Source organism: Salvelinus namaycush, chromosome 15 (assembly GCF_016432855.1).
Source record: "Salvelinus namaycush isolate Seneca chromosome 15, SaNama_1.0, whole genome shotgun sequence".
Classification (NCBI taxonomy): Eukaryota; Metazoa; Chordata; class Actinopteri; order Salmoniformes; family Salmonidae; genus Salvelinus; species Salvelinus namaycush.
Genome location: NC_052321.1, coordinates 19,510,100 through 19,654,278, shown reverse-complemented (window position 1 = coordinate 19,654,278; position 144,179 = coordinate 19,510,100). Strand labels below are relative to the sequence as shown.

The window sequence follows — 144,179 nt, the reverse complement described above, 5'->3', positions numbered from 1 at the left end:
ATGGGGTGGTGGTATAACGCTGTATGGGGTGGTGATTTAACGCTGTATGGGCTGGTGATATAACGCTGTGTGGGCTGGTGATATAATGCTGTGTGGGCTGGTGCTATAACGCTGTATGGGCTGGTGATATAACGCTGTGTGGGCTGGTGATATAATGCTGTGTGGGCTGGTGATATAATGCTGTGTGGGCTGGTGCTATAATGCTGTATGGGCTGGTGCTATAGCGCTGTATGGGGTGGTGATATAACGCTGTATGGGGTGGTGGTATAACGCTGTATGGGCTGGTGATATAACGCTGTATGGGCTGGTGCTATAACGCTGTATGGGCTGGTGATATAACGCTGTATGGGCTGGTGGTATAACGCTGTATGGGGTGGTGATATAACGCTGTATGGGGTGGTGGTATAACGCTGTATGGGGTGGTGGTATAACGCTGTATGGGCTGGTGATATAACGCTGTATGGGCTGGTGCTATAACGCTGTATGGGCTGGTGATATAACGCTGTATGGGCTGGTGATATAACGCTGTATGGGCTGGTGCTATAACGCTGTATGGGCTGGTGCTATAACGCTGTATGGGCTGGTGATATAACGCTGTATGGGGTGGTGATATAACGCTGTATGGGCTGGTGATATAACGCTGTATGGGGTGGTGGTATAACGCTGTATGGGGTGGTGATTTAACGCTGTGTGGGCTGGTGATATAACGCTGTATGGGGTGGTGATTTAACGCTGTATGGGCTTGTGGTATAATGCTGTATGGGCTGGTGATATAACGCTGTATGGGGTGGTGATTTAACGCTGTATGGGGTGGTGATTTAACGCTGTGTGGGGTGGTGATTTAACGCTGTGTGGGGTGGTGATTTAACGCTGTGTGGGCTGGTGATTTAACGCTGTGTGGGCTGGTGATTTAACGCTGTATGGGGTGGTGATTTAACGCTGTATGGACTGGTGATTTAACGCTGTATGGACTGGTGATTTAACGCTGTACGGGGTGGTGATTTAACGCTGTACGGGGTGGCGATTTAACGCTGTACGGGGTGGCGATATAAAGCTGTACGGGCTGGCGATATAAAGCTGTACGGGCTGGCGATATAACGCTGTACGGGGTGGTGATTTAACGCTGTACGGGGTGGTGATTTAACGCTGTACGGGGTGGTGATTTAACGCTGTATGGGGTGGTGATTTAACGCTGTACGGGGTGGTGATTTAACGCTGTACGGGGTGGTGATTTAACGCTGTACGGGGGTTGTATTCTCTGTTTAGCCAGGCTGGTAATTGCGAGTGATGCTGCACGGTTCGGACAATTAGCACCCGCCTAAGTAGCAGCATGAGCAATATGGACACACTTCTTTCTGCTTGTGCTTCTGCATGTCACGCCACGCGCCTTTGTCTTTATCTCCCCAGCGGTATCTTCCTTTATCTTTGTCCTTTTTTCTCCTCTTCACTCCTGTCCGAGTGTGGCTGTTGGCCTGGGGCAGAGTGTGACATTAACACCTGCCGTACTGGAAGAAAACGGCTTTGTCATTGAAGCTTTGTTTGAATTGCTGCAGGGGACCAATGGGGATGAGGCCCATTTACTCCCTTTTGCTTTTTTCACCGTCTCGATCTCTCTCTCTATCCCCTCTGTCTCCCCTCCCCTCTGTCTCCTCTCCCTTCTCTCTCTCTTTTTCTCCCCTCTCTCGCCCTTCTCTCGTTCTCTCTCTTTATCTCTCTCGTTCTCTCTCTTTATCTCTCTCGTTCTCTCACCTCACACTCTGAGTATGAAAGGATCTCAAATGAGAGGCAGGGTGTGCAGGTCTCTGCCACACCATGGCCTCTGTCAGTCTAGCTGTTTAGGGGGAGCTCAGAGTAGAATGAACTTGCGTTATGATTTACCAGCCAGGCACCGCCAACTCAAGTTTTGGGAGATTTTGTTTCACCCTAGTAACTAATTGTGAATGTTTAATTTTAATATTCAACTTAAATTTGTGTAATTTCCACATATGATATCATATATGCAACCCAAAGTGTTGCAATTTAAAACATGTGTATTGTCATTGTTTAGTGGGTATTGTACCGAGCACTCTGTCGATAGACGTGTCTGTTGCATGGGTGGGTGCTAGGCAGCATACTGGGGGAGTTAGTAAATATTAGGTCTGTGTGGGCCTTTATCTGAGAGGGTTATCTGTGGCCCAGCGGCCCACTCCCCAGCTACCCTGCCCTGCCCCTCTCCGTCACGCCACTACTATAGGAGAGGGTGGGGCTTGTCAGGGCCAGTGGGGAAGTTGTTTGTTCTCGTGGTGGAATAGTCGAAGTGCAAAGTAGTGGAATTCTGGAGTTACTGTGCTTGTAGGGTTGGACTTGGGTTTGCCCTGCCCACACGTTTACTCACAGCCCTCCTCTGTTCTATTCATATGCATAATGAAGATAAACAAACACACACACACACACACACACACAGCCTTAACCCTACCCCTCCCCCTCAATGAGTGGAAGTCAGCGATGCTTGTGTCCACTGGGCTGGGTGTCTGTTACTGCAGCCATCTGCTGTCCCTTTTAGCGATAGGAACTTGAGATGCTTCAGAGAAAGAAAATAAGCAACCAGGTGCCATCTTGAAAATAAGCAACCAGGTGTCATCTTAACATAGTAGGAAAGTTTTTTTTAAACTCGATGCATCGCAAAGATGGGTTGGGGAGGAGAGAGGAGGGAGTGTACACAAAATATATTTGCTCTTTCTGGCTTTTCCTCCTCACTTATCACTGCTAGCAGCCTCTTATCATTGATTGTTTCTTTGGGATCCACAATGTTTAACAAAGGACACCCTCCACATGTTCATGACATGCCTGTCCAGGTTAACATGATATTCAGTTTTTTTCTGTTACAGTACATTTCAAGTGTTGAAAAATCTATCCTCTTTATGCTGAACAACAAAGACAATTTTATTCTTAGAACCACATGGCTTAAATTAGATGTTCTCTTTTTCCTACTCATGCAAGCATGTGCCCTCCCAAATACATATTCAGCATCTCTCACTTAGCAGTCTCTAGTCAGCCAAGGCATGTGATGAAGACATGTTCACATTGAATCTGAATGTGTATGCTGCTTGATCTAGTCCCATACGTGTCACTTTTAAAACTGTGATGAACTCAAGGGTCAAGTGGATCAATCTGTACACCTGTTCTGTTTTTGGTATTATAAATTTGACCGTAGAGTGAGTAAGCAGTTTGGGGTGCCGGGGGTGCGTTCACGTGCATGGCAGTCAGAGCATGTTGGAGTATGCCACGTCTTAACAGCCCCATGGAAGCCTGCCACGTCTCACCACTTCTCTCTATCTCTCCCCCTCTATCCCCTCTTTATCCCTCCCTCGCTTTCATTCTCTCTCTCTCTCTCTCTCTCTCTCTCTCTCTCTCTCTCTCTCTCTCTCTCTCTCTCTCTCTCTCTCTCTCTCTTCCCCCCCCCAGGCTCCCTCAGTGGCAGCACGAGTGCTGAGCTCAGTGTTTCCGTAGGAACGGACCAGGTCTCTCCCACGATGCCCCGTGCCACAAAGAACAGAGTTTCCGGAAAACTCCGCCGATCAGCCAGCGCCATAAGCAAATCCTCCAACTGAGATCTCTTGCCCAACCCACCCTCAAAACCTCCCGTTTGGCCTTCACTACCGGTCCTGTTTTAAACCGTCATACTGACTGACCCCTTATGACTGCAGTTTGGGGGTGTGCTTTGTTTGTTTTGTTTTGTGTGTGTCGTTTAAACCTTTAACTGGAGCATATTGCACATTTTAATTTGTGGCAATTATTGATTCTTTGATACATTTCCAGATGTTTTGCTGTTGAACTGCATATTTGAGATGAAGCTATTGAAGTTTTTTCCAATGTGGCTGCACTTTGTTTTGGAAGAATCAAAGCTTCTTTTTAATTTATGACTGATAAATAGCACTACTCAGTACAGTGATAAAACGAGGTATGTATAGCCAGGGACTGGAGTGAAAGATCATGTTAGGAGACTTGAAGTTGACCTATCATGAACATTTCAATATTGTTTTTTCATGCCATAGCTGTTGAGCTGGTAGTTGACACTGCTGTAGAGGACAACTCTAAGAGGCTGAAATGCTAGAGAAATGGGAGACTGTCTTAGATTGTATTCTTGTGAAGAGAAGCAGCCGCGCATATATAGTTAATATATACTGTAATAAAACATTTCTTATCGTCCATATGCATTTTGATATGTCTGCCTTTTTGGGTTTCTCACTGACCCCCCCCCCCCCTTGTGATCCTGCTGTGTGAAACACTGATGATAGTCTTGCAATGCTGTTGACAGGATAGGATGATTTTTTTTAGGGTGGTGTGTTGTTGTTTGGTTTGTTGTTTGTCCTGGGTCTTGAGCCATGGAAGCCTGTCTGTCTGCCTGGGTGATACTCATCCTCTTGTTGTGGAGAGGAGAAAGGACTGCGTCATAGGAGGTGCTGCTCTAGCATAATGCTGCACCGTACCACACACTTCCTGGTTACGGAGTGCTGTGAGTGTGTGCAGTAGGAGTCTGTTTTTAATAGTTATGAACCTGGAATGGACAATCAATGATGTCTTTCCAACATGAGGTGAATCGAAGCTTGTTTTTGTTTTTCTATCTCTCTAATGTCCTTTTTAAATGGATTCCGATGGATTTTGTCGTGCTTTGATTTATGCAACTCTGCTGGAAATGAGAAAATACTGCATTTGTAATTGTTTAGTGATGTTACCCTGTTTAACCTGGGTTCACAACCTGTAATCCAATAAGTTCCATCTGTCTCTTCCTCTGCTATAATTTTCTTGTTGTCTTGTAAAGCTACAAATATGACATTCCAATGTCCCTACAGATGATATTTTGCACTCACTGTCATTGAACACTAGCATTGAATGTTTTTTTCTCTTTATTCTTGGATGTAAATTGCTTTACATTTTATTTGATGTGTTTGTTTCAGTGTGTGAGAGCATGCAAAGTCATATTTGAAGACATATTTTGCTGTTGTGTTGTATAATGTATACATGTGCTGTTTAGAGGAAGACGTCGCCGGAGCCTCAGGTGAATCTTAACTCCATGCACTGTGTGTGTGTGTGTTTCTGAAGGAGCTTATTGCAGTGCCTGTGTAATATCTGTCTACCAATATCCATTCCTAGACCCCACCACTGTTAGACATAATTTTATTTATTTAGTTTTTCTTCATTCCAAGAAGCAAAACGTGGACAGCTAGCTTTGCCTTCCTGTCTCACATCTCTGTTAACTAGAGGGAGAGTGTTTCTCCCCCCCCCCCATTTGACTGTAAAGGTTGTTCTAGTCCTCACAAGCGTTTTATATGAACAGATAGACTGGGTTTGGCCCACTTTGTTTAGTCTATTTGAGGAGGTGCTCTTTTCTCTCGGAATTGGAAACAAATGCCACCTCCTCTTTCCCATGATGCACCATGAGTAACCTCATGAGGCCGGTGGGGGTTTGGGAGTTAGAAGGCATACCAGCGCTGAGCTCTGGCGACCCTCCTAGCAATAGGCAGGTTGGCTCTGTGCTACCCACGCCCCCTCCTCCTCCCACCCAAACCTGCCGCTTTAGGTTGCCATGGAAGCCAGGTGTTACATACACATGATGGAGGGCTGCAACACTGTCCGTCTGTTGCACTACTTTACCTTACCCGTACATCTCCATTTCCTTTCATTTTGTTCTCTCGTTTTTTTGTGTCTTTCTTTCCCAAGCACTGATTAATAACATAGGAGGCACGAATGTCGAGTTTGTTCAGAGAGAATGAAGTCCGTTTTTTGCATTTGAAGAATGTATGCAAATACTGACCTGAGTCAGATCAATGCTCTCACTTTCCCAATAGCCACTGTAAAGAACTACCCAGATCTTTTTACTGATCTTCTTATGGAGTTTAGATTGTAGATTTGATGTTGTGGATGGGATCCCTGTTATATATGGGAGAATATGGGCCTACGGTGTTGTTTGGACCAGGGTAAGGATTGTGTCTTACTCAGACTGGTTCAACTCATGTAAAGCAACAGATTTAGTGTCAATTCTAGATTTTGGTTCAGGAATCCTGTACATTGTGTCATTGAGGGCTCCAGTCCTTATGAATATACATATATTAATGCCTGTAATATAATCTTTGTATAAGAGGAAGAGGACGATTTCATCATTACTTGTTAACATATCAAACTGTTTTTAATGGCAGAAGTCATGCTATCTTTATTAGAAATGTGAAAATCGAAAATATTTCATTAAATCAATTTGAAATTCTCCATGTTCTCTGTGTTTGTTTGGGTCTATTGATTTGAATAGCAGTGGAGCAGAAGTAGATTTCCTTTAAAACTGTCGTTACAGAGATGGGCACTTACCTAACCATGTTATAGTAACGCTAGCCTAATATAGCAGGCCTAGAAAGACACCTAAGCGGAGTTCTCACTTCTGTTTTTCGGGGGTTTTGATGGGGTGGGGGGTGACATAATGGTGCTGTTGTTTTTTACCCTGCCCCAGCAGCAGCAGGGGTAACCTGACCCCCTCCCATCTGTCCCCCTGCTGCTCCAGGAGGGGAGGAGGCTGGGATAATGGGAACTTACCGGAAGGTACAAGTGCAAAGTCTACAGCACCTACATTACTTCTGCCCTGGCTGGTAGGATGGCTAAAGACTTAAGACGAGCACTTGACGATAATTGGAGCCGCGTGCGTGCGTGCACCTGCCCATCTTGCCTGAACCTGTTGCTTTGGGTCACATAAAACTCTTGCATTTGTCTACATTATGTGATTGAATATTCGCAAGTTATGAAAGCAGAAGAATTAGGATATGGGTATGTGTTATGTGAGAAGAGTCTATTTTCACATTGTCACATGTCAAAAGTTCCACATATATCCTATCTGTTTCTTCTCATTAGCAGGAAGTGTGTTTTACACCATAGTCAAGTAGAGGAGACTGACTGCTCCCTAGAAGCCTGTCCTCATCAGTGAACTACATGACAGCATCCACAGTCATGACCCAACAATGATCATTAACCCCTCGTGGGCTGGCTGAAGCCACACAAATGCTTCTGAAAGTTCTTTCTCTCTTGTCATGGGGAGTGAATGTGAACCTGGCTGTTCAGAGGCTTAGCCTACACTGTCAGACAGCCATTTAAAAGGGAAAATCGAACTATTGAGTCTCCTTTAGAGAAGACAAATGTCCTTCTGATCTATGGGTGAGTTGGGTGGCCATCACCTCTGTCCTGCTGCCATGTTCTGACCAGGCATTATGGCAATCTACTGTGTGACTGGAAGCTGTGCTCTGTCTCTTCTTCATGGAAACCAAACCAGGTCTTCTGAGACACTACTTTATGATCATGTGTGGCATGAATCATCATAGCAAAGATAAATCGACAATAAATAAGGCATATTTTCAGTTTCCTACAAGACATTGCAGGCATCAGGATTGTTGTCTATAGTTCAACGAAACCTCAAAAGGGTAGATGAGGAATTAGATCGGAATGTTCAGAGCAGACCAACTTGGAATGTCTCTGTACTTGATGTCAGTGTGTACCCGTTTTAGTCCCTCATCCAGACACTCATTGTAGAAATGATGCATCCATAGGGAATAGGCCTGCATCCTGGCTTGAGTATCCATGGTAATTATGCTATTACTCACCCTTTACTAATTAGCCACTTGTGTAGCCACACCTAAGTTTGATTTTGAGTTTTCCCCTAAAGATTTGATTAAATAGGCTAGTGAATGAATGTTGAGAAGCTGAGGGAAATAATGTGTGATATTTTGTTGTGTACGTCAAGGGGGGAAATGGAAAGAATAGGAATGATTTTCAAGACAACTTTCCCCTTTTCCCTCAAAGTGTATCCAGAATTATTCAGATTAACATTGTGTCTTTTGAGTTTTTACCCAGATGGATGTCCATTATATTTAATTTACATATTTCATAATGTCATTGTTTTGTTTTGTAAAGATCAGAAAATGATTTCAGACAAGTTTAATTGATACTTCCCTATAGCCTGGCACTTCATTCTTGTTGTAGGTATATTACTGGATGTCAGGGCTGGCAAACATGGGTGATGTAGGCTTGGTATTTTTCAGACAGTCAATGTCAACCTAGAGCTAAATAAATGGTTTCATTTTGAAAATATCGTTTTTATTTCGATGGATAATTGGAGACAACAGTGTACACATACAATCAAAGCGCTATAAAAGCCAACATTTAAGAAAATAACCTGTTCATAGAAAAAGATTGCATCTAAGGTAAGAGCTTTACGTTTTACAGGAGATTGAAGATTTAGACCGGTCCACGACAATTATCACAACTCATAATTTTGACATAACATTTGGCTACAACATGTGAACTGCCCGAACAACCACAGAATAATCACACAACACAACAACACATTACATAAGATAATTGCAAATAGAATAAATAAATAAATACATAAATAAAATTAATATGATTAAACAATATTGCAACAATTAATAATAAAATATGTGCCCGCATTCTAAACGAAAACAATCATTATGTTGAGTTTTTTAAGGCAGTTATACAGCAGAGTTTTGATGTGCTTATATTCTAAAGGCATTTGTGGTTCTACTAAAGGGAAAGGTTTCGATAGTTTTAGGTTTTTAAGACAAAGTTGATAAGTCTGTCCTGTAATTCATAAGTTAACATAAAGTTTAATGATATACAGAAATTCACAGTCGGTGAATTAAAAGGCTTTTATGAGAGAAAATACCCATATCAAATGAAACAGTTCTTAGGTCTAGAAGCTATTACTTGAGCACGTCTGCAGCTGTCCTAGAAAAATACATTTAACAGTCAAACTAACGCTTTGTTACCTTTCGATAAACTAATTTGAGAAAAATCTCAAAATATATGCCTATTTTTTTATTCAAGGAATGGATAAGCATTCAACAACCAGCTGATTGGCATTGATAGAATACCTCTCATCGAACACACACATCTAAACATCAACTTGCCCTGTCTTTCAGTAGTCTAGGCAAATAACTTTTTTTCAACGCTCCGGTCCAAGGCACGCGTTTTCTTGTGTTCAGCAAGCCGGGCGCACGGGCATTTGAAGCAGGATCACCTGCCTATTTTCCGACGGGTGGCATTTGTTGATGTGCCTCGTGAGTCCGGGTGAGCTGTAGAAAGTGGCAGGGCAATACTTGCAGGGATACACCTGGGAGCAGTGCATGAGACGCAGGTGTCTCTCCTGGCTGGCCCTGTTGGGGAAATTCTCCCCGCAAACGGGGCAGAGAAGGCAGTCCACGGGGCTCAGATTCAGGGGACTTTGGTTTGGGTTTTCCTCTGAGGATGAGGTGGACACTGGAACCTGCTCTTCCACTCTGTCGCTGTTTTGAAACGCGTGGTCCTCGAACATTTTATTCTGCAAGGCTTGGTGTCCCAGAATGTGTTTTCTTAGGTATGCTTGACGCTTAAATCTTTTCCCACAATATTGGCAGTCGTATAAACCATCTTCCGAGCCCGATTCAGACACACCTGGGCTTGGGGTGTCTCTGTCACTCAGTAGCTCGGCTCTTGAGTCTTTGGCTTCCTCCGGGATGGACTTGACAGCGGGGTGCATTTTGGCCATTTCAGATTTGATTCTCTGTGTAGATGGTACCCCGGCTGCGCTCTGCGCTCTCGGTTTGTGCCAGCGCCGGTGAGAGGCGAGGTTAGCCGGGCAGCTGAACATCTTATCACACTCAGGACACCTGTACTCAACTCTCACTATCCTAGAGCACTTGTGCTGGGCTAAAGAAAATGTGTCCGCGTAAGCTTCCTTACACAATTGGCAGACAAACTCTCCTAAAGGCTTCCCGCCTGCCGATGTCTGCGTTCTGGGTTTAAAGTCGGCAGGAGCCTCTTTGATTTTAAGACCAAGTACCGGAGACGTTGTCATTTCGTCTTCAAAATGCAGTTTTCTGATGGCTTTGGGTTTCTTGGATGCAGGTTTGCTCTTGCGCTCAGTGTCGGATGCGGGCCTCTTGGTACCGCCCCTGATGACTGTAGCCGGGATGCTGCTGGTGATGCCGCTGCGGTTGCTGTTGCTGGTGCCTATTTTCAAATCCACGGGGGCGAACAGGAGATTATCAAAGCTGCTGATGGAGGCAGATGTCGGGAATGACTCGGCAGAAATTGGCGAGCCTAGATTGAAACTTCTCCCGTAATATATTCTCTCATGGTCCTTGCTGATGGGCCGGGTGGGGCTGTAGAGGGCTTGGTACATCGTCTCGGGGTTACCAAACTGAACCGCTTCAGCATCCAGCCTGGTGATCGGGGCGTCTGCTGCGATGTCCGGCGATGGGGCTGCACGGTCCAGACAGGACGCAACAGAGACAGGCGGAGATGAGTCCAGCTGACTCTGAAAGTCTGGGATGTGATGTTCATACTCATCGGTACGAGTCCTATAGGAAATATGCGCTGATTTCTTGTTTCTTTTTACCAGGAATCCTTTGGGCATCTTTGCGAATGACAGAAAAGCACTTTGGAGAGGTGGGCGAAGTCTCGGATGATATCCAGGTTTGTGGAATTACAGTCACACCGGGAACCTCGGTTGCTAATTTATATTTTCGCTAAGCTATTGGTCTCTGTGTTGCTGAAATGTTTTCGTCTCTAAGGCATAGCTGCACTCTTTTTATGCCGGAATAATGCTATTGTTCTCGCCCCTTGTTGCCGCATCCTCAACCAATCAGACGAAACGAAGATCCCAGTGGATTTGGATGTGGGAGTGGGAGGGTTCAAAGCTTGGGTTTGATGGATTTCGTTGGAGGATGTGCAGATAGCTTAGCAGATGTAGTTGCGGTTTATTACGTTAATGTGGGCGCTCGGTCCCTCCCCAAGAGAGGCACACGCCGGGCCCTCCTCTTTTTAAGGTCTGATGGTTCTCTATACAAATGCACACGTGCCACGGCTTTGTGGTTCTCCTTTGGGGGCCACTGAGCTGCCAAAAGGAAATGTCCGTCACTAACACAATCATCAGAGTTTACAATTAGGATGGGGACTGAAGGGGGAGGGGTGGGGGGTCTGGTTGAGAAGGCAAGAAATAAGTTGCAAGGTGTTATTTGCATTTATAGAATAAAAGGCAAAAACATGAACATCTTAAACCTGGGCAAATTATGTTAGTGTCAATAGTAAAGCAATAGGACACACATATTGTTGTATTGTGGCTTAAGGGGACCTTCCCCCAGCCAAAAGCAAGCTTTACGCACTAACCTCCAAGGGACAACATATGTGCCAACTGTGTGTGACATTGGCATTGCCTATGGATATTTGATAAGAGAGTTAGTATTTTACACAAATAAGGCAAGACTTCTTAAATAAACATTACTTGTTACGAATGTATTTATTTGGGCACGCGTCTGTCTCGGCAGTTTAACTGGAGTTATAAATCAGACATCTCACTGCATACATAAGTAATAAGAAGGGCCTCTGGTCTTGGTACATAATAGCCACGTCTGCCCACGCTGCATATGCAGTTTTCGTTTGAAAGGCAATTTGACCTGTGAAATAGGACTCACGGCCAATCTGGCCCAGGGATAGGCGCGTGCTGTGTGTAATCAGCGCTCGAAACAAAGAGGGCCGCAGCCCGAATGTCAGCCCGCGCGCACCCAGCGCTTCTCGGGTTATTAAATCTGCACCCCTTTTCCAGAACACCTCTCATGTCCATGTATGGCATGTGATATGGACGTCATGTGCAACGATATACAAAAAAAGAATGTCTCTAAAAATCACTGTTTGCAAACTGTTTTTGCTTGATATTGTCCCATTCTTGTTGAAATCACTTGAAACATCATTTTCCTAGTATTCTTCATTTTTGAAATATCAGTTGGCTTTTAAACGTTTATTCTAAACTTTAGGCTACATTTGGAATAAATTATTGTCTCTTGTCTCCTGTCTTTAAATCAAGATTGGTTAAATGGATTTAATTAAGTCACTTTTAGTTTCATGTGGGAGGCTATGATAAAACACTTTTTCAGTGAATCAGAATACGTCTTGCATGTTTGAATTCTTTGAACATTGATTTCAAAAGGCAATGTAAATTAAGCAAACGTTCGTGTTGTGTTTTGTAGCCTACAAAGTCAAATTCTGTTTTTTAAGATAACTTATTGTCAGTTTTGTGCATACATTAAATGTAAATGTAAGCCTATAGAATTGTACAGCCATCAGGTTTAGAGAGTATGCTTACAAGGCCGATAATCCACAGTAGCCTACTATAGGCCTATGCGAATATTTTTGTCTAATATTCTTGCCTGCGTTTCATCATAATATCTTCAAATGAATGAGCATGCGCCACTTGGCAGAGCGTGCGCTCTTTTTCTTTGCAGGGAAGAATGAATCTCCATCATCGGGTATTGGTCTCCTCATTTGCATAAAGCTGCCGTATGACCAAGTCAAATAATTACACAATCCTTAGCTGAGACATGCGCCTTTTGAATGGTTGGCTCTGGTCGGATGCGTTTTCACTTGCTTGAATACAAACCGTTAGCTTTGTGCAATTCACATTTTGGCTGACTGAAATTATACATTTGGCAATGTTTTTGTACATTGAACATTAACGAGTTTAAAGAGAGTTTTTCTCCCCTTATCAGGCCGTATTGTTATAAACACTACAAATAACACTACAAAATATATGTTCGGTCTATGCTACAGGACTGTCACAATCACATTATAGGCCCGCTAACAGGTCATGTCTTTTGGCTATAGTCCGTGTTTTTTCGACAACGTTTCAACTGGCAGTTATATTAGTCGTGGTTCGTGGGGCTAGACGCTTTGATGGCATTTTTAACAAGTTCTTCTTTCCCCGTGATCATTTCTGGAGCGCGTGGGCCGGTGTGGTGGCCTTGGTTTCGGCGGACGCATGTGCTTGTTTGCTCAGTGGCGCGCCCTGCCCTGCGCGAGGGAAAACACTGAAGGATCGGGGCATCATTAGCATACAGCTGCCATTCCATCCTTCCTTCCATAATGTAAACTTCATCCGCCCCTAAATAGACCATCGTTGGAACCCGGAGCCCTACGCCCAACAGCACACAGACTGATTTAAAGTTGGAAAGGTGATCTTCTCTCTTAAATGTAAAATGACGTTTAGTGTTGTGGGGAACCATTCATGTCCAGAGTTTCTGCAATGTTAGTGCTAGTCTTATGAGTAGCTGGTGTAGGCCTATTTAACAAAACATCATTCCTTAATGTGCTGCAAGTGGCAACTTTGAATAAATCACAGACAAAAATAAAATGTCAGACATTATCATTTTTTTACAGCATGATGATATGGGCCTAAAGCATTTACTCAGAAGTAACCTCTTTCTGATTTCATTCATCTCAGACTCAGCTCCCAGTCTGCCTATTTTATTGCACCACCTACAGGTGAAGTAAGGATGCAGATCTTGAAGAAAGGGGGATCACCCTGAATAACTGTTGGCTCCCTTTCTGGTCAAATCATTTTGGGTTGCCAGATATGAAACAGAATATAAAAAGGTCTCAAAATCTCTATCAAACCATATTTCTCTTCAGATTATCCCGCAGATATCCATTTCAAATTTGTCCATTAGCCCACTGCCTGAATCTTACACAAACCCATCTTGCTCAAATGCTCCAATGATGTGACTTTAATTTGCACTCATCATGACATGGGCTTCATGAATGGCATTGTCAATCAATGATTGTAATGGATGAGCTGCAGGGCCCTGGTGCATGTGTGTAATCTGATAAAAGGGAGGTTCCATTCAGCACCATGGACAGGGCTACTGAGGAATCTAGATTTAATCAGAGGCTGGGGTTTCTAAGGACCAATGCAGCAAGGCTTCTAGCTTTTGTCTCCTTGCAGATGGACAACATGTCTGCCAACATTTGACCTATTATATCCTGGAACAATAATTCTAAAGTATTTTCAACAATATTTTACAATACCATCGATCTGAATGGTATGTCTCTCGCAGAATGCAACCGTCTGGTATGGCCAACATTTTTGTGTTGGCACTCCTTACAGCACAATAGTAGCTACCATATAAAAATGGTTCCCTGAAACATGATGTCTCCAAGCCCTGGGGCATATTACATTCACTGATCTAAAACATCAGAGAGCTGCTCAGAAATCACTCCAGTCTATTGGTTGTATTCCGCCAGAGCCTTGTCACCAAGCATGCTCTGGAATGTTAAATGCTAATTCACCTCTGAGCCATGGAGGTGGAAAAAGTGATTGTTCTATCTGGACTGATTAAAATGTGCTGCCCTGTCTCTCCCCTCAGTGTTCACCTCTGTCATTCCCCACATTCATTTCTCTATTCATGAGCGAACAACAAAGAGCAGGCAGTGCAGCTGCTGTATTACAGATAATAAGGACAGCAGGCGCCAAGCTTCCCACTGCAGGTTTCCCCCTGCTCATTCAATTACCTGACAAGAGTTTGAGACACAGCTGCACTATGGAGGTGCAGAGAGGGAAATTGAGGTACACGTGTGGAGGCACACATACTTTGACATGCACACAGACATAGAGACACACACAGCTGTGGATGTTCTTGTCTCTTGTGTAAGAACATGATGACCTACATGGGGAACTACTGGATGTTGTTTTTTAAAGACTGGATTTATTTTTTAAAGACTGGATGTTGTTTTTTAAAGACTGGATGTTGTTTTTTAAAGACTGGATGTTGTTTTTTAAAGACTGGATTTATTTTTTAAAGACTGGATGTTGTTTTTTAAAGACTGGATTTATTTTTTAAAGACTGGATGTTGTTTTTTAAAGACTGGATTTATTTTTTAAAGACTGGATTTATTTCCCGCTAAGAACAGAATGTAAGGTGATTTACATCCCATGTCATAAACAACCAACCATAATGACAGTAGTGACTCAACGTACAGAAATGAAACCAGAAACATTGCTCAAATTTATTATTTTATGAGGTCACCCTTATTTTGGTGTAACTGTTGAATAAAAACAAGATGGCCGCTCAGAAACCTAATGGGCCACATCCTCCCTCGATTGACAAATGGAGCCCCAGAATCCACTCAGCTCTTCATCCTATTTCTCTTTTGTCCAGTGATCCAGGTGTCCATATAAAAAAACATCCACCATCATCCCCTTTTATAGCATGCAAGAGAATCAGATCACAGCTTGATACAATAGACATTTACATTAAAAAAATATATATTTAGCAGACGCTCTTATCCAGAGCGACTTATAGGAGCAATTATGGTTAAGTGCCTTGCTCAAGGGCACACGGTTAGAGGATTCCCGGAATCAGGAGGGAATAAGCAGGAAATCCGGAATCCTCCAATCAGGATTTCTGGAAAACCTTATGTAAAATTCACGGAATTTTGCAACCCTAAGTAGGTCAGTCAGTCCCATCCATGTAATTTACCCTGAGATGGTTACTACACTTACCTTTCTTCTCATCTGAATACTTAGCATGCATTTCTCATTATGATTTACAGGGGAAACCCCACTATCAAATGAGCCTAAATTACTTTTGTAGCTGAGAAAAGTATGAAAGTTTTATGTTAATTAAAGTTTGTACTATTGTATTCATGTGACTGTTTATTTAGCGGTTTTGTTATGAATAATTTGTAAATCTGTTCCAAACTTGTAATACTTTTTTAATTCATTGATTTTCCCAGTAAGATGTTCTTGAATTAATGAGAAATGCAACAATAGATTAAATAATTTGAGAGGCAGACATGTAAGCCAATCCTCACACATGCACACAAAAACAAATGACTATGTGTGAAGAGTTTGCAATGTCACAGTTCCCTATCAAAGCTTTTCCAAAATTGAAACACTCCTCATTGAATGGCATAATTAGCATTCTGTCATAATTGTGCTGCTTCCTTGGTTATTAAACGATCCCCCTAATTAGTCACTATAATAGGGTTAATCAGACTCTGCTCATCACACTTATTATTTTCTCTCAGAAAAATTGAAAAAAAGATGGTTAATTAATTATATCAGCCTTTTCATCAGCGAGGGTACCATACCTCCCTTCCAAATGATTATCATGTTGTAAATGGAAGTAAGGAGCAGGCCGGACCCAGACAAATTAATTAAGTCTTAATTATGCAGTGGGAGTTGGGAGTCTTTTGCATAATACTCTAGATCAAATGAGATCAGTCATGGAGCGGCCGGTGGAGCTGCCACGTAGACTCACCCACCGGATGCTCCGAGGCCCCCTCTACCCCTCTACCCTTCTACCACTACCGTCTCCACCACTAGCTTCCTCTGCATGTACTCTGTGACCCTGTAGAGACCCCGTAGAGACCCTGTAGAGACCCTGTAGAGACTCTGTAGAGACCCTGTAGAGACCCTGTAGAGACTCTGTAGAGACCCTGTAGAGACCCTGTAGAGACTCTGTTGAGACCCTGTAGAGACCCTGTAGAGACTCTGTAGAGACCCTGTAGAGACTCTGTAGAGACCCTGTAGAGACCCTGTAGAGACCTTGTAGAGATGCCTGTCAGGGAGCTGAAAGTGGTGTTGTGTGCTTACTCTGGTATTACCAGGGAGCTTACCCGTTCAGCTAGTTGGGATTCTGCTAGTATTAGGTAGGGTCAAAGAACCTGGAAGATAGTATAGTTTAGTTTACATATGTATGTGTTTCAATTTATCTTGTGGCTTGAGGTCCTCCTTTAAAAACAATGCACTGTTCTGGGCACATGGTAGTGGGCCTTTTTGTCCTACCTAACTACAAACAACCTGCATGCATTTGGCAGAGGATTAAAAGACCCAAATCACCTCCCACTTAAACCCTTCTGATGTTAACAGTTATTGTTAAGAGATTGTTGCCCTATGTTGAGTGCACTAGGGATCGGATTTGGCTGAAATAAACTCTGTGTCTGTTAATTGTGTGGTTCATCAACACTATTCTGTAGTGTAGTGTATGGATTTAGGTTCCTTGAGCTGATTTGCCCCATACTAATCATGTGTTGTGTGATTGGAGTCCACAGCCATGCGTTGCACTCCATGGCCGAGTGGGATTACAAAGAATATGATTAGTTAATCAAATCAAGATCCTCCACTCTCTAGTTTTCTATCATTTCTATGTTTGTGTGCATACACCTTATCTACATGGAAATGAAACTGCATTGTACTTCAGGGAGGATTCATTTGATGTGAATGATGATTTTTAGTAGACAACATAGTGGTGAATATATAATGGAATCTTTCACTTTTAATCAGTGTTCCATTTTTACATGTTAGTCATTGAGCAGACACTAATTTAGCAGACTTACAGTGCTTTCATCTTAGATATCTAGGTGAGACCACCACATATCAGTCATAATAAGTACATTTCTTCTCAATAAAGTAGCTATCAGCAAACAGTGTTATGGCATCAGGAAGTTTAACTACCACAATTATCCATATCATTCTCAACTGAGGACACAATCACTAACTCAATGGTGAAATAAATCCTAGTTTACTAGAAAGCCGCTCTTCAAATGTATGTATTGACAATAATAGTGTCATTCAAGAAACATAGAATAGAGTGAAAGACAGAGACAATAGTCCAGCACAGAAAATCCTGATAAGGCTGTTGTATTGGTGTGTTCCCCTGATGTTCAGGACAGCCTGTGGTTTCCAGGAGGACAGATAGCTATCCCAACAGAGAAGTGGGGTTCCGTGCAGTGCCTTCTGATACTTCCTTCCAGGGCCAGCCAACTTGACCTGAGCACCATGCCTGGGACCACCTCTATTATCTGCCAATGACAGAAGCCCATTGTTAGAGTGACATTACCAAGAAAATGCAGGGTCGAGGATGCCCCCCATCCATCTCTGTCTGGGGGCCGATTGATTTTGACTTGGGGTAGGAGGGATTCCATTCTTATGACTGATGGAGGGGACCCCTTTGACTGTCAGCACATGATGAGCATAGGCAGCGGTATGATGAGGGGTCAGGGCAGCTGGTGGGGGTAACAGGGGTTGGATGGGGGGGTTGCCAGTATCACAAGATTGAGGGGTGCCTGGACAAAGCGCCCCAACCAACCCCCTGAGTCTATCAGCTACCCTATCCATCACCCGCTTGCCTTGTGATTAGCCTAGCGTCCGCTAATCATTTCATCATCAGAGGGATATAATGGTTGTGACAATAGATGCAGGCTGACTGTGAGGTCCCGCTAGGAGTGTCAGCCCACGGGGCTAAGTGCCAGCAGTGAGCCGTATGCCAGCTGTATAGCGTATGTGCCCCTGTGTGCTTTCTGCCTGGGGTTTCTGACTACTTGAGAGTCTGACGGTGCATGCATGGCCAGATGCTAGGTAATATTTGTGTTTGAACAGTGGTTAACGGTCACACAAGGAAGAGGTCTATTGAGTTTGGGTATTCTGAAATGAACAGCTGCCTTGTTCAGTCCATGTAATCACTGCATTGCAATGGTGTTTTTGTGTTTCACAATAATATTTTTTTTATTGAACATCTATTGCCATACACAACTTTAGAGGATTTTAAGAAAATTATATAAAGAAGATCTCTAAATCTCATTACACATGGCAGTGTTCCAGTTTGTCTCCTCGTCCTCTAGTGCTCCAAGAGTCTGCCAGTGAGAGTATGACATTAGTGTTAACCGAAAGGCTGCCCCTGAAAAGTTGTTAAACCCACCGGCCTACTCCAGCAGCTTAGCACCCTAATCAGCCTGAGATGCCTCATTATAACCAGCTCTGGAGCTCCACACGGAATATGGTGTTGCTGTTCGGAATATGGTGTTGCTGTTCGGAATATGGTGTTGCTGTTCGGAATATGGTGTTGCTGTTCGGAATATGGTGTTGCTGTTCGGAATATGGTGTTGCTGTTCGGAATATGGTGTGGCTGTTCGGAATATGGTGTGGCTGTTCGGAATATGGTGTGGCTGTTCGGAATATGGTGATGCTGTTCGGAATATGGTGTGGCTGTTCGGAATATGGTGTGGCTGTTCGGAATATGGTGTGGCTGTTCGGAATATGGCGTCTCTGTTCGGAATATGGCGTGGCTGTTCGGAATATGGTGTGGCTGTTCGGAATATGGTGTGGCTGTTCGGAATATGGTGTGGCTGTTCGGAATATGGTGTGGCTGTTCGGAATATGGTGTGGCTGGTCGATACATGGCGTGGCTGGTTGGAATATGTTGTTGCTGGTCGGGAATATGGTGTTGCTGGAAGGATGTAGTGAGATGACCTTTGGGCTAGGAGTTTTTCGGTACAACATGACTTACCTGACTAGAACAAACTCTGGGCTCTAGTCACAAATCAAGTGTGATTAATCTGTCTATAGTTGTGATATTATTATTATATAATAAACACACAAGTAAATATCTTTCAGTATATGTAATTATATCACAGTCAATTATGTATTAAATTGATGCTAGTACAGGTAAACAATGAGTCAGTGAATGCAATTGTGGTATGAAGGCACTACCAAACAGGGACAGTCTATTGCAGTGCTTGACTTGGGAAGGAGCTCACCGGAACTGAGTACCAGCACCACCAATTTTCTACTGCTTTAATTCCTACACCTCTTATAGAATATTAGCTAAAACGTATTGCAGCTAAATATAAATAGTACCAGCACTCAAAATGAGTACTGGCACCTATTTCAGTCCAAGTCAAGCACTGGTCTATTGTAATAACAGGAAATGGTGTAACCTTTTGAGAGGTTACCCAGCCAGCCAGGTGAGAGAAGGGTGAGGTTAGGAGCTCCAGGATCAGGATGCAGCAGGTAACCTGATCTGATGTTGACACAGAGTGGACAGGTGCTCTGAGTCTGACTGAACCCAATTCATATGTGCTGCTAGTAGACACAGGTCAGCCATTTGGCAACTAATTCAGACCTCTCCCCTCTGCCCTCCCTTACCAGTCTGGTTGCCATGATACCACATTACAGTAATGCAGGATGGCCTGGCTTAAAAAGGAAAGCTCCATGTTTATTTACCTTATGTTCACAGTGGAGATTTCTCTGAAACATGAATAAGCAGAAAGACTGGACTAGACGGGCACAACAACATAGGTTGAAACTGAAAATGGCTTTTTAGTCTCATGTTTCTAATAACTATTGAATTAACTTGATTCACTTATTTTGGGACAGTTAAAGGGACAACCTCCCAGCACTTTATTATGTTTTGTTTGCTGCTCAATAGGCCTACAAATCATTTATCATCATCCAATCATATTCAGAGCCATCAAAAAAGCAACCTGGTCTCAGAGCATTTCGTATTCTTCTGTACGTAAAACCTAGACACGCCATTTAGTATGGTATGTTACGTTTGGTATGGTTACATTAGACAGATGGTTGCTTAAGGCAAAAACGAAAGTAGGATGGTCGGTCGGGGTCGATGGGTATACGTTTAAACCATCCATAGACACCCAAAGGTTGTGAGTTTGAATCTCATCACGGACAACTTTAGCATTTTAACTAATTATCAACTTTTTAACTACTTACTACTTTTAGTTACTTTGCAACTACTTAGCATGTTAACTCTTCCCCTAACCCTTTTAGCTAACCCTTCCTCTAACCCTTTAACCTAACTTGTAAACTTAACCTTAACCCGAACCCTAACCCCTAGCCTAGCTAACGCTAGCGTGCTGGATAACATTAGCCACCTAGCTAGAATTCGTAGTATACCATATGTTTTGCAAATTCGTAGCATATTGTACGTTTTGAAAATTTGTAACATATAATACAAATTGTAATTCGTAAAACATATCATACAAAATGGTCAATTGACATCCACAAATTATAACATACTATGCGAAATGGAACATATCATATTAAATAGAGTGTCTCGGATTTACGTAAAGAATAGTCCGAAATGCTCTGAGACCAGGTTGCAAAAAAATATTTAGTCTTGATGGCATAAATAGTTGATGGGATAAACCTTGACAATTGTCCTGATCAAATGTGCTTCCCTCTCCTTCCAGCCCCATGCTGGAATAGCCAGCCCCATGCCAAATAAAGGTTAACAGGCAGAGACGTGACATCTGCTGAGTCCTGATTGGCTGATGGGGATGCCATATGCTCACCTGTTATCCCCACACCAGTGCATGGTAAACACTCCCAGTCCGACCTGTAGGAGATCCCATCTGGTGCAGCGCATTAAAACCACCTTTTTAACAATGGCATCTGGGAAGGGAAAAGGGCAGATTGTGCCACAACGCCCAATAAAAACAGGCTATGCATAACATTTCGCTCCTAATACAGGGCTGTAGCTCCTCACAGGTTACTCCCTGTACACTGTCCTTTACCAATAAAAGACTGGCAATTTCAGAGAGTGTGGATTACTTTGTGTAAAACAGTCTGTTTTAGGCATGGATATCATATTTGTCTTTGTGGGGATGGGAGAGGTTATATGATTAAAGGCACTGAAGGGGATGATTCTCATGTTGTTGTCAAATAAATTTCATGTGAACTAATAGCCAATAGCCTTTGTTACAAGAAGGAGAATATCATCCTATTCTTCATTTAGAGTTGACCCATTCAGAAAATCTTATGGTACAATAAAGTCAAACATTACTTTTAAGGGTGTAATGACGGGCATTTACCCAGGTGCACAGTGTGTGTTTTACAACTGAATTGTAAATAATGTGGTCCTATAGGTTGAATGTGGGCTCTAATTTACCAAATCTAATGCAAATCTAAGCGCTGGCGGCAGTGCTTTTGGTCCAGGGGTGTGTCAGAAATATTTTTGCTATTTTCACAGCGGTTATTATGAGCGCAATAACTGGTGATGGTGCGAAACGGACGAGTTTTGAATAATAAACAATTTGTAAGTGTGAGGAGGGCTTGGCCACGCACTGGCCAATCAAGGCGTTCCATGGCTAGTGCCACTTTCAAAACAACTGGGAAGTCGGAAGGACTTCAGTGCGTTCAAGACAACTGGGAACTCGTGGAAAAAAACATGCTCGGACTGGGAAAATCGCTTTTAATGGTCATCCAACTCGGAATTCCAAGTCAGAAACCAACTTTCCGACCTGAAGATCACTGCCGTCATGATTTGAGCACCATACTACTGCCTGCAAGCGTTTGTCCCAAGTTCTGTAGGTTATGGACAGTCTTTGCTTTGTCATCAACTCCAATTCAGCTGGGGGCACGGAATATTGCAACCTGGACTCAGAGGTAGACATAACATAGTAAATATAAATCCGGGACACTCCAATTAGTATGATATGTTACATTTCATATGGTATGTATTAATTTGTGGATGTCCATCATCCATTCATATGATATGTTACGAATTACAATTGTTATGATATGTTACTAATTGCAATGTGTACAACATCTTACAAATTGAAATTAGTACAATATAAAAATGTATGATATGTTACGAATTCCGATATGTTGTGGCTGACGTTAGCTAGGTGGCTAACACTAATGTTAGCTAGTTGGCTAACCTTAGCTAGGCTAGGGGTTAGGAGTTAAGGTTAGGGTTAAGGTTAGGGTTAAGGGAAGGGTTAGCTAACATGCTAACTACAGTGCATTTGGAAAGTATTCAGACCCCTTGACTTTTTCCACATTTTGTTACATTAAAGCCTTATTCTAAAATTGATCAAATAGTTTTTTTCTTCATCAATCTACACACAATACCCCATAATGACAAAGCAAAAACAGTTTTTTCAAAATGTTTGCTAATGTATTAAAAATAGAAAACAGAAATACTTTATTTACATAAGTATTCAGACCATTTGCTATGAGACTCAAAATTGAGCTCAGGTGCGTCCTGTTTCCGTTTATCATCCTTGAGATTTTTCTACAACTTGTGTAAATTCAATTGATTGGACATGATTCGGAAAGGCACACACCTGTCTATATAAGGTCCCACAGTTGACAGTGCATGTCAGAGCAAAAACCAAGCCATGAGGTCAAAGGAATTGTCCATAGAGTTTCGAGACAGGATTGTGTAGAGGCACAGATCTGGGAAAGGGTACCAAAACATTTCTGCAGCACTGAAGGTCCCAAGAACACAGTGGCCTCCATCATTCTTAAATGGAAGAAGTTTGGAACCACCAAGATTCTTCCTAGAGCTGGCCGCCCGGCCAAACTGAGCTCCTCTGTGGAGATGGGAGTACCTTCCAGAAGGACAACCATCTCTGCAGCACTCCACCAATCAGGCCTTTATGGTAGAGTGGCCAGACGGAAGACACTCCTCAGTAAAAGGCACATGACAGCCCGCTTGGAGTTTGCCAAAAGGCACCTAAGGACTCTCAGACCATGAGAAACAAGATTCTCTGGTCTGATGAAACCAAGATTGAACTCTTTGGCCTGAATGCCAAGCGTCACGTTTGGAGGAAACCTGGTACCATCCCTACGGTGAAGCATGGTGGTGGCAGCATCCTGCTATAGGGATGTTTGTCAGCGGCAGGGACTGGGAGACTAGTCAGGATCGAGGGAAAGATGAACGGAGCAAAGTACAGAGAGATCCTTGATGAAAACCTGCTCCAGAGCGCTCAGGACGTCAGACTAGGGTGAAGGTTAACCTTCCTACAGGACAACGACCCCAAGCACACAGCCAAGCCAACGCAGCAGTGGCTTTGGGACAAGTCTCTGAATGTCCTTGAGTGGCCCAGCCAGAGCCCAGACTTGAACCCAATTGAACATCTCTGGAGAGACCTGAAAATAGCTGTGCAACGACGCTTCCCATCCAACCTGACAGAGCTTGTGATGATCTGCAGAGAAGAATGTGAGAAACCCCCCAAATACAGGTGTGCCAAGCTACCTGAGAGTGTAATCACCTGAGAGTGTAATCGCTGCCAAAGGTGCTTCAACAAAGTACTGAGTAAAGGGTCTGAATAATTATGTAAATGTGATATTTCAGGTTTTGAATAGATTTGCAAACATTTCTAAACATTTCTTTTTGCTTTATCATTATGGGGTATTGTGTGTAGATTGATGTGGGAAAAAACCAATTTAATCCATTTTAGAATAAGACTGGTAACGTAACAAAATGTGGAAAAAGTCAAAGGTTCTGAATACTTTCCGAATGCACTGTAGTTGCAAAGTAGCTAATTAGTTAAAATGCTAAAGTTATTTGAGATGAGATTCGATTCATTCAACTTTTGGGTTACTAGACGTTTGTGTTATATTCATTGAGAGGCTATGCTTGGTTGTTAATCAAATTAAAAGAAGTGGGAAAACACATTTGTTTTATATGTTTCTAAATACGAGGTTTACGGGCACAAAAACACATCTCTCTTGTTGCATGTCCATATGGGCACTGTGCCTCACAGCTGGATAGGCTACACTTCCGTTGTCAAAATCCATGCCATAACCAACCATAAGACCAGCTTCCGGTTGGTCTTAAAAACTTCTTATGGCTGCATCCCGCTACCGGGATCGATATGACAGCAGCCAGATAAAGTGCAGGGCGCCAAATTCAAAAAACAGAAATCTCATAATTAAAATTCCTCAAACATACATGTCTCTTATATCATTTTAAAGGTATTCTTGTTGTTAATCCCACCAAAGTGTCCGATTTCAAATATGCTTTTCAGCGAAAGCACTACAAACGATTATGTTAGGTCACCATCAAACCACAATAAGCACAGCCATTTTTCCAGCGAAAGATAGCAGTCAGAAAAAGCAGAAATAGAGATAAAATTAATCACTAACCTTTGATTATCTTCATCAGATGACACTCATAGGACTTCATGTTACACAATACATGTATGTTTTGTTTGATAAGGTTCATATTTATATTAAAAAATCTGAGTTTACATTGGCGCGTTAGATTCACTAGTTCCAAAAACATCCAGTGATAGTGCATAGCCACATCGTTTCAACAGAAATACTCATCATAAATGTAGATGATAATACAAGTTATACACATGGAATTATAGATATACCTCTCCTTAATGCAGCCGCTGTGTCAGATTTCAAAAAAACTTTACGGAAAAAGCAAATCATGCAATAATCTGAGACGGAGCTCAGAACAATAGCCAAATTAGCCGCCATGTTGGACTCAACAGAAACCAGAAAATACATGATAAATGTTTCCTTACCGTTGATGAACTTCATCAGAATGCAGTCCTAGGAATCCCAGGTCCACAATAAATGCTTGATTTGTTCGATAATGTCCGTTATTTATGTCCAATTAGCTACTTTGGTTCGCGCCTTCGGTAATCAATTCCAAAGTCAGAAAGCGCCTCCACTATAACAGGACGAAATGTCCAAAAGTTCCGTAACAGTCAGTAGAAACATGTCAAACGATGTACTGAATCAATCTTTAGAATGTTGTTAACATACATATTGAATAACGTTCCAACCGGAAAATTAAATTGACTTCAGAAGAGCGATGGAATGGACGTCCTACTCATGTGAAGGCGCATGGTGAATGCGTGATCAGCCCGTGGAAGTGATTACTCATTCCTGTCTCCTTCGGCCCCCCTTCACATTAGAGTCATCAGACAAAGTTCTGTTGACTGGTGACATCTAGTGTAAGCCGTAGGAAGTGAAAACTCATCTATATCTCGCTGTCATTTCAATTGAGAGCATGGTTGAAAAACTGACACCTCAGAAACAATTCAAACAGGAAGTGGAACCTCTCAGGTTTTTTCCTGCCATATGAGTTCTGTTATACTCACAGACATAATTCAAACAGTTTTAGAAACTTCAGAGTGTTTTCTATCCAATATGAATAATAATATGCATATATTAGCAACTGGGACTAAGGAACAGGCCGTTTAATATGGGCACCTCTGTGCACCTTTCATCCAAGCTACTCAATACTGCCCCTGCAGCCATAAGAAGTTAAATATCCGCTCTAGTGCTTAATGAAATTTGCACTTTTGCACATGTTTTAAGAACAAACCTCAGATATTGCCACCCCTTCCACCTCAGCATAAGCGAGCTCATTAAAGACAACTAAATTACCAATCCTGATGCTAAGGTTTAAGAATAAAAGAGTGCAAAAACAAAACTTAAATCAAAATCAAATCAAATCAAATGAAATTATATAGCCCTTCTTACATCAGCTGATATCTCAAAGTGCTGTACAGAAACCCAGCCTAAAACCCCAAACAGCAAACAATGCAGGTGTAGAAGCACGGTGGCTAGGAAAAACTCCCTAGAAAGGCCAAAACCTAGGAAGAAACCTAGAGAGGAACCAGGCAATGAGGGGTGGCCAGTCCGCTTCTGGCTGTGCCGGGTGGAGATTATAACGGAACATGGCCAAGATGTTCAAATGTTCATAAATGACTAGCATGGTCAAATAATAATAATCACAGTAGTTGTCGAGGGTGCAGCAGGTCAGCACCTCAGGAGTAAATGTCAGTTGGCTTTTCATAGCCGATCATTGAGAGTATCTCTACCGCTCCTGCTGTCTCTAGAGAGTTGAAAACAGCAGGTCTGGGACAGGTAGCACGTCCGGTGAACAGGTCAGGGTTCCATAGCCGCAGGCAGAACAGTTGAAACTGGAACAGCAGCACGGCCAGGTGGACTGGGGACAGCAATTAGTCATCATGCCAGGTAGTCCTGAAGCATGGTCCTAGGGCTCAGGTCCTCCGAGAGAGAGAGAGAGAGAAAGAAAGAAAGAAAGAAAGAAAGAAAGAAAGAAAGAAAGAAAGAAAGAAAGAAAGAAAGAAAGAAAGAAAGAAAGAAAGAAAGAAAGAAAGAAAGAAAGAAAGAAAGAAAGAAAGAAAGAAAGAAAGAAAGAAAGAAAGAAAGAAAGAAAGAAAGAAAGAAAGAAAGAAAGAAAGAAAGAAAGAAAGAAAGAAAGAGAGAATTAGAGAGAGTATACTTAAATTCACACAGGACACCGGATAAGACAGGAGAAATACTCCAGATATAATATACTGACCCTAGCCCCCCGACACATAAACTACTGCAGCATAAATACAGGAGGCTGAGACAGGAGGGGTCAGGAGACACTGTGGCCCCATCCGATGATACCCCCGGACAGGGCCAAACTGACAGGATATAACCCCACCCACTTTGCCAAAGCACAGCCCCCACACCACTAGAGGGATATCTTCAACCACCAACTTACCATCCTGAGACAAGACAAGTATAGCCCACAAAGATCTCCGCCACGGCACACCTAAGGGGGGGCGCCAACCCAGACAGGAAGACCACGTCAGTTACTCAACCCACTCAAGTGACACACCCCTCCTAGGGACGGCATGGAAGAGCACCAGTAAGCCAGTGACTCAGCCCCTGTAATAGGGTCAGAGGCATAGAATCCCAGTGGAGAGAGTGGAACCGGCCAGGCAGAGACAGCAAGGGTGGGTCGTAAAGAACAGGAAATGTAAAAATAGCGGCCATAGAACAGATCTACCACTTCTTAGGCTTGCTTTCAATGAGAATGACAGATCTATAACTCACATTTCAATGTGAATTTGGTCCTGTCACCCAAAAAGTTACATATTGCAGCTTTAACAGTTCGAGATTGTAAACTAGCATGCGTTTGACAATTGCGCTGGATTAACACCAGCCGAAAATAGAGCACTTTATGTCAAATAGAAGTCTGTGGAATTGTACCAAAGACTTGTCAAGATGTTGCCATTGCAGAACTGTGTCCTCTTGTGTTAGATTTTTTTTTCAGAATAAGTAAAGGTTCAATGTGTGTAGATGTTGGACAAAATGATGATCACTGTTCAGTCAGTATACTTTGTACAATCAAATTCTAAAGTTAAATATCACACAACTCATTTCAGCCTCATCTCATGGTAAATCTAATCCTAAACCTTTGCATGTAGGCTAAGCCTACGTGCACTTAGTTCCCCCCGTCTGATATGACAGCTTCCTGCATTTAGATGGGTTAAAACTCACACACACAGAGCGGTACATTTCAGTGTAGAGAAACACACTGTAACATTCAGATACACACAAACCAAGATAACAAAGATGGCCGTCTCTGTCAGTGCAGGGGATTCTGAAATCATTGAGGTTGAAACAAACCTTTCTGAGGATTCGGCAAACTATGTCAATACGAAGACAAACACAGCAAAAAAAACAGAGGCAGTCCAAAAATCGGGTAAGAGAGCAATTGCACTGTAGCCTACACAATTGTGTTTGTTGGCTGCTAAAATGGGAAGGTGAAATATTTGAACCACAGTCCTTGCATCCCCAAAGCTTTCTTGCTATAGAAGGTCCAGATTCCCTAGCATTGTAAAATGGATGTAGGTTGTAATATTTTCCAATACATCGCTGTTCTTTCTTCTTTTCCTTGTATTTGTGAAGTCAGTATTGAATTCATTGTCAAAAACTAAATGAAGACTAAAAACCATGGGCTGGTTGCCCAGACACAGATTAAAAATCCTGGATTAAAAATGTATATCCTTTGTTTTTTAGGTGAAATACTAAATCTGGGTCTGATAAACCGACCTATGAGTTTTTGAAGTCAGTAACTCCACTCCAACCATGTTCACTGATGCAGGGGCTGTGTCCCCAAATGCCACCATATCCCCTATGTGGTGCATTAATTTTGACCCAAGCCCTATGTGCCCTGGTATAAAGTAGTGCACTACATAGAGAATAGGGTGCAGTTTGGGGCACAACCAGGTTAAATGTTTGTTGGTCTTCATTTCTTGCAGGTAAAATGCTATATATACTGTTTGGTGTCAGCTTTGGGCTGATGTGTGTTCTGCAAGTCACTCTGAACATCTCCTTGCGTCTTGCCCACTGTGAGTTTAATGACTTCTGTTTATAGTGCGCTTTTAGAATTATATACTCTATAGCTAGATAGCAAAATTAAGACATTAAAATATACAGATTCATTAATTAACTTCTTCAGGCTAGGGTCTATTTTTCTCCACTTCCTGTCTGACTGACGTGCCCAAAGTAAACTTCCTGTTACTCAGGCCCATTCTGTTTATAGTGTGCTTTTAGAATTATAAACTCTATAGCTAGATAGCAAAATTAAGACATTAAAAGATACAGATTCATTAAGCAGGACAGTAATGTGGAATGTAACCTTTCTGAAGTTCTCAAATAATAAGCATATGTTCTGTCCACTGATGAAATAAGAAACACACAGCTTCTTTCAGCAAACTCAACCACAGCTTCTCTGTATTATTCCAGCTAACTTCTTGGAGGAACAGATAAAATGGTTAGAGACCAGTTATAACAACCTGACTGAAGAGAAAAAACAGCTACAGATCAGTTACAACAACCTGACTAAAGAGAGAGACAAGTTCCCCGAGCTAAGTGAGTAATAAAGTGTCAAGTGTGTGCGTGTCAGTGTTAAAGACCTTTCTTCTGAAACTCGTCAGTCTATTCTTATTCAGAGAAATGAATGCTATTCCATGCGAGAAATTACCAAGAAACTGAAGATCTCGTACAACACTGGGTACTACTCCCATCACAGAACAGCGCAAACTGGCTCTAACTAGAATAGAAGGAGGAGTTGGAGGCCCCAGTGCACAACTGAGCAAGAGGACAAGTACATTAGAGTGTCTAGTTTGAGAAACAGACACCTCACAAGTCCTCAACTGGCAGCTTCATTAAAATGTACCCGCAAAACACCAGTCTCAACGTCAACAGTGAAGAGGCGACTCCAGGATGCTGCCCTTCTAGGCAGAGTTGCAAAGAAAAAGCCGTATATTTGTCATTATGGGGTATTTTGTGTAGATGGCTGAGAATTTTTTATTTTATTCAGGCAACAAAATGGGGAACAAATCAATGGGTATGAATACTTTGGACACAACTACTATTGTTCTCAACTTTCTGTGCGTTTGCTTTTTATTTGTCATCTGTTAATATTGAAGTCAATAGTTAAAAAAATTATGAATATACAGTTGAAGTCGGAAGTTTACATACACTTAGGTTGGAATCATTAAAAATAATTTTTCAACCACTCCGTAAATGTCTTGTTAACAAACTATAGTTTTGACAAGTCAGTTAGGACATCTACTTTGTGCATGACACAAGGAATTTTTCCAACAATTGTTTACTGACAGATTATTTCACTGTATCACAATTCCAGTGGGTCAGAAGTACATACATTAAGTTGACTGTGCCTTTCAACAGCTTGGAAAATTCCGGAAAATTATGTTATGGCTTTAGAAGCTTCTGATAGGCTAATTGACATAATTTGAGTAAATTAGAGGTGTACCTGTGGATTTATTTCAAAGCCTACCTTCAAACTCAGTGCCTCTTTGCTTGACATCATGGGAAAATCAAAAGAAATTAGCCAAGACCTCAGAAAATAAATTGTAGACCTTTACAAGTCTGGTTCATCCTTGGGAGCAATTTCCAAATGCCTGAAGGTACATGTTCATCTGTACAAACAATAGTACGCAAGTATAAACACCATGGGACCACGCAGCCATCATACCGCTCAGGAAGGAAACGTATTTCTGTCTCCTAGAGATGAACTTACTTTGGTGCAAAAAGTGCAAATCAATCCCAGAACAACAGCAAAGGACCTTGTGAAGATGCTGGAGGAAACAGGTACAAAAGTATCTATATCCACAGTAAAACGAGTCCTATATCGACATAACCTGAAAGGCCGCTCAGCAAGGAAGAAGCCACTGCTCCAAAACTGCCATGAAAAAGCCAGACTACGGTTTGCAACTGCACATGTGGATAAAGATCGTACGTTTTGGCCATAATGAATATCGTTATGTTTGGAGGAAAAAGGGGGAGGCTTGCAAGCCAAATAACACCATCCCAACCGTGAAGCACGGGGGTGGCAGCATCATGCTGTGGGGGTGCTTTGCTGCAGGAGGGACTGGTGCACTTCACAAAATAGATGGCATCATGAGGCAGGAAAATTATGTGGATATATTGAAGCAACATCTCAAGACATCAGTCAGGAAGTTAAAGTTTGGTCGCAAATGGGTCTTCCAAATGGACAATGACCCCAAGCATACTTCCAAAGTTGTGGCAAAATGGCTTAAGGACAACAAAGTCAAGGTATTGGAGTGGCCATCACAAAGCCCTGACCTCAATCCCATAGAACATTTGTGGGTAGAACTGAAAAAGTGTGTGCGAGCAAGGAGGCCTACAAACCTGACTCAGTTACACCAACTCTGTCAGGAGGAATGGGCCAAAATTCACCCAACTTATTCTGGGAAGCTTGTGGAAGGCTACCCGAAATGTTTGACCCAAGTTAAACAATTTAAAGGCTTTGCTATCAAATACTAATTGAGTGTATGTAAACTTCTTACCCACTGGGAATGTGATGTAAGAAATAAAAGCTGAAAGAAATAATTCTCTCTACTATTATTCTGACATTTCACATTCTTAAAATAAAGTGAGGATCCTAACTGACCTAAGACAGGGAATTTTTACTCTGATTAAACGTCAGTAATTGTGAAAAACTGAGTTTAAATGTATTTGGCTAAGGTGTATGTAAACTTCCTACTTCAACTGTATATATTTTTTTTACTTTTTACCCATTTTTCTACCCAATTGGTAGTTAGAGTCTGTCATATTGTAGAAAGCACTTTCATGTTTTCATGTTTTCTCCTGGTCTCTGTGTGAAAGAATGGAGGAAGTTTAACTCCAGCTTGTACTACATCTCCAACGAGTATAAAACTTGGGAAGACAGCAGACAGGACTGTCTGAAAAGAGGAGCGGACCTGGCAGTCATAAACAGCGAAGAGGAACAGGTGAGCGAAAGAGAGAGATAGAGAGAGAGACAGAGAGACAGAGAGAGAGACAGAGACAGAGAGAGAGAGAGAGAGAGACAGAGAGACAGAGAGAGAGAGAGAGAGAGAAAGACAGAGAGAGAGAGAGACACAGAAAGACAGAGAGAGAGACACAGAAAGACAGAGAGAGAGACAGAGAGAGAGAGAGAGAGACAGAGAGAGAGACAGAGACAGAGAGAGACACAGAGACACAGCGAGAGAGAGAGAGAGAGAGAGAGAGAGAGAGAGAGAGAGAGAGAGAGAGAGAGAGAGATTGCCTGCCTGCCTGTTTTCAGTTCAGACCTTCAAGATTCAAACCAATGATCCTCAGGCTACAGGTCTCATCAAAACTTCACTGCATTCAGTGAAGTTGTATCATGATGTAACTGTTGCTTTCTTCCAAGGTGTTTATCAGTCAACTGAACACCAAGCCCTGGATTGGTCTGACCGACAAGGATTCTGAGGGGACCTGGAAATGGGTGGACGGAACCCCACTGACCACAGCGTAAGAGATAGTAACGTTTTCTCATAACATCATTTTTTAAATGTATTATTAAACCATCTCTTGACCAGCCTCCGGCACAGTCAAAGTATTTTTAACACATGATTTGGAATGAGTTGAAATGTAACATCAGTATGGTTTGTAGGTTTTGGTTTACTGAAGAGCCTAATGATGGAGCTGTGAATGGAGAGGACTGTGTCAGCCTTTATTACCATACCCAGTCTGTGTTGAAGAACTGGAATGACCTAGCATGCAACACAGAGTCGATATGGATCTGTGAGATTGTAAATGGCTGATCCACAGACAAACAGACACACAGATTCTGTAAATAAACACATGCAGGGAGACACACACACACACTACACACACACTCACTCACACACACAGCTTTGACTTTTTAGGTGGTAAGAATGTATACACACCCTTAGAGATAGCTTTTTACATGTATTCTTATTTCTTGTTTATAATACATTAATTACAAATGTTATTTGGCATTTTAATTATTTGCTTTACTGTTATTAGCCGTTACTGGATTGCATTATATATTTTTTCACTGTGGTACTTTTTTCACAAGTATGTGGTACATTTCCATAACTCTTATTACAAAACTCCAAACTGGTCACACTTGTAACGGAGCCGGTCTTTTATTCAAAACCTGTCATTGTGCATTCATTTGGATTGTAAACATCTCTCACCACATAACCATTGATTCAACATATGTTTATTGTGAAATGTAATGAGAACATTGGTTTAATCACCAAAACAACATAATGATATCTTTTCAATTGAGTCGTTTTAACTACCAGTTAATCCAATTGCAAACAATGCAAGAAACGTGTTTCAAATCGCCCTTAGAAGTGCTGAAAGTAATATGCTACACTTCTGTAAATTACAGTAGACTACACAGTTTTCACATTAGGCAATACACTTACATTACCCAACAAAATTGACAGAAATGTGTAGTCAAAGGTGTGATCAATGAAGACATCCTCAATAATCAGTCATGCAAAAAAACATAGGTGTACTGTCTGTAATCAAAAGGAAGAAATTAAATGCAACAAATTAAATGAATGAAAATGAAACATAACGTTTAGCAAGCGTTATTTTGCATCAAGCCTGTTTTGTGCATTTGGCCATAAATTCTCATCCACATCACAGTGAATTGTTCATGCACCTCGGGAAAAATATTTTGGCATGGTGAATCCAAGCTTGACATTGGTCTGCATTGATGTTGTCGCATGCCTCATCCATTGTCAATAGAAAGGGTGGCACGCTCATGGGGATGTTGATCGTACACCTTCCACCTCCATGCTGAAAAAAAATCCTCAATACGGTTGAGGAAGGAGAGTTTTTGGGCATGTTCTGTATAGGGTCACGAATTGGGGATGGGCCCATAACCATGCGTGTACCACGTCTGCATTGTGGAACCTGACATTCTACCACACAATAACATAAGTTAATCCTTCCCCTTGTTAGGCCTGCTCAATTTCATTGGGAAACACAATGAGGTGTGCAGTTTTGTAGGATACAAGTAATGGCCTACGTACTACCACACCATCTTCAGAGATAGCTGCGCGCATGGATGTGTGTCCAGGCACTTGAACTTTGTCCAGGCACTTGGACAATCGCCCGTTGGCCAATGAGGTTCCGCCCACGGCGCCGAGTATTCATCTTCATCAACAAAGACATACAGTGCATTCGGGAAGGATTCAGACCCCTTGACTTTTCCCACATTTTGTTAGTTCACAGCCTTATTCTAAAAATGATGAAATAAAAACATTTCCTCATCAATCTACACACAATACTGTAATGGGTGCGTGCTGGTGGCAGGGAAGTCAGGCGCAGGAGAACGAACTTGGTATAAACGGATTGTGATGTTACCCTGTGAAGGAGGAAGATCGATCAGGAAATCTACCGACAGGTGCGACCACGGCCGTTGTGGAACGGGTAAGGGTTGTAACTTACCTCTGGGCAGGTGCCTAGGAGCCTTACACTGGGCGCACACTGAGCAGGAGGAAACATAAACCCTCACATCCTTAGCCAAAGTGGGCCACCAGTACTTCCCACTAAGACAGCGCACCGTCCGACCGATCCCAGGATGACCAGAGGAGGGTGACGTGTGGGCCCAATAGATCAGCCGGTCGCAGACAGCAGACGGAACGTACAGATGCGCAGCTGGACACTGGAGGGGAGCGGACTCTGCACGTAACGCCTGCTCAATGTCCGCGTCCAACTCCCACACTACCGGCGCCACCAAAGCAGGATCCATGGACCGCTCCTCTGTGTCATACAGCCGGGACAATGCGTCTGCCTTAACGTTCTGGGAGCCTGGTTTGTAAGAAAGGGTAAACACAAAACGGCTGAAAAACATGGCCCACCTTGCCTGGCGAGGGTTCAGTCTCCTCGCCGCCCGGATGTACTCCAGGTTGCGATGGTCAGTCCAGATGAGAAAAGGGTGTCTAGCCCCCTCAAGCCAATGTCTCCACGCCTTCAAGGCCTTGACGACAGCCAACAGCTCCCGGCCCCCTACATCATAGTTTCGCTCCGCCGGGCTGAGCTTCTTCGTGAAGAAGGCACAGGGGCGGAGCTTCGATGGCGTACCCGAGCGCTGAGAGAGCACAGCTCCTATCCCAGCCTCGGACGCGTCCACCTCCACTATGAACGCCAAAGAGGGATCCGGATGGGCCAACACGGGAGCCGAGGTAAACAGAGCCCTCAGGTGACTAAAAGCCCTGTCTGCCTCAGCTGACCACGGCAAGTGCACCGGGCCCCCTTCAGCAGTGAGGTAGTAGTACTACTCCGGTAGTAGTTGGAAAACCCTAAGAACCTCTGCACCTCCTTTACCGTGGTGGGAGTCGGCCAATTACGCACGGCTGCAATGAGGTCACTCTCCATCTCCACCCCTGTAGTGGAAATGCGATACCCTCAGAAGGAGACGGACTGTTGGAAGAACAGGCATTTCTCAGCCTTGACTTACAGGTCATGCTCCAACAGGCGACCAAACACTCTGTGCACCAGGGACACATGCTCAGCGTGTGTAGCGGAGTATATCAAAATGTCATCAATACACCACTACACCCTGCCCGTGCAGGTCCCTGAAAATCTTGTCTACAAAGGCTTGGAAGACTGATGGTGCATTCATCAACCCGTACGGCATGATGAGGTACTCATAGTGCTCAGAGGTGGTACTGAAAGCGGTCTTCCACTCGTCTCCCTCTCGGATACGCACCAGGTTGTAAGCGCTCCTGAGATCTAATTTGGTGAAGAAGCGCGCCCCGTGCATTGACTCTATCGCTGTGGCTATTAGCGGTAGCGGGGAACTATACCTCACAGTGATCTGATTCAGACCCCGATAGTCAATACACGGGCGCAGACCTCCCTCCTTCTTCTTCACAAAAAAGAAACTCGAGGAGGCGGGTGAAGTGGAGGACCGAATGTACCCCTGACGCAGGAATTCGGAGACATATGTTTCCATAGCCTCCATCTCCGCCTGTGAGAGGGGATACACGTGACTCCTGGGAAGTGCAGCGTCTACCAGGAGATCTATCGCACAATCGCCCCGTTGATGAGGTGGTAATTGAGTCGCCTTCTTTTTGGAGAAGGCGAGAGCCAAATCGGCATCTTCAGGGGGAATGCGCACGGTGGAGACCTGGTCTGGACTCTCCACCGTAGTAGCACCAACGGAAACCCCTAAACACCTACCTGAGCACTCTCGCGACCACCCCATGCGACCCCTCTGTGGCCAAGAAACAGTGGGGTTATGACAAGCTAACCAGGGTAGGCCCAGCACCACGGGAAACGCAGGAGAGTCAATAAGGACGAGACTAATTCTCTCCGTATGACCCCCCTGCGTCACCATGCCCAACGGCGCGGTTACCTCCCTAATCAACCCTGACCCTAATGGTCGACTATCTAAGGCGTGAATGGGGAAGGGCACATCCACGGGAATGATGGGGATCCCTAAACTATAGGCTAAAGCTCTATCAATAAAAATCCCAGCCGCGCCTGAATCGACGAGCGCCTTATGCTGGGAATGCGGGGAGAACTCAGGGAAAGTGACAGATAAACATATGTGCAACAGAGGGCTCTGGGTGAGAATGGTGCCGGCTCACCTGGGGTGACGCCAGAGCACCCTGCCTGCTGCCTCGATTCCCAAAGGAACCGACCGGCAGTATGACCTCTGCGGCCACAGATGGTGCACGAACGGGAACCCCCTCCGGTCTCCCTGCGCACCGTCCCTCCCAGCTCCATGGGTATCAGAGAGGGGGTGTGGGAGGATGGAACCACCAGACCCCGATCAGAACGTCCGCGAGTAGCCAGCAGGTTGTCCAGCCGGATGGACAGGTCCACCAGCTGGTCAAACGTGAGGGTGGTGTCTCTGCAGGCCAGCTCCCAACGGATGTCCTCGTGCAGACTGCAGCGGTAATGGTCGATCAGGGCTCTGCTGTTCCATCCCGCGCCGGCAGCCAGGGTCCTAAACTCCAGGGCGAACTCCTGGGCGCTCCTCGTCTCCTGCCTCAGATGGTAGAGGTGCTCACCCGCCGCTCTAGCCTCGGGCGGGTGGTCGAAGACTGCCCGGAAACGGGGAACTCCTCAAACTGGTCCAACACCGCATCTCCCTCTCTCCACACGGCATTGGCCCACTCCAGGGCTCTCCCGGTGAGGCACGAGACGAGGGCGGACACCCTCTCACGGCCCGATGGAGCCAGGTGGATGGTGGCCAGATAGAGCTCTAATTGCAATAAGAACCCCTGGCAGTTCGCAGCTCTCCCGTCGTACTCCTGGGGCAAGGAGAGACGACTGGGTTCAGGCGGAAAAGGGGCGCTCAGGAGACACCCCGGTTGTGCTGGTGGAGGCACTGGAAGAACTCCCTGTCTCCATAGTGGTCCATTGTCTGGACAACGCGATCCATGGCGGCGCCAAGATGGTGAAGCATAACTGCATGCTCCTGGACGCGCTCCTCCACCTCAATGGTCGGGCTACCTTCTCCTGCTGACTCCATAGTTTGGGTCGGTGATTCTGTAATGGGTGCGTGCTGGTGACAGGGAAGTCAAGCGCAGGAGAATGAACTTGGTATAAACAGAGTCGTTTAACCTCTCTGGGATATACGGAACGCAAGCGTCCCACCTCAACAACGGCCAGTGAAAATGCAGGGCGCCAAATTCAAAACAACAGAAATCCCATAATTAAAATTCCTCAAACATACAAGTGTTTTGCTGTGGGCCGGGTATGAGAGGGCTTTCAATGTTGTTCAGATGATGGATATACTTTTATAATGAATTATACGTCTTATTTATTTATTGTCCTATCATGGGGAACTACATTTTTAAAATAAATTATATCTAATTATTTATTATCCTATTTTAATGGTACGGTCCATGGCCCTATACCCTAGACACCCACATGAATGGCCCAGATACTAAGGAGAAGTCCCTAACTGTTTTATGTGCATGCTGTAAGCGGTCTGTATGCAGCCAAAATGAGGTCAGGGACCAAGAGCAGCACTGCCCCCTCAAGATTCTGAGCCTGCTTGGCAGGGTTGGTCCTGCAAAGCCAAAGCCCCCTAAAGGGAGAGCATAATAAACAAGGAAATTCTCAAAGCTGCTAATGAGAACCTTGACGACCTTGTACCTAGCCGGTGGGGATTCCGGTGGGGTGCCCCCACCCAGGCAGTGGCAGTGCTGGCAACACTAGCTGCAGTAACCCATGGGGAGGGGGTCACACTCGGACATTCAGAGAGGGGGTATATTATTGTGGCCCTGGTGGCACGAAATCAAGTCGGACTGCATGGAGATGCTTGGGAACATGGTCAAAATGGATGACCGTATTGTGGGTGTTTCAGGAAGAAGGTGTACATTTGACCTCCATCATTTAGGATGTGACAATGGTAAATAAATCTCTACATTTATGCTCATTTTTTGCGCGGTCTTGCAGGCCTTCTCATGCAGCTGCAACTGCAAGTACATTTGTAAATCATGATCCATCTTGAGTTGGGCTCTGGGATGGTGCAATTGTTGAGAGGGTGAGCTTATGGTTGTGTGGGGGTAAGGGCTGAATGTGTGTGGGTGTATGTGTGTATCCCACAACTGTTGCGAAGGAAGAAGTAAAAGATGTTAGGGACTATAGAGGATGATTCACAGCAATATGTAATAAAAATAGAGGTGAGGGCGATGGAAATGCATTTGGCAATGGATCTGCTTCGTTTCGGTGGATGGCGCTGTGTGCACTTTTCGAAGGATGGATCCCAGTCGGTCCGGGGCTGTGCGATGCGGGGGGTCGGGGGTGGTCTGCCGGTCATTGGGATGACAACCCAACTCGAGATGGGGGCTTTTGGCGGGTGGAATAGTGGGGACCAATTGGAGGTTTGCTTAGTGGAGATGCAAATGTCATGGTACAACTATATAGACACTCAATCATTATGTTACTTTTTAATAGGACGTTTACAAACATATTTTGATAAAAATAATTGAAAGGTGTGTCTCATTATGGTAAGTGGTGAAATAAGTATAGCCAGTTACAATTGTAATGGCTTAGCAGATAATAAGAAAAGACGATCAGTATTTACCTGGCTAAAAGAGAAGGATTATAATATCTACTGTTTACAGGAAACCCATTCGACAGTTTTAGATGAAGTTTTGTGGAAAAAGAACTGGGGGGGCGAAATATATTTCTCCCATGGGCAAAGAAATTCAAAAGGGGTGATGGTTTTAATTAATAATAACTTTGATCCAAATGTGCAACTTGTCCAAACAGATCCTCAAGGTAGATGGATTATTTTAAATATGTTATTGGACAATAAACATATATGGCTTATTAACCTATACGGTCCGAATAATGATGATCCAAGCTTCTTTGACAATATATATAAGAATGTATCAACTCTACAAGCAACACTAGACTCTATTATTATAGTGGGAGATTTTAATACGGTCTTAAATACCTCTATGGACCGGAAAGGAAATCACACTACAAACTATCACCCTCAGGCACTTAAGGAAATCAGGAATGTCATGGATATATTGGAATTAGTGGATATATGGAGACTTAAATACCCTGACCTAGTGAGATATACATGGCGGAGGCTTAATCAAGCTAGTCGCCTTGACTACTTTCTTATATCATTCTCTCTGGCACCAAAAGTTAAAAAGTGTTTGATAGGGGACAGAATGCGGTCGGACCATCACATAATTGGCATATATATTACTCTTACAGAATTTCCACGTGGGCGAGGATATTGGAAATTTAATCAAAGCCTACTAGATGATAAATTGTTTAGAACTAGGACAGAAGAATTTATAACTGACTTTTTTAGACATAACATAGGTACAGCAGATCCCCATATTGTATGGGACACTTTTAAGTGTGGCTTTAGAGGCCATGCAATTCAGTACTCATCTATAAAACAAAAGCAATTTCGATCAAAAGAGTCCATATTAACAAAGGAAATTGAAGGACTAACAGTACAGTTAGATAACAATAAAAACGGTACCATAGAGGCACAGAATAAGTTAGAGGAAAAACAAAAAGAAATGGAGGAACTTATTCAAGAAAGATCCAGTGTAATATATTACAAAAATAAAGCGAACTGGATGGAATATGGGGAAAAATGCACCAAATTCTTTTTCAATCTTCAATATAGAAATGCTACCAAAAAAAAACGTATTAAAACTTGTTACAAATGATGGAGTCACGCATGATTCACCAAATGATATTTTGAAAGAGGAAGTAAAGTACTTTAAGAATATATTTTCGTTTCAGGCTCCTCCATCTCCACTAACTGAAACTAATTGTATGGATTTTTTCCCTAATAATAATGTAAAATTAACATCTGTACAGAAAGACTCATGTGAAGGCCTAATTACAGAGGAGGAACTACTTGATGCAATTGGGGCCTTTAAGGATGGGAAAACTCCAGGACTGGATGGCATACCAGTGGAAGTATACAAAAATTTTTTTGATATACTCAAAGGACCATTATTAGCTTGTTTTAACCACTCCTATATAAATGATAGATTATCAGACACGCAACAAGAAGGTGTGATATCATTATTACTGAAACAGGACCCAAGTGGTATATATAAAGATCCAGTCCATTTAAAAAATTGGAGACCTCTTACACTTCAGTGTTGTGATGCAAAAATCCTAGCAAAATGCTTGGCGCATAGAATAAAAAAAGTTTTGTCAGATATTATTCATCCTAATCAGACAGGTTTTTTACATGGACGATACATTGGAGATAATATAAGGCAAGTACTGGAAACAATAGAACACTATGAAATATCGGGGACACCAGGCCTGGTTTTCATAGCTGATTTTGAAAAGGCTTTTGATAAAGTACGACTGGAGTTTATATATAAATGCCTAGAATATTTCAATTTTGGGGAATCTCTTATAAAATGGGTAAAAATTATGTATAGTAACCCTAGGTGTAAAATAGTAAATAATGGCTACATCTCAGAAAGTTTTAAACTATCTAGAGGAGTAAAACAAGGTTGTCCACTATCGGCATATCTATTTATTATTGCCATCGAAATGTTAGCTGTTAAAATTAGATCAAACATTAATATTAAGGGATTAGAAATCCAGGGCCTAAAAACTAAGGTGTCATTGTACGCTGATGATTCATGTTTTCTTTTAAAACCACAACTAGAATCTCTCCACGGCCTCTTAGAGGATCTAGATACATTTGCTATCCTCTCTGGATTAAAACCAAATTATGATAAATGTACCATATTACGTATTGGATCACTAAAAAATACACATTTTACATTGCCATGTAGTTTACCAATTAAATGGTCTGACGGAGATGTGGACATACTCGGTATACAAATCCCAAAAGAAAGAAATGATCTCACTCCAATAAATTTTTATAGAAAGTTAGCAAAAATAGATAAGATCTTGCTACCATGGAAAGGAAAATACCTGTCTATTTGTGGGAAAATCACCCTGATTAACTCTTTAATCATATCACAGTTTACCTATTTGCTTATGGTTTTGCCTACACCTAGTGACCTGCTTTTTAAATTATATGAACAAAAAATATTCAATTTTATTTGGAACGGCAAGCCAGATAAAATTAAAAGGGCCTATTTATATAACGAATATGAATTCGGAGGGCAGAAATTATTAAATATTAAAGCATTAGACCTCTCACTAAAGGCATCAGTCATACAAAAGTTATACTTAAATCCAAACTGGTTCTCTAGTAGATTGGTACGAATGTCTCATCCTATGTTCAAGAAGGGCCTTTTTCCCTTTATTCAGATTACACCTGCTCACTTTCGGTTGCTTGAAAAGGAAATAATCTCCAAAATATCTTTATTTTTTAAACAAGCCTTAGAAAGTTGGTTGCAATTTCAGTTTAATCCACCTGAAAGGACGGAACAAATAGTACAACAAATCTTGTGGTTAAATTCAAATATAGTAATTGATAAAAAAACTGTATTTATCGAAGAAATGTTTAAAAAAGGTATAATTTTTGTGAATGATATCATAAATAGGACTGGTGGAGTAATGTCACACATGCAGCTAACACAGACATATGGAAATGTCTGCTCTACCCAAAATTACAACCAATTAATTGCAGCATTACCACAAAAATGGAAGAGGCAGGTAGAAGGGGATAAAAGTAAGGAACTTGTATGTCGGCCTTATATTAAAGAACATAAATGGTTAAAGAAAAGTGTGATAAATAAAAACATATACCAATTTCATTTAAGGACCAAAAAACTTACAGCTGTGCCATATAAATTGCAAAATAGTTGGGAAGAGATTTTCGATGTACCCATTCCATGGCACATGGTTTATGAATTGATACGCAAAACAACGCCGGATTCAAAACTTCGAATTTTTCAATTCAAATTATTGTACAAAATTCTTGCAACTAATAGAATGTTATATATATGGGGGATACAATCTTCCCAGCTCTGTAGATTCTGCTGTGAGGAGGCAGAGTCATTAGACCATTTATTTTGGTATTGTCCGCATGTAGCTCGTTTTTGGTCACAGGTCCAGGAATGGCTGAAGAATTGCAACATTTGCGTAGAACTAACGCTACAGATAGCAATACTGGGGGATTTGAAAAGCCATAGTCAATCAATCAATAATATAATAATTATTTTAGCAAAAATGTTTATTTTTAATTTACAATCCGTGGAAGCTATGAGAATAGGAAGATTCAAATCTTTTGTGAAGCATCACAGCACAGTTGAAAAATATATGGCAAATAAAAATCCGAAATGGATGATGTTGGAAGATAGATGGGAAAGGTTGAGTGGAGCTGAAGGGTGGGACTAATAACAAGATAAACAATGTAGGGCATACGGGATCTGTGAAATGTGTATAGGTGCGGAGCTATTGTGAAATAGCACAGTTACAAGTGGAAATCAAACTGGATGGACAACAGAAATAGAGGAAGGACTAAGAACAAACAAGAGAGAACTATTATAAAGTAAACTGTGTCTGTAAAATGTGTATAAGATGTATAAATTGAAGGTAAAAACAGAAATGTTTATCAGTTTACTCCAATTGGGGGATCGGTGGTAGGGTTTGCGGGGAATAATAATAAAGGTATACTCTTTAAAAAAAAGTATGTATGTCTATGTAGGTATGTGTATGTATATATGTGTATATGTATGCATACGTGAATGGATATATATATTTACCCAAAAAAATATGGGGGATTGGAAATGATGCAGACAATTACATTGGAAGCAACATTCTTTCCGCAATATTAAGCTGATCCACCCCCAAAAAAAATAAAAAATAAAATAAAATAAAATAAAATAAAAAAAAACATACAAGTGTTTTACACCATTTTAAAGATAAACTTGTTGTAAATCCAGCAACAGTGTCCGATTTCAAAAAGGCTTTACGACGAAAGCACACCAAATGATTATGTTAGGTCAGTACCTAGTCACAGAAAAACATTTTCCAGACAAAGAGAGGAGTCATAAAAAGCAGAAATAGAGATACAATTAATCACTAACCTTTGATGATCTTCATCAGATGACACTCATAGGACTTCATGTTACACAATACATGTGTCATGATGTTGCCTGCTTGGGTACTGCAAACCCCATCCCCCTCTCCCTGCCTCTCCCTTTCCACCACAACCCATGCGGTGATCACAGAGAGATGTCGTAAATTCCTGAGAATCCCCCCACCACAAACAGTATTAAGAGAGAGGGTAAACTTTCAGGACAAAGGAATTCTCTTCCACCTCACAGAACTTGGGGTACGAACATATTTCATATTCCTGCAAAAGTATGAAATATTGGTGGACAGTCCAGCTATGAACCGGTCCATTTGTCACCACGTGGGAAACTCATGTGAGACTGTTGGACCACATTACCATACCGCTGTTTATATAATAACCTCAGATATGAGGTTTACATCTGTGTGTTGTATAAAATGAATGAGTGAGTATGATACTGTTTGTATAATTGTGTAATATGATTTTGAACTGTTTAAGGAAGGAAAATACAACTCCCTGTTGTATTTGAACTAAATCCAAGGACCGCCCCTGAGCCAGTTGGGTCAGAGACCATGGTACCACCCCTCTCTGCTATCTGAATAAAAGTCAACTCTAAGAAATTACCATTTAGACCATGTTTATCCTCAATGGGGAGAACGAAGGTTGAATGTAACATTGCTGTAGTTTTAACCATACCACGTGGTTAAAACTCTTATACTAATAAGAACAAGTTTTGATATTGACTACTAGTCTGCAGCTAGGAATTCGGTATCATTGAACGCGAAGAAAGACAACCGCCGAAACAAGCATTCTATAACGAATGTCACTCTGAACAATCCACAATAACTACGACAGAAGGAGCTCCAACAAAACGAACTTCTCTCCGACGATCAAGACGACACAAACAATGAGCGTAAATATATATATATTGATTGCAATTGTTCCCGAATGAGTGAGCGTTCATGTGTAAGGATTAGCATGTCAATTGTTATAAAGAGTATACTCTGTAGTGACTTCTGAATCGACCCCCCATCCATCCCTTTTGTCTAACAAGCCGCCATGCCGGTTCAGCCCACTAGGGCATATTGCTCCCATCATTTCATGTAACTATTTTAAGTTTGTTTGTTTGTTTATGCATTTCTGTGAATTAATTAGTTAGTAATAAATAAATGATTTAAGACAATTGATGTATGGATGACTCATAGTGAAGACTGGGTTCGTGCAGATAATCAACGATTTACGACGTTTGGAATGAGACTGACGTGAGGTACAGTAAATAAATCATTAATCAGAAGACTATTGATCAGATATGAAAATATCTGAAAGGTTATATTGGGAAATTATAACTTTGTAATCTAATAACTTTCCCTGGTGCCCTCGAATTCATAGTTAATTAGTTACGTTATTACTCAAGTGATAGCGTAAGCCCTAATTACAGGAATCTATGATAAAAACTATAAGTCTTCAATTTAACGATAGCAAAGACACAACATATATGACGCCCCCTGGGAGGAATCTAAGATAGAATTAGACTCTGCTGTGTAATTCCAAATATCAATTGTGCAAACAGAAATTGTACAAACAGACTGCTTTCTATAAAAATTGGTTGCGTGTGTGTATTCCTATTTGAAGAGGCTACATTGCGCCTCCGGTAGCGGTCTTTTAGCGTCAGAGCAGTGAGTGGTAAATTCCAGACTTAGTCCGTTAGGCCAAACGGTACTATGTCTGTCGGTCAATATTAATTTCTAGAGCCAATAAGGTTAGAAATTAGAAGATATTCGTTCGGTGACCGAGCCGAAGTAAATTGTCTGCCTACCACACTAAACCAGTGTGGAATGACTACAGGCAAACCCTATTATGTACCGTGTCGCTCCGGTCAACATAACGCTAGCAAAGTAGGCCGAATGGTTTAACGTGAGACGTCACAAGTAAACCTACTCTCTCCATTTTGAGAGGAAACCCTATCCTACCCTTTCGTGCTTAGAACGTGATATTTCTGAACAATGTAAGCTAGCACGAGGTGGGAAATCCACGAGATGCATGCTAACATAGAGGGATTTTTTTTTCACGTTCTGTGTCCGTTTAAATTCCTCCGCCTCGCGCGACAGAAGTCCCGCCCTTTGTACTTCCGTTTGATTTCCGCATCCTGGTGGTAAAGAACCGCAAGTACATCCCTTAAAAGGAGTGGCGAATATCCAAACGTGGATCACGTTTAAATAATCCAGCAATATCAATTGTTTGGGTCTCATTCAATTTTGTAAGAAATTGTATTAGATATTGGTAACTTGTTTTAACAACTTCTCAACATTAGCTATAGTTGACACAATATGCCCACACCCCCTCTTTCTCTTGGACATATGCTGGACTCATTAGACATATACACGACACCCACAACTCCCCTCCCCCATGACAATCACACAGACACACACAACTCAGGGTTGGAGCTCAAGACAAAGAACTATCTCAGGAACCAATGGAACGTGGACACCAGGCCTGTTCAGGACTACCCAAGACCCAGATCGACCAATCGGAAGGCCAGACTCGCAGATCAACCTACTTTGCTTGTTGTCTATATAAAACTGTACAACTGTTGAAACTACCCTCTTTTCCGGACGGTTCAATAAGAATCAGACAGAAAGAGCCTTGCTGCAAGATTTTACTAAGATATCTTTACATGTGATTAAACGGCCTTATTATAAAATTATCCACCTCGTCCTATTGTCTCCTCTTGTTCTCCTGTCAACAGTAAACGATTTATCAACAGACTTGGTAAGCAGAGGATGGTTACATCTTTGAATTCGGCCCAATAGAAAATTAATCGGACAGGAGACGAGAGGGAGAAAGATTCCAGAGGAGAGGTGACCTTTTCAAGGGAGAATCGCGATTCAACCCACCCAGGAAACTGATCAGAGAGCTCGAAACTAAAAAGGTAAGCAGATGCCTGTTTAATCAAAATCTGCATATTGTATTATAGCCAATATCTAAATTCAATGATCAGAAGTACTGTGGTAAGGGTGAATTGTTGCTAAATTTATGTGGAATTGTTTAGAATTTAAGGCATTGTGTAAAGATATCTAAGTATTAATAGGTCAAAGACTTATTCACACAGTCTGGCACTACGCGGTATGCTGATCGAGTAGGTGTACAGTGAAGAATAAGCTTTATAACGATTCACACAGTCGGGCCATATCTGACAGTCGATCGGATAGGGGTTACCGTGAAGAATCCATAATTAAAAGATGGGATCCAAATAGCCGGGCAGTAGTTAGATTTGGCAAATCAGCTAAGTGTTACCGTGAAGACCCATAAAAAATATTTTAAAAAATATATATATAACGATTCACACAGTCGGGCCATATCTGACAGTCGATCAGATAGGGGTACCGTGAAGAATCCATAATTAATATAATACGATTCAAACAGTCGTGCAATAGCTATTTTTAGCTAGGTGTTACGTGAGGAATCTAATGTGATATTGTATGTGTAAGTTGTGTTGTTGCAATGTGGGGGATTGAACGTTCCACGAGACCGAATGCTACTAATTAGCCATATGCTAAGTTGAGGCTGTGCTAAAGTGACCGCCGTGTTAATGTGTATGTTGCTGTGAAGCAACTATTTTCTGCTGATGAGTTGACCTGATTTTTCCCTCTCGTGCTGTGGGTAAATCCTTAAGGGTTAGAATTAATTTGACAATTATTTTAGAAGCGCTAGAATATACTAGTATATTGTCCCCAAAGGAAATTTCTTAAATGTTTTGGCAAAATATTTAATTAATCGAAAAAAAAAAAAAAAAGTTCAAATTAATCAAAAAAGTTAAAAGCAATAATATCTTTCGAATAAAAGATCTTATAATTGCCATTCCAATTATATCAGGAGCGCTTGAATTCATTAGTATATTCTTCCAAAAGGAAACTTCTGAAATATCTTGCCAAAGTATTTAATTAATTGAATAAGCGAAAAGCAATAATATTTTTATTATAAGTACCTAAAACTGTCATTCCAATTATATCAGGAGCGCGTGAATATATTCGTATATTGTTTCAAAAAGATATAGCTGAAATATTGTTGGAAAACGAAAATAATTCATCGAATACACGGCAATAAAATTCTTTGTCCACGCGGGTCGGACACGAGACGGGGGGGTTAGAGAAAAAAATTACATCGCTGGTTTCGATCAGTGACGGGCTAAAGTATACAAAGATAATAATAGACCCAGACATAGCTTAACGACAAAATGACCACGACTATCGTCCCCAAACACAAATTCAATGAATACTTGGATCAGAGAATGCAGGACAGAAGAGGGGGAGGGGTCCGTCCCATGATGTATCAACCACGTGCGGCCCTTCAACCCGCATACAATCACCCCAATCCAGACCCGAATCAGCAATCACCTCCCCCTTTCCAGGGCATGTCTGACGAATATGCCCCATGGCCCTGAAGCTGCTCACCACTAACCTACACTCATCATTGACCTGGACTACTGAAGCATCAAAGGCTTTTGCACTCTTGAAAACAGATCTCTAAGTGGCAGTAGCCCTAACAGCACCTGACTAAAAAAAAAAAAAAAAACAAGTTCCATCTGGATGTTTCTGAAAAAGAAGGATTTACATCATCCATCCTTTTCCAGAACCTAGAGGGGGAGAGTAGAGTGTTGAGGTATCACTCCTCCAAACTGGGCCACATTGAAGAAGGACAAACCACATGCTCCAGGTATGTGGCTGCAGTGGCAAAAGCTATTGGAAAAACAGCCCACATGATAATGTGCCATCCATTGGAAATCCACACCCACCATGGGGTTGCAGCATATCTGATGAGCAAAGAATTCACGTTCAGCGCTGAAAGAAAAACGAAAATCCAGAATAAAATGCACACAATCACACATCACATTTGTCAATACTGACAAAAACATGGCAGACGCACTCAATGCTGAAGAAGGTCTGCCCCACTCCTGTGCAGAAAGAGCTGCACAGGAACTGAAACGGAGACCTGACCTGGGGAACGAACCACTCACCAACCCGGACCTATGGTTATACACAGATGGATGCCGCTATAGAGGAGAAGAAGGGAACATAGCAGCATACACAGTGGTGCAGCAGCTTCCGAAGGGATCACACGTGACCTTGGAATCTGCCATCATCCCACAACCTGCATCGGCCCAACTGGCAGAAATCATAGGGTTAACACAAGCTTTGGAAAAGGCTGAAGGAAAGACTGTAAACATCTACACCGACTCAGCGTATGCTCATGGAGCAGTCCATACTGATGGACCACAATGGGTTAGCAGGACATCAGCATAGATTACACAGATATGGGGCAAGACAATGTGACAAATGGAAAAGGTACCTGTTAGTTATGGTAGACAGGTTCTCTAAATAGGTTGAGGCAATACCAGCAGCAAGGGAGGATGCAAAATCGGTCATTAAGTGGCTGTAAACCGAACTCATACTAAGGTATGGAGTTCCAAGGCAAATCTGATCCGACAAACGGGTCCCGTTTCAGTAACCAACACCTGAGACAGGTGGAGGAAAGATTGGGTATTGTGCACAAGTTTGGGTTAGTGTACAGGCCACAATCTCATAAGTCTCGTGGAACACGCCAATCAAAGGTATGTGCATGCTGGGTTCACCAAGGGAGGGAGGTCATATGCCCGCCCTTGATGTACAACAAATTGTAATGTCTGATAATTGACGGAACTTTCTGCAGCTCTCTCCACACAGATTCACAAGGTCCAACGGGAAAGCTGACGGGAGATCCGGCACCACTGAAGGAAAAATTGGTGACTGGGTGGGGTGAAAGTCCACAAGAGAAAGTGGCTAGAACCCAGGTGGACTGGACTGTACGAAGTGAGGGAGGTTACTTCACACTCAGTCCAGGTCAAAGGTAAATCAGGCGCACCTTGGCACCACCTCACACATTGCACTCCAGCCCCAATCCCTTCTAGAACACTGACAGAAGTCAGAGTTGATTTAAACAGCTTAAATTCGATTCCAAATGAAGACATTCCTGACTCAGGTGATGCGGAATCAAACTCCGCCTCCCCTGATAAAGGAACCTCGCCCAGTTAGAGGGATATTTCTCCCTCCCTGGGCAAGGCTAGGGATATCTGGCCCCTTATTTGTGATATTCCTACTGATATTTGGGGTGTCCCTGGGCACTTTCACATGGTTAATAGAATAACTATAACCGGATCCCCATGGATGTATGTCACGGACACTCTAGTCTAACTAGGTAATAATAGATTAAAAAAAATTAAAAAAAATAAAAATTTAGAAAACAATAGTTAAAATAAGAAACTAATATGGCTCAAATTGAGAAGGTTGAATAAGAGTGGGTGGAGAGCTGTGCAGAGAATGGACAGAAGATGGCAGTATTGCAGCACCCAATGGTCTCCCAGCCGACGGGGGGCCTGGTTGAATGCTGGTGACATAATTTTGTTTTTTGGAGTAAACATTAAGGCTAAGGGTTTCCGTGTACCCAGAGATAAGATATCTTAAAAGAATACACTCATATGGGAATAGGAGTTTTACTTTCTGAGTTTTATTTAGGCAAGGGACTTTGAGAAGATAAAGGGTTCTTTTGGTATGTCTAGATATGGAACACGAATGTAGGTGTAACCTTTTGACCTATTTTCTGTTTTCGTTGCATTTTTCCGGTGACTTGATCACTCACGGGGAAAATGTAGTGAGAATAATGAAGTTGTGTCATTTGGGATACTAGTTTTGAGGTAAATTGATTATAATAGAGTTTATAACTCTTGACCATAAGGTAAGCAATTGTATTGGCCATTAGAAGATAGAGATAGGTTAATTAAGGTTATGTAAGGACTTTAGAGATTGACACTATAAGACCTGTTGTTATTTTTAAATCCATGCAGATAAAGTCAAAACAGTGAGACACTTAGTCAATATTGTAAAGGAACACATAGTTGTTATTGACTATTATTAGAAAAAGGCAGACAGATGGGTCTACCCCGCACTGTTGAGACCTTGAAGGTTTGAGAGCAGAGTGGGGAGGGTGGACCAGGAAATGAACAAGGTAGGCTGTGAAATAAGATAGGAGAGAAAGGGGTTAACATATATAAGCAGCACAGATACATTTCAAAGTAGATAAGTCACTTGACAGAGAATTGGAAAAGAATAGATATGAATATACGCCCAAGGGAGAATTGGATATGCGGCGAATAAAAGGGACGTTCTTATAATATGATGTACTAAGTCATTATTTAGAGTAGGTAAGGTTGATACCTGGCCAGAGCCAGGTATCAAACGAAGGAGGGTACATTGTGGTCTAGGAAAGGATGGGGCCTATTGGATAATAAACTTATTTAAAATTAAAAATTTCTAGTTAACCAAACCTGTATGTCCAAGAGTTTATGCATTGCAGGTGAATTAAGGGAGAAGGTGAATCACTCGACCTGGGGGCATATCGCACTTGGAGGGTGAGACACACTGACACTGCCGAATGATCACAGAGTTAAGGAGAAGAACCGTTGCTAATAGAGCTCGGGGATCAACTCCTTAATGAAGAATCCCTGACCCTGACCTCTCAACACTGTGTACGTTCATAGAAGTGAAAGTGTTGTTTGATCTCTGGCTGATGATGTGTTCTCTGGGAGAGGGTGGGGTTTTACAGGACTGCTTGTAGTCCTGAGCTGTCTGATTAGGATACGATGGGGATGTTACCATCGCAGTGCTGCCAGAACCACCACCAGTTCCAACGGACCTGGGTTCAGCCGGCCTCCTCCACCACTTCAAGACCAAGTCCCACGCCATCACCTAAGCTCTCCAATCTGGTACAGATAATAAATATAAAAGACATCTCAGATAGTGAACATTTGGGGACTGAAACTGGTTATGAGGAAAGGGAGAATATGTGGTTGGCCTACAAAACACTTAATAGAAAGGACTGTGTCGTATGTGGACATGCCAGACCTATTCTGGCTGCTCACCCATATGTCCTAAGTAATGGGGAAGGTTGGATGTGCATATTGGAAAGTTCAAGCCAAATTCAACCCTGTGTAAAACTCTGAGTCTTGTGTTCCCAGAAGTCCCTCCCCAGAAGGTACCGTGGGGAGTCAAGGCATATGGGGGATATAACAGCTGTATCACTGGTACAGGTAGAGGTATAGACTATGGAAGGCTCCCTACTACTACCTGCATCACTAATGCCACTATTAACTAGAGGTGTTGCTGATGTATGGTGGATGTGTGGACCTGCCAGGCGGTTGACCCCATTTTGAAAGGAAATTGTCGTTGCACATGTGTTTTGGCCAGTCTGATACCACCATTGCCTATTATTGAGGTTATAGCTAACCAACTTCTGGGAGCTGTACATGACACAGAGACTCGGTACCAACCCAGGAGACGGCAGAACCGTGACGCTCCTTGGTCCGAGGGAACAGATAACATTCACACCAACCTGTTGGGGGTCCCAATAGGGGTCCCCCACGAATTCCAGACATTAAACAGGAATGATGGCCTGTGGCATCTGATGCCCATCATTGGCCCAGCTATTGTTGATGCTAAAACAAAAGGTCTGGATCAATTGTATCTACTATAATTAATGATGATTTGTTAAACACACCCACACAGGACTTACAGGGATGGCTGAACAATTGGATGCTACCTCTCAAACCAGTAGACACAATAGACTAACACTGGACATAAGTCTGGCCAACCAGGGAGGTGTATGTAAAAAGATTGTAGAACAGTGTTGCACGTTTGTTCCTAACAATACTAGTCCGGATGGGAGTATTTCAAAAGCTTTGAGTGGGTTGGCAAGGTTATCAGTGGAGATGAAGGGTCTTGCAGGTGTGGAGGAGAGTGGACTGTTCCCCTGGCTGGGTGGTTGTTTTGGTAAGTACACTGCAATGATGATTACTGGATTTCTGACACTAGTTGTTGTTTTTCATTTCTGTGTTGCCTGTATCATACCTTGTTTGAAGAAGTTTGTTACAGATGTGTAAGGGGCCTCTGGTATGATGCCGTTGCTTGATGCTCCAGTTGGAGAGGCTGATACGAAAACGAGCTTCCGCAGGAGAGTGGGCTGACAGAGGAGGACCCTTGGTTTGCTGTAGTTGATGTTGTTGAATGAATAAAAAGTGATGTTTGTCCTCCCTGTTGTGAAGGTTTGAAGTTCCCGGGTGGCGACGAGCCCACCTGGTACAGGTTGTATAGAGGGATGGACCTGAGGGTTTAACATATTCTCGTTTTTTGGTTTACTAATGTGTGGTTGGCCACTCCAGGTGTAGTTATTGGAGTGGTCTCCTTTTTGGTCCTTGCTCATTTACGACTCAACTTACATTGATGCTATTGGTGTCCCTAGGGGGTGCCAGATGAATATAAACTGGTGGACCAAGTGACAGCTGGGTTTGAATCTTCTGTCTGTTGGTGGTGAACAGTTAGTAAAAATGTGGACAGAATTAACTATATTCATTTTAATGTCCAGAAACTGGGCAATTGGACTCAACAAGGCTACGAGGCGGTCCATGGACAATTGGCAGCTACGTCCCTGATGGCATTTCAAAATAGAATCGTGGTTGATATGTTATTGACTGAACGGGGGGGGTCTGTGCAATGTTTGGTGAACAGTGTTGTACTTTCATTCCCAATAACACAGCTACGGATGGGAGTCTGACTGTAGCATTGGAGGGACTTCGTACCCTTAATGGTAAGATGAAACAGCATTCTGGAGTGGACACTTCTATGTGGGACTCATGGATGGATGCTTTTGGTAAATATAAGATGCTGGTTTCTTCTATCCTAGTATCTATTTCCGTATTTGCAGGCATTTTTGTACTTTGTGGGTGCTGTTGCATTCCATGTGCGCGGACGCTTGCTAGCCGTGTTATCACTGCCGCCATAGACCCTATTCAGGAAAGGGCCCAAATGTTCCCATTGCTTGATGATGGGGAAGCTGGACCTGTTTATCTATTCGAGGACTAAGATACTTTTATGTCACGTCTCTTGTGAGACGTGAAGAGAGGGAATTAAAAATTTGTCTTCTGACAAATTTTATCCTTTAGTTTTGTCTTTTTATACTTTTATGTCACGTCTCTTGTGAGACGTGAAGAGAGGGAATTAAAAATTTGTCTTCTGACAAATTTTATCCTTTAGTTTTGTCTTTTTATATACTTTTATGTCACGTCTCTTGTGAGACGTGAAGAGGGGGATTTGTAAGAAATTGTATTAGATATTGGTAACTTGTTTTAACAACTTCTCAACATTAGCTATAGTTGACACAATATGCCCACACCCCCTCTTTCTCTTGGACATATGCTGGACTCATTAGACATATACACGACACCCACAACTCCCCTCCCCCATGACAATCACACAGACACACACAACTCAGGGTTGGAGCTCAAGACAAAGAACTATCTCAGGAACCAATGGAACGTGGACACCAGGCCTGTTCAGGACTACCCAAGACCCAGATCGACCAATCGGAAGGCCAGACTCGCAGATCAACCTACTTTGCTTGTTGTCTATATAAAACTGTACAACTGTTGAAACTACCCTCTTTTCCGGACGGTTCAATAAGAATCAGACAGAAAGAGCCTTGCTGCAAGATTTTACTAAGATATCTTTACATGTGATTAAACGGCCTTATTATAAAATTATCCACCTCGTCCTATTGTCTCCTCTTGTTCTCCTGTCAACAGTAAACGATTTATCAACAATTTATTTATTTAAATTGTCAGACATACCTTTCTAGGTTCTTCCAATTAAATGAGACATCTTAAACTTCTCATATTAACCTAGATTAAGCACTTCTCAGGTTAATTAAAGTTTAATTCACAAATTGCCTATACAGGTTTGATTTATCATTAAATTGATCAATCAGTAAAATTTGGGTTTTTCAAAACCCATTCAGTAATCCAGTATTGACAGAAGCCCCGCCCCAGCGGGAATCCCATGTGGCTTCGGCCTTAGGGGGAAGTGTACCACAGTGTTGAATGTTCCAAACATTTGGTCTACTGGTTACACTTATGATATCCAATCAACAGAGATTGTATGGATTATCGTCTCATTCAATTTAATAAGTTAAATTGTTGAACATAATTTAATGTTCTTCCAATCAAATGAGACACTTTTAAACTTCTCATATTAACCTAGATGAAGCCACATCTCATGTTAATTAAAGTTTAATACCCAGATAGCCTACACAGGTATGATTTATCATTGGCATTGATTAATTAATTCAATTTGCTTTTGCAAATTCATTCACGTCCAACTTCCATAGTACTGTCCAGTACTGATAGCTCATTAACGTCTATAAATAGATTAAAACTTGTCTTTGCAGCTTCCAATATATTCCAAAACCAAATTTAGGAAAATTAGGAAAAACATTTTTCCTTTCAAAATGTTCTAATATTGTGCAAGCAATCAGAGGGGGTAGTCCCCACCCGCCCGCTAATTAGTGAACCTCCACCCGCAAATGTATTGATCTCTGACCTCAGCAGCGATACCAACACTAATTATGCCCTTAGTGGAAAAGCAGACAACAGCGCTTTCCAAAATCAACCATCAGGCGCAGGCCTCGTAAATGTTCTCTCCAGTCTAGCCCTGATGTCTTGCCACCCGAGATTGGCATCTGTCCAATACCGCAGTGCACAGCTGAAGCACGAGCAGGTGATGGTAGACATGGAGGGACAGGTGGAGAGAACCGGGAAACTAATGACAAATGCAGAAAATGGAAAAATTCTGCTAGCTATGGAAATGCGCTTGAAAACTGAACAATTAAATAAAATTGCAAAAACGTATGACGATGAACAAGCACAAGCTCTTCAACAAAATCGTTTTCTACAGGAACAAAATCAAATGTTACTGGAACAACTCGATTTATACAAAACTAAATACGATGATGTCCACGCCAAACTAGATAAATCTGAAGAGTTATCTACAAACAGGAGCGCTCAACTTGATAACATGCATGCAGTTATGTTGAACGTTACTCAAAATAACACGGTTCTACTCAAAACGCTGCAGACCAAAGACGATCAGTTAATGAACATAATGACAAAGTTGGATGACAAGTCAGCAGAACTCATTGAAGTCGCTGACCAAATGAATGATGAGAGAACTCAGGTGATGAAGATGGAAATATTGATTTCTAAGCAAGCAGCGGAAATCTCATCACTGAATATCTCGCTCCGTACTCGAGACCTCTATCTGGAAACCATGACAGATAAGTTTGAGACCGAAAGGAGCAAGTGTGACACTCACGTGTCCAAAATCAGTACTCTAAGCGCTCAAGTGGACTCTGCAATGCAGCAGAGTACCACCCTTAGGTACCATCTGGATGAAGTCCAGAATGGTCACGCTCTACAGCGTGACTACCAATCCAAGCAACCGGAGCCCTGTACTCACAGGAGTAAAGACGATAGGTTTCAGACCTTGCCTCCCTCATGTGTCCCTCAGTCTTCTCCTCTTGGCCATTCGGCACTGAGTAATATTGCACCTCTTGGCCAACAACAACAAGGCTTGGCTTCTTCTCTTGGCCTTTCGGCCCCAATCTCTCCACAGGATGAAGCCAACCCTCTCCGCCCGCTTGGCGCGGAATACCTTGACAAACTCGTCAAGTATTTCCCCACCTTTGACCCCGTTCCAGGTCAGCCAAACGATACTGAGACGTTCCTAACTGACATAGAGGACGCGTTGGATGGCTACCCGAACGCTACGGGTTCTGACAGGGTTTACCTGTTGAAGCGAACGTCAAATAGACACGTGACAAGGTTCATTCGTCTACAACAGCAACACGTGCTAAATGACTACGCTAAACTTGCCACAGCTTTGAAAGTAGAATTCAGTGGTTCTGCGACTCGCAAACACAATAGCTCACTGGCTAACACCGTTAAACAAGCTCGGAACAAACACCCACAAGCTTACTATCATAGGCTTCGTTCAGCTTACTTTGGCCTACTCACTGAAACAGGCATGGAAGACCTGTCACCTTTTAAACAAATGTTCCTGTCGAACATGTATCCTACCTCCATTTTTTTTTTTTTTTTTTTTTTTTTTTTAGGGGTGGATCAGCTTAATATTGCGGAAAGAATGTTGCTTCCAATGTAATTGTCTGCATCATTTCCAATCCCCCATATTTTTTGGGGTAAATATATATATCCATACACGCATGCATACATATATACATGTATACATACACATACCTATATAGACATACATACTTTTTTAAAGAATATACCTTTATTATTATTCCCTGCAACCCTACCACCGCTCCCCCAATTGGAGTAAACTAATAAACACTTCTGCTTTTACCTTCAATTTATACATCTTATACCTATTTTACAGACACAGACTACTTTATAATAGTTCTCTCTTGTTTGTTCTTAGTCCTTCCTCTATTTCTGTTGTCCATCCAATTTTATTTCCACTTGTAACTGTGCTATTTCACAAAAGCTCCGCACCTATACACATTTCACAGATCCCGTATGCCCTACATTGTTTATCTTGTTATTAGTCCCACCCTTCAGTTCCACTCAACCCTTCCCATCTATCTTCCAACATCATCCATTTCGGATTTTTATTTGCCATATATTTTTCAACTGTGCTGTGATGCTTCACAAAAGATTTGAACCTTCCTATTCTCATAGCTTCTACAGATTGTAAATTAAAAATAAACATTTTTGCTAAAATAATTATTATATTATTGATTGATTGACTATGGCTTTTCAAATCCCCCAGTATTGCTATCTGTAGCGTTAGTTCTAGGCAAATGTTGCAATTCTTCAGCCATTCCTGGACCTGTGACCAAAAACGAGCTACATATGGACAATACCAAAATAAATGATCTAATGACTCTGCCTCCTCACAACAGAATCTGCAGAGCTGGGAAGATTGTATACCCCATATATATAACATTCTATTAGTTGCAAGAATTTTGTACAGTAATTTAAATTGAAAAATTCGAAGTTTTGAATCCGGCGTTGTTTTGCGTATCAATTCATAAACCATGTGCCATGGAATGGGTACATCGAAAATCTCTTCCCAACTATTATATCCTACCTTCATTACCTACTTGGGCCCTGCCGCCCACGTTGGCTTGCCTATCTTACAACTCAGAGAGCTTGCAAGCACAGCTTTTGAGGCATCAAAAGTTCACAACGCTAAGAGCCCTGACCACTCGGTTTTGAAGTTTGACCAGGAGCACTCACTCCAGCTAGAGGGTGCATTATCAGGTATTGGAGCGTTGAGAGATGACGCACAACAACAGTTTCTACCACGAAACCATGATTCCAATAACCTCCGCGGTCGAAATAACTGTAAAGTACGTCGCAATCAACATGACTACCGCTACAATCGACCTGTTCGCTACGTTCCTGCACCCAACCCACACAAAGTGTCAGAGCACAAGGGTAACAAAGGGTTGAAGGACAATCAAAACGTAGACCAATGTTCTCCAGCAGTTCCACTACGGGAAGAACTAAAGCGAGAACAATTTGAGAAAAGGGTAAAAGATAAGTCACAAGGACTAGACGGGGAATTACCGGACACCAGGTCCGCAGGAATTAACACCCATAGCAAGGACGTTAAAGTTCAAATTTCTCCCGCTCTCATTCAAGACCCTATCCAGGGCCCGCTTGATCAAGAAATTAGACCCCGGGCTTTGTCTATAGACTCTGATACAAAGGTTGCGAAGAAAAAGGTCAAACGCTTCGTTAAAACTAAGCCCACTCAAAATCTGAAAAGTCGATTTGCTTCCACCTTGAACAGAATTGACACTTCACGTGGTTGCGAACAACCACTCCACTTTGTGGGGAATATGTCCACTAACCACGAATCTAAACGCCCGTACCTGGAAACAGTCCTGGAGGACTGTTTAACTTGTCACGCGCTAATTGATTCGGGTGCGACAATATCACTCATCTCTCAAACATTGTTTGATGATCTCAAAAAGGCTTTGAAGCCAAGTTGGTTAAAAGTGGAACGATGCGACACTACACTTCGAGGGGTCACTCAGACTACCTCGGCTCTCACATTGAGAGTCATGCTGAAACTACACTTCAAGGACGTATCGCTCATTCACCCTGTGTACGTTACCAGCCTCGAAACTGTACCCCTGCTACTTGGAGCAGACTTGATGGATCGGTTACTCCCATTGATGGATTGGAAAACCAACCAGGTATGGTCACAGGCCACCCTGCCTTCTCCACTGACCACACTGTCTCCCCCTAACGCTAGCTGCAACGCAGTCAGTCACGAGGGATATCTGTCAAAAGCACCCCTTGGGAAAAAGACGTTTAAAAACCTCTTGGGGCAGAATCCGATCCAAGGAGATATTACAATATCTCGACACATTCCATCAGCCAACCTGATTGACCATTCTTTTCAGGATTTCGAGCCAGCTGTCTCTGTTAATAAGCAACTTCCCTCCTCCGTGCAGTCGTGCAATACGGTAGTTGAGATGAACTCCTCTTGCCCTTCAGACATTTCCGCAAGCACTGCGGCCGTCTCAGCAAGAAAAACATCGATGCGCAGAGTATACTCTGCTTCCGATGATACACCTTCCGCTTTGTTGGGGACTGTCAACCCCTACAATGACACTAATGGCGTCAGTCCAGCAACTGACCCGATGATTCCCACTGGTGAAACACTTTGCGATATCACAGACCGATATCCTCGTCTCAGTTCGCAGGTACTGAAGAGGTTGCCACACGCGGTGGGGACTGACATGCCTCGACAGCCACTGAGCGTTTTGAAGCACAAACACCAGGAGATTTGGTTGAAAGGTTACAGCCATTCTCATAACAACGCGGCCGCTGACAACTCGTACATCGGGTCCGATCTTTTCATTTGCGCCTCGGACACCAACACCACCCGCTGGTGGGGGGGTCCCGAGACACAAAGGGGGGGAATAGTAGCCCATACCCATGATGAGCCTCATCGAGGCCGGTGGGGGGGTCAAGACTACGGACAACACCGTACGAGGCCGCCAGAGCATAAATCAAATCTAGTTGTAAACTCCCCTATGAGAACATTGAGGAGCAGACAGGCCCCTAGACGGGGATTATCTTAGAGCACATCTAAAATAGTACTGAGGTGTACCACACTGGTCGTAAAGGAAGTCCAGTGGACTTGTCCACCTCCAAAACAAATGGCAACAATAATCATTCCTTGCCATGTGTAGGTTCAACTACAATACAACTAGTAACATGCTCCAATCATGTGTTCCGGTAGTATAATATTTCAGAATAAATCGGTAGGATAACTGGTCCCTTTGAGCACCAGTACCAATACCAGCAACAGTCAGTCTAGCTACAATCAGTAAGGAGGTTAGAGACCTAACCAATCAACTTACCCTTGACAATAGCGACATAGGAGTCACTCAGAGTGCAACACAGGGAAGGGAATCTCCAGTGCACTCTTCCAATGGTTAACACACATGCCACTAATAAATAGAATCCTTCATTCAGGAGGAAAATTATTAGAATCATTAACCATGATCACACCACGTACGACGGGTCCAAGACTTATAGTACTTCCGTCGCGAGGTTAGCTCCTCCGTGGATAACATAGCTATGAAATAGACTTCATACCTATCACCACTACAATAGTGGAAGACACAGTGACTTAGTAAAAACTACTACAGACTCCCTCGACACCAATTCTGACTGACCTCCAGGCATCGACCTGAAAATTACCTGACTACGTCAGACTCATTCTGAACAAGTTGTAATCTGCCAGGATACTTGGTTTCCTTCCCTTGACATGCGCGCTTGTTTAAGCATAAACGCACATGCACAACGGAACATCCAATTAGGATTTATGCTAGGATCACTTAAGGGTCCAAGCAAAATACCAGCCTTAGTAAAGTTGAACATTTACTTCTAGGCCTTTGTCTCTACAGCACTCACCAGTTTTCTTCCCAGAAGTCCATAGGTCATCCCTGTAGACTGCCCAAAACTAGTGCCTTACAGCTGTAAAGTTATCATATAGTTATCAACTTAGGATAGTGCCTAAGCAACACACCAAGTAGGAAAACCCTAGATATGGCGTTAGAGACAATGCCATGATAGTCATTTTGCCAGAACATTGGACGTATATAGAGTACATTCCAATTAGATTATTTTTGTGTGAGAACTATATTTTGTATCTTTTTTTTGTTTATGCTTTCATTCCTTTTCGGTTCAGTTCCTTTGACATTTAGGAAGTGATAGAGCCATAAACAACTTCCCCATACAACATTCACTTAGTGCCACAACGCCGCTCATTGGGGAATGAATGTAATTATATATATATTTCATGAGTGTGTGTGCGTTGTTAACATCTGCCTAAGTTACTGCTCAGATCTTCCAGTCTGGACGACAACCAGACGACGGGTCCGGAACGGCGACCCCAAATCCGGACACCCACGGCCCATTTCATGAGTGTGTGTGCGTTGTTAACATCTGCCTAAGTTACTGCTCAGATCTTCCAGTCTGGACGACAACCAGACGACGGGTCCGGAACGGCGACCCCAAATCCGGACACCCACGGCCCATCCATGCCCGCTGTCAGAGAGCCTACCAAGGTAAACCACCAAGGGGGGGGACCACAACGGCGATCACCAACCAGGACATCCCCTGGCCCTCCCTGGGGTACTTTGCAGCTTCCAGGGAACCTACCAAGGTACATCACTAGAAGGGACCGCAACGGCGATCACCAACCGGACATCAACTGCCATCCTTGTGGGGGACTGCTCCGCTTCCAGAGAAGCCTACCAAGTTCAACCACCAGAGGGGACTGCAACGATGATCTACAAACAGGACACCACGTGTTCATGATTTTATGTTGATTTGTAACTTGCAGGACAAACAAGATCCAAACCACCAGGGGGGGTATGTCATGATGTTGCCTGCTTGGGTACTGCAAACCCCATCCCCCTCTCCCTGCCTCTCCCTTTCCACCACAACCCATGCGGTGATCACAGAGAGATGTCGTAAATTCCTGAGAATCCCCCCACCACAAACAGTATTAAGAGAGAGGGTAAACTTTCAGGACAAAGGAATTCTCTTCCACCTCACAGAACTTGGGGTACGAACATATTTCATATTCCTGCAAAAGTATGAAATATTGGTGGACAGTCCAGCTATGAACCGGTCCATTTGTCACCACGTGGGAAACTCATGTGAGACTGTGGGACCACATTACCATACCGCTGTTTATATAATAACCTCAGATATGAGGTTTACATCTGTGTGTTGTATAAAATGAATGAGTGAGTATGATACTGTTTGTATAATTGTGTAATATGATTTTGAACTGTTTAAGGAAGGAAAATACAACTCCCTGTTGTATTTGAACTAAATCCAAGGACCGCCCCTGAGCCAGTTGGGTCAGAGACCATGGTACCACCCCTCTCTGCTATCTGAATAAAAGTCAACTCTAAGAAATTACCATTTAGACCATGTTTATCCTCAATGGGGAGAACGAAGGTTGAATGTAACATTGCTGTAGTTTTAACCATACCACGTGGTTAAAACTCTTATACTAATAAGAACAAGTTTTGATATTGACTACTAGTCTGCAGCTAGGAATTCGGTATCATTGAACGCGAAGAAAGACAACCGCCGAAACAAGCATTCTATAACGAATGTCACTCTGAACAATCCACAATAACTACGACAGAAGGAGCTCCAACAAAACGAACTTCTCTCCGACGATCAAGACGACACAAACAATGAGCGTAAATATATATATATTGATTGCAATTGTTCCCGAATGAGTGAGCGTTCATGTGTAAGGATTAGCATGTCAATTGTTATAAAGAGTATACTCTGTAATGACTTCTGAATCGACCCCCCATCCATCCCTTTTGTCTAACAAGCCGCCATGCCGGTTCAGCCCACTAGGGCATATTGCTCCCATCATTTCATGTAACTATTTTAAGTTTGTTTGTTTGTTTATGCATTTCTGTGAATTAATTAGTTAGTAATAAATAAATGATTTAAGACAATTGATGTATGGATGACTCATAGTGAAGACTGGGTTCGTGCAGATAATCAACGATTTACGACGTTTGGAATGAGACTGACGTGAGGTACAGTAAATAAATCATTAATCAGAAGACTATTGATCAGATATGAAAATATCTGAAAGGTTATATTGGGAAATTATAACTTTGTAATCTAATAACTTTTTCCCTGGTGCCCTCGAATTCATAGTTAATTAGTTACGTTATTACTCAAGTGATAGCGTAAGCCCTAATTACAGGAATCTATGATAAAAACTATAAGTCTTCAATTTAACGATAGCAAAGACACAACACATGTATGTTTTGTTCGATAAAGTTCATATTTATATCCAAAAATCTCAGTTTACATTGGCGCGTTATGTTCAGTAGTTCCAAAACATCCGGTGATTTTGCAGAGAGGCACATCAATTTACAGAAATACTCATAATAAACATTGCTAAAAGATACAAGTGTTATGCATGGAATTTTAGATCCACTTCTCCTTAATGCAACCGCTGTGTCAGATTTCAAAAAAGCTTTACCGAAAAAGCACACCATGCAATAATCTGAGTACAACGCTCAGACAACAAAACAAGCCATACAGATATCCGCCATGTTGTGGAGTCAAAAGAAGTCAGAAATAGCATTATAAATATTCACTTACCTTTGATGATCTTCATCAGAATGCATTCCCAAGAATCCCAGTTCCACAATAAATGTTTGATTTGTTCGATAAAGTCCATCATTTATGTCCAAATACCTCCTTTTTGTTCCCGCGTTTAGTACACAATCCAAACTCACGAGGCGCGGGCAAGTCCAGGCGAAAGTTCAGACGAAAAGTCATATTACAGTTCGTAGAAACATGTCAAACGAAGTGTAGAATCAAACTTTAGGATGTTTTTAACATAAATCTTCAATAATGTTTCAACCGGAGAATTCCTTTGTCTGTAGAAATGCGATGGAACGCAGCTAACTCTCACATGAGCGAGCGTGATCAGCTCATGCCAGACTCCTGACTCAATCAGCTCTTATTCCCTCATCCTTCACAGTAGAAGCATCAAACAAGGTTCTAAAGACTGTTGAAATCTAGTGGAAGCCTTAGGAAGTGCAATATGACCCCATAGACACTGTATATTCGATAGGCAATGACTTGAAAAACTACAAACCTCAGATTTCCCACTTCCTGGTTGGATTTTTTCTCAGGTTTTTGCCTGCCATATGAGTTCTGTTATACTCACAGACATCATTCAAACAGTTTTAGAAACTTCAGAGTGTTTTCTAATCAAATCTACTAATTATATGCATATTCTAGCTTTTAGGACTGAGTAGCAGGCAGTTTACTCTGGGCACCTTTTTATCCAAGCTACCCAATACTGCCCCCCAGTCCCAAAGAAGTGAATAAGTGCTCACAAGACTCCGAAAAACAAAATATACAAAATAATAAAAGTGGGTACAAAACCCGTCGCACACCAGAACATAACTTGCACATAACATACAATCAAAAGATCCCCAACAAGGACATGAGGGGAAACAGAGGGTTAAATACACAACATGTAATTGATGGGATTGGAACCAGGTGTGAAGGAAGACATGACAAAACCAATGTAAAATGAAAAATGGATCAGCGATGCCTAGAAGGTCGGTGACGTTGCCCGCGGAAAACAGCCCGAACAAGGAGAGGGACCGACTTCGGCGGAAGTCGTGACAAATACCCCATAATGACAAAGCAAAAACAGGTTTTTAGACTTTTTAGCAAATGTGTAAAAAAACAAATAACAGAAATACCTTATATACATAAGTATTCGAACCATTTGCTATGAGACTCAAAATTGAGCTCAGGTGCATCCTGTTTCTATTGATCATCCTTGAGATGTTTCTAAGTCCACCTGTGGTAAATTCAATTTATTGGAGATGATTTGGAGAGGCACACACCTGTCTATATAAGGTCCCACAGTTGACAGTGAATGTCAGAGCAAATACCATGCCATGAGGTCAAAGGAATTGAAAACATTTCTGCAGCGTTGAAGGTCCCCAAGAACACAGTGGCCTCCATCAATCTTAAATGGAAGAAGTTTGGAACCACTCTTCCTAGAGCTGGCCACCCGGCAAAACTGAGCAGTCGGGGGAGAAGGGCCTTGGTCAGGGAGGTGACCAAGAACCCAGTGGTTACTCTGACAGAGCTCCAGAGTTTCTCTGTGAAGATGGGAGAACCTTTCAGAAGGACAACCATCTCTGCAGCACTCCACCAATCAGGTATTTTTGGTAGAGTGGCCAGATGGAAGACACACCTCAGTAAAAGGCACATGACAGCCCTCTTGGAGTTTGCCAAAAGGTACCTAAAGGACTCAGACCATGAGAAACAACATTCTCTGGTCTGATGAAACCAAGATTGAACTCTTTGACCTCAATACCAAGCGTCACGTCTGGAAGAAACCTGACACCATCCCTACGGTGAAGCATGGTGGTGGCAGCATCATGCTGTGGGGATGTTTTTCAACGACAGGGACTGGGAGACTAGTCAGGATCGAGGGAAAGACAATGAAAAAAATATATAATTTTGCATGAATGATTTTAGAGGATTCTTCATTGATTACACCTTCGATTACACATTGGATTGACATTATGGAAATTATACATTTTCTGTACATTTTTTGGGGTAATGTAAGAGTATTGCCTAATGTGAAAACTATGTAAGCTATTGTAATTTACAGTACTGTAGCATATTACTTTCAGCACTTCTAAGGGCGATTTGAAACACGTATCTCGCATTGTTTGCTATTGGATTAACTGGTAGTTAAAATAGACTCAATTGAAAAGATATGATGTTGTGTTTTGGTGATTAAACCAATGTTGCCATTACATTTCACAATAAATGTATATTTTGAATCAATGATTGTGTTTCCAATCCAAATTAATGCACAATGACAGGTTTTGACTGAAAGACATACAAGTGTGACCAGTTTGGAGTTTTGTACTAAGAGTTGTGAAAATAGTACCACAGCGATTAAAACAAACTGTAACAACTGTACCCACTACACCACTTCCTCTTCTGCTACCACTGTTTCCTCTCAGACCACTCCTGTTCCACACCAAGCTTCATTAAACAGATGGGCATTCAGGTCGATGGTTAAAGGCATCAAAAACATTACAGTTGTTGGGTGTAGATATATTAGTTCAATTCAAAGATATTCATCCCATAATATGCAATTCTGCTGGCCAAGTAGCTCTATGAGTGTATTACTATAAGTTAAATGGCACAGATGAGTATTATTGTACATCAGTCAAGGGAGATCTAATGAGAGAGATGGTTGGGGTGGGGTCTGAAGGACTAGCCACACTGAGCTCTCTACTGCTGCTTCCACTAATGAGGATAATTACCACAGTAATGACATTACCGTATCTGAGGGAATGGAGTGTGTGTGTGTGTGTATGTGTGTGTGTGTGTGTGTGTGTGTGTGTAAGTTTTGTCCTGCTTTGAATGAATTACAGTAAATTGACAACTATCTTCAAATAAAATGTTATTTGTCACATGCGCCGTATGCAACAGTGAAATGCTCACTCTCTCTCTCTCTCTCTCTTTCTCTGTTTTTTTTCTTGCTCTCATTCTGTCACTCATCCTCTGCATCTCAATCTGTATTTGTTAGCCCATAATAATTGTATTTGTGACTCATATCCGTTATATCAGATTCTAGTTTGTACAAGGTAATTAGCAGAGGAAGGGAAGCCTCCACACCATGAGGAAATGTCTCATGACATCCTCAATTAGCATGCCAAATGAAAGGAACTTTTAGTTCCGGTTGGTCCCTTCAGAGATGAGTGTCAATAAAGGTTAGGAGAATGGAGGCGGTAATGGGAAGACAAAGAGAGGGAAGGAATACATGTGTGAGAAATAGAGGGGATGAGAGAGAGAAAGGAAGGAGAGATGGAGGGAAAGAGAGAGAGTTAAGATTGGATAGACTGTGCCTCCCCACAGGTTTCTAATCTCTAATCAGCATTGACTAACACAGACTGCTGTGAAAGGTTCTCAGTGCTAATGCAGGCTGCCATTCATATGGAGCCTCTATATCCAGCAGGGACCAGTGGATGAGCTGAAGAGAGGAGAGGATTAACAAGCACTCGGGCAGAGACACACACACACACACACACACACACACACACACACACACACACACACACACACACACACACACACACACACACACACAGACAGTCCCTCTGGATGGTCACATTTTTCAGTCTTTCAGAAAGACTCTCCCTCGCTCTCTTATTCTCTCTGTATGGGAAGGGACCAGTGATTTCTTTTGGACCATGCAAGTATTTACACACTCTCAGTGGGTATTGCACCCTCTACTGCTGTGATTTGGAACAACATGCAGAGTGCAAGCAAATTGAAAATGTTGCAATTCAACGGCATGTTGCAAATAATGACATAAAAACATACAAAAAGTTAACAACAGTGTTTTATTCTCTTTGTGCCATAAAATACAAACTAGTCTATTGATATGTGGTATTCTACTAAGTATGATAACATTTTGTTAAGAAATGTCATGCTCTAGACTACATGCTCCTCCTAACACTTCCCCTTTGGTCAGTTTGTTACATTTTTCTGTAAGTTAAACACTGTTGTTGTTGTATAGACCCACAGCTCACCAGGTAGTCTCCAGATTCTGGCCGTCTGTCATCGCTGCCTTCCTCAGTATCATCATAGTAATACCCCTCATCCTCCTCTTCGTCCAGACGGCCTTTCAGAACCCTCAGCTCTGATGGAGAGACATATCAAAAAATGTCAAAGGTCAGTGTTTGACTGGAAAAACATAATTTCTTACATATGGTTAATATCTGCAGCTCTGACTCACCCTGTCTGAGCGTTGTGAGACGGGTGGACGCAGATGTCTCCCACAGTGCATTGTGGGAGACGCAGAAGTAGATCCCTGCGTCTGAGAGGTGGAGATTCTGTATCTGCAGCCAGGTAGAGACTGTGTACACTACCGGTCAAAAGTTTTAGAACACCTACTCATTCAAAGGTTTTTCTTTATTTTTACTATTTTCTACATTGTAGAATAATAGTGAAGACATCGAAACTATGAAATAACACACATGGAATCATGTAGTAACCAAAAAAGTGTAAAACAAATCAAAATATATTTTATATTTGAGATTCTTCAAATAGCCACCGTTTGCCCTGATGACAGCTTTGCACACTCTTGGCATTCTCTCAACCAGATTCACCTGGAACGCTTTTCCAAATCTCTTAGTTCCGGTTGGTCCCTTCAGAGATGAGAGTGTCAATAAAGGTTGGTAGAATGGAGGCGGTAATGGGAAGACAGATCTCTGAGGGCTCTAACACTCCTGGCTGTAATGCAGAACCCTTACAGCCAAACACAATGTCGTTCCCAAGTGTAGTTGGACAGGTCTCTGGGGGCTCTAACAAGATGTTGTTCCCAAGTGTAGTTGGACAGGTCTCTGGGGGCTCTAACACAATATTGTTCCCAAGTGTAGTTGGACAGGTCTCTGGGGGCTCTAACGCCATGTCGTTCCCAGTGTAGTTGGACAGGTCTCTGGGGGCTCTAACGCAATGTCGTTCCCAGTGTAGTTGGACAGGTCTCTGGGGGCTCTAACGCGATGTCGTTCCCAGTGTAGTTGGACAGGTCTCTGGGGGCTCTAACGCAATGTTGTTCCCAGTGTAGTTGGACAGGTCTCTGGGGGCTCTAACGCGATGTCGTTCCCAGTGTAGTTGGACAGGTCTCTGGGGGCTCTAACGCGATGTCGTTCCCAGTGTAGTTGGACAGGTCTCTGGGGGCTCTAACGCGATGTCGTTCCCAGTGTAGTTGGACAGGTCTATGGGGGCTCTGGAGATGCGAGGGGCTGTGCGAGTGTAACGCTCGTCGGAAGAAGACCAAGGTGCAGCGTGGTACGTGTTCATGCTTCTTTATTAAAAAAAACGAATACCGAACAACGAACGTAACGTCTTGAAGGCTCATCAGAGCTAACAAAAACAACATCCCACAACCTAAAGTGGCAAAACAGGCTGCCTAAGTATGATTCCCAATCAGAGACAACGATAGACAGCTGTCCCTGATTGAGAACCATAACATAGAAAACCAAAACCTAGAAATAAAGAACATAGAATGCCCATCCAAATCACACCCTGACCAAACCAAAAAGAGACATAAAAAAGGCTCTCTAAGGTCAGGGCGTGACAGTAAGCTTACATTCTGTCTGTTTTGACACAAATATCCACATGGCTTTTCAGAAATGTAATAATGTAGTGAATTTAAAAAATATAATCTATAGTTAAGCACTAAGTTATAAACCTATAAACCATGTAAAAGCAACAATCTCTCTACTGTATTCATGGTCCAATAGCTTCTACCTGACTGATGCTATAATAAGAATTGATTATAGTCACCAGAGTAGCATGGTCCCTGTCCAGTGAGCCTCAGAGTGGTCCCTTTCTGGCTGGCTGCCTCTCTCAGCTGACACAGGTTGGGGTAGGTACATCCATCAGAGCCACACACAGAACCATGTGCCTCACACACACACTTAAGTTCTGGTTCTCCCCTCCCACGGCCCCTCCCCCGCCGTCCTCTCCTGGTTCTCCTCTAGACGCAGCCAGCTAAGGTGCTGGAGGGGCACCCCAAGGATCGGACTAACACACACACTCACACAGACACACACAAGCACACCCCAGCCCAAGCCATAGCACCTGCATCCCACAGCAAACACACACACACACAAATGCTCCCTGAGTCAAACACAGACAGAGCAATTTCTTATTAGAAACTTACAGAGAGAGGAGACACCAAAGTATATCCAGCACCAAACGGCAGAAGGGTTGTTTCTGTAGAGTCAAATCCCCTGACTCAGTCCAAAGCTCGTGAAAGTTGATCCGGCTGTTAATCTGTGAAAGCATGTGGTTCATGGGACGGCAGGTAGCCTAGTGGTTAGAGTGTTGGGCCAGTAACTGAAAGGTTGCTGGATCGAATGCCTGAGCTGACAAGGTAAAAATCTGTCGTTCTGCCTCTGAACAAGGCAGTTAACCCACTGTTCCCAGGTAGGCCGTCATTGTAAATAAGAATTTGTTCTTAACTGACTTGCCTAGTTAAATAAATAAAAACATGTGTTGTTCTTCTCTGAGCTGAATAATAATGTTCCCTTTTGTATTTAGTGCCACGCTTTGTTTGGGCCTCCTGGATTGTTGGATTTTTATTTCTGTTTATCTGTGCTTGTTCCAAAAGTATTCTGTTTACCTTTCTCAAATATTTCCCCTCAGTTCATGTTTCCTGTCACGTTCTGACCATAGTTCTTTTGTGTTTTCTTTGTTTTAGTGTTGGTCAGGACGTGAGCTGAGTGGGCATTCTAGGTTGTGTGTCTAGTTTTCCCGTTTCTATGTTTGGCCTGATATGGTTCTCAATCAGAGGCAGGTGTTAGTCATTGTCTCTGATTGAGAACCATATTTAGGTAGCCTGTTTTGTGTTGGGTTTTGTGGGTGGTTGTCTTCATGTCTTTGTGTGTCTGCACCAGACAGAACTGTTTCGTTTTTTTCACGTTTTGTATTTTGTAGTGTTCACGTTTATTGGCTTTATTAAACATGATGAACACTAACCACACTGCGCTTTGGTCCGATCCTTCGTCCACAGAAGAAAGCCGTTACATTTCCCCAGGTTTAGAGAAAGCAATTGAGGTGTGAGGAAATTGTACCCCCCAAATACTCATCTCTTCTTTTCTCCCTCTTCTCTCCTCCGTCACAGTGTCTGCCTCCGTCACAGTGTCTGCCTCCATCACAGTGTCTGCCTTGCTTCATGTGCCAGTGTTCCTTGGCAAGGCAGGACTGCCGCAAGGGTTTCAAAAATGGCACAACATATAAAAGAATGCCACTCAATGTTTTATTTCATATAGGCATTCATGTGGGGATGCCTCTACTCCTTTATATCTGTCAACTGCACAGACCATAAGGACCTTACAGATGACACACTGAAACACACATCTACAATAATAAGACATCTAGATTTTATGATGAAATCCTTTCGGTTGTATCATCCCTCTCTCTCCCCTTGTCTCAGAGCCACACTCTCTAGTGGGGCAGTGGGACATTGCTGGGTCTGGCAACGCTTCGTATTCGTCAGTGAATCTGTCTGCATTTTGGGAATAGACGGGAAAGAGTGTTATTTAATATCAGTTGTACTGTGCAATTTTGAAACATGTTTTTTATTCTTATTTGTTAAAGAAATTGTTTTAGGCCTACAAACAAAGAGGCATTGTTCTGCCTTGAGGGTTCGTGTTTCATTAGCGAAGACCCACTGGGCACAGATGTCAATTTAATGTCTATTCCACATTGGTTCAATGTAATTTCATGGAAATTACGTGGAAACAACATTGATTCTATCAGTGTGTACCCATTGGGGAGAGCATCAACAAGCTTATAAATGTATTGTGTGTGTGTGTGTGTGTGTGTGTGCGTGCGTGCGTGCGTGCGTGAGAGAAATAGACAGAGAGAGACTAGAGACGATCTGATCGACAAAGGCAAGAAGGGTCTTTGATGCCATCAAAAGGAACATCAAATTTGACATACCAATTAGGATCTGGCTTGGAATACTTGAATCAGTTGTAGAACCTATGGTCTTTACGGTTGTGAGGTCTGGGGTCCGCTCACCAAACAAGAATTCACTAAATGGGACAAACACCAAATTGAGACTCTGCATGCAGAATTCTGAAAAAATATCCTCAGTGTACAACGTAGAACACCACATAATGCATGCAGAGCAGATTAAGGCTGATACCCGCTAGTTATAAAAATCCAGTAAAGAGCTGTTGAACACTACAACCACCTAAAACTAAGCGATTCCCAAACCTTCAATAACAAAGCCATCACGTACAGAGAGATGAACCTGTAAACTCCCATATCTATTGGGTGAAATACCACAGTGTGCAATCACAGCAGCAAGATTTGTGACCTGATGCCAGAAGAAAACGGCAACAAGTGAAGAACAACCCATATTTATTTGTATTTATTTTCCATTTTGAACTTTAACTATTTGCATATCGTTACAACACTGTATATCAACATAATATGACATTTGAAATGTCTTTATTCTTTTGGAACTTTATGAGTATGATGTTTACAGTTCATTTTGTATTGTTTATTTCACTTCTGTTTATTCTCTACTTCACTTGCTTTGGCAATGCCAATAAAGCCCCTTAAATTGAAATTGAATTGAGAGAGAGAGAGAGAGAGAGGAAGGGTTGAATTGTTTGACTTTTTTTCTGAAGTTTCCATGCCTTAAATGTGGGCATAGATAGGTGCATCTGGCCACTGGCCAGTAGTGCCCCAAGCTCTCTGCCACCACAGTCACTGTACTGTCTAATAGTCAAAGGCGTGGTTTCCATCGAGTGATTTCTGACGTCGGAGCATGTGAGGCTTCCTTGTTTGATGCCATTCGCGTATCAGTGCCAGGAAGTTAGCGCAAGTGGTCCGTAGATTTTCTAACTGAACCGGGTGACTTTACAAAAGTAAAAGTCCTCTCTGATAAATAGAAAATAGACAGTATTTCTGTAAGTCAAATATTATAATTTCTGATAATAGAATTATAACATCTTAAGTCTCCACGAAGAGAAAGCTCTACTGCAGGAATATCTGCTTAAATAGTCAGGAGGAGGCACAAAAAAGTGAATATTATTCATTACAGAAAACATGGCTTTTATTTTGAGAAAAAAAACAGACATACGCTACCGGATGTAGTATCTGTTTGTTTTGACTTAACACAGCTCCACGTAGCTCTCTGAACAGGAAGCAAGAAATATGTCCAAACAGGACAGGGAGAGACGTCCCTTGTTTCAGGTGATAGCTTAATTCTGTCTAAGCAGTCCTTTACACACTCCTATATTCTTCGGACGTCTTCCTTCCCTCGAATACAATTCATTTGGTGTAAAGGACGTACAAGTAAGTATTTTCATTCATGAATGATTTTCTGGATGAATGACAGTGTTAGGATTTATCCAGTGATGACAGCTTAGCAATAACTAAAATCAGAAGAGTTGAATGAATGTTTACTTGTTTACTGCCGCTTTAAGCTGTATAATGGACTTAAGACTTTAGTGGCTGATGACTTATTACAGACAGGATTGAGAGAGTCAAGCATAACATAGCAGTCCAATGACATTTTATAACTGACTGATTATGCTGATGTGTCTCCTTGATGTCAGGAAATGCACAAAAAAAAGGCCAGGAATCAGTCATATTGCAGATAATGTTCAATGCAACTACAGTGTAATCTGATATTAGGGACACTGGCAGTGTTCAAGAGGATCTAAACCGTAATGTCTCATGGGTAAATTGTGACTGACAGATCTACAAATAATAATGAGTAGTTATTTATGATGTAAAGTTATAAATAGGTTTGTAGATTGGTCAGTCAGTCACAATTTACCCATGATACATTATGTTTTTTATCCTCTCGAACGCAGCCTCTCTTTACTGCACCAATGTTATCTTTTCATCCTCTATATCCTGGTCAAACAGGTGCACTGAATGGTGACGTGGGACTGGGTGGGGTGGGGGACTGAAATTGAATCGTCAAACCGCATACCTCTTTAAAAAATCCTAGCTTGACAAGCCCTCCAGGTTTTATGGGTTGCTCTCTTAGACAAAAGGTAACCTGGGCTGTTCCTGAAATACTATTACAGTCTAATGAAAGTTAGATCAAATCAAAGTTTATTGGTTGTGTACACAGTTTGTGTTACAGCACAAACAAAAATATAAACGCAACATGCAACAATTTCAAAGATTTGACTGAGTTACAGTTCATATAAGGAAATCAGTCAATTTAAATAAATTCATTAGACCCGAATCTATGGATTTTCCATGACTGGGCAGGGGTTCTGCCATAGGTGGGCCTTGAAGGGCATAGGCCCAGCACTTGGCAGCCAGGCCAACCCACTGGGGAGCCAGGCCCAGCCAATCATGAGTTTTTCCCATGAAAGGGCTTTGTTACAGACAGAAATACTCCTCTGTCTGTAATACCAACACTTTACGTTGGGTTTATATTTTTGTTCAGTGTAGCTCCTAACAATGCATTAAAATGTCAAACAATTCAAATGTATGGGAAAAAATACAAGAAATTAAGAATGGTGGGTCAAATCTGATTTAGCAAGCCTAATAGCACTGTAGCATTAATCAAATGCAATCTATACATATGTACACCGGGAGAAATTACACAAGATAAGCAGGGAACATAAACTCTTAAGGGTTTGTTCATTCCTATAATCACACCATGAGTTGTTCATCATAAAACATGCTCCTCCGCATTTGTTTTCCCTTAGGAATTCAATAAGGTAGATCTGAGCACGTCTCTAGTATGTTGCTGTGTCCACTAATGTTGTTGTCATGTGTGTTGCTGTTGTGTGATGTGTTCTGTCTTTGTAAGGCAGGCATTCAGGATGGCACAGAAGGTCCTGGTGACTGGGGGAGGAGGCTACATCGGCAGCCACTGTGTGGTGGAACTGATTGACGCAGGATTCTGCCCTGTGGTCATAGATAACTTCAGCAATGCTGTCCGAGGTAAGTGTCCTTAGTTTGCCCGGCGTAACTTTGAGAGTGAAAGTGATGTAACGCACGTTATCTGTTTGACAGTTACTGTTTGTTTTGGGTGAGAACAGTTACAGTAAAGGTGTGTTTCTGTGTGTGTGTGTGCACATGCATATGTGTTGATCATTGTTCCACATCCTGATGTTTTATGGAGGAGAAGGAGATGTCCCTGAGAGCCTGCGGAGGATAGAGAAGATCCTGAACACCAGCATTGAGTTCCATGAGCTGGACCTGCTGGACCGCCCAGGCTTGGAGAAGCTTTTCAAACAGGTTAGAAACTACACTCATCCCTGCTGAACAGTGTTCCAATGCATTTGCTTTAACTAGGCACCAGAGTTTTACTCTTCAGGTCATGTGGTCCGTGACAGCTCCTGGTCCTATGATGAGTTTTGCTCAAGACATCACTCACCTTTGTCTTTATTAAGTGTTTATTTGTTTGTCTCTGTCTTAATGTCTTAACAGCATTCATTCAGTGCTGTAATGCATTTTGCTGGTCTGAAAGCGGTGGGTGAGTCAGTTGATCAGCCATTGAGGTACTATCAGGTTAACCTCACTGCAACCATGAACTTGCTTGAGGTAAGTTAGAACACCTCAATCTCAGCTTGCCTTGCATCATTTAATGTGACCTATTCTGTAATGGCTGCTTTCCGAGAACTGCTACCTAAGTGCATGGGTGCCGGTGTGTATTGATTTTATAACTTTGTAGCACTGTTCTTGTGTCTTACTTTATGACCAGCTACTAATGTTTACATGTTGCTTGCAATAATCTCAACCAACCTCGGGATGTTAGTCTGTATGCTGAAGCGTGTGTGCTTTAGATTGCTGTCTCAACGGCTGCTGTCCGTGTGTGTGTGCATCTGCATGTCTCCCAGGTGATGCAGACTCATGGCGTGCGCAATCTGGTCTTCAGCAGCTCAGCCACGGTGTATGGAGACCCCCAGCGGCTTCCCATAGACGAACAGCACCCTGTTGGGGGGTGCACCAACCCCTACGGCAAGACCAAGTACTTCATAGAGGAGATGATTATGGACCAGTGTAAGGCAGAGAAGGTACTGTACCTACCCCAGGCTCTCTATTCTTCAACACACACCCTGACCATTGGTCACATACATCCCATGCATGATAGATGTCCTGAATAACAGTTTGTATAACAATGTGTATAATGATAATAATGCCCATACTACTTAATGTATTCCCAGGACTGGAACGCGGTGCTGCTGCGGTATTTCAACCCCATTGGGGCTCACTCCTCTGGGCTCATCGGAGAAGACCCTCAGGGCATCCCCAACAACCTGCTGCCCTATGTCGCCCAGGTAACCACAAATAATGTTTATCCACCATGAATGATGTGGTATCCCACTTCCAACTATTGCTTTTCTAATTTCTGTTCTTTTCACCGGGATGTAGTTTTGTATTCTGAACAAAAAATATAAAAGCAACGTAAAGTGTTGGCCCCATGTTTCATGAGCTGAAATAAAAGAACCCAGAAATGTTCCATATGCACAAAAAGCTTATTTCTCTCAAATGTTGTGCACAAATTAGTTTACATCCCTGTTAATGAGCATTTCTCCTTTGCCAAGATAATCAATCCACCTGACAGGTGTGGCATATCAAGAAGCTGATTAAACAGCATGATCATTACACATGTGTACGCAATGCCACAGATGTCTCAAGTTTTGAGGGAGCATGCAATTGTCATGCTGACTTCAGGAATGTCCACCAGAGCTGTTGCCAGATAATTGAATGTTCATTTCTCTACCATATGCCGCCTCCAACCTCGTTTTAGAGAATTTGGCAGTACATCCAACCGGCCTCGCAACCGCAGACCACGTGTATGGTGTCGTGTTTTGCGAGTGGTTTGCTGATGTCAAGGTTGTGAACAGAGTGCCCCATGGTATCGGGGGTTATGGTATGGGCAGGCATAAGCTACGGACAACAAACACAGTGCATTTTATCAATGGCAATTTGAATGCACAGAGATACCATGACGAGATCCTGAGGCCCATTGTGAGGCCCATTTCTTTTAAGGTATCGGTGACCAACAGATGCATATCTGTATTCCCAGTCATGTGAAATCCATAGATTAGGGGCTAATGAATTTAATTAAATTGACTGATTTCCTTATGAACTGTAACTCGGTAAAATCTTTGAAATTGTTGCATGTTGCATTTTTATATTTTTGTTGAGTATAATTGACTTAACTTTAGGTGCTGTGGCTCTCTCTTCTCTAACCCAGGTTGCCATTGGGAGAAGAAAACACCTCAATGTGTTTGGGAATGACTACGACACTATTGATGGAACAGGTAATGATGACTGACTTTATGCTTAAAGAAAAAATAGGTTTGATTGACATTGAATTCTATTCAATGCTGTTTTAAATCAATCAGTCATAACCTTGTCTGATGGTAAATGTCAAATCATATTTATTTTACAGAAATGCATCCAATTGTGAATAATCCTTCTTCTCTTTAGGGGTGCGAGATTACATCCATGTTGTGGATTTGGCCAAAGGACACATAGCTGCTCTCAAGAAACTGAAGGACAATTGTGGATGCAAAGTACAGTATATAGGCTGGCTTACCTGACCCCACTGTTACATGTTTCATGTGTCCTGTCTTTCCTCATTCATTCACAATTGCTCTTTTCTCATCCATTGTCTTATAGAAACGTGACATTTTCCCCTTATCTCCCTCTAGGTGTATAACTTAGGAACAGGAACAGGTTACTCTGTGCTCCAGATGGTAAAGGCTATGGAGAAGGCCTCAGGGATAGAGGTGAGTGACTTAACCCTCTTTTAAAAACTTCAGAGCCTTCATCCATCAGTATTCCTGTATTTTATATTTATTACTTCTTAATTACTGGGAATGGAATCCTTTTTAGGTCTTCATGTGTAGAAAGCAGCTACTTCAAGCGATACCTGTCTGACCGCTAATTTCAGACAAACCGTTTCATGTGGGAGTGGTTGTACTGTTGTGATTGTCTTTGCCACAGATCATGTACCTGATTGCCCCCCGACGAGGAGGAGATGTAGCGTCCTGCTATGCTGACCCCTGTCTGGCTGAGAAAGAGCTGGGCTGGAAAGCTGACTTCAACCTGGAGAGAATGTGTAAGTAAACCTTTATTGAACTACCTACCACTTACTGTTACTCTGAGTTTATACATCATTTGTCAACACACCATGACAGCCCCAGTCCTCAGCACAATGCACAATCCTGATTCCATAGAGCATAATGTATAATAATAATACGGGGCGTCAGGTAGCCTAGCTGTTTAGAGCGTTGGGCCAGTAACCGAAAAGTTGCTGGTTCTAATCTCCGAGCCGACTAGGTAAAAAACTGTCAATGTGCCCTTGAGCAAGGCACTTAACCCTAATTGCTCCTGTAAGTTACTCTGGATAAGATAAATTATCTTCTGCTAAATGACTAAAATGTAATAATGTCATGCCTCTGATAATGTCTTCCAAGGTAAGGACCTGTGGCGCTGGCAGTCCAAAAACCCAACTGGATTCACCAATAACGGCCCGTCTTCATGAGATGTTCATCTCATTGAGTACCTTCTTCACTTCCTCCTAAATTACTGGGCCAAAGCACATTTTTCTATCACATTCACACATGAAGAGACCTCAAGACAAAATGAATGATTTATATTTCATAATGATTTAATATTATGTTGTTGATTCCTTACAGCTACTTTCACTAAGATGATTCTCTAATGCTTAGATAAAAAAATGCCATGTCTTATCTCTGTTTGTCTTGTCATTTATACTATTGTCATAGACATGTTCTGTAATTATTTAATAGTTGAGTCTATAGCCATAAAATGGGGAAATTGAGAAATTGTATTGTGTTTTGATTTCATTGACCTCATTGATGACCCTGGTAAGAGTTGGTTTGTTGGGGGGGATTATTTGAAGAGTATTTTCTTGCTAATACAGGAGTAATAAAGGCCAGGTTCAAAAATTGTTGAACAATATTTATTTATGTTATTTTTATTGATTATTTGTTTTAAATTTCGATTTATCAGGGGGCGCTACAGCACCATACTTCCTGCGGCTATGGGATAGGCTATGTTTTTGAAACAAATAATCTGTTCAAATTGTGTTTTAAACAAAAACGAGGAGGATCAGGTATTTTAGGAATGTTACTATTTCAATACTTTCCCATTTCAAGGCCGAAAAAGGCGAGTATAGTCTCTAAAAGGGGCACTTGTACTTTAAGTGGCTCCTTGGCCCTCGGGCGCTCAGTTAAACACCCACGTCAGCACTGCCGTTTTTTCTCGGTCTATAAACGGGTTTCGGTCTTTAGGGCTGAGCAGGAAGTGGAGCGAATGTGTACCCCGAACCAGTAAAAGAAGGAGTAAAATTGCCAACTAAAAATAAAAAAAATGGCAATGGTGACAGAGATGGGGGCATATCGGGCAACGGGCGAACCAAATCACCTGTGAGTATCGATACCTTTGTCGTGGGTAGAGCATTGGCAGAAGCAGGGAGCGCGGGTAAGCAGTCTAGCCTATAGGGCGTAAGCGGGTCCTGCGGACATCGCTCGCCTGAGGAAAATGCACTAGGTTCCGCAGCACGGAAATTCTCCTCGCTGCTCGCAGCCTACTGAGCTCTGGAGTTTGGGCATGAAAGGGGTGATCAATGGATCCAAAATCGGGTGTGAAGGTGATGCGGTCCGTTGGCACCTGGGATATAACTATGATTCGTATTTGTTTGTGCTTGATCGAATGAAGTCTACCATAATATCTCTGTTTTACTGTAATTCCATTGTGCGGGAGCTGTAAGTGGGCGTCTCTCCTGCGCTCGCGCACAGGCACTGAAGCTACCCGATTTTATTTCGATGCGCTGTAGTAGCCTATTATTGTTCACAGTACTTTTAAGATATGGATGCGTAAATGCTTTTGAATTAAATGGTATATTGATTTATATATATTGGGGGGAATGAGTTCGTTGATTTATAGGGTATCCACTCCAACCGGGCGTTAAGTGGGCGCAGTGCTGCATGCAGCTCTTCGTGTATTCCATTTATTTATTACGAAATGCTGATATTTTTTTTAATCGTTATCAGCTAATTAGATATAAGTAATTAGGGATAAATACATGGCTAAACGAGAAAATGTTGACATGGTTTTAAATAACCAAAACCTCCAATAAATCCACAAAGCAAATATACCCTCTGTGTATGAGAGCAGCACACATTCATAATCTCTCATTACTGTCATTTTCTATTTGTGAAGAGTTTTCTGGTGAGGGTTTATATTCTCCTGTGGGATGGTTGCAGGGTTTTGTTACCCGATGGTGTCAGTGAGTCGGGTGTAGCCCCTCAGATAATAAAGCGCTTGATTGACGGCTGAGGCAACCACTCACGGTGCAGGTTGGGGACTAGTAGGCTGACTCTCTGAAGAGTTAGATCAATGGCGTATATAAACCCTGGATTGTAAATTTATGTATTGGCCATTGAGAGTCTTTGAAGCCATGAGTCGGCCATATTGGCACTCCCTAGTAGGCCTAGTCCTCCATAGGAATGAATGGAATACTGCAGTATTTCAATTAAATGTTTCAAAGACTTAAATACATGTACTTTTGTCCATCTTTTTTTTGCTGTGGTGGGGACAGTAACATTAGTAATCTAAAAAAATATAATACTTAAATTAATTTTTTATAATATTGTTTACAGTTATTTTATTTGTATGTTTAGCTCACATACTAGAGTTTAAAAGTATGGATTAAAATTAATGTTGCAAAAATGAATGTGGACATTAATAAAGTAATTATTATAGCTTTCAAATATTTTTTACAACGTGGGGGAGTGCCAAGATAGAGGCACAGTGGCTTCAACACAGCGCCCCACTAGTCATCTAGTGTTTATATAAATCACTGAGTTGGATTGGCTCCACCTAGAAATCAAAAGGCAGTCAGTGATGGTTACACAAGAGGATGAAAATTGCACATTTTGGGGTGTATAATTGTTTTCATAAATAATTAATTGAATTCACTTTTATTTCAGTTTATCTTGGTGGTGTGAATTCATATTTGCATGTTGAATGATTTTACAATCCAGATCATGTGATCAGTCTCAACAATTTTCCTCTTATTATAATTTTTGTGTGACATTATATTCACCTGTCACATATGTCTGTTGTGTGTTGCAGACAGGCCCAACGGTGGTACCATACGGACATCACAGCCGATCACCAGAGCTATCTGCTGAAGCAGTTGGATAATCAGAGGCGTCAGGAGCTGTTCTGTGACTGCAACGTTCTGGTGGAGGGCCAGCTTTTCAAGGCCCACCGCAATGTCCTTTTCGGCAGCAGCGGCTACTTCCGTATGCTGCTTTCCCATGGGGCCGATGACAACGCAGAGCCGGTCAGCACCTCCTTCGAGGTCTTTAGCCCCGACACGTTCACCGTCATCCTGGACTTCATCTACTCTGGACAGCTGGACCTCTCCAGCCACAATGTGATCGAGGTGATGTCCGCTGCCAGCTACCTGCAGATGAACAACGTCATCAGCTACTGCAAGGACTTCATCAAGTCCTCCCTGGAGATCAGTGCCAAAGAGGATGATGTCCGCTACCTCAGCTTGTCTGAGAACAGCTATCCTCAGGGGGGTAGGGAGGACAACGCCATAGACCACCAAGCAGCCACCTCCATCAGCCCTCCCTCTGCCCTCTGGACCCACGACAGCTCCAGGCCCCAGTCCTCCAGGTACCTGGTGAAGGAGTTGGACCTGGATGCTGCAGTCCTAAAGCAGGATCTCAGCTCCCCTCCGCCCAGCCAGCAGCACAGCCCTGAAGTGGAGGTGTTGCCGGATGCAGAGGAGCCCCAGTTTGCCCGGCCTCGTGCGGAGCGCAGACGGAAAGGGGCTGGCAAGAGGAAACCCTACTGCATGCGCTCCTCAACAGATGAGGCCCTGGCCATACAAGAGGCCCGGTCACAAACGGCACAGAAGGCAGATGAACTGTATGCCACTCTACCTACCATTGTGGGTGTTGTGGGACTCTTTAACAAAGGTGAGTGCGGTGATATTATTATTGACCCTTATTAATTATTAGCTTCTTAGGGTTAACACAGGTTCTAATTAATGTCCCCCTAATCTCACTTTAGACCCTAACCCCTCCATGCGCTTCAAGTGCCCGTTCTGCACTCACACGGTCAAGAGGAAGGCAGACCTGAAGAGGCACCTGCGCTGTCACACGGGCGAGCGGCCGTATCCCTGCCAGGCCTGCAACAAACGCTTCACCCGCCTGGAGCACCTTCGCAGCCACTTCGAGACGGTGAGTCATCTAGGGCTAAAACATGGTGGGCAGATTTACAAGTGTAGACATTCTATTAGTGTTTTTCCTGTATAATTTCTCAATTTGTTTCCCTGATTGATGCTCTACAGATCCATCAGGCCAGGAAGCTGGTGTGCAGGAAGTGTAAGCGTCAGGTGACAGAGCAGAGTGGGCGGGTAGTGTGTGAGGGCTTGCGGCGCTACCGAATGTGTACTGAGTGCATCCAGGAGACGGGCTGTGAGGATCTGCCTATCGATGGCCTGGAGGGGGCTAGCGAGGAGCCTACCCTGCTGCTGGGGGTGGACGGGGAGGAGGAGGATGGAGACACACAGAGGAGTTGGCTGGTAACCGATGATGACGACCTGGCAGAAGACTCAGGAGCTGACCTTATCATACAGGAAGTGGAAGACAGCGATGAGGAGCTTCAGTGAAAATGTGCCGTGTGTGTGTGTGTGTGTGTGTGTGTGTGTGTGTGTGTGTGTGTGTGTGTGTGTGTGTGTGTGTGTGTGTGTGTGTGTGTGTGTTTGCTTGACTGCGCACTTTTGTGTATAAGTGTCTGTGATATTTCTCAACGTTTATTGTCAGTGATTATATATAAGCATCCACATTTTTAATGACTATTCATTGGAGAAAGTTATGTTGAATAATAATTGTTTATAACTGTAAATATTAGAATTTGTAATATAATAGACTGCTTTTATTCTTAACGAGACGTTTTCAAGCTTGTATTTTCAGTTTAATATGAAAAGAAAAAGTGTTTGATATTCAATGTACAATGTATAATGTTACCATTTTGTTTGTCAGCTTTCATCTTTCTTTGCATCAAGAATATTAACACTTATTTACAGCCAAATACTCTTCACAACTTTGATGTTAGTGAGGATTTTAAGGGACGTCAAAGGGAAGTCAATGGTGTTTATATATGTTTGCCAATGCCTTTCATGTTAAGTCAACTACAGTGGACAGTGTTTGCACGTTTTTGTGTAGAGAATGTTTTACTCTGTTAATTGTTTACTATTAATTGTTTGTTTTTATTTACAAATTAATTACTACACATTATTTTGACCATGATTATTATTGATGTATCATTCATGTTTATTTATTATCTTTTCTACTTATTTTACACACATAAAATGTATATTTTTATAAGAATTCCAAGTTGACTTTGTTTTATTGATTCATCAGGAAATGTCTTTCAAGTTAAGTTTGATTATCTATGGTGGGGTCTAGGGCCATATTGCGGCTGTTCTTTGCTCACAAATGGTTTATAATGTTGTAAACCATTTGAACCAAAGTCAAAATAAAGGTTATGAGATAGAATAAAACATTAAAGTTAAAGACACTACAGTCAGTCACGTTCATGATGTAACTTCGCTTTCCAATATCATTTTCAAAACATTTTGAGGTGTTTCAAGTCAACTTTACACCTGGTGCAAATGTAGGCTATATCTGGGCTGGTCAGTAGGTGGCGGTAATGTACTACTTTTTTTGTGGAGTAGAGGACCAGCAGAAGAAATTGTTGTATGTTGAGGCAGTGAAGAAAGTACAGTAGGATGGGTCAAGGGGGAGGAATCCTGAGAGTATACGAGATTTGACTTCAGAAGAGTTACAGGGTTTGTTGAGTGGTGGTGTCCCGTCCTCCCAGGCCGTTGGCATGGTGCAGGAGCAGATAGGATCAAAGTAGTGGAATGGGGTAGTGGGTTTTTAATGAGTGTAGGTGTTAACTGTAGAGAATAACCTGGGTGTATGAGATGTTACTGCAGAAGACTTAATGGGGTGGTGATTTTAAATTTTAGGAAATAGTGGTATATAGGGGTAGGGTTAGTTGGTGGTGCAATTTTATCCTAAGAACAGGAATAATGAAGATAATTTAACGTAGGTAGGCCGTGGCTGGCCTCACACTTCAGTACAGTAGGTGGCGGTGTATGCACCTTAACGTTGGATGCTATCTGCCAACCCAATCCCAAAGAAGAAGAAGAAATTTACGGCACTGCTAAGGCTGGACGAACATGGCGGCTGTCATGAGATTTGTCAACCGAAGCACCTTTGTTTCTAGAATGGGTCATCAATGTTTATTCTTCAGTTGTTCAGCAGCAGTGGCGAAATCAGTAAGTCCGTGTGTTTTCTTTCTTCAACATCTCTCCAGTGCAGTGGCTTTTTTTAAATACATTTTTTATTTGATTAAAGTGCCTGTTATTAGCCTAACTTAGCTAGCTAAGGTTACTAGAGTACTAGCTAACTTTTGGTTAAAATTAATGCTAAGGACCGCTTTTAAAATGTGTGTGAAATACTATATTTTGGTATAACGAGCAATGCCATAGCCATAATGGTGTGTGTGTGTGTGTGTGTGTGTGTGTGTGTGTGTGTGTGTGTGTGTGTGTGTGTGTGTGTGTGTGTGTGTGTGTGTGTGTGTGTGTGTGTGTGTGTGTGTTTATGTGTGTGTTTATGTGTGTGTTTACTTGTAGTTAGCTACGTGTACTGTCTCACACTTACCTCTGTTGTTGACAGGTTCAGGTTGGTGCATCTGCAGGGAAGGCTCTCCCAGAGAGGGTAAAGATAGTGGAGGTTGGACCCAGAGATGGTCTTCAGAATGAAAAGGTATAGTAGTATTCCACTTTATTAGGATTTTATGCTTTTTTTTCCTGAGTCCACCGGTGAATTACATATTTTTGGTGGTGCATTGAATTGAGCAGGTGTGGCTGAGTGGGTGTCGCTCAAACTCATGAGGAACCAGGAAGTATTTTTACAGTTCTGGGGAACTGTGTCAAAAGTCACCTGTTGCAGATGTTATTGTCATAACTCATGTCTCTCTCCTGCTGTCCCTGTCAGACTCTTGTCCCTACTGAAGTTAAGATTCACCTGATTGACATGCTCTCAGAGGCGGGTCTTCCTGTCATTGAAGCCACAAGCTTTGTCTCTCCAAAATGGGTTCCACAGGTGAGCTTACTAGAGTGTTTTGTTTACTCAACAACATGTCCTTTCACATTGTATATTCCAGATCATCACTGAATATCGGTGTCCATGTGACTACCATAGTTTGCTTTACAGATGTTTATTATGGATACTGTATTCATTCAATTATGAAAATAGTTGCAATTGCATAATTTGTGATGTGTCCTGTCCCTCCTGATTGACAGATGGCCGACCAGGTAGAGGTGATGAAGGGGATCAACAGACGGCCTGGTGTGTCCTATCCCGTACTGACCCCCAACCTCAAGGGCTTCCAGGCAGCTGTACATACCTCTGATTGGCTCCATGCACATGTTACTGTGCTTACTGTGTCACCTCAACATCAAATAGACACATAACAGAAACACAGAGATGTTTGAGTAACTCATGTAACTCAGTAACTTAATAATTCCATCAAAGCTAATTATTAAACCATTGTAAGCAATGTGGTATTTTTAGACTGTAGGTATTGAGCAAGTATGTTGCTGGTTATTGTCTCAGGTGAAGGCAGGAGCAGCAGAGGTGGCCATATTTGGGGCAGCCTCTGAGCTGTTTAGCAAGAAGAACATCAACTGCTCTGTGGAAGAGAGCCTGCAGCGCTTTGAGGAGGTCACCAAAGCAGCCAAAGAGGCCGGTGTGCGAGTCAGAGGGTAAGATTGACAGACAGACATAGGGAGAGGCAGAGGAAGAAAATGGGAGCGGTCGTGATTTTCAATGGGAAAGTCTTTAAAATGCTGTAGGGTTGTTTACAGTTCTCTAAGACGTCAGGTTGTTTGACTCCAGGGCATCAGTCTCACCGCCTTGCTCTGTTCCCTCAGGTATGTGTCATGTGTGCTGGGATGCCCATATGAGGGCCAGGTGTCACCAGACAAAGTGGCTCAGGTGAGTTCCTCTGACTGAGACCAAGCCCAGCATTCTATTACTTGTCACTGAGAACTGTCTCTTCATTTTCCCTTATAAATGTAATTATACTCCAAATAGATTTTATTAACAGTGTCATAGAGGTTTAAACCTGCTTGAAGATTTCACCTGTTGCTTTCTCTAATGCAGGTAGCCAAGCGTCTGTATTCCATGGGTTGCTATGAGATCTCTCTGGGCGACACCATAGGTGTGGGCACACCGGGCGGCATGATTGAGATGCTGGAGGCAGTGAGCAGGGAGGTGCCTGTTGACGCCTTGGCAGTCCACTGCCATGACACCTATGGTCAGGCTCTGGCCAACATCCTTATCGCCCTGCAGGTACTGCACAGTAAGACCTGAAACTGAGTGCAATATAGAGGGCTCCTCTGATTTGGTGTATAAAAAGTACTGCAATACTTCTGGCATACATTTGATGAAGATGCTGTTTATTTTTGCAGATGGGCATCAGTGTTGTGGACTCGTCCGTGGCTGGCCTGGGCGGGTGTCCATATGCACAAGGGGCTTCTGGGAATGTGGCCACAGAGGATGTGGTGTACATGCTGCATGGACTCGGCATTCAGACAGTGAGAATTCACCTCTTCCCTCTCTTTCTTTCAGTCTCCCTCTTTCACTTCCTCCCTCAGTCCAATAGAGTCTGGCAATCTGTTACGAGAAAATGTTCTACTTCCTGTGTATTGAAAAATGAATTGTCTTCAGTGTTTACTTTTAACACAACACGTTTGATCTGGAGGAGTCCCAGTTCTCTTTATAAACTGGTCAGTACACATGTAAAGTTCCCTGTTTCAGTGTGTGACTCTGTTGTCCTCCTTCTCCCTCTGTCTCAGGGAGTGGACCTGCCCAAGCTGATGGATGCTGGAGCGTTCATCTGTAGTTCCCTGAACAGAAAGACTAGCTCTAAAGTGGCCCAGGCAACCTGCAAACTCTGAACCTGGCTCCACGAAGGCCTATAAGAGGGATGTCACGAATGATACCTACAGACATGGCCAGAAGGCATTACCAAGGCAAAGCACACACACACACCTGTGCCACTTAGATGTAATATACTTTGATTTAGCTGTAGGTAAAAACGGTTGTAAGAATTGTGTGTGTTCCGTTATTTGATATAAGTAAAGTACCTTTCTTATAAATGAAAACATCAAAATAGTTGGAAAGCCTTGCTCAAGTGGTGCCTTCTCATTCTTGTCATGTCCTCCATACACCTGGTGCCTTGTTGTCCTCTCCCTCTGTGTGTTACATGATCATTGCTAATGCACAAACGGTTTATTCAGAGTAAATTATGCTGTTGAATATGTATCTCATACCAAACTTAAATCAACAGAAAGTTAAATGAAGGGATTATTGACACTTATTGTTGTATTGACCATTTGGGTGTACAAACAGCCTTGTCCTTATTCAATCTTCATGTTCAGCCAGCTGTTGGAACTGTGGCTAAAGGATGGGTAATGGCAGTATATTGCAGTAGGTATCTATAACAGACCTTGATGTTTGTAGAGTGGAATAGAAAACAGATCTATTGATGAGAATCAACAAATTGATTTCTATTATGAGACAGGGAGTCACAGGATTTAGCCATTGTGTTGTCATGTTTGTTATTGTCATCTTCCAAATCTTACGACTATCCTTACTTGAAAACCACTTGGGATTTGCAAACCTACCATATTAGGGCAGTAAAGTCCGTCATTCCAGCAGTTGGAATAGAATTTTAATGTTTTCGTCTGTTTAATTCTTGGTTTTGGTGTGTCTCATTGTGAATGTAAATATTTATTGTAAAAGGTTGCACTACTGAAATGACGCTGTTAGAAAAGTTTATCACAAATCTAAGGAACCTAAATTATTGGCTGTATTTAAATAAATAAAATACTTACTCTTTAATGAATGTGTTATGCATATTTAATCGAACAAATGGCATAACCCTGTACATTTACACAGCCAGTGTCTGTGACACAGCTACGGAAGTGTAGCTGAAATATCTACCAGCATGACACTGCCTACCCAACCACGACATAGAGATGAATCACCTAGAGTTCTGGTGAGTTTATAACACTAGACTAGTTGAGGAATCCACATTGGGGCGGCAGGTAGCCTAGTGGTTAGAGCGTTGGGGAATCCCCGAGCTGACAAGGTAAAAATCTGTCGTTCTGCCCCTGAACAAGGCAGTTAAACTAGGCTGTCATTGTAAATAAGAATTTGGTCTTAACTGACTTGCCTAGTTAAATAAAGGTTAAAAAATATATATAATTATTCATTCATGGCACTTCAAAACCAATCAAAGGTGGTACCATTGAGATACTTGTAAACCATAGGACGTACTGTACAAGAATCCAATCGGATTCTTCTAAAGACTTCATCTGTATCGCTGAAGTTCAGTGTTACAGCGTGATAGAAATGTAAAGGCAATGTTCCCGCGTTAGCGGAGACTACATTCACCGTAAACGCTGCATATGTCAGCTCAGTCGAAAATTTAGATCACGCGATACTGATTGAATGGAACCCTAACCGACATCTCAGTGGTGGGAGGTAATGGTTGAGTCATGTTCTGAGAGGTTGGGATTTTGCACTTAATGTAAAGCAAGAGATACAGAACAAACAGGCAGTGTTTGTCTTCCACACCTAGTAGTAAGCGACAGAGAACCTGACGGAGAAGCTGGGCCTGCTATACTGAGATTCCTTTAGCTTGCTTACACTTCAGAGTCCCAGAGAAACATTCAAATAAAATGTTGTCCTTTCCTGGTTGATACGTATGAGCCAACAATGACTTGGACATAAACATCAGAGAAATTCTGACTTCTAAATTAAAATGAACCCTAAAGCAATGGTATGCCAAAAACCAAGACTGTGTTGGGAACATCTGTTCACTCTGTGCATGTGTGTACATTAATTAATTAAACATCCTGTATAACAGGACGTCATTGCCCTGTGCTGCTGGCTTGGTCCTGTATGTCACGTGGGGCTGTTTTAAGGTCCTGATTAGATATGTTCTGATCTAGTCACTCAGGCTAAGTCAGACAGAAATGGGGCCAAATATCTAATATTTCTGAATACCGAGTTACCTGAAGAGTAACTTTCCAGATAAAGTGAAACAGGAACAAGAATTAAGTCCACTACTGTAATATGAATGATGCCAAAGTAAAATAAATGTTCATATTTTATTTATACAAAATAATGTACAAAACAGAAGTTTGAAGCTGATTGTGAAGGTTCTGTTCATGACAATGTGAGGCTATCAGGTGTCCACACCATTGTTCACTGAGAAACACTGTTTTATCCACTTTTCTCTGTAGTCAGATGTTGTGCTCCAACTTTCCAAGATGCCAGCATTTAGTGGACTTGATCAATTAAACAGCAGCATTCCTTGTCTCTCATTTGAATCAACATAGGCCTTGGATGAGGAACGTTTGTGTACAAGCATGTACAAACACAGACAATCTGTTGTGGCATTACAACATAAATATGAGAGGAACCATGCAGATGTAGGACCTGAGCCAGATGTAGGACCCGAGCCAGATGTAGGCTCAGAGGACCTGAGCCCTAGGACCATGCCTCAGGACTACCTGGGATGATGACTCCTTGCTGTCCCCAGTCCACCTGGCCGTGCTGCTGCTCCAGTTTCAACTGTTCTGCCTGCGGCTATGGAACCCTGACCTGTTCACCGGACGTGCTACCTGTCCCAGACCTGCTGTTTTCAACTCTCTAGAGACAGCAGGAGCGGTAGAGATACTCTTAATGATCGGCTATGAAAAGCCAACTGACATTTACTCCTGAGGTGCTGACTTGCTGCACCCTCGACAACTACTGTGATTATTATTATTTGACCATGCTGGTAATTTATGAACATTTGAACATCTTGGCCATGTGCTGTTATAATCTCCACCCGGCACAGCCAGAAGAGGACTGGCCACCCCTCATAGCCTGGTTCCTCTCTAGGTTTCTTCCTAGGTTTTTGGCCTTTCTAGGGAGTTTTTCCTAGCCACCGTGCATCTACACCTGCATTGCTTGCTGTTTGAGGTTTTAGGCTGGGTTTCTGTACAGCACTTTGAGATATCAGCCGATGTAAGAAGGGCTATATAAATAAATTTGATTTGAAATTTGATTTGATGTAGTCTTGTAATAGAGTAAAACAATTTAAAAAGTGATTAAATGATAGAGGAGCTTCTATTAGAATGCATGCTTTAAATAAAACCAAATAAATGATTAATTATGTTGGTGCACCATTGCCAAGTAGTGGTAAGCCACTGTCCAGTTTAGACTAATCTTGCACCAACACTGTCAAAGCAAAGACATTTGTTATCATTCTGTTGTCTCATATTGAAGTCATAAAACAGAGAGTATACAAATATCTTTGAGGCAAGTAACAACACATTTCAGTAATTAATAAGCAAACCTCTGAAATGCATTTTCTTTCTAGTAGTCCCTGTTTCTATAGCGCCTTAGCACACCTCCAAAGTATTGGTGATGTAGGTGAATACACGCCTCCGTGTGTCTTGAATACATGCTTGTCACTCTGACAAAATAGTTCCCTATGAGCATTTCACCCTATATTCCCTCAAATATTTTTGTCACAGAGCAAATTTCAGGTCTGCTGAGCGCAAACTTGACCGTTGTGAAAATTCTGTGCAACTTCCAGCGCGCGTTTAATGTGAACGCTGAGGCTGTACCCACTTTAAGTTACAGGTTCAGACGGTGGTCAAAAGGGCTACTGTGGCTATTTGATCATAATGTAGGCCTACCAGAGTGGCCAACCATAAATAAACAATGGAGAAAATGCGTCTCATAACATTTTAACATTGAAATAGCTGTTCTGTCATTCACCCTACAGTAGCAGCCAATGTGTGATGTTCAATGTAGCCCTACATTCCATGAGACTTAAAAAAAAAACATGCAGGGCTTGACATTACCTTGTCCTTCAGACAAGGAGGTGACTGAAAAGGTTATTGTATTGTTTGATGTAAGAAACCACTTTACAAAATAACATGCAGTATTATTCCCATAACACTATTTCAGAGAATCAGACAAATGATGTTACCCTCTGCTGCCTATTGGCTACTTAGTTTAGTCAAACCTGTCTCAAAATACAACACTGCCCATTTAAGACAACAAAAAAAAGCTCATACTCGACTCACATTTTCAAAGACATTTACACGTTTTGTGCTCTTGTATGAAGCAATCACTCCCCCATTGCTGACTATACATTATTTATAACTGGGCTAATAACTCACTAACTAGCAAAGGATATGAACAAAATGTGCACATGTGGCTACATACAGCTCTCGCTTTGATAAATAAAAAAGCGCATCTACTCACGACCGCTCATGCTGTAAACACAGTCAAGTTCAAAGCGAATGGCACAGATCCCTATATGTCAATGATCAATTTGCATTTAGAAACTGGGTGGTTCGAGCCCTGAATGCTGACTGGCTGAAAGATGTGGTATATCAGACCGTTCTAATTACATTGGTAACCAGTTTATAATAGCAATAAGGCACTTTGGGGGGTTGTGGTATATGGCAAATATATCACGGCTAAGGACTGTGTCTAGGCACTCCGCATTGCGTCGTGCAGAGAGCAGCCCTTCTTATGCACGATGTATAGTGGCCATAAACCACACCCCAGCGGGACTAATTTCTTAAATAGGCCTACTGCAGCTCTGATTGGTTATATACACCGGTCTGTGTAGAGTACGGTCTGAGTCGTGCGTGTCAATGCAATAGTTCTTGCATAGTTAATTTCGTTTCGCTATGTTGCATTGAAAGGGAAACGTTGATAGTGAAGGGAAATGGGTTGGAAGGGCTGGTTATTCAGTCTGGCAGTAAGAGTTTAGTTGTATAAAATGGAATGTGGCTCACGACAGGGTTGTCTAGCCCCAGGGTCATGGACATCAATACAAAGCCTTGCTCCATGGCAGTATAGGGCAGTAATAGCTAGGGCAGTAGAGACTTTGAGAAAAGTCTGTCTCTCATACAAAGTCTTACAGGAGGACCAGCTTGAACAGGCTTGACCAATGAGGTGAGGCCTGGCTCCATAGGCCTCCATGTTTGGTTCAGTCTTGGGATAGAGTGGACATCCACTCTAGGACAGGTTAGGGGCAGACGCATGCATGTGAGCCGGTAAGGTGGCTTGTAGGTGGCCTGGAAACTGGGGCTTTAAGGATTGTTTCTCCAGCCGAGACATAGGTAGAGTGCTGCAGGCGCTGCAGGAATTATCCTTGTTGTACCGTTCATGCAAGGCCAAGGTGCGCTCTCTTCTCTTCATCTTTTGTGCCATGCGAGTGACGCCCTTGGAGACGAGGTAGATGATCTCACAGACGTTGAGCACGATGCAGAGGGCCGAGGCGCCCACCATGAAGTAGGTGAAGACCTTCTTCTCTGTGGGGTGGCCGATGTAGCAGTCCACCTGATTGGGGCAGGGGCTGACCTCACACTTGACCAGCCTGGGCAGGTAGAAGCTGTCATAGATTTTGTGGAGGATGTAGAGGAAGGAGATCTCGATGCCTGTCTTGACGAAGAGGCTGAGCAGGTAGGTCCACCAGAGGCCGCCGTGCTTTTTGCCTGTGTTCTCGTACAGCTTGGCCTTGTTGCCATGCTTGGCGTGGTACTTCCGCTCACGTTCATCGCGATACGCCACATGCATCACCACCATCAAGGAGGGGCAGGTGACGAAGATGAGCTGCAGGGCCCACAGGCGGATGTGGGAGATGGGGAAGTAGTGGTCGTAGCAGACGTTAGCACAGCCGGGCTGCTTGGTGTTGCAGTCAAAGTCCTTCTGCTCATCGCCCCACACGCGTTCTGCCGCCACCACGTACACCATTACCCTGAACACAAACACCACAGAGAGCCAGATACGGCCGAACGCAGTGGAGTACTTATTCACCCCACTTAGGAGGGCTTGGAAGGTCTTCCAATCCATGATTGGGGCTGGATGTTGACAGCCCCCTTTTTAGAATGAGCTTTCTTTAGTTTGATTACTATGGATTACTGGAGCAACCTGAGTAGATAAAAGAGAAGATGGGGGAGAGAGGCATGAATATAACCTGGATCATGGTATTAATTAATTTCACAATCTTCACAAACACTTGAAGATTGTTGGGTGTAGGGCTATTACTTTGATGTGCCTTTTATAGGAACCAGAAGTATAATATCTATTTTTTGAGAAATTGACTTGAATGCACTGGCATTTTGTTTCCCTTTTCAATAGATTTGTCATTAGTTTACTTCCACATATCCCACATGTTGACATGCATATAAAGTGAACTTTATCAACAAAGATCACTTTTTATCCTTGTAATATTTACCTGAGGAGGTTTACACAACCAAAAGGTTTACACACAGGTACAGCGCATTCGGAAAGTATTCAGACCTTTTGAATTTTTCCACATTTTGTTGCAGCCTTATTCTAAAATGTAATGACCCCCCCCTCAATCTACACACAATACCCCATAATGACAAAGCAAAAACAGGTTTTTATAAATGTTTGCACATTTATAAAAAATAAAAAAATAAAATATCACATTTAGATAAGTATTTAGACCCTTTACTCTGTACTTTGTTGAAGCACCTTTGGCAGCGATTACAGCATCGAGTCTTCTTGGGTATGATGCTACAAGCTTGGCACACCTGTATTTGGGGAGTTTCTCCCATTCTTCTCTGCAGATCTTCTCAAGTTCTGTCAGATTAGATGGGGGGGGCGTCGCTGCACAGCTATTTCCAGGTCTTTCCAGAGATGTTCGATCGGGTTCAAGACCGGGCTCTGGCTGGGCCACTCAAGGACATTGAGATTTGTCCTGAAGCCACTCCTGCTTTGTCTTGGCTGTGTGCTTAGGGACGTTGTCCTGTTGGAAGGTGAACCTTCGCCCCAGTCTGAGGTCCTGAGCACTCTGGAGCAGGTTTTCATCAAGGATCTCTCTGTACTTTGTTCCATTCATCTTTCCCTTGATCCTGAATAGTCTCCCAGTCCCTGCCGCTGAAAAACTGCCACCACCATGCTTCACTGTAGGGATGGTGCCAGGTTTCTTCCAGACATGACGCTTGGCATTCAGGCCAAAGCGTTCAATCTTGGTGTCATCAGACCAGAGAATCTTGTTTCTCATGTTCTGAGAGTCTTTAGGTGCCTTTTGGCAAATTCCAAGCGGGCTGTCATGTGCCTTTTACTGAGGAGTGGCTTCCGTCTAGCCACTCTACCATAAAGGTCTGATTGGTGGAGTGCTGCAGAGATGGTTGACCTTCTGGAAGGTTCTCCCATCTCCACAGAAGAACTCTGGAGCTCTGTCAGAGTGACCATCGGGTTCTTGGTGGACTTCAATCAAGTTGTAGAAACATCTCTAGGATGACCAATGGGAAACAGGATGCACATGAGCTCAAATTCGAGTCTCATAGCAAAGGGTCTGAATACTTACAGGACCAGTCAAAAGTTTGGACACACCTACTCATTCCAGGGATTTTCTTTATTTGTACTATTTTCTACATTGTAGAATAATAGTGAATACATCAAAATGAATCAAAATATATTTTATATTTGTTTAAAACTTTTTGGGTTACTACATGATTCCATATGTGTCATTTCATAGCTGTGATGTCTTCACTATTATTCTACAATGTAAGAAAACCCCTGGAATGAGTAGGTGTGTCCAAACCTTTGACTGGTACTGTATGTAAATAAGGTATTTATTTGTAATACATTTGCAAACATTTCTAAAAACCTGTTTTGTCATTATGGGGTATTTAATGTAATACATTTTAGAATAAGGCTGTAACGTAACAAAATGTGGAAAAAGTAAAGGTGTCTGAATACTTTGTGGCAATTGATCAATTCGAATTTTTGGGGGGAAATTACAATTGGGCAAGGTGGGAATGCAAATGAAGGCATATGCTGCTATAGTAGGTCTTCGTTTAACTTGCTTTACCACACACTGACCTAGCTATAACAGTTGGGATGTCTGTGATATTGGATAAGTATGATTTTCCTAATAAATCAGATGTTTACTGTTTGGCTGTACAGGGAAGGACATCAGTGCCCATCATCTTTCTCTATTTTTTCTTTGTTCCCCTCATTGCTCATGCCTGCTTAGAAATGTAACATATAAAGCCAATGTGAACTGTTCAAACATTATCCCCAAAAAAGGAATGGATACAGTTCAACGTACAGGCACCATGGTTCTTCATCAAACTAGCTTTTTTTACTCATAACCTCTTCTATTGCGCATTTTCAGGTGGCTGAGTATAAACTTGTATGATACGTTGGTACAATGTACGGTAAATCTCCGAATTTTGTCAAACAACGTAAATGGAATAGGTGACGCATGTCAAAACGTAGGCTACAATTCAACATCAACGCAATAAAACAATACAAATGCCTACACCCCATGCTCAACTCATTCACACAACAAAATTAAGTAACAGATTACATTTAAAAATAGATAGCCTACATTCCACTTACTTAACAAATGTTAATCCGTTGTTTGTGCTTTTGTTCATAAATCACTTTTCTTTTTCTGTAGATTTATCTTGGGCTAATTCGTTTTACGCAGAGATTTAGCCCGCTCTACAGGTAGAACGTCGTTGTCTTGAGTAATGGGTCTTTGGAGTATGCCTGTGGGTGGGGTAAAAAAATTCTTGTAGCTTTAGGATTTACAGATTTTTTTTCGCTGGAATACACAACTCTTCGCTCTTTTATGATCGGTCTGATGCATCCACTAATCACACTAGTTCGATAGATATCTGCCTCCTGACAGTCCAGACTGCACTTTTACAATGATAAAGAAATTGTGACTTTGTCCTTCACATGGCCTATTATATGTCAAATACAATAAAAACACATCTGGTTTGGCTAATTATCAAACTATCCTATGTTAATCCCTTAGTAGCACAAAAGCAAATAGACCCATTTTATATAGTTTACTGTGTCCATCAATTAGAGCTCAGATATTATGGTTAATGTCAGATGATTCTTAGTGACAACAATGGATTAGCCTAATAATGTTTTGGTGAAAGAACTACAATACTCAAACCGATTAAAAAAAAATTACTAACACAATAAATAGTTTCCATGCACAGTCCTTTCTTCCAGTTAAAACTTGTTCCAGAAGGCCTCCAGCCCTCCACTAACGTAAGAGACCACCACACCCAGAGGTGAATAACAGTTGTTGTTGTTCTGCTGTTCCTCACACCTGATTGGTGGAAAGTATCAAAGGTTTACCTGGTGCAAGGTAACTCTATTGTGGGATGAAGAGGTGGGTCGTGGCAGTGGGTGAGAGGGAGGGGGCACTCTCAAATCATCAAGGGAATTAATCCTTTCAACTTTTTCCATAAAGGCAAAACAATTACTTATCATATTACCTGTTACTTACTGTATCTTCTGCCTGTGTGAAGCAGGATGGGAAATCTGACACCACTTGAAGCTGGGATGTCACTCCTACCATTTCATTCCCTCTTCCGACAGTCCATCCACTCCTGGCTGAACCCTACATCACAGCCACTAACAACGCATATGCCTGGAATCCTTACATCACAATGCAGCAGGAGAGAGTAGTTTCGCTGTAGCACATTCAGATATCGATTTACAGACATGTTCTCTAACACTAAATATACAAATACATATTTTACAGTTATAAGGAAGGTGAAATCTTATAGTTAGTCATTTTATAAATTGATTATACTATATTTAGAAAAAATTCATACAGTTTTGTTAAATAGGAAATACAGTGCATTCAGAAAGTATTCAGACCCCTTCCCCTTTTCCACATGTAGTTATGTTACATCCTTATTGTCAAATGTAGTTATGTTACATCCTTATTGTCAAATGTAGTTATGTTACATCCTTATTGTCAAATGTAGTTATGTTACATCCTTATTGTCAAATGTATTAAATACACATTTTTACTCATCAATCTACAACAATATCCCATAATGACAAAGCGAAAACAGGTTAAGAAATGTTTGCAAATTTATTACAAATAAAAAAAACAGATATACCTTATTTACATAAGTATGCAGACCCTTTGCTATTAGACTTGAAATTGAGCTCAGGTGCATCCTGTTTCCATTGACCATCCTTGAGATGTTTCTACAACTTGATTGGAGTCCACCGGTGGTAAATTCAATTGATTGGACATGATTTGGAAAAGCACACACCTGTCTATATAAGGTCCCATAGTTGACAGTTCATGTCAGATCAAAAACCATGTCATGAGGTCAAAGGAATTGTCCGTAGAGCTCCGAGACAGGATTGTATCGAGGCACAGGTCTGGGTAGCATTGAATGTCTGGAGCATTGAAGGTCCCCAAGAACACAGTGGCCTCCATCATTCTTAAATAGAAGAGGTTTGGAACCACCAAAACTCTAACTAGAGCTGGCCGCCCAGCCAAACTGAGAAATCGGGGGGAGCTTCAGAGTTCCTCTGTGTAGATGGGAGAACCTTCCAGAAGGTCAACCATCTCTGCAGCACTCCACCAATCAGGCCTTTATGGTAGAGTGGCCAGACGGAAGCCAAACAGCATAGGCAGGGGTCCCCTCAATGTCCGGGGTGGGGGGGGTGGCATCAGCCAGTGGACCAGGAACCATCGGCCTGAGGAGGGAAACATGAAAGGAGGGTGAGATCCGGTAGTTGGCGGGGAGTTCTATCTGATAGGTTACCTCATTGACCCTCCGGAGGACCTTGAAGGCCCCACAAACCGGAGGCTCAACTTCCGGCAGGGCAGGCGGAGCGGAAGATTCCTGGTGGAGAGCCAGACGCGATCACCAGGATGTAACACGGGAGCCTCACTGCGGTGGCGGTCCGCCTGATCCTTCTGATGAAGGATGGCGCACTGGAGCCTCCCATGAGCGATGTTCCACACTGCTGATATTCCAGGACACACTGGAAGGGAGTAAGCCCGGTGTAGGAGTGACGGTAAGTTAAGCATATTCCGCCCAGGGAAGGAACCGGGCCCACTCCCCCTGCCGGTCCTGGCAGTGACTCCTTATGAACCTCCACCTCTCCTGGTTGGTCCTCTCCACCTGCCCGTTACACTGAGGCCAGTACCCGGATGTGAGGCTGACCATGGCCCCCAGCTTCTCCATAAAGGCTTTCCAGACCCGTGACTTGAATTGGGGACCACGGTCGGAAACTAAACTCAGCAAAAAAAGAAACGTCCTCTCACTGTCAACTGAGTTTATTTTCAGCAAACTTAACATGTGTAAATATTTGTATGAACATAACAAGATTCAAACATCTGAGACATAAACTGAACAAGTTCCACAGACATGTGACTAACAGAAATGGAATAATGTGTCCATGAACAAAGGGGGGGGGGGGGGGTCAAAATCAAAAGTAACAGTCAGTATCTGGTGTGGCCAACAGCTGCGTTAAGTACTGCAGTGCATCTTGAGTTTGAGTTTGAGTTTATTTTATTTTTACAGGGACAGTGCACATTAATCAACGTTTCAGTAAAAGTGCCGGTTTTAGCCAGCCGGCTAATTTTCAACCGCAGTCCCTGGGCAGGTTATTAAAAACAATTACAATATAGACAATAGCAGCATGGAACAAGACGTAGCATACAGACAGAGCAACATAGAACAAAAAGCAGCAAGACAAAATTCATAAAAGCAACAAAGTGTTTCCACACCTCACAAGTTACAGACAACAGACATGGAAAGCGGCAACACACAGCTAGGGACCATGTTCACAAATCTGATTGACCTTTAGCCATGTCTTCAAGCATTTTGTGAAAGTGTGATATGTGGTGCAGTTATGTGTGTCTGATGGCAGTGTATTCCAGACATGGGAAGCTCTCACAGAGAAAGCGGATTTACTAAAGGTGCTTTTCCTTAGGGGAACTATACAGTCACCTCTCATGGCAGACCTTGTAGATCTGCTGCCATATGTTTGGGTTTTCTGTTTAACAAAAATACTGAGTGGAGGGGGAGCCAAGCCATTTAGGATCTTGAATACAAGACATGCGTCGGTGTATTGCACAAGATTTTCCCAACTCAGGAGCTCATGCTTTCTGAGGATGTGACAGTGATGATGGCTATTGGGCTTCCTATCAAGCACTTTGAGAGCCTGTTTGTAGACAGACTGAATAGGTCTTACTGTTATACAGCAAGCTTGGGCCCAACTAGTCAAGCAGTATGTTAAGTGAGGGAGTATCATAGATTTGAAGTACAGTTTTGCTACCTCTGTAGTCAAACAATTTCGTATAAATCGGAAATTAGCTAGGTTGAATTTGGTTATTTGAATTACCTTTTTCACATGCTTTTTAAAAGAGAGGTTGGAATCAAGTATGATGCCAAGGTACTTAAAATCAGATACCACCTGGAGCTTCTCCCCTGACACATAGACATCTGGCTCAGTAGCATCTGTTGCCCTCTTTGTGAAGAACATGCAAACAGTTTTTTTCACATTGAGATGCAAACACGAGTCACTGAGCCACTTTGTAACCTGGACCATTACAGTAGTGAGTTCTTGTGCAGCTTGTTGTTTGCTCTTTGCATGCACATATATCACTGTATCATCTGCATACATTTGAACTTCAGACCCAGTACAGACAGAAGGCAGATCATTAATGTACAGGCTGAACAGGAGGGGCCCCAGTATTGACCCTTGGGGCACACCCACATCATAGCTAAGAGTGGGCGACAGCTCATTGCTCACTCTGACACACTGAGTTCTGCCTTCAAGGTATGATTTCATCCATCTCAAGGCATCGGGGGAAAAGTTGAACTTGGACAATTTTGTGATGAGAATCTCATGGTTAACAGTATCAAAAGCCTTCCTTAGGTCCAGAAACACAGCCCCAACAACGCCCCCTTTGTCCATCTTGGACTTCACATTTTCCAGAAGAAAGCAGTTGGCCGTTTCTGTGGAGTGTTTCGCTCTGAAGCCAAACTGCATGGAATGTAATGTGAAGGGGCTGTTGTTGAGGTGGGCAATCAGTTGTTCTGCTACACACTTTTCAACAACCTTTGACACCACAGGTAGTATACTAATGGGCCTGTAGTTACTCACGTCAGCAGGGTCGCCTGATTTAAAGATGGCCGTTATTATGGCCGACTTCCATACCCTTGGAAACACCCCGAGACCAATAGATGTGTTGGTGACCTTAGTAATGGGGCCAATGAGTGACTCTTTGTAGTTTTTAAGAAAGGTAGAGTCCATCCCAAACACATCTTTGGCTTTAGAGTTCTTTAGTGAGCTAATCACCTTGTCCACCTTTGACTCAGAAACCTCCCTTATGATGAAGACAGGTTGAGCATCATTTACTAGCACTGAGCCCAAGAAACCAGTGGAGGGGTTCTGTGTCAGTACCCTGACAGAGTCACTAAAGTAGGAATTGAAGGCTATTGCTATTTCGACTGCATCCTGTGTTAGATTGTTATTCACCATGATTTCTAGTCTTTTTGCAGTGTTACTATGGTCTTTTCTCCTCAGGGACTGCACCAGATTTGCCAGTTCTTGCTGTGAGATGTTATCCCACTCTTCCACCAAGGAACCTGCAAGTTCCCGGACATTTCTGGGGGGGGAATGGCCCTAGCCCTCACCCTCTGAGCCAACAGGTCCCAGATGTGGTCAATGGGATTGAGATCCGGGCTCTTCACTGACCATGACAAAAGACTGACATTCCTGTCTTGCAGGAAATCACGCACAGAACGAGCAGTATGGCTAGTGGCATTGTCATGCTGGAGGGTCATGTCAGGATGAGCCTGCGGGAAGGGTACCACATGAGGGAGGAGGATGTCTTCCCTGTAATGCACAGCATTGAGTTTGCCTGCAATGCCAAAAAGCTCAGTCCGATGATGCTGTGACACACCTCAGTGTAACGCTCATTCCTTCGACGATAAACGCGAATCCGACCATCCCCCCTGGTGAGACAAATCCGCGACTCGTCAGTGAAGAGCACTTTTTGCCAGTCCTGTCTGGTCCAGCGATGGTGTGTTTTTGCCCAGTGATGTCTGGTGAGGACCTGCCTTACGACAGGCCTACAAGCCCTCAAGCCAGCCTCCCTCAGCCTATTGAGGACAGTCTGAGCACTGATGGAGGGATTGTGCGTTCCTGTTGTAACTAAGGCAGTTGTTGTTGCCATCCTGTACCTGTCCCCCCGCAGGTGTGATGTTCGGATGTACCGATCCTTTGCAGGTGTTGTTACACGTGGTCTGCCACTGCGAGGACGATCAGCTGTCCATCCTGTCTCCCTGTAGCGCTGTATTACGCGTCTCACAGTACGAACATTGCAATTTATTGCCCTGCCCACATCTGCAGTCCTCACGCCTCCTTGCAGCATGCCTAAGGCACGTTCACGCAGATGAGCAGGAACCCTGGGCATCTTTCTTTTGGTGTTTTTCAAAATCAGTAGAAAGGCCTCTTTAGTGTCCTAGGTTTTCATAACTGTGACCTTAATTGCCTACCATCTGTAAGCTGTTAGTGTCTTAACAACCGTTCCACAGGTGCATGTTCATTAATTGTTTATGGTTCATTGAACAAGCAGGGGAAACAGTGTTTAAACCCTTTACAATGAAGATCTGTGAAGTTATTTGGATTTTTACAAATTATCTTTGAAAGACAGGGTCCTGAGAAAGGGATGTTTCTTTTTTTGCTTTAGTTTATGTTTATGTCCTCCAGAAGGCCATAGTGCTGGAAAACCTGCTGGAATAGTGTCTCAGCGTTCTGGAGAGCGGCAGGTAGACCAGAGAGAGGGATAAAAACAGCAGGATTTCGAGAATCTTTCAACAACAACCAGATAGTGGTAAAACCATCAGAAAGCGGGAGATCCATTACAAAGTCTATGTACAGATGTGACCAAGGCCGCTGAGGCACAAGAAGGGGAGGTAGTGTACCTGCTGGAGCGTGCCGGGGGGATTTGGATTGAGTACATACAGAACATAAGTAGACATAGTTGGTGACGTCCTGCGCCAAGGTGGGCCACCAGTATTTATCTGAGAGGGATTGGATGGTGCGGGTGATACCTGGGTGTTCAGTGGCGAGGGCTGTGTATGCCCAAGTCAACAGCCGATCTCTCATCCCCATGGGGACGTACATGCACTCTGGAGGGCAGATGGCAGGAGCGGGTTCCCTCTCCAGAGCCTGGCCGATGTCCACATTTACGTCCCAAAACACGGGGCCAACGATACAGGAGGACCGCTTGATGGGCTGGAGGACACTCACAGGACCCTCCACTGACGTGGAACCACAGGGTGTGGGAAAGAAGGTCTTCCGGGATCCTGGTCCCCAGGCGGAGATTCTCATCTTTGACCAGGAGACCGTGAGGTTATGGAGTTCGAGCCACAGGAGGCCAAGGGTGACTTTGTGTGCGGGTACGGTGATGAAGAAGGGAAGGCTTTCCTGGTGCTTGGGTCCCATGGTGAGGGTGCGTGGTGCTGTGACCTGAGTAATTGTGCCGGATCCCAATGGTCGCATATCCAGGGCTTGGTCAGGAAAATAAGAGGAGAGAGGGTATGAGGTTAACTTCAGGGAGGAGGCAAGGGCCTGGTTGATAAAGTTCCCCGCGTCACCGGAGTCTACTAGAGCTGTAGAGACAACACCTGAGGGACAGCCCGCCAGTGAAATGGGAACCAGAAAGGGTTTGGTGTTAACGATAATGGAAGACTCACGCCTACCCTGCTCTGCTCTAGTGGAACCCGGGTTAGGATGCACCGGACACCACTGAAGCTGGTGCCTCTCCTGGCCGCAATAGGGACAGAGCCCCAGCTGTCTCCGGCAACGCCGCTCTGCCGTGGAGAGGTGTGTGGCCCCTACCTCCATGGGTTCAGGCTCTGCATCAGGACAGCCAAAGCAGGGAGGTGAGTGGCGAGGTGGACACCGACGCTCCCGAAGAAGGTTATCCAGACGGATGGCCATTGCGATGAGAGCATCCAAGGATGTGTTGTAATCTCGACATGCCAACTCCGTTTGGACCTCGTCGTGCAGTCCACTGCGGAATAGAATGCGGAGCACCGGCTCATTCCATCCTCTGGAGGCTGCCAAAGTCCGAAAGGTGAAGGCGTACTCCACAGCGATCTGGGCACCCTGCTGGAGTTGGAAAAGTTGCTCACCTCCCCTCTCTGAGGGATGGTCGAAGACCGCCCTGAACCTCTCATAGGAGAGCTCCTCATCTCCTCTCTCCCAGATGGCCATAGCCCACTCCAATGCCAGTCTGGTCAGCAAGGAAATGACCGTGGCAAACTTGGCCCTCTTGGTGGTGGGGGCTCCCATCTGATAGGCGAAACAGAGGGAGCACTGGAGTAGGAAGCCACAGCATTTCGATGGAGTGCCATCATACTTCTCCGGAAGGGACAGTTGGGCATCGCTGACCTAGGTGGATGGCTGGGTAGGCTGAGGGACTGGCTCACTGTGACGACCCGTTGTAGGAGGCCCTCCGTCAGAGGTATGGAGAACCTCGCTTGTGGTGTCAAGGCGGTGGAGAACGCGGAGGGCCTCCTTCATGGTCGTACCCAGTAGAGCCAGCTGGTCGTGGTGTTGCTGCAGTCGATGACACTGTTCTTCGACCGTCTGGAAGATGGTGTAATCATCTGCTGCTTCCAGAATTTCTGAGGCAGTATTCTGTAACGAAGACGCAGGAAGCAGGTGCAGATGATGAGTTTAATAATAACAAGCATGGCGAGTTACAAAACAAGAGAAGCGTCTGGACATGAAAAACAGAACCAGTACTGCCTGATGACTGAGGGTGGTGAGAGCTATATGAAGGGAGAGTAATCAGGGTGGTGATGAAGTCCAGGTGTGCTTAACGATGGGGAGCAGGTTTGCGCAATGAGGGTTGCCAGGACTGGTGATTAGTAGACCGGAGAGGGAGCAGAAGTAGGCGTGACGATTGTGGGAGCACCTCCTCTAAGAGTATGAATTAAGCTGGTTGTGAAGGTTTGAATCCTAAGCAACCTGCATACACATTGTTTGAAGAACAATAAATCAACATAGCTACTGTAGTAGGTCAAAGCTGTGTGCTGGAAAACCTTGGTAGAGCTTGGGTGGAGTAGGCATTGTGGCGCTCATGTGAATTTCCCCTATTTTTCGGCTTCAGACAACTTCACTTAAAACATAGTTTTTTTGTTTTTAGTTAGTTAATAGACAACTAAGAAAGAGAGTTCTCTGCCAATAACAGCTAGTTTTCAGTTTCCCCCTCCCCACTTCCAGACAGTCCAAGCAATATTCTTGCTTGAGAAATTTCTCTTTGCTAAGAATCTATATATATATATATATGTTTTAATCATTTTAATTGAAAATCACAGTAAGATACTTCATTGTTACACAGAAATTATTTGATATTGAGATAAAAACTTCTGCATTGGACCTTTAAGTTACCTGCATTTTCGTTGTGTTTCTTTACCCTCTATTCATTGAACAAACATTATTTTGACTTTTGTTTGTTGCATTGACATGGTTGCTTTAGAAAACAATAGTTGAGAGGTATCATCTGTCCTATGTGGTCTCTTTATTCCCTTCCCTTATTCTTATTATTCATGGACATTGAGAGGCCAGGGGTGGCTTACTATGGAAAATGGAGATCAATCCAAATCCAAATCTCCAAGAAAATGGGATGTGGCTAATCTCTTTGATACCACACCCACTTTCATATAGAGTGTTCACAATAACTTTTACTGTATTGCTGGGTTGACGTTCGTAGGACAAAGTGTCTCAGTATCTTTTCAGGTGGCCATAAGAGCATCTTTGTTGGGATAATATTTGTGGGCAACCACAAACATTGTCATTGGTGAATGGAAAAGAACATCTGTCTGCTTGCGCTAATGCCCAATCCATGTCAGAACATGTTAGCTCTGTTTGGAGATTTGCTTCTATTCAACGCTATCACGTTACTGTACAGTTGAAGTCGGAAGTTTACATACACCTTAGCCAAATATATTTAAACTCAGTTTTTCACAATTCCTGACATTTAATCCTAGTAAAAATTCCCTGTCTTAGGTCAGTTAGGATCACCACTTTATTTTAAGAATGTGAAATGTCAGAATAATAGTAGAGAGAATGATTTATTTCAGCTTTTATTTATTTCATCACATTCCCAGTGGGTCAGAAGTTAACATACGCTCAATTAGTATTTGTTAGCATTGCCTTTAAATTGTTTAACTTGGGTCAAACGTTTCGGGTAGCCTTCCACAAGCTTCCCACAATAGGTGGGTTTTGTTGTTACGCCCGTTTATTCGTGGTTCCGGTATTTGTCCTGCACCATTGTATTGTGTTTGTTCTGGTGTTTACTTTACTTTACCTTGTCCACGCATCTCAGCTCTCCTGCGCCTGACTCCTTTTCACCAGTTATCCACAGCCTTGACAACTCCAATACCTTGACTTTGTTGTCCTTAAGCCATTTTGCCACAACTTTGGAAGTTTGCTTGGCGTCATTGTCCATTTGAAGACCCATTTGCGACCAAGCTTTAACTTCCTGGCTGATGTCTTGAGATGTTGCTTCAATATATCCACATAATTTTCCTGCCTCATGATGCTATCTATTTTGTGAAGTGCACCATTCCCTCCTGCAGCAAAACACCCCCACAACATGATGCTGCCACCCCCGTGCTTCACGGTTGGGATGGTGTTCTTCGGCTTGCAAGCGTTCCCCTTTTTCCTCCAAACATAACGATGGTCATTATGGCCAAACAGTTCTATTTTTGTATCATGTGCAGTTGCAAACCGTAGTCCGGCTTTTTTATGGCGGTTTTGGAGCAGTGGCTTCTTCCTTGCTGAGCGGCCTTTCAGGTTATGTTGATATAGAACTCCTTTTTTCTGTGGATATAGTTACTTTTTTACCTGTTTCCTCCACATCTTCACAAGGTCCTTTGCTGTTGTGAATTATAAGTGAAATAATCTGTCTGTAAACAATTGTTGGAAAAATGACTTGCGTCATGAACAAAGTAGATGTCCTAACAAACTTGCCAAAACTATATTTTTTCTAACAAGAAATGTGTGGAGTGGTTGAAAAATGAGTTTTAATGACTCCAACCTAAATGTAAACTTCCGACTTAAACTGTATGTGAGAATGTTATTCATTGACTACAGCTCAGTGTTCAACACCATAGTGCCCTCAAAGCTCATCAATAAGCTAAGGACCCTGGGACTAAACACCTCCCTCTGCAACTGGATCCTGGACTTTCTGACGGGCCACCCCCAGGTGTTAAGGGTAGGTAACAACACATCCGCCACGGTGATCCTCAACACAGGGGCCCCTCAAGGATGCGTGCTCAGGTCCCCTCCTGTACTCTCTGTTCACTCATGACTGCACGGCCAGGCACGACTCCAACACCATCATTAAGTTTGCAGATGACACAACAGTGGTAGGTCTGATCACCGACAATGGCGAGACAGCCTATAGGGAGGAGGTCAGAGACCTGGACGTGTGGTGCCAGGACAACAACCTCTCCCTTAACATGATCAAGACAAAGGAGATGATTGTAGAAAACAGGAAAAAGAGGACCGAGCACGCCCCCATTCTCATCGATGAGGCTGTAGTGGAGCAGGTTGAGATTTTAAAGTTCCTTGGTGTCCACATCACCAACAAACTAACATGGTCCAAGCACACCAAGACAGTCGTAAATAGGGCACGACTAAACCTATTCCCCCTCAGGGGACTGAAAAGATTTGGCATGGGTCCTCAGATCCTCAAAAGGTTCTACAGCTGCACCATCGAGAGCATCCTGACTGGTTGCATCACTGCCTGTTATGGCAACTACTCGGCCTCCGACCGCAAAGCACTACAGAGGGTAGTGCGTACGGCTCAGTACATCAGTGTGGAAAAGCTTCCTGCCATCCAGGACCTCTGCACCAGGCAATGTCAGAGGAAGGCCCTAAATTGTCAAAGACTCCAGTCACCCTAGTCATAGACTGTTCTCTCTGCTACCGCACAGCAAGCGGTACCGGAGGCTTCTAAACAGCTTCTACCCCCAAGCCATAAGACTCTTGAACATCTAATCAAATGGCTACCGAGGCTATTTGCATTGCCCCTCCCCTCTTTTACACCGCTACTACTTTAATAACTCTACCTACATGTACATATTACCTCAACTAACCAGTGCCCCCGCACATTGACTCTGTACCGGTACCCCCATGTGTATAGTCTCGCTATTGTTATTTTACTGCTGCTCTTTAATGACTTATTTCTTATTCTTACCTAGATTTTTTTTTTTTTTTTTAACTGCATTGTTGGTTTAGTATCTCGTAAGTAAGCATTTCACTGTTGTATTCGGTGCATGTGATAAATTAAATTTGATTTGAAATCAGCTAAGAAGGGAGTAAAATGGGACTGATTCCTTTTGAATGGGAAATTCAATGCTAAGGGACTTTTCATGGTCTTGATCCTTATCTAAGTCTCTGAACCAAGAAAAAGCATTTGAATACTGTCTGTAACGAATTAACACAGGTGCCATCATAGAAAAATGTACTGTATAGGGGCATTTCTCTCACAATGAGTATGGTCTCTTGTTTGTATGTTAAAAATATTCCAAAACATGCATCCTGTTTCCAACAAGGTACTAAAGTAATATTGCAAAAAAATGGGGCCAATCAATTCACTTTTTGTCCTGAATACAAAGTGTTATGTTTGGGGCAAATCCAATGCAACACAATACTGAGTACCACTCTCCATTTTTTCAAGCATAGTGGGGTCTGCATCATGTTATGGGTATGCTTGTAATCGTTAAGAACTGGGGAGTTTTTCAGGATAAAAAATCAATGGAATAGAACTAAGCACAGGCAAAATCCTAGAGGAAAACCTGGTTCAGTCTGCTTTCCACCAGACACTGGGAGATTAATTCACCTTTCAGCAGGACAATAACCTAAAACACAAGACCAAATCTACACTTGAGTTGCTTACCAAGAAGACAGTGAATGGTCCTGAGTTGCCTCGTTACAGTTTTGACCTAAATCTACTTGAAAATCTGTGGCAAGACCTGAATATGGTTTGTTTAGCAATGATCAATGACTAATTTTACAGAGCTTGAAGAATTTTGAAAAGAATAATGGAAAATGTTGCACAATCAAGGTGTGGAAAGCTCTTAGAGACTTACTCAGAAAGACTTGCTGCCAAACGTGCTTCTACAAAGTATTGAATCAGGGGTATGAATACTACTGTAAATTGAATATTTCTGTATTTAATTGTCAATAAATTTGCTAACATTTCTAAAAACATGTTTTCACTTTGTCATTGTGGGGTATTATGTGTAGATGGGTGAGATAAAAAAATATGTAATAGATTTTGAATTCAGGTTGTAACACAACAAAATATGAACCAAGTAAATGTGTATGAACTCTTTCTGAAGACACTGTAAAAACCCCAAATATGTTTACATCCATGTATTTTGAGATACACAGTTTCATCAACAGCTTACAGAAACACACTAAAATCATTATCTCTACTGGCTTTATGCAGTGTATGTATTTTAGAATATACAATGTAAAAAACATAAACACAGAATAGCCATACTCATTTTTCAAGCCATGTTTGCATAATTTATAGACTAACATCTGACCAGAAAAATACTCTCAAAGTCCATAGAAGAAATTAAATATTTTTAATTGTCTGAAAATACATTGCTCTTTGCTCCATCTTTTTCACAACAAAGACTGATGCAGTCTCTGCCATTCGTAATGGAGGATGAGACAGGGAAAACAACTTCTCCACGGCATAAGAACAGCAATGGTATGGGCACAGTGTGGCAATGGTTGAGTCCTTTCATAAAAATAGCACTGGTAAAGTTGTGAGGTGTGGTAGACAGCGAACAAATAACATAAGAATAAATTACATTTCCCAGCCCTAGCGTGAAACTTTCCTCTGTAAATGATGGATATTTTATTTAAAGTGACTAATTGATTTGTTTAATAACCCGGTCAATGACAGAATGGTAGGTAAACAAGTTATCCAGGAATGTCAAGAGCCATCCAGTTCCATTGTAGCTCAGGTAATGAGAAGACAGTCTTGAATGGCAGTGAAGAACTCTCTCGCCCAGTGAGGGCCTGAAGATAAATGGAAGATATTTCCCATTGCCTCCATACTTATTTGTCTTCTTTGCATTCTCTCATTCAGTCTCTAATGTCTTTGTCCAGTCTTTACCTCAGGCATACACGACAACGCTATACGATGGGGCTGAGGTATCCTTGCTGGGTAGCTTTATTGAGGGCAGCTTTAGTGAGTTGAACTGCATTCCATTCTTGCCACCAACCACCAAGGAGGTAGCCATGGCCATCTGGCGTGGCTGGATGGTGGAGGAGGGTGAGTTCTTGTGCATACGGGTGAAGACCTCTTTACAGCGTTTCCCCACCAGGTACAGGATCTCGAAGAAGGAGAGCAGGATACAAGCCAGACTGGTGACCACCATGAAGATGGTGAATATCCGCTTCTCAGTGGGGCGAGCAATGAAGCAGTCCACCTTGTTGGGACAAGGCTTCTGCTCACACTTGATGAGGGAGGGGAAGTCATAGCCCTCGTAGATATGGTAGATTAAATACACAAAGGCGGCGTCCACAGCCATCTTGAAGACCAGGGTCAGGACGTAGGTCCACCACAGCCCTCCACGCTTCTTACCGGTGTTCATGTAGATTTTCTGGCAGCCCTCACCGTATTTTAGTGTGTGTTTACGCTCACGTTCATCTCTGTAGGCTACGTGCATTACCACCAGGAGAGAGGGACATGTGACGAAGATGAGCTGCAGGGCCCACAGGCGGACGTGGGACACAGGGAAGAAGTGGTCGTAACAGACGTTGTGGCAGCCAGGCTGGGCCGTGTTGCACGTGAAGTCTTTTTGCTCATTGCCCCACACATTCTCGGCTGCCACGACAAACACCATGACCCTGAAGAGGAAGACAATGGACAGCCACACGCGGCCGAACGCCGTGGAGTACTTGTTCACCCCACTGAGGAGGCTCTGGAGGAATGCCCAGTTCATTGTGAGACTGACTCACAATCTACCTCCCTGACGAAAGTTATTACGGAATAATTAGTGAGAAACTATTTCCACTGTTGGTTGAGATCTCAGGTAAAATTCTGGAGTGTTCTTCACTTTCAGCGATCTTTAGAAAAAGAGAGAGGAAGTGGGGAAAAGATTATGCCTTTGAGTATGAGTGAACAAAAGGACACAAACAACTGGTGTCACCTGTTTTCCCAAGTGTAAAAAGTAATTCCCAACCAAATAACTGGTAGCTATTTTCACACTTGCGGTCTTCTTTTAAAATTAAATTGAATAATAAAGTTCATATATTAAGGATGATAAAAGCCCCCATGTCCTAAAAGCACATGACAGGATTTCTGTTGAGCAGCAAGTTACAGTGCCTTCAGAAAGTAGTCACACCCCTTGACTTTTTCTAAATGTGTTGTGTTAAAGTGGGAATAAAATGGACTTAATTGTCATTTTTTGTCAACGATCTACACAAAATACGCAATAATGTCATTTGTAAATTAAAAAAAAAAAAAAAACAGAGTCAATACATGTTAGAATCATCTTTAGCAGCGATTACAACTGTGAGTTTCTGGGTAAGTCTCTAAGACCTTTCCATACCTGGATTGTGCAACATTTGCCCTAAACAAACGTTTTCAGGTCTTGCAATAGATTTTCAAGCATATTTAAGTCCAAACTGTAACTCGGCTACTCACAAACAATCACTGTATTTTTGGTAAGCAACTCAAGTGTAGATTTGGCATTATTACTTTAGTGCCTTGTTGCAAACATGACGCATATTTTTTAGATTTTTATTCTGTAGGTGCTTCCTTCCTTTCACTCTGTCAATTAAGTTAGTATTGTGCAGTAACTATAATGCTTTTGATCCCTCAGTTTTCTATCACAGCCAAACTCTGTTTCAAAATCACAATTGGCCTCATGGTGAATTCTCTGAACGGTTTCCTTCATCTCCGACAACCGAGTTAGGAAGGACGCCTGTATCTTTGTAGTGACTGGGTGTATTGATACACCATACAAAGTGTAATTAATAACTTCACCATGCTCAAAAGGATATTCAATGGATTTTTTCATTTTTACCCATATACCAATAGTTTCCCTTTGCAAAGCATTGGAAAACCTCTGGTTTTGTGGTTGAATCTGTGTTTGAAATTCACTGCTCAACTGAGGGACTTTACAGATACGTGTTTGTGGGGTACAGAGACGAGGTAGTTATTCAAAAATCATGTTTAAAACCTATTATTGCACACAGAGTCCATGCTACTTATGTGACTTAAGCTAATTTTTACTCATGAACTTATTTTAGGCTTGCCATAAGGGGTTGAATACTTATCGACTCAAGACATTTCAGCTTTTCATTTTTTAGTAATTTGTAAACTTTCCTAAAAACATAATTCCACTTTGACATTATGGGGTATTGTGTGTAAGCCACTGACAAAACATCTCAATTGATTAAATGTTAAATTCAGGCTGTAACACAAAATGTGGAAAAAGTCAAGGGGTTTGAATACTTTCTGAAGACACTAACTATTGCATTCATAGGCCTAAACATTAATAACGGACACATTTATAGTTTTTATAACACAGTTAGGCTGTGGAAATTGTTGTTGATTCTAGTCAGTGCTCTGCAGAGAAAAATTGTCACAAATGCAATCACCGAAAAAGAACCCAAACTTGATCTCTCGCAATCGTTATCTAATAACCTTATAGTACAGCTAGCTATTGATTCGCAGGTGGGAATCTAAACAAATAATGTACTTACACTTCAAAATTACTTTATATAGAAAGGACCATAAACTCCGTCGGGAAAGTTGCAGTTCGTATCGTAATGGAGAAACATGGTTTTACTGCGCCCCCAGAGATGAAAATCTATGAAGATTTCGCAAGGGAATTTACATAGCGACGTTACCGTACAACGTTCCATTTATCCAGGTGTGGCTCGTGAACTGGCTCGAGCTGAGTGTTTTCGCCGGCCATTTAAATGTTATTCAGAGTGGAGCGGCTGATCATAGGCTTTATTTCAGACCTTTAGTCATAAATATCGAGTCTTTTTTTTTCCATTGAAGACCCATAAAATTAAATTATCAAATATATAATGCAACCTCTTAGAAATGTTGTGGTACATTTTGAATGAAAAATCCTAAAAGACATATTTCTAGAGGAAATGTAAGTATTTGTATTCACTATACAGTCCTACACTGTATCAACAAAGAAAACGTTTTATTTACAATTTGGAAAATGTGACATTTATCAGCAGCTGTTTATGTTTAGTATAAAAGTGTTTATTGTAAAATTTACAGAGAAGGTGGGACGAACAGGGAGAATCCATGTACAGCAGATGAGTCATGGACATGTGTAGTACATGATAAAAACTGAGCAGTTTACCATTCTTCAGTCTGACACTGCATATTTTTCACAAATACAGTCACACACACAGCTACAACAGTCACTCTTCTGTGCTTCAAGTTAAACATACTCTCCACAGTCTGAAATGATCACTTTCTGCTTGGGCTTGCCTTCTTTTGTTCCTTGTGCCTGTAGGGATAGAAAACATGACATGAGTCTTGGTACACAACTTCTTCACAATCTGTAACAACCTATAGGACCCTACTTCCCCGTCCATGGGAGAATCTCAATTGCCTACTCCTCGCATCCCCTCTCATCGTCTCCTTCTCAAAACCCATTGGAGGAGAAAGTTAGAGGGTAGGGACCTCTGGCTTTCTCATCCAATGGGTTTGAGAAGGAGACGAGGAGAGGACGCGAAGAGTATGCTTTTGAGATCTTCCCCAGCATGTCCCTCCCCTCTTACCTCCATGGCTTTTGCCACCTCCATGCCCTCCATCAACTCTCCAAACACCACATGTTTGTTATCCAGCCAATCCGTTTTGTCACAGGTGATGAAGAACTGAGAGCCGTTGCTGTTTGCTCCAGAGTTATCCATGGAGAGCTGACCTATTACACAACAAAGCATCCTTCACTCATGCTGCCAAACATACCCTCGTAAAACTGACCATCCTACCGATTCTCGACGATGTCATTTACAAATAACCTCCAACACTCTACTCAACAAATTGGATGCAGTCTATCACAGTGCCATCTGTTTTGTCACCAAAGCCCCATATACTACCCACCACTGCGACCTGTACACTCTCGTTGGCTGGCCCTCGCTTCATACTCGTCGCCAAACCCACTGGCTCCAGGTCATCTACAAGTCTCTGCTAGGTAAAGCTTCGCCTTATCTTAGCTCACTGGTCACCATAGCAGCACGCGCTCCAGCAGATATATCTCACTGGTCACCCCCAAAGCCAATTCTTCCTTTGGCCGCCTTTCCTTACAGTTCTCTGCTGCCAATGACTGGAACGAACTGCAAAAATCACTGAAGCTGGAGACTCATATCTCCCTCACTAGCTTTAAGCACCAGCTGTCAGAGCAGCTCAAAGATCACTGCACCTGTACATAGCCCATCTGTAAATAGCCCACCCACTACCTCATCCCCATACTGTATTTATTTATTTATCTTGCTCCTTTGCACCCCAGTATCTCTACTTGCACATTCATATATATATATTCTGCACATCTACCATTCCAGTGTTTAATTGCTATATTGTAATTACTTCGCCACTATGGCCTATTTATTGCCTTACCTCCCTTATCCTACCTCATTTGCACTGTATATAGACTTTTTCTACTGTATTATTGACTATGTTTGTTTATTCCATGTGTAACTCTGTTGTATGTGTCGAACTGCTTTGCTTTATCTTGGCCAGGTCGCAGTTGCAAATGAGAACTTGTTCTCAACTAGCCTACCTGGTTAAATAAAAGGTGAAATTTAAAAAATGCAGATTTGAATGAGTATAGTTTCTGATCACATGAGGATAAATGCACATCTCTCTCGTGTGTAATAGGAAGCAGATTCTAGATGTAATTTTGGATTGGAGATGCTTAATGTGAGTCTGGAAGGAGAGTTTACAGTCTAACACCTAGGTATTTGTAGTTGTCCACATATTCTAAGTCAGAACTGTCCAGAGTAGTGATGTTGGACGGGCGGGCAGGTGCGGGCAGCGATCGGTTAAAGAGCATGCATTTAGTTTTACTTGCATTTAAGAGCAATATGGAAATGCATCATGCACTTCCTCACCACTCTACACATTCATTCACAGACAGACATATTTACAGCTGGACAGGGACATGTCTCACCTGCAGCAGTGTGTTTGAGGACAAAGTTCTCATCTTCAAACTTTCGTCCGTAGATGGACTTACCCCCAGTGCCATTGTGGTTGGTGAAGTCTCCTCCCTGACACATGAACTGTGGGATGACACGGTAGAAACAGCTGCCTTTGAAGCCAAAGCCCTTCTCATGTGTGCACAAGCAGCGGAAGTTTTCTACGGGAGATGTCAGAGCAGAGGAGTAGTAGATTTTAAGGGATGCTGCTTCTATTTAACAGGCATGAAAAACTGCAGACTAGAGAAACTTAATTGGCTGAATCTTACCAGCTTTACATATGATCTCTTTTGATACAGTCCAAATATTCCTCTAATGACAGGGTTCTATTTTCAGAAATGTCCCTGGTACTTTATAACAAGGAGGCGCATGGATACCTGCAGTCATAGGAACAATGTCTGCTCGGAGCAGGAAGCGCAGTCTCCCTGCTGGCTTATTGCCAATCTTGATGTCCATGTAAACCTGGGGGTTTGTTCTGCCCTTCTTGGCTGGGAGCTCGCTCTGCAATCAATCAATGATAATATATTATTGTGACAGGCTTTTACAATATAAGATGTTATTACACAATGTACTACACTCACAGAGACCGACAGGAACACACACACAACTTGCATCTGCTGTTGTTGATTTGGCTGATTCTCCAGTGGACTCCGTCACCTCAGCCTCTTCAGCGGTCGTTCCCGAGAACTTTTTCAGCCAATCATCATCTGCCCAAACTGAGGAAATGGCATAAAGTTAGCGATTTTATCACATCTATGGAGTTTCATTATAGGTGAAAGCCATGGGACAAAGCCATGAGCCAATACTCTATAAGTATTTATAGAGAGACTAATGAATATCACTCACCTGGACGAGAAGAGCCCTCTTTGATCCTCATAGGTTTGGCGATGTTGACCCGGATGGTTCTTCCAAACAACTGACTCCTTCTGTCAATAAAACAGAGGGAAAACCTGCATCAATGAGAATGGTTCAAACCACAGCTTTGAAAAATGAGTCACTGTCTCAGAGTACATAGTACCAAAACAGGGGATAATGCAAAGGTCTATTAGTAAAACCAAACTGACTTTAGAAGCAGACAGTGTTTCACTCACCATGTTATCAATAGCAGCAGCAGCATCCTGTGGAAGATGAAGGGGATGAAAGAATCACAGCAAATCAAACTGTATTAGTCACATTCGCCAAATACAACAGGTGTAGACATTACAGTGAAATGCTTACTTACGAGCCCCTAACCAACAATGCAGTTTAAAACCCCCCAGAGAAAAAGAAATAAAAGTAACAAGTAATTAAAGAGCAGCAGTAAAATAACAATAGCGAGACTATATACAAAGTCAATGTGCGGGGGCACCGGTTAGTGGAGGTAATATGTACATGTAGGTAGAGTTAAAGTGACTATGCATAGATGATAACAACAGAGTAGCAGCAGTGTAAAAAAAAAAAAAAAGGGGGAGAAGGCAATGCAAATAGTCTGGGTAGCCATTTGATTAGATGTTCAGGAGTCTTATGACTTGGGGGTAGAAGCTGTTTAGAAGCCTCTTGGACCTAGACTTGGCACTCCGGTACCGCTTGCTGTGTGGTAGCAGAGAGAACAGTCTGACTAGGGTGGTTGGAGCAAAACATTACAACACAATCATTACTGTGAGCATTTCACTGTAAGGTCTACACCGGTTGTATTCGGTGCATGTGACAAATAACATTTGATTTGATGGCCAATGACCATCCACCACAACCACTAGATGGCGGTCCATGCTGAAACCTGAGCCATTGGAATACACACACATTTGTTAACTGGCCATATCCAACATAATATGGCATACTTGCATAGAGGTTGATTAAACTTACCTCAGCCAATTCAAATTCAATGAAGGCGAATCCTCTGTGCTTCTCTGCAAAGCAAACAATATAGGGTGCATTCGTAAATTAACTCTGGCCATCTACTCTGATTTCAGAACACTCGTCTGTGTGCCAGAGCACAGAATAACTGATGAATTTACAAACAACGTTCAACACCCGTTGAATATGATCGGTGTCAGTCAACATTGGCAAACAGCGTTATTAAATTGTTGCCAGCAGCACAGTTAGTCACCAACGCTCTGGATAACATGAAAACAGCCTGCTTGGGCGGTAAAATGGTCAGTGAGGTGTTCTCATTTTTGTCGGGAAGTATCTAAGTAAGCTATCCAACGTTAGCTTGAATGCTTGACTGCCTTTGTGAAGTCTGAACGCCCGGATCAACCCTACTCCTCGGCCAGAGCGTCCAGTGTGCACTCTGAAAGCTTCGAGACCGAAACGCTCTGAATTTACGAACGGACAATCTGACATCGCTCTGGATTTACGAACGCCCAGAGCGCACTCCAGATTGATTTTATGAACACACTCATGAGACATGAACTTCTGCTCTAACGTTAAGGTTTTCATCTCCAGTAGCAGCTAACTCTGGCTAAGTAGCCAGGCAGGATGGATGAGTTTCTCTTCACTGATTGCGCTTTACGTTTATGCAAAACACTGAATGGTAGTCTATTGGAATCTGAATATCTGTGATATCCCCGAACGGAATGAACGCCACATGCAGCACTTTTTCGTCCACCTCTGTGAGACCACCTGTCAACACATACAGTCACGTTAGCTAGCTAGTCAATCAAAGTAGTAAATGATCAGATAAACTAAACGGTTTCTTAAGTGTATTTGACTTCGTATTAAAACAATGAATGGGGCTTTAGCTACAACAACCAATAAGTTGCTAAACGTTATCGAGTTAACGTTACTGGTCGGTAGGTGGCCTGGTGGTTAGAGCGTTGGGCCAGTAACCGAAAGGTTGCTGCGTCGAATCCCCGAACTGACAAAGTCGGGGATTCTGTCGTTCCTGAACAAGGCCACTGTTCCTAGGCCGTCATTGTAAATACGAATTTGTTCTTAATTAACTGACTTGCCTAGCTAAACAATGGTAAAATGCTAGCTTACGTTACTAACGTTAAACAACTAACTTTATCAAGCTATTAAATGTGAAGTTAAATTGCCAGGTAAGGTTTCATTCAACTACACAGCAACAATATATAAAAAAAGTGATGCGTATCCAACTCACCAACATAAAGGACTCGTTTGGTCGAAGCCATCTTGCTTTAACCCTTGCAGGGTTGCCACGTCCAGACGAATTACAAGCCCTGAAAAATACCCCAAAACGTGTTTTCGAAGAGACAGGAGTTTCCACATTGATCCAATAAACACTTTTCCATTACGTTATGAGCGAATTAAAAATAAACATCGACGTCATTTTTAGAGTAGGCACAATTCTTGCAAGTTTAAGAAAAGATAAATCACCATTTTTAAACTCTCCAGATCATTTTCCATCAATGGATGTCGATTTAATTTGTTTTGACTGCTATGATTAAGCAATAAGGCCCAATGAGGTATGGTATATCGGCAATATACCATGAGCTAAGGGCTGTTCTGAGGACATATCCCTTAGCGGTGGTACTGTGTATTGGCCATATACCACAAACCCCTGAGATGCTTTGCTAGTTATCAACGTAAAAAATATGTTCTCGTCATTTCCTTGGTACACATATTCTATAATTTCAGTATCACTCCAGACCCGTTTGTCCTTAAGACAAGTCGACATTAGAATGCAGTTTACTTTTAACTAGTGATTCCCAATCAACTGAATTTCACTCAAGTACCCAAATATTTTATATATATATTTAACCTTTATTTAACTATGAAAGTCAGTTAAGAACAACTTCTTATTTACAATGACAGCTTACCGGGAGACAGTGGGTGTTTGTTTTCGCAGGAGCAGAACAACATACATTTTTTACCTTGTCAGCTCGGGGATTCGATCTAGCAACCTTTCGGTTACTGGCCCAACGATCTAACCACTATGCTACCTGCCGCCCCAACCATTCAGTAACAGCCTCTGATAGTCAGCAGCATGTCACAGCGAAATGTATATTTTTCAAGATAAATGCCATGGCGGCCTTAGCGTAATTTAGCAGTAGCCACCTGCGTGCCCGGGAAACCACGAACATGGCAACACTAAACCCTTGACCTCAGCAAAACTCGTGATTGGTCCATTACAACCAAAGCCCACTTTCTTCTTCTGTGGATTTTATATGGCGGTAGGCCACCAACTGGACTGGACTGTTGACCAGAGACAGGGAAGGTCTAAAAACTAAAAACCCTACCCATTAATTCTAGTTGAGACTGTAACCTCATATAAATATCTTGTAATTTTAATTGATGACGACCTCTCTTTTAAATTGCGTATTCGACAATTTACAAAAGAATTGAGGCTGAAATTGGGATTTTATTTTAGGAATAAGGCCTGTTTTTCTTTTGAAGCCAGAAGGAGGCTAGTATCAAATACATCTATGGGGATATTTTATATATGAATGCTTGTGCTCAGTGTTTGAGATCAGTTGACACCCTTTACCATGTCACTTTGAGATTTATTTTAAACTGCAAAACCCTTACGCACCACTGCACTTTGTATACCAGGGTTGGCTGGCCTTCTCTAGTCACTCGTAGGCTCAGTCACTGGTATACTTTTATTTACAAAGCCATTTTGGGTTTACCTTTATATTTGGGCATTTTTATTGTTCAGAAATGTGGTGGGTACTCTCCACGTTCGCTGGACTTTATCCTGCTAACTGTTCCAAATGTCGAACTGAATTTGGTAAAAGGGCTTTTATGTACTCTGCGCCATCGTCTTGGAACGCCTTACAAAATACTTTTAAACTGGAAGAACTTGTCCCGATTGGTATTTTTAAATCACTGATGAATGATCTTGATACTGATTCCCTGACCTGTCAATGTTTTTAATTTGGTTATACTCTTGTGAATTCTATGATTTTTACTAGATTACTTGTAGTTTTTCATGTGGTTTGTATGTCATTTTTTGTAATGACTTGGTGCTGCCTATCTTGGCCAGGACGCTCTTGAAAAAGAGACTTTAAATCTCAATGAGCCCTTCCTGGGTAAATAAAGGTTTAATAAAAAATACAAAAATAGTCTCATTAAAAACAAACTACACAAGTAAATACATCACCTGAAGGTTTCTTTAACAATTCACTTAACTTGGCTCTTGAATACCATTACTCCTTAAATCGAATTACAATCTCTCCCTTTCCCTCCCATTAAATAGTGCAGGCACTGAAATAGAACATGTTCCACGGTTTCCATCTCTTGACAGTGATCACACTTCCCAGTTGGATGATTTCCTACCAATTTCAATGTGCTGTTGAGCTTTGTGTGTCAGTCTCAGCCTTGTGATTACACTTTCCTCCCTTATCTCTTGACCCGAGGCCGTCCCTGTCCCCACTTCTTCCTGAATTGTATACATGTGTCTTCCCTTTCCCCTCCCTGTTCCACAACTCTTGACATTTTTTAACCACAGTTCTTATTAACCCATTGGCTTCTGAATTTACTGATTGACATTTCCATGTCAACATTAGGATGTTTGAGAGCCTGCTTGGCGAGAACATCCACCTCCTCATTCTCCTCTACTCCCACATGAGCTGGTACCCAGAGGAACCTCACAAATACCCCCATCTGTCTCAACCTAAACAGGCACTGCAAAATCTCATACAATACATTGTCTGCTCCGTGATACAAAGTGCTGAACATGAGAGACGATGACTACCCTGTCTGGCCTCACCTCCCCCACCCACTCTGTAGCCATGAGTATGGCCAGGAACTCCTTTGTGTATACTGATAAATTATCCGTTGGTCTTTTTGTCACAGCCATCAGGAACACTAAAAGCTGCACCTGTGCTCCCTGTTTTAGGGTCCTTAGATCCATCAGTGAATATATTCAAGAAAGCATAGTACTGAGTTCTTAAATGTTCACTTACACTGTTTACTGAATCTACCCTAGGTCTAACATTGATTGAGGGAGAAACCAAGGTGGGATACCAAAGCCTGCCACTCTGGTGATCCACTTTTGAGCTCTGGCGCCACCCATCTTTGCAATTTAAAAATGCTGGCTCAGGCATAACCAGGGGTGTAATCATTATTCTAGTTCTAAAACTTTCTGTTTTGAAACTAAAACAAGCATTTCTATAGGACAGATTCAGGTCCCTGTTTGCTGAACCTGTCCAATAGAAACGCTAGTATTCATTGCAAAATGTAACATTTTCCAACTGTTTGGCATGATTACACCCCAGTGACACTCCACCAAGCTGAAATTATATGGCCTCGTCAACTCATAAGAATTGTAATTTTTTGTCACAGTTGTTGGCCAGTTGGTATAATAGTGGTCTCAGTCCTCAACTCCCAAATCCTAAATTATATTTACTTTATGCTCCCCAGTCTGCGAAGGTAGCTAGTTTAATGTACCATAATTCTTTGGTTTTGTGAAATGAATTAATCATTTCACCAAAATCGAATATTTCTTAAACGCTTCACTTGAGCAATGCAATGTGTACACACTATGGGGTTACGGTAGTATGCAAACTATAGTGGAAGAGAAAAAACAGACAATGTGGTACACTTGATATATTAATCCCTTTATTGAGAATAACATATACCACACCACCCATGATAACATGATGGGATGGAGGAATCCAATTGTTCAAATCATTAAACACAAAACTTTCAAACAAAGAATTAACAGCAAAGCTAATTTTCCTTACAGAAAACGGTTCTGTCCTGGCCACAAAATAAAGGGCCTTAGTTGGAAGAATTCCATTAGTTTTTGCTTTTGGTGAAGTTTAAAATTGTTACACAACTAGAAAAATTAAGTATTGTAATATTTTGTTTATTAATGCTCAAGTATGTTAAAATGTATTCTTTTTAACCTTGTTTTTTATTTTTGCATAGGATTTTGTTGATGACCCAGGCATTTGAAACCAATGTAGTAATCTCTACCTGCCTTTTCTCAGTTGCCTGTGTACAAAAAAGATAAATAAGCATAGGATGAGAAATATTATTATTATTTTTAAACATTTAGTAAGCGGTCTTTACACATCAGGAGGTAGCGGCAGCAGCGGTTGTAGTGATGACTCCCACTTTCTGTGTGGCATCCTTCTTTGCCTGGTGGGCCTGGAGCACGGCAACAGCCTCCTCCACCTGCACAAACACACACAGTGAAATAGGAGACAGTCAGAGATCTGGACAAAACTATGACTCTAGATCCCTTATGATCTTATTCTGATATTATCCTGTTGCTGGTACCTTGGAGCGCAAGGATTCTTTGGACTCCAGCATGTGCAGCAGCTCAGAGTTGTCGATCTCAAGCAGCATCCCAGTGATCTTCCCTGCCAAGCTGGGGTGCATGGCCTGGATCAGTGGGAACAAGCGTTCCCCTGAGAGAGAAGAAGAGAGAGAAGAAGAGAGAAGAAGAGAGAGAAAGAGAGAAAGAGAGAGAGAGAAAGAGAGAGAGAGAGAGAGAGAGAGATGGAAGGTTAAGAATGGTTCTCACAGGTAAAATTATACTGTATAATTGCACCTTGTTGCATTGATGTTCAAAATCCCTCCAAAGGGTCTAGACTCTAGAACTTCCAAGGAACAATATGACACACCGCCAATCTGTTCCAGCACTCACTCACCAAGCATCTGCTTCTGCTCCTGAGGCGCTGCAGCAGCCAGCACAGAGGCTGTGAGAGGCTCCTGACCCTGCACATCAACAACTGGTTGAGACTGAGAAGAGAAAGACAGGCCACAAAGAGTTTAAAAACAGGGGGAAGTGATGAATATACAGTACCATTCACAAGTTTGGACACACATACTCATTCAAGGGTTTTTCTTTATTTTTACAATGTAGAATAATAGTGAAGACATCAAAACTATGAAATAACACATATGGAATGATGTAGTTCCCAAGAAAGTGTTAAACAAAATCAACATATATGTTATATTTGAGATTCTTCAAAGTAGCCACCCTTTGCCTTGATGACAGCTTTGCACACTCTTGGTATTCTCTCAAACTAGCTACACCTGGAATGCTTTTCCAACAGTCTTGAATGAGTTCCCACATAAGCTGAGCACTTGTTGGCAGCTTTTCCTTCACTCTGTGGTCCAACTCATCCCAAACCATCTCAATTGGGTTGAGGTCGGGAGATTGTGGAGGCCAGGTCATCTGATGCAGCACTCCCCTTCTTGGTCAATTAGCCCTTAAACAGCCTGAGGGTTTGATGGGTCATTGTCCTGTTGAAAAACAAATGATAGCCCCCACTAAGCGCAAACCAGATGGGATGGCATATCGCTGCAGAATGCTGTGGTAGCCATGCTGGTGAATTGCCTTGAATTCTAAATAAAGCAGACAGTGTCACCAGCAAAGCACCCCCACACCTCCCCCTCCATGCTTCACGGTGGGAACTACACATGCGGAGATCATCCTTTCACCTACTCTGCCTCTCACAAAAGACACGGAGGTTGGAACTAGTGTCCATGTCCGTGATTCTTGTCCCAAGCAACTCTTCTTCTTATTGGTGTCCAGTAGTGGTTTCTTTGCAGAAATTCAACCATGCACGCCTGATTCATGCGGTCTCCTCTGAACAGTTGACGTTGAGATGTGTCCGTTACTTGAACTCCGTGAAGCATTTGTTTGGGCTACAATTTCTGAGGCTGATAACGCTAATGAACTTATCCTCTGCAGCAGAGGTAACTCTGCTTCTTCCTTTCCTGTGGCGGTCCTCAAGAGAGCCAGTTTCATTATAGCGCTTGATGGGTTTTGCGACTGCACTTGAAGAAACATTCAAAGTTCATGACATTTTCCGGATTGACTGACCTTCATGTCTTAAAGTAATGATGGACTGTCATTTCTCTTTGCTTATTTGAGCTGTTCTTGACATATGGACTTTTTTTTTACCAAACAGTGCCATCTTATTTATACCACCCCTACCTTGTCACAACACAACTGATTGGATCAAATGCATTAAGGAAAGAAATTCCACAAATTAACTTAAGGCACACCTGTTAATTGAAATGCATTCCAGGTGATTACCTCATGAAGCTGGTTGACAGAATGCCAAGAGTGTGCAAAGCTGTCATCAAAGGCAAAGGGTGGTTACTTTGAAGAATCTCAAACATAAAATATATTTAGATTTGTTGAACACTTTTGTTACTACATGATTACATGTGTAATTTAATAGTTTTGATGTCTTCACTATTATTCTACAATGTAGAAAATAGTAAAAATATAGAAAAACCCTTGAATGAGTAGGTGTGTCCAAACTTTTGACTGGTATTACGTATGTATGCATACAGTTGAAGTCGGAAGTTTACACACACCGTAGCCAAATTTAAACTCCGTTTTTCACAATTCCTGAAATTTAATCCTAGTAAAAATTCCCTGTCTTAGGTCAGTTAGGATCACAACTTTATTTTAACAAAGTGAAATGTCAGAATAATAGTAGAGAATGATTTCAGCTTTCATCACATTCCCAGTGGGTCAGAAATGTACATACACTCAATTAGTATTTGTTAGCATTGCCTTTGTTTATCTTTGGTCAAACGTTTCAGGTAGCCTCCAACAATAAGTTTTGGACCATTCCAACTGACAGAGCTGGTGTAACGGAGTTGGGTTTGTAGGCCTCCTTGCTCGCACACGCCTTTTCAGTTCTGCCATCTATTTTGTTAAGTGCACCAGTACCTCCTGCAGTAAAGCACCCCCACAACATGATGCTGCCACCCCCATGCTTCACGGTTGGGATGGTGTTCTTTGGCTTGCAAGCCTCCCCCTTTTCCCTCCAAACATAACAATGGTCATTATGGCCAAACAGTTCTATTTTTGTTTCATCAGACCAGAGGACATTTCTCCAAAAAGTACCATCTTTGTCCCCATGTGCAGTTGCAAACCGTAGTCTGGCTGTTTTATGGCGATTTTGGAGCAGTGGCTTCTTCCTTGCTGATCGGCCTTTCAGGTTATGTCGATATAGGACTCGTTTTACTGTGGATATAGATACTTTTGTACCCGTTTCCTCCAGCATCTTCACAGGGTCCTTTGCTGTTGTTCTGGGATTGATTTGCACTTTTCGCATCAAAGTACGTTCATCTCTAAGAGACAGAACGCGTCTCCTTCCTGAGCGGTATGACGGCTGCGTGGTCCTATGGTGTTTATACTTGTGTACTATTGTTTGTACAAATGAGCGTGGTACCTTCAGGTGTTTGGAAATTGTTCCCAAGGATGAAGCAGACTTGTGGAAGTCTACAATTTTTTTTCTGAGGTCTTGGCTGATTTCTTTTGATTTTCCCGTAATGTCAAGCAAAGAAGCACTGCGTTTGAAGGTAGGCCTTGAAATACATCCACAGGTACACCTCCAATTGTCTCAAATTATGTCAATTAGCCTATCAGAAGCGTCTAAAGCCATGACATCATTTCCTGGAATTTTCCAAGCTAGTAGATGTCCTAACCGACTTGCCAAAACTATTGTTTGTTAACAAGACATTTGTGGAGTGGTTGAAAAACTAGTTTTAATGACTCCAACCTAAGTGTATAAACTTCCGACTTCAACTGTATATGCATTTTCTGGTTACATACACCAGATAGGTGCAGTTAAATGTGTTGTGTTACAGGGTCAGCCATGGTAATACGTCGCCTCTGGAGAAAATTAGGGTTAAGTGCCTTGCTCAAGGAGACAGATTTTTCACCTTGTCGGCTCGGGTATTCGAATCAGCATCCTTTCGGTTACTGGCCCTATGCTCTAACCGCTAAGCTACCTGCCGCCAGGTTAGTGAGTTTTACCTGCTGTAAGGCGATGGGGTGCACCACCTGGGGGTTAGTGTTGCGTACGCTTGTGGCGTACTTGTAGGATGTCATGGCCCGAGGGGCAGGGACTCCCATGGAGGGACGAGGACCCATGGCCTGGCCAGCAATTCCTAATGGTAGGGATTAAACAAAGTATGTATGAGCCAAGCATATGAAGTTTGATGAGGTATTATTTCCACAATGTCAATTGTAATCAGATGTACTGAGGCAATCCAGTCTTACCAATTCTCTGAGCTCCAGAAGGCCCCATGCTTCGGGGGCCCGGGGCGCTGGCATTGGGAGTCAGGTGTCTCAGGTTGGCACGTGGACCAGGCTGGCGCAGGGAGTTGGGCATTCCCTGGAACCCACCTAGGAAGGAAGGTGGAGGCAGGGTTATTATTGGACAGAAGTTAAAGTCCCCATAATACAGTATGTCACCAGGACATGTAGTACTTGAATAAACATCGCCTGGATATACAACTCATGATAGATTCAGTCATTGTGTATAATGTCATCTCTAACCCTCACCTTGGCCTCTGCCACCTTGCTGCTGCCAGCGGGGGTTGTGCCTCATCTGGGCCAGCTGATTGGGTGCATAGTAGGTGGTCCTGTTCTGGGCCTGACGCGCGCGCACACATAATGTTGCACAACATTAAAGTTCTCAATCTTACTCTACATAAAAAAAACGGATTCTTATTGGCATATGCACAGCAGTCTATCAAATCAACTGTCAGAACCCTGACATGGCTGTTGTGACGGGCATTTCCAGTAAAGCACACAACTCTCAAAACCATTTGAACCCGCTCTCCCTTCAACACTAACCTGTGGCACTGCAGGCATGAAGTATCCGCTGGCGGGCTGGAACTGGTTGATGATGGCGTTGGCTGGCATGGCCCTCATGCCAGCAATGCGCTGCACATACTGGTTAGTGAGGTGGGCCTTGCGCTCTTCTTTGCGCTGAGCCAAGGCCACGTAGAGTGGCTTGGAGCCCACGATGCACCCGTTCATCTCAGTCACAGCCTTGGTGGCCTCCTCAGGAGAGGAGAAGCAGACGAACCCAAAGCCCTTGGACCGCCCCTCCTCCAGCATCACCTGCATTGAAAGAAGTCAGCTGTGTTAGATCTGGATAACATACTCCAAATACAAAACTAAAAAGGGGTCATTGTGTTGTTGGATCACATTGACCTCTGCTAAACGCTCTCACCTTGGCACTGGTGATGGACCCGAATGTGGTAAACTCCTTTCGCAGTTTCTCGTCGTCAATGGTGTCGTCCAAGTTCTTAATGTAAAGGTTAACGCCCTGAAACCAGAAATACACAGTCATGACACACATACTCAGCCTGGCTTGTTGCCTAATGGGTGGGTACTATGAAACAATATGTCAAGTTGAATGATGGCATTTGTTTCTTATCAGTGTTCTATTAGACATAGTGGTGCCAGAGGAGGTGACTGACCTGGTAACGGCTGATCCTCTCCTGTTTCAACATCTCAAACTTTCTCTTTAGCTCTGCCTGCCGTTCCATCTTCTTCTGAGCACGCCCCACGAAGACGGTCTTCCCGTTGAACTCTTGACCGTTCATCTCCTCACATGCCTGAGTAGAGATTAATTCGTTACAACCAGTGTATATGTAGTAAACCCATAAGTTAACACAATGTGATGAGTGATTGTCTCAGTATTTTTCCACCAACCATGAAATCCCACTGACTTGTATTGACAACTGTTGTTATGTGGGTATAATATACCTACCTTGTTAGCATCCTCGTGTTTCTCGTAACTCACAAAGCCAAAACCTCTGGATTTGCCACTGGGGTCAGCCATAACCCTCACACTGAGAGTTTTACCTGCAGGGAGGAAAAGGGAATAATTGGGACTCCGGTATATGAGTTTGGAGAAAGGCAAGTTCATGTTTAGGTTGCTTGGGTGGATTTCAAGACTAATATGTGAAAAACTAAATGGCTCCACTAATGAGAAAACTCAGTATGAACCTGTGTGTCACAGCTTACCGTATTGGTCAAACATTTCCTTTAGCTTGTCATCATTCATGTCGTCTCCAAAGTTCTTGATGTAGACGTTGGTGAACTCCTTTGCTTTGGCCCCCAGTTCTGCCTCCCTCTCCTTCCGAGACTTGAAACGTCCAACGAACCTAAACACAGCGAGAGAGCAGCGACACAACTCTTGTAAAACAGTCCTGAGCAGGAGGGAGAAAGGGACTGTGATCCATCTCTCATGTTTTTCATCTGAGATACATGTTTTCTGGCTTCAAGCTGGTGTTCACAGCACTGACATTGAGGATGCCCAGACATGACTACTAAATAGAAGGAAGCACTTCGTATAAGAGCACTGAGTCAGTCAAGGACCTCTCAGGAACAACATTGATCAAACTTCTTGCACGGTTTGTGGCACCACAATCAGGAAAACAGAGCATTCATGCTATACACCCAGAACACAGCACACAAAGAATGACATGTCCTGGTCCAAGACCTGAAGGATGGAGGGACAGAGGTTCATAAAGAGGAAAGCTGAGGACCAAACGAGCTTGTTGGATCATTTTCCTCACCTCAGACTTTACCTTGCTATGCAGACCTCTCCCAATCCGTGCTCCAGTATTGCATTCCTGCACTCGCTCCATCACTAAAACACACAAGCGTGGTTAGACACACATACACATGACAGGCAGGCAGACGGGGTGGACAAACGTACAGACGGACGCTCAGCTAACACGGGGTGTGAGGTGACCAGAGTGTGGACATGTTTTGTAGGTTTAAAAAAAGGTTAATTTCCCAGTAAGCACTGCAAAAAAACATTCACTGTTAGTTGTGTAGTTCAACAAACCACACAGAAAGCCAGGGTGTATGGGGACAGTGTGGGGTGTTATATGGCTCGTTCTATCTATCTACAGGCCTTTTTGGTTCCAGGTAGAACCCCTTTGGGTTCCATGTGTATCCCTTTCCAGAGGGTTCTACATGGAACCCGAAAGGGTTCTACCTGGAACCGAAAAAAAGGTTCTCCTATACCTATGGGGATGGCCAAAGAACCCTTTTTGAGTTCTCTCATTCACCTTCATTATCACCAGAACTGTTTAACTTCCCCCTTAACAAGTTGAATTGTCTTTTGCCTTGTCACAGTATAGGCAAACAGATGAGCTACTACAATCCTTATCAACATCCTAGCTGCCCTTGATTTATCTTAACCAGGAGTCTCCAACCCTGTTCCTGGAGAGCTACCGTCCAGTAAGTTTTCGCTCCAACCCTAATCTAGCGCACCTGAATCTAATTATTAGATGATTGATAAGCTGAATCAGGTTAGATACAACTGGGATTGGAGTGAAAACCTACAAGAGGGTAGATCTCCAGGAACAGGGGCTGCGTTTCAAACTCATTAAAGACATACCCTCCACCACTTACCCTCGCCTTATGCCCTTGGGGGAATCCCCGCGGCCATCTTTGTCGTTGGTCCAAATGATTAACAAAGCAAGGGAAGTTGGCAACGTAAGCCCCTCAGCCCTCGTTTTTGATCGAGTTAGCAAGTGTACAATTATGGTCACTCCGGGCCTGAAATTTCCCATAATTCAATTCGCTAAGAAAAGTCAGCCAAAACTTAAAACCAACATTCCCCACCCTCTCCTAGTTAATCAGACACTCACACCTTGCGATCGTTCAGAAGCATGCCGTTCATCTTCTCGATGGCGCGGTCAGCTGCGTCCTGCGTTTCAAAATGCACAAACGCGTATCCCTTGGATCCATTCTCATCACATACAACCTGTTTGAGAAAAAAATGTATGCCGTTTAAAAAATACATTACATAGTACGTATACACATAATGTCTATGGTCATACAGATGTCTGGCCGGAAACACTTCCATCTTACTTTGCAAGACAGGATGTTCCCAAAGGCAGAGAAGGTGTCATAGAGGGCCTTGTTGTCAATGGTCTTGTCCAGGTTCTTGATGAACACGTTGCCCACCCCAGACTTCCTGAGTGAGGGATCTCGCTGTGACCACATGATTCTGATTGGCTTCCCTTTCACCACATCAAAGTTCATGGTGTCCAGGGCTCTCTCGGCTAGAGGGCAGGGGGAGAGGTCAGAGGGTAGAGTCAGGGTGTTAACTTACAACATTAAAAACATCTCAGCCACTGGGTCCACCACACCATGTTGTTTATGCTATTTAGTGCCCACTTCGAATCATGGACACCACACCACTCTGCATGCTACACCATATGTACGCCTCCCAATCATTCACTCCACCAAATTGTGTCCTGGTGGACAGGACTAGAAGTTATTCCTGGTCATGTGGTCAGAAAAAAACTACTGGCCCTAGTTTAAAACTTCTTATGGCTGCATCCCGCTACCGGGATCGATATGACAGCAGCCAGAGAAAGTGCAGGGCGCCAAATTCAAAACAGAAATCTCATAATTAAAATTCCTCAAACATACATGTGTCTTATATCATTTTAAAGGTATTCTTGTTGTTAATCCCACCAAAGTGTCCGATTTCAAATATGCTTTTCAGCGAAAGCACTACAAACGATTATGTTAGGTCACCATCAAACCACAATAAGCACAGCCATTTTTCCAGCGAAAGATAGCAGTCAGAAAAAGCAGAAATAGAGATAAAATTAATCACTAACCTTTGATTATCTTCATCAAATGACACTCATAGGACTCATGTTTTGTTTGATAAAGTTCATATTTATAACAAAAAATCTGAGTTTACATTGGCGCGTTACATTCACTAGTTCCAAAAACATCAAGTGATTTTGCATAGCCACATCGTTTCAACAGAAATACTCATCATAAATGTAGATGATAATACAAGTTATACACATGGAATTATAGATATACCTCTCCTTAATGCAACTGCTGTGTCAGATTTCAAAAAAACTTTACGGAAAAAGCAAATCATGCAATAATCTGAGACGGAGCTCAGAAGAATTTTGGGGTCAACAGAAACCAGAAAATACATGATAAATGTTTCCTTACCTTTGATGAACTTCATCAGAATGCAGTCCTAGGAATCCCAGGTCCACAATAAATGCTTGATTTGTTCGATAATGTCCGTTATTTATGTCCAATTAGCTACTTTGGTTAGCGCCTTTGGTAAACAATTCCAAAGTCACAAAGCGCCTCCACTATAACGTGACGAAATGTCCAAAAGTTCCGTAACAGTCAGTAGAAACATGTCAAACGATGTACTGAATCAATCTTTAGAACGTTGTTAACATACATCTTGAATAACGTTCCAACCGGAGAATTAGATTTACTTCAGAAGAGCGGTGGAACGGACGTCCTCTTTTTAATTTTTTTTTATTCATAATACAAAAATCAACTTACATTGCTACATCAAACATGTCTAGCAAACCAAACACCGGTATTAACAATGCTCAACAAAAAAAAAAATATATATATATATATATATAAATACAAATAAAATACAAAAAATATACAATTTAAGTGCAATTATATTCACTCTGAAAATATCTTATTATAATGATTCATGAAGATGTTATTCTTGTCGTTATTCACTAGGGTTAGTGTTTTAATAAGATAATTAAATTCAATCAGAAAAATTTGTAATTTTGGTATAGAATTTTGGAATTTTTGTTTGTGTATAAAGTATTTGGCAACAAGAATAAAAAAAATAACAATCATTTCAGTGGTTTTGTTATCATTGCAATAGTAACATATTATATATTTTATGTAAAATTTTGAAGTGCACTTCCTTAACTTTGTTTGGTATACAGTATTTGTAAGGCCTTAACCATGCATTTTTCCAGACAATGTCAGGAATAAGCATGTTCCAGAAAAACTTTCCTCTCGGTGTAAGTTGGTTTTGTGAATGAAGAATTTGTCTTATATATTTATTACAACAAGATTTCTCAAGTAAGCCCACGCCTTCCAATCTGAGTTCTGGATAAACTTTGTGATCATTCCCAAAATGAAGATTACTTTTCATAAGTGTAGTTAGACCACTGGGAACGGCTTTGATCACAGAAATAAACTCTCTGAAAGGTATTGGAAACTCTTTCAATGTTAGAAATTGTTCATATGTGAGAATATTACCCTTGTTGTCGAAAATATCAAGAACAAAGTCAATATTCCTCTCATGCCAGCTGGGGTAGAACATTGACTTATTCCTTACAGTTATGTCTGAATTATTCCACAAAAGAGCTTTATGAGGGGGAAAATTGTGCAGGAAACATATTTTCCAGGCCAGTAAAGCTTGTTGGTGAAACTTAGCCAATTTAGCAGGTAATCTTTCAGGAATATAATTACATTTCAGTAAAAATTGAAGACCTCCCAATTTATTAAACACATTATTTGGAATGAAATACCATATTGAATCAGTATCGAGCAAACATTTTTTCAACCAGTTTATCTTGAAAGTGTTATTTATGTCAACAAAATCCAACACTTCTAGACCGCCTTCAGCTCTTTTGTTAGAAAGGACATATTTTTTTAGTTTGTGAGACTTATTTTTCCAGATGAAGTCAAGAAAGGTCTTATTGATCTCTTTACAAGTAGCTGGATTTACACATAACGATAATGAGGGGTACACAAAACGAGACAGTCCCTCTGCCTTGGACAGAAGTACTCTCCCAAGTATAGAAAGATCTCTTTGTAGCCAATTATTAAATATATTTTTAGTTCTCTTAATTTTAGGAGAGAAATTCATATTGTAATGGGATCTTTGCATAAAACATCGTTAATTTTGAGTGCAGTTATAGAATTTCTTTTGTAGTTTCTCTTTTCAAGTGCAAAAAAGTAACTAGTGTTTCTTTCCCCCTCTTCAATCCATTTTGCTCTTGACCTTACAAAGGCGCCCTTTGCCAGATCCGTGTAAGTCTGTTCTAATTCTAGTTGTAAAGACCTGAACACAGACTCCTCTTCTTCAGATAGATTATCTTTCTTTAGAAAACTGTCAAGCTTGCTCATCATCTCCTTTTCTCTATGGTTCTTTAATTGCATCAGCTCTTTGGCGCGTTTAATGGCTACCACTGACTTTATATTTGAAAAATTCCCATCTACTTCCATGACCCAAATCTTTTCTTGCAAAAATATCTTTAGCTAATGATTTGCTGTTTTCAAGTGTATTGTTTAATTTCCAATATCCTCGAGTACCTTTTGATTTTTTAGTAGCTTGTAAATTCAGGGAAATCAAGTGATGATCAGAAAAGGGAGCCAACTGATGATCTACATCTATAACAAATTGTAACAAAAAAGGGGAAATTAGGAATAAATCTATTCTAGATTTACGTGACAGTTTTGTTGGTCCAGGTATAACCCTTAGCATCCGGATTGAAATAACGCCAGGCATCCTCAACAAAGAGATCCTTGCACAATGTAATGATAATGTTACTATTTTGAGGGTTTTGACTCGTTCTAGGAGGAAAACGATCAGCAGATGCATCAGGTGTTTCATTAAAAATCCCCTGAAATAATTAGAAAAGCCTCTGAGGAGGACGGACGTCCTCCTCATGTGAAGGCGCATGGTGAATGCGTGATCAACTCGTGGCAGTGATTACTCATTCCTGTCTCCTTCGGCCCCCCTTCACATTAGAGTCATCAGACAAAGTTCTGTTTACTGTTGACATCTAGTGGAAGCCGTAGGAAGTGAAAACTCATCCATATCTCGCTGTAATTTCATTGAGAGCTTGGTTGAAAATCTGCCACCTCAGAAAAAATTCAAACAGGAAGTGGAACTTCTCAGGTTTTTGCCTGCCATATGAGTTCTGTTATACTCACAGACATAATTCAAACAGTTTTAGAAACTTCAGAGTGTTTTCTATCCAATATGAATAATAATATGCATATATTAGCAACTGGGACTGAGGAGCAGGCCGTTTAATATGGGCACCTCTGTGCACCTTTCATCCAAGCTACTCAATACTGCCCCTGCAGCCATAAGAAGTTAATTAATTAAGGCACATTTCTTTAAAGAAACCACGCTACTATTGGAGTGTCCTAACTACTAACTAAACCATGTGACTATGGAGTCTGACCCCCGCCTGCCACCACACTGACCAGCTGTTAGGGGAGGGCACATGGCGCTCACAGACACATAGGACCAGAAGTGCCTTGCAGGCCACAAGTCATAATTTATGCACACTCTCATAATGAATATAAACAATGGGATACATACTGTACATGTACGGTTATAATTCAAATGGGGCAAATGGCTCTTGAAAACGTGACATTCTTTAACAGGTTCTCTTTTAGAGGTTCTAATTAATACCAGCCACTATTCATTTTATTTGTCCAAACTACATATGCTGCCAGTGTGCTGTAACTTCGATTTATGTTTCTAGATCTGCCTATCGTTATTTATGTTGTGCCAGTTCGCATTTTCCTGCTGCCTCTCTCATGTCCATCTGGGCACACGTGCCAACCAGAGACCTCCCCTTTGTTCCCGTCACTCCACAGCAACACACACCCGGGCTTTAGAGCTAAACATGTCCGGTAAACAAAACAGAGCTCCCTTGCATCTGCTGGCATCAGCAGTTTGCTGTGCAATTGTACTTCACACAAACCAGCTCAGAGATGGTGTGTGATGGTTTTTCATTGTCTGTCTAGTTCTGGAAGGTTCCCATGGCCAACCTTGATGAAAATACATGAGCACCATGTGGAGCTGGGATTGCTGAATGGATGAATAGCAGAAATAGATAAACACATGAAATCAAACAAGAGGTGAACTGAATGTAACACACAAAAAACCCTTGAAGTGAACTTCACAGGTCAATGTGATATACTATAAATGTATTTTGTCATGAAAACTGAAAAGTTTATTCTAGGCGAGGCAGGTAGCCACCCTAATATATTCTGTCAAACATTACCCTTAAGTGGAGACTTTAGGGTTTTAGATATTATAGGCAGGGAATATTTAGGCTGCCTGAGAGATATTTAGAGAGGGGTCCTGAGAGTATGTGCTGGTGTGGAATGTGAGTTGAGCATTATCTGCCTGCCATTGATGGGAGACACATTCAACAAGAATGTTCAGATGATCAACACCAGGTCTTGAAACTTAAATGCAGCTGTGACATGCTGAAAGTGGAGATGGTCAGCCAAAGTGACTTTAGACACATGAAGGAAGACTACTCTTTTCAAATTCACTGAACAAAAATATGAAAACTCAACAATTTCAAAGATTTTTCTGAGTTACAGTTCATATAAACGCAAATATCTGAACTGAATTAATTGAAATAAATTCACTAGGCCCTAAATCTATGGATTTCACTTGACTGGGAATACAGATATACATCTGTTGGTCACAGATACCTTAAAAAAAAAAAGTAGGGGTGTGAATCAGAAAACCAGTCAGTATCTGGTGTGACCACCATTTGCCTCACGCACATCTCCTTCGCATAGAGTTGACCAGGCTGTTGATTGTGGCCTGTGGAATGTTGTCTCACTCTCCTCTTCAATGGCTGTGTGAAGTTCCTGGATATTGGCGGGAACTGGAACATTGTCTTACTCGTCAATCCAGAGCATCCCAAACATGCTCAATAGGTGACATGTCTGGTGAGTATGCAGGCCATGGAAGAACTGGGACATTTTAAGCTCCCAGGAATGGTGTACAGGTCCTTGCGACATGGGGCCATGCATTATCATGCTGAAAGATGAGGTGATGGAGGTGATGGCGGTGAATGAATGGCACAACAATGGGCCTCAGCATCTCGTCATGGTATCTCTGTGCATTCAAATTGCCATCGATAAAATGCAATTGTGTTCGTTGTCCGTAGCTTATGCCTGCCCATGCCATAACCCCACCTCCACCATGGGGCACTCTGTTCACAACGTTGACATCAGCAAACCACTCACCCACACATGCTGTCTGCCATCTGCCCGGTACAGTTGAAACCAGGATTAATCCATGAAGAGCACACTTCAGCGTGCCAGTGGCCACCGAAGGTGAGCATTTGCCCACTGAAGTCGGTTACAACACCGAACTGCAGTCAGGTCAAGACCCTGGTGAGGATGACGAACACGTAGATCAGCTTCCCTGAGACGGTTTCTAACAGTTTCTGCAGAAATTCTTCGGTTGTGCAAACCTACAGTTTCATCAGATGCCCGAGTGACTGGTCTCCGACGATCCCGCAGGTGAAGAAGCCAGATGTGGAGGTCCTGGGCTGGTGTGTTGAGGCCGGTTGGACGTACTGCCGAATTTTCCAAAACGACATTGAAGACAGCTTATGGTAGAGAAATTAACATTACATTCTCTGGCAACAGCTCGTGGACATTCCTGCAGTGTACATGCCAATTGCACGCTCCCTTTACATCTTGAGACGTCTGTGGCAATGTGTTGTGTGACAAATCAGCAAATTGTAGAGTGGCCTTTTATTGTCCCCAGCACAAGGTGCACCTGTGTAATGATCATGCGGTTTAAGTCGCTTCTTGATATGCCACACCTGTCAGGCGGATGGATTATCTTGGCAAAGGAGAAATTCTCACTAATGGACGTAAACAAACTCAGAACATTTTTGGGATCTTTTATTTCAGCTCATGAAACATGGGACCAACACTTTACATGAGGCGTTTATATTTTTGTTCAGTGTATGTGGTAGTAGTTGTACTACACTTTTACTTCGTGACATGATGCTAGGTTGAAGATGACAAAGGTTAAAAGCCAACTCATGCTTGACCCGACAATGTAGTCGGAGACTTCGTATGGAGAGTGACAGCATAACGAAGCCCCGGGAGGCATGCAGAGGCCAAATCATGCGCCGTACCGCATCGCCTTGCCTCTCTCAAATTTTCAAACAATGCGGAGGGCTCCGTATAGCTCCGTATTGACATGATTGGTTGATGGTAGGTGGGGGCGGGTGGTCTTGTATAAACACAAACTCACTTCCTTGACAACTTACTTCACAATAGCTCTGTTCAGCGCAAGAAGTATGAAAGCCCTGACGTATGCGTCGCAGTACGGCCACTTCAGAGGTCAAATTGACCATTCAGAGCCTTTAAAACAATGGGATTCTAATATCCCATAACTCTTTGCAACAATGGGACTAGCTATGCTAGTTAGCAATGGCGCTGGTAACAGGTTTGTGATGATGTTGTCTTAACCTGTATATTCACAACCTAGACATGACGTTATATTGTGTTTATGTGATCAAAATACAACCTCAAGGTAATATTGCCATGGGGTTCTCTACACTGGCTCAGACAAGTGATGGCAGGTATAAAATGAAAACATCCCAAACTGTATAAACAGTTGGCAAACACAGACACCTTCATAGAACACAAATTATAGCTCAATCCTGCCAGGTCACACTCACCAACAAATACAGCATTCTACTGTAGATGATAACTCTACATTGGATAATGAAAAGAGTGATTGTTGAATCAAGTGGCATATCAAAGCATGAAATTCTGTTGTATTTCAGACTTCTTACAATAGCCACAGGATTGGGGCTTGGACTGACTCCCAATACAAATGCTGGAAATTCCTCAAGTGTGTACCCTTGTATGGCGTAAGTTGTGAGTGGATTTGGGAAAGAAATTGTAAGCCCCTAAAACATGAGCAAAACATTACAGATCCACATGTAGATGTGAATTACAGAACCCTTCAACAATTACTCAAGAAATCCAACCATAAAAAGGTGTTACATCCCAGAGAAAAGTTTCTGCTTCTACCAATACATTCCTGCTATCTATGCAGACTTATTCTTTTCAGATCAGATGACACACAAATGCATGACATCACATGATCCAAAGAAAGCAGAGAAATGCACAAGTTAATGTTCAGATGTGCCTTTTCTTCCTCTCTGTGTGTGTAAGGCAGCAGGGGAGGCGATGGGAATTCATTTCAATGCAGAACGTTTTCCTGATGGCCCTTTAAATAGGAGCTGAAATGGGTCACTTTGGGTTCCAGCGTTTCCCAAACTCGGGCCTCGAGACCCCAAGGGGTGCACATTTTGGTTTTTGCCCCAACAACACACAGCTGATTCAAATTATCAAAACTTGATGATTAGTTGATTTGAATCAGCTGTGTAGTGCTAGGGAAAAAGCCAAAACATGGGATCCTGAGGACAGAGTTTGGGAAACCCTGGGTTAGGCAGTGTGGAGCAGTACTCTGGAGAAAAACTGTAGCTCCACTTATTCAAACGTAAATGCAGAACACAGACAGTAGCCTGGCTACAACATGTACAAAGCAGGAGTCTTGGAGCAGATTCTGGTCAATCCTCCAACACTGTCAGATGGAAGTGGGCCATCATTGCTATATTGGTCAAGAGATACTATTCCAAATGTGTACTTCTCCACTCAACGGAGTTGGTCCATACAAGGCAAAACGTAGTTTGAGTCTGTACAGTATGCTTTAGTACACTGACTGTGCCATGCATGGTTCTGAGCAAGTTTACTTGAGAGTCCAAAGTGAGGGAAAACGTTTATCCTCGCCCATTAATTTTGTTACTTGCAGAGTTGGGGCTTAGCCTACACCTCTTAGATTGCCTTTGTATTGGTATGTTTGCACTATGTAGTGGAGTCGGGAGGTAACCACAGAGCTCTATATAGGTAACATAGGTGTGAATGATGTAAATATGATCAAAAGTAGATGTGAATTATGTAGATATGATCAGAAGTATGTGGACACCTGCCCATTAAAATCTTATTCCAAAATCATGGGCATCAATACAGAGTTGGTCCCCGCTTTGCTGCTATAACAGCCTCCACTCTTCTGGGAAGGCTTTCCACAAGATGTTGGAACATTGCTGCGGGGACTTGCTTCCATTCAGCCACAAGACCATTAGTGAGGTCAAGCACTAATGTTAGGGGATTAGGCCTGGCTCGCCGTGTGCGTTCCAATTCACCCCAAAGCTGTTATATGGGGTTGAGGTCAGGGCTCTGTGTAGGCCAGTTAAGTTCTTCCACACTGATCTCGACAAACCATTTCTGTATAGACCTCGTTTTGTGCACGGGAGTAGTCATGCTGAAACAGGAAAGGGCCTTCCCCAAACTGTTGCCACAAAGTTGGAAGCACAGAATCGTCTAGAATGACATTGTATGCTGTAGCTTTAAGATTTCCCCTCACTGGAACTAAGGGGCCAAGCACGAACCATGAAGACAGCCCCAGGCCATTATTCCTCCTCCACCAAACTTTACAGTCGGCACTATGCATTGGGGCAGGTAGCGTTCTCCTTGCATCCGCCAAAATCCAGATTCATCCATCGGACTGCCAGATGGTGAAGGATAACGCATCACTCCAGAGAACTCGTTTCCACTGCTCCAGAGTCCAATGGTGGCCAGCTTTACACCACTCCAGCCAACACTTGGTATTGTGCATGGGGATCTTAGACTTGTGTGCTGCTGCTCGGCAATGGAAACCCATTTCATGAACATCCCGACGAACAATTATTGTGCTGACGTTACTTCCAGAGGCAGTTTGGAACTCTGTAGTGAGTGTTACAACCGGGGACAGACAGTCCCGTTCTGTGAGCTTGTGTGGCCTACCACTTCGCGTTTGAGACGTTGATGCTCCTAGACGTATCCACTTCACAATAACAGCACTTAAGTTCAGCACTTAAGGCAGCTCTAGCAGGGCAGAAATTTGACTAAATTACTTGTTGGAAAGGTGGCATCCTATGAAGGTGCCGTGTTGAAAGTCACTGAGCTCTTCAGTAAGGCCAGTCTCTACTGCCAATGTTTGTCTATGGACATTGCATGGCAGTGTGCTCGATTTTATACACCTTTCTGCAACGGGTATGGCTCAAATAGCCGAATCCACTAATTTGATGGGGTGTCTAAACTTTTGTATATATTGTGTACTTTCTAACAGGAAATCATAACACAATTGATACTCATTAAAAGCAAGATGTGCTTTACATTGTATACTCTTAGACAGATGCACAGAATAACACGGTGGACAACATGCTCAAATCAAAGATCCAATCAACTCTTTACCGTAATGCAAACAGACACCGATTTTGAGGCATGCTTTTTTTCTTACCGTCCGTGGGTTGCGAGAAATTCACATAGGCATAACCCAGAGAGCGTCGGGTGATCATATCACGACATACTCGAATAGACAGCACTGGTCCAGCTGGGCTGAATTTCTCATACAGCATAGCTTCAGTGATATCAGGGTGCAGGTCGCCAACATATAGAGAAGCCATTGGATAACTCCCCTCATTCGCTGTGTTCATTTCTTGAAGTACACAAAATGTATGAGTTCTTCCCTCACGCTAGCCACGAGAATTGTCCGCCGGGGCAGAATCTCTGCGTAATGAGCCTAAGACGCTCTTTCCACCAAAATGTGACTTGAACTAAAAGTATTCCACGACTCGCTGACGAGAAAAGAAAAGAGACAGCTAAAACAGAATGGAATTTCGGCGTATTCTCCTGAAAATTCGATTTGTCCTAAACGTCGGGTTAAGCCCGAGGCCTATTATTAACCCCCCAAAATAATATTTTGCGATTTCAAATATTTTTTAGATTACGACAGCTACTTATTTTTGAGATTTTATGTATTTTATATTTTTTATTTTTTTAAAGTAGTTATTAAAGAACGGTGAGTTACACTCACGGTTGTTTTGTGGCCGGGGAAAGAGACTGCGTGGGAAAAGCATGGGCACTATATAGACAGTGCAGTGCGCAGAAGAAATAGACAGGGTCAAACTTGTGATAGAAAAAAAAACTGAGCATGCGTTGTAAAAGGGAGCGCGGCGGGTGTTCGGTCACAACTACTCAACACAAATCCCTACAGCGACATCTGGGAGTGACCACAGCTTTTTGCCATTGACCGGTTTATTCAACCCCAAAATAATAATTGCGACATGTGTAGGGTAACATGGGGTAAGACTACCCACCTAAGATCAATGTCTAATTGCTGAAAAAAAGTTTGGATACTTTAAAAAAAATTATGTTTAGGTGGATGATGGTCATGCTTATGGTAACAAACTATAATGGAAAATGGCTGCAGTTTACATTTTTTTTATTTAATAAAATGTCATTTTTATGAAAGGAGCATTTGATTAGTTGAGGACGGTGATTTATTTGGTCAAGTGTGATTATATCTACAACTTTTTCTAAACGACAATTAAAAAAAATATATATTTACCTCATTGTTTTGATGGAATGACTTCAAACTGATGAAAAACAGGAAAATTGTAGTTGATCAGGACTAGTTGCAACCAAAGGAACTGTTAAAATAATTTTGTAAGACTAACGGGGGGCGTCTTACCACACAGAGGGCGTCTCACCCCATTAGTGGTGGAAAAAGTACTCAATTTTCATACTTGAGTAAAAGTAAAGATACCTTAATAGAATATGACTCAAGTAAAAGTCACCCAGTAAAATTCTACTTGAGTTAAAGTCTAAAAGTATTTGGTTTAAAATATACTTAGTGCATTCAGAAAGGATTCAGACACCTTGACTTTTTCCACATTTTGTTAAGTTAAATCCTTATTCTAAAATTGATTAAATAAATACAAATCCTCAATCTACACACAATACCCGATAATGACAAAGCGAAAACAGGTTTTTAGAAGTGTTTGCAAATGGAGAAAAAAAAATGGGGGAAAAAAAAGCCTTATTTACGTAAGTATTCAGACTCTTTGCTATGGGACTCGAAATTGAGCTCAGGTGCATCCAGTTTCCATTGATCATCCTTGGAGATGTTTACACAACTTGATTGGAGTCCACCTGTGGTCAATTCAATTGATTGGATGTTATTTGGAAAGGCGCACACCTGTCTATATAAGGTCCCACAGTTGACAGTGTATGTCAGAACAAAAACCAAGCCATGAGGTCGAAGGAATTGTCCGTAGAGCTCTGAGACACGATTGCGTCGAGGCACAGATCTGGGGAAGGGTACTAAAAAATGTTTGTAGCATTGCAGGTCCCCAAGAACATAGTGGCCTCCATAATTTTTAAATGGAAGACGTTTAGAACCACCAAGACTCTTCCTAGAGCTGGCCGCCCGGCTAAACTGAGAAATCGGGGGAGAAGGGCCTTGGTCAGGGAGGTGACCAAGAACCCAATGATCACTTTGAAAGAGCTCCAGAGTTCCTCTGTGGAGATGGGAGAACCTTCCAGAAGGACAACCATCTCTGCAGCACAACACCAATCAGGCCTTTATGGTAGAGTGGCCAGACCATGAGAAAAGGCACATGACAGCCCACTTGGAGTTTGCCAAAAGGCACCTAAAGGACTCTGACAATTATAAACAAGATTCTCTGGTCTGAATGCCAAGCGTCACGTCTGGAGGAAACCTGGCACCATCCCTACGGTGAAGCATGGTGGTGGCAGCATAATGCTGATTCACATCAATGCGCTATGTAGATATCAATAATAAGTTATATCTGTATCGCCGTAGACTACACCTCTGCTGTCATCCTTACCTCCGAGTGTTTATTCAAGTTGGATCATCTTAGGTTGCCGACAGCAGTCGCACCATTGGAAGACATAGTTTGGACTGTAGCCTACAAAAGCTGTGGTCAGACTCGCTCAGGTAGAACGAACTTAAACTTTTGCCTTTTTTCAATGATGATTTGAATGTCATTGAGAATGGAGAAGTGTCCCAAAAAAATTCAAACATCCTTTCTGAATTTCTAAGTAATCCTTGAAGTAATCTAGTTTTTCAAAAGTGTCTAATCTGATTACAATATTTTTGCTGGTAATGTAACGGATTAGAGTTACCGTTATTTGTAATCCCTTACATGTAATGGATTACATGTAATACATGTAATCCGTTACACCCCAACCCTGGCTGTGTGGATGTTTTTCAGCGGCAGGGACTGGGAGACTAGTCAGGATTGAGGGAGAGATGAACGGAGCAAAGTACAGAGAGATCCTTGATGAAAACCTGCTCCAGAGCCCTCAGGACCTCAGACTGAGACTAAGGTTCACCTTAGGGCCACTCAACGACCCTAAGCACACAGCCAAGACAATGCAAGAGTGGCTTCAGGGACTTGTCTCTGAATGTCCTTGAGTGGCCCAGCCAGAGCCCGGATTTGCACCCGATCAAACATCTTTGGAGAGAACTGAAAATAGCTGTGCAGCGACGCACCCCATCCAACCTGACAAAGCTTGAGAAGATCTGCAGAGAATAATGGGAGAAACTCCCCAAATAAAGGTGTGCCAAGCTTGTAGCGTCATACCCAAGAAGATTCGAGGCTGTAATCGCTACCAAAGGTGCTTCAACAAAGTACAGAGTAATGGGTCTGAATACTTATATCAATGTGATATTTCCGTTTTTTTATTTGTAATAAATTTGCTAAAATTTCTAAACCTGTTTTTGCTTTGTCATTATGGGGTAGTGTGTGTACATTGATGAAGGAAAAAATAAACCCAATTTAAACCATTTTAGAATAAGGCTGTAATGTAACAAAATGTCGAAAAAGTCAAGGGATCTGAATACTTTCCGAATGCACTATATATATATATATATATATATATAGAGAGAGAACAAAAATATAAACGCAACATGTAAAGTGTCATGAGCTGAAATCAAAGATCACAGAAATTGTCCATATGCACAAAAGGCTTATTTCTCTCATTCTGTGCACAAACTTGTTTACATCCCTGCTAGTGAGCGTTTTTCCTTTGCCAAGATAATCCATCCACCTGGCAGGTGTGGCATATCAAGAAGCTGACTAAACAGCATGATTATTACACAGGTGCACCTTGTGCTAGGGACAAAAGGCCCCTTTAAAATGTGCAGTTTTGTCACACAACACAAAGCCACAAGATCTCAAGTTTTGAGGGAGCATGCAGACTGCAGGAACGTCCACCAGAGCTGTTGCCAGAGAATGTAATGTTAATTTCTCTACCATAAGCTGCCTCCAACATTGTTTTTAGAGAATTTGGCAGTACGTCCAACTGGCCTCACAACTGCAGACCACATGTATGGTGTTGTGTGGGTGAGCGGTTTGCTCAGAATCAAATATGCTTCCCAAAAATAACATGGTTGCTGTGGTAAAACTTTTATTTTGATTGGTGATTTTCTGCATTTATCTGAGTGCCATCAGCTAGCCTGATTTCAGATGTTCCCATGTATTAAGGGTTATTAGAGAAATAGTTCTTCTTACAAATTATGTAAATGTTTTCATCAAACTATTATATTAATCTGACTATCCACAATAATCACATTATTGTGTGCATGTAACCATACTCAATGAATGTTAAGTCAACCTTACTGAAACACAAATTTGTAACACTCTGTATTGACCAAGGCCTACTATTCCCTTGACCCATCATCTTCTAGTCTCGTCACTGCCTCAGCAAACTACACTTTCTGTTCTACTGACCTTGTCAACCTCAACCTGTCTATTTCGCACCGGGCACTTTCAATCCCCAGTAACATGGGCACCTCCACAATTGACAGTTTTCTTCCACCGATACTACACATTCCTTTGTCCCATGCCCTCCTGCACACTCACATACCATAATCTCCCTCCTACACACTGCTGCAACATGACCATAAGCTTGGCATCTGAAACACCTAAGTGGGTTTGGCACAAAAGCACTCACGGGATAACTGACATATCGTAACATGACTATCAGGTAAAGACTGCTTCAAAACCTCAAAAGGACAGACAGTGTCTTCTCAGTTTCATCACGCTCACCACCGGGTCTGCGTTGCACCAAACGGCGGGCGTCACAGATACAGGGAATCTTCAATTTCAGTTACTCCACCTCAACACTTAACGCTACCCCAATAATCACTCCTTTCAAAGGCACCATGCCCCGGAGAGCAAAGCTAGTCACAGGTCTTGTTCTGAGGTGCGTGACGCGATGCGCCCGCTCCCTCTGGGCAGAAGAAACACAGAAAATCCTCACAAGTTCACTTCGAGCTACCTTGGGCCAGTTACTGGCCCAACGCTCTAACCACTAGGCTACCTGCCGACCCCACTAGGCTTCCTGTCACCCCTGTATATATTGTATCCACTCATTAGTTACCTAAAATATAGATGTATGCATTATACAAATGTATGCAAATCCTTCAGGAGGGCTTTGAGGGAGATAATAAAAAATAAAAAAAGAGCCCTACTAACTTCTAAAAACCCTACCCCATCCCCTTCCAACATCAATAACCCTACACTTCTATATTTCCCTCTCTTCAACATACTTACACCAATATAACACATGCTCCACCGTTTCATCGACCAAGCAATCCAGACACATACCATTTACATGCTTGCCAACCAGATGTAATGACGAGTTCAATGTCCTAGGCGCAACCGAGCAAACAACACCTCTTCCTTCCTATTCTGACCTTTGAATCTTGGTCCACCGACATTTCTCTGGAGGGCATATAAATATCGGCCCTTGTGTAACGGATGTGAAATGGCTAGCTAGTTAGCGGTGGTGCACGCTAATAGCCTTTCAATCGGTTACGTCACTTGCTCTGAGACCTTGAAGTAGGGTTTCCCCTTGCTCTGCAAGGGCCACGGCTTTTGTGGAGCGATGGGTAACAATGCTTCGTGGGTGACTGTTGTTGATGTGTGCAGAGGGTCCCTGGTTCGCGCCCGGGTCGGGGCGAGGGGACGGTCTAAAGTTATACTGTTACACTTGGTCTCAGTCCCATCTCTTCTGCCACACATCTATCAAAATTGCTCTGATCTTACATTTGGCCTCAGCTCTACCCAGTGGAGCATGAATATCAATTATATCTAGTTTTAAAGCCGTTTTGCCTATCTGGTCTACAATTTCACTCCCTTCCACACCCAGTCTCTCGATTCTCCTTAATAGTGTTAATGCTTACAATAGTAGATCACTCCTATTAGATTTTCCTGAGGACAATACAGAAAGAGAATCTGAGCATAATACAATTCTGACAGGTTGAACGTCCTCCACCTACTGGAGGGCAACCACTATTGCCAACATTTCAACAGAGTACAGACAGTTAATCTATTAGTCTTCTACATATCTGCACATAAAATTCAGGAATGTAAAAGCCTGCTCCTGTGCGCCCACAATCTGGGTCCTTGGATCCATCTGTGAAAAACTGTAAAAATGCATAAACGTCTACCAATGTCATTGTCAACCAGTTTCCCTATATCACTGACTTCTGACCAATCTTTTATTTTTTTTATAGCTAGCCTGATTGTTTGGCCTGTTATTAGGCTGTTATTACACAGGCAGCCCAATTATGATATTTCTTCCACAAAATTGGTCTTTTGACCAATCACATTAGATATTTTCACATCAGCTCTTTTTCAGCAACAAACACTCAAACTAGACAGTTTTATCTCAATCTCTTCATTCAAAGACTCAATCATGGACACTCTTACTGACAGTAATTGTGGCTGCTTTGCGTGATGTATTGTTGTCTCTAATTTCTTGCCCTTTGTGCTGTTGTCTGTGCCCAATAATGTGTGTACCCTGTTTTGTGCTGCTACCATGTTGATGTCATGTTGTGTTGCTACCATGCTGTGTTGTCATGTGTTGCTACCATGCTGTGTTGTCATGTATTGCTGCCATGCTATGTTGTCTTAAGTCTCTCTTTATATAGTGTTGTCTCTCTTATCGTGATGTGTGTTTTGTCCTATATTTGTATTTTATTTATTTTATTTTTAATCCCAGCCCCAGCATTTTGCCTTTTGGTAGGCCGTCATTGTAAATAAGAATTTGTCCTTATGTTAACTGACTTGCCTAGTTAAATGAAGGTTAAATAAATTAAAAGAGATGATCTGGTTGGTCAAAAGACCAATTAGTGAAAAAATATCAAATTGAATTGTATTTCGTAGTGTATTTCGTACACCGTACAGTGAAATGCGTACTTACAAGCCCTTAACCAATAACGCTTTAAGAAGTTAATAAAAAAA

At 42.5% G+C, this 144,179-nt stretch overlaps 9 protein-coding genes across 10 annotated transcripts in view; 4 read left to right on the top strand and 5 right to left on the bottom strand.

The window, feature by feature from the left end:
• The window catches only part of LOC120060283 (ral GTPase-activating protein subunit alpha-2-like), a 186,044-nt gene extending 182,488 nt beyond the window's left edge, over positions 1–3,556 (top strand). The window contains exon 41 of the mRNA XM_039009470.1: positions 3,445–3,556. The gene's annotated coding sequence lies outside the window, so the exon portion shown is untranslated. The remainder of the gene's footprint in view (positions 1–3,444) is intronic.
• Positions 3,557–9,013: 5,457 nt separating this feature from the next.
• Positions 9,014–10,429, bottom strand: LOC120059870 (insulinoma-associated protein 1b-like). Its single transcript, XM_039008925.1, has one exon. The coding sequence runs from the start codon at positions 10,427–10,429 to the stop codon at positions 9,014–9,016; it is 1,416 nt and encodes a 471-aa protein (XP_038864853.1).
• Positions 10,430–71,686: 61,257 nt separating this feature from the next.
• On the top strand, positions 71,687–77,333 carry LOC120059869 (UDP-glucose 4-epimerase-like). Its single transcript, XM_039008924.1, has 11 exons — positions 71,687–71,850; positions 73,334–73,467; positions 73,649–73,764; positions 73,957–74,070; positions 74,367–74,543; positions 74,694–74,807; positions 75,731–75,797; positions 75,967–76,052; positions 76,191–76,268; positions 76,486–76,600; positions 76,959–77,333. The coding sequence occupies exons 2-11, from the start codon at positions 73,347–73,349 to the stop codon at positions 77,024–77,026; spliced, it is 1,056 nt and encodes a 351-aa protein (XP_038864852.1). The 5' UTR covers positions 71,687–71,850; positions 73,334–73,346; the 3' UTR covers positions 77,027–77,333.
• A 452-nt stretch (positions 77,334–77,785) lies between these two features.
• Positions 77,786–81,920, top strand: zbtb8a (zinc finger and BTB domain containing 8A). The gene is made up of 4 exons (XM_039009469.1): positions 77,786–77,933; positions 79,645–80,504; positions 80,599–80,768; positions 80,879–81,920. The coding sequence occupies exons 1-4, from the start codon at positions 77,878–77,880 to the stop codon at positions 81,197–81,199; spliced, it is 1,407 nt and encodes a 468-aa protein (XP_038865397.1). The 5' UTR covers positions 77,786–77,877; the 3' UTR covers positions 81,200–81,920.
• Positions 81,921–82,749: 829 nt separating this feature from the next.
• Positions 82,750–86,510, top strand: LOC120059868 (hydroxymethylglutaryl-CoA lyase, mitochondrial-like). The gene is made up of 9 exons (XM_039008923.1): positions 82,750–82,876; positions 83,277–83,366; positions 83,598–83,705; positions 83,906–84,001; positions 84,219–84,367; positions 84,536–84,599; positions 84,768–84,956; positions 85,076–85,201; positions 85,463–86,510. Exons 1-9 carry the CDS (start codon positions 82,778–82,780, stop codon positions 85,562–85,564), a joined length of 1,023 nt encoding a protein of 340 aa, XP_038864851.1. The 5' UTR covers positions 82,750–82,777; the 3' UTR covers positions 85,565–86,510.
• A 4,194-nt stretch (positions 86,511–90,704) lies between these two features.
• On the bottom strand, positions 90,705–91,541 carry LOC120059979 (gap junction beta-3 protein-like). Its single transcript, XM_039009058.1, has one exon. It carries the CDS (start codon positions 91,539–91,541, stop codon positions 90,705–90,707), a length of 837 nt encoding a protein of 278 aa, XP_038864986.1.
• An 11,321-nt stretch (positions 91,542–102,862) lies between these two features.
• Positions 102,863–108,505, bottom strand: LOC120059867 (gap junction beta-4 protein-like). Its single transcript, XM_039008922.1, has 2 exons — positions 107,869–108,505; positions 102,863–102,909 (listed from the first exon to the last, which is right to left on the bottom strand). Exons 1-2 carry the CDS (start codon positions 108,503–108,505, stop codon positions 102,863–102,865), a joined length of 684 nt encoding a protein of 227 aa, XP_038864850.1.
• Positions 108,506–110,782: 2,277 nt separating this feature from the next.
• LOC120059866 (peptidyl-prolyl cis-trans isomerase E-like) lies at positions 110,783–115,871 on the bottom strand. Of its 2 annotated transcripts, XM_039008920.1 has the most exons (9): positions 115,816–115,871; positions 114,576–114,619; positions 113,825–113,851; positions 113,580–113,659; positions 113,315–113,449; positions 113,111–113,234; positions 112,772–112,894; positions 111,321–111,463; positions 110,783–111,046 (listed from the first exon to the last, which is right to left on the bottom strand). In XM_039008920.1, the coding sequence occupies exons 5-9, from the start codon at positions 113,345–113,347 to the stop codon at positions 110,978–110,980; spliced, it is 492 nt and encodes a 163-aa protein (XP_038864848.1). In that variant the 5' UTR covers positions 113,348–113,449; positions 113,580–113,659; positions 113,825–113,851; positions 114,576–114,619; positions 115,816–115,871; the 3' UTR covers positions 110,783–110,977. The 2 variants fall into 2 exon arrangements, with proteins under 2 accessions (XP_038864848.1, XP_038864849.1); XM_039008921.1 differs by lacking the exons at positions 114,576–114,619; positions 115,816–115,871 and having other exon boundaries at positions 113,825–113,963.
• Positions 115,872–119,215: 3,344 nt separating this feature from the next.
• On the bottom strand, positions 119,216–137,945 carry LOC120060281 (polyadenylate-binding protein 4-like). Its single transcript, XM_039009467.1, has 14 exons — positions 137,360–137,945; positions 127,285–127,478; positions 127,062–127,177; positions 125,422–125,561; positions 125,165–125,259; positions 124,872–125,009; positions 124,622–124,717; positions 124,240–124,509; positions 123,946–124,036; positions 123,661–123,786; positions 123,415–123,548; positions 120,278–120,368; positions 119,904–120,034; positions 119,216–119,798 (listed from the first exon to the last, which is right to left on the bottom strand). Exons 1-14 carry the CDS (start codon positions 137,553–137,555, stop codon positions 119,697–119,699), a joined length of 1,920 nt encoding a protein of 639 aa, XP_038865395.1. The 5' UTR covers positions 137,556–137,945; the 3' UTR covers positions 119,216–119,696.
• Between the last annotated feature and the right edge of the window lie 6,234 nt (positions 137,946–144,179).

Excerpts from the sequence above, each read along its gene's own strand:
- LOC120059979 (XM_039009058.1), bottom strand. The coding sequence starts at position 91,541 with ATGGATTGGAAGACCTTCCAAGCCCTCCTAAGTGGGGTGAATAAGTAC.
- LOC120059867 (XM_039008922.1), bottom strand. The coding sequence starts at position 108,505 with ATGAACTGGGCATTCCTCCAGAGCCTCCTCAGTGGGGTGAACAAGTAC. Across the intron at positions 102,910-107,868 it reads GTACCTGGTGGGGAAACGCT|GTCCAATGCAGAAGTTTTTA; the intron begins GTAAAGAGGTCT and ends GGTAACTTAAAG.
- LOC120060281 (XM_039009467.1), bottom strand. The coding sequence starts at position 137,555 with ATGAACACAGCGAATGAGGGGAGTTATCCAATGGCTTCTCTATATGTT. Across the intron at positions 125,562-127,061 it reads CTTCTGAACGATCGCAAGGT|GTTCGTTGGACGTTTCAAGT; the intron begins GTGAGTGTCTGA and ends CGCTGTGTTTAG. Across the intron at positions 124,510-124,621 it reads GGTCCATCACCAGTGCCAAG|GTGATGCTGGAGGAGGGGCG; the intron begins GTGAGAGCGTTT and ends CTTTCAATGCAG.
- LOC120059866 (XM_039008920.1), bottom strand. The coding sequence starts at position 113,347 with ATGCAAGTTGTGTGTGTGTTCCTGTCGGTCTCT. Across the intron at positions 113,235-113,314 it reads GTGTGTTCCTGTCGGTCTCT|AGCGAGCTCCCAGCCAAGAA; the intron begins GTGAGTGTAGTA and ends GATTGATTGCAG. Across the intron at positions 111,464-112,771 it reads CAACCACAATGGCACTGGGG|GTCAGCTCTCCATGGATAAC; the intron begins GTAAGTCCATCT and ends GTTGTGTAATAG.
- zbtb8a (XM_039009469.1), top strand. The coding sequence starts at position 77,878 with ATGGCAATGGTGACAGAGATGGGGGCATATCGGGCAACGGGCGAACCA. Across the intron at positions 77,934-79,644 it reads ACGGGCGAACCAAATCACCT|ACAGGCCCAACGGTGGTACC; the intron begins GTGAGTATCGAT and ends TGTGTGTTGCAG. Across the intron at positions 80,769-80,878 it reads TTCGCAGCCACTTCGAGACG|ATCCATCAGGCCAGGAAGCT; the intron begins GTGAGTCATCTA and ends GATGCTCTACAG.
- LOC120059870 (XM_039008925.1), bottom strand. The coding sequence starts at position 10,429 with ATGCCCAAAGGATTCCTGGTAAAAAGAAACAAGAAATCAGCGCATATT.
- LOC120059869 (XM_039008924.1), top strand. The coding sequence starts at position 73,347 with ATGGCACAGAAGGTCCTGGTGACTGGGGGAGGAGGCTACATCGGCAGC. Across the intron at positions 75,798-75,966 it reads CGACACTATTGATGGAACAG|GGGTGCGAGATTACATCCAT; the intron begins GTAATGATGACT and ends TCTTCTCTTTAG. Across the intron at positions 76,053-76,190 it reads AGGACAATTGTGGATGCAAA|GTGTATAACTTAGGAACAGG; the intron begins GTACAGTATATA and ends ATCTCCCTCTAG.
- LOC120059868 (XM_039008923.1), top strand. The coding sequence starts at position 82,778 with ATGGCGGCTGTCATGAGATTTGTCAACCGAAGCACCTTTGTTTCTAGA. Across the intron at positions 83,367-83,597 it reads ATGGTCTTCAGAATGAAAAG|ACTCTTGTCCCTACTGAAGT; the intron begins GTATAGTAGTAT and ends TGTCCCTGTCAG. Across the intron at positions 85,202-85,462 it reads ATGGACTCGGCATTCAGACA|GGAGTGGACCTGCCCAAGCT; the intron begins GTGAGAATTCAC and ends CCTCTGTCTCAG.